The 144,179-nt window shown below is 37.6% G+C and overlaps 12 protein-coding genes and 1 long non-coding RNA gene across 16 annotated transcripts in view; 9 read left to right on the top strand and 4 right to left on the bottom strand.

The window, feature by feature from the left end:
- LOC136237226 (transient receptor potential cation channel subfamily A member 1-like) overlaps positions 1 to 9,282 on the top strand; it is a 23,568-nt gene extending 14,286 nt beyond the window's left edge. For both annotated transcript variants that reach the window (XM_066027552.1, XM_066027551.1), the window contains 7 exons: positions 1,956 to 2,127; positions 2,181 to 2,201; positions 3,238 to 3,653; positions 3,946 to 4,134; positions 5,362 to 5,430; positions 5,483 to 5,656; positions 8,987 to 9,282. In XM_066027552.1, coding sequence (XP_065883624.1) covers positions 1,956 to 2,127; positions 2,181 to 2,201; positions 3,238 to 3,653; positions 3,946 to 4,134; positions 5,362 to 5,430; positions 5,483 to 5,656; positions 8,987 to 9,136 — 1,191 coding nt within the window. In that variant the 3' untranslated portion in view covers positions 9,137 to 9,282. The remainder of the gene's footprint in view (positions 1 to 1,955; positions 2,128 to 2,180; positions 2,202 to 3,237; positions 3,654 to 3,945; positions 4,135 to 5,361; positions 5,431 to 5,482; positions 5,657 to 8,986) is intronic.
- A 9-nt stretch (positions 9,283 to 9,291) lies between these two features.
- On the top strand, positions 9,292 to 16,934 carry LOC136237227 (polyphosphoinositide phosphatase-like). Of its 2 annotated transcripts, none has more exons than XM_066027553.1 (20): positions 9,292 to 9,433; positions 9,971 to 10,181; positions 10,226 to 10,280; positions 11,126 to 11,230; positions 11,287 to 11,337; positions 11,611 to 11,783; positions 12,263 to 12,363; positions 13,192 to 13,317; positions 13,374 to 13,508; positions 13,555 to 13,688; positions 13,742 to 13,858; positions 13,912 to 14,106; positions 14,175 to 14,341; positions 14,399 to 14,543; positions 14,598 to 14,656; positions 14,912 to 15,041; positions 15,090 to 15,149; positions 15,502 to 15,753; positions 15,810 to 15,899; positions 16,664 to 16,934. In XM_066027553.1, exons 1-20 carry the CDS (start codon positions 9,350 to 9,352, stop codon positions 16,836 to 16,838), a joined length of 2,565 nt encoding a protein of 854 aa, XP_065883625.1. In that variant the 5' UTR covers positions 9,292 to 9,349; the 3' UTR covers positions 16,839 to 16,934. The 2 variants fall into 2 exon arrangements, with proteins under 2 accessions (XP_065883625.1, XP_065883626.1); XM_066027554.1 differs by having other exon boundaries at positions 9,432 to 9,545.
- Positions 16,935 to 17,323: 389 nt separating this feature from the next.
- LOC136237225 (ciliated left-right organizer metallopeptidase-like) lies at positions 17,324 to 30,887 on the top strand. The gene is made up of 16 exons (XM_066027550.1): positions 17,324 to 17,482; positions 22,625 to 23,021; positions 23,082 to 23,179; positions 23,955 to 24,043; positions 24,090 to 24,177; positions 24,224 to 24,309; positions 24,543 to 24,611; positions 24,667 to 24,779; positions 24,825 to 24,922; positions 24,977 to 25,070; positions 25,127 to 25,249; positions 25,795 to 25,938; positions 25,988 to 26,146; positions 26,222 to 26,389; positions 28,434 to 28,565; positions 30,673 to 30,887. Exons 1-16 carry the CDS (start codon positions 17,387 to 17,389, stop codon positions 30,780 to 30,782), a joined length of 2,064 nt encoding a protein of 687 aa, XP_065883622.1. The 5' UTR covers positions 17,324 to 17,386; the 3' UTR covers positions 30,783 to 30,887.
- Positions 30,888 to 32,755: 1,868 nt separating this feature from the next.
- Positions 32,756 to 44,943, top strand: LOC136268912 (leishmanolysin-like peptidase). Of its 2 annotated transcripts, none has more exons than XM_066064378.1 (16): positions 32,756 to 32,937; positions 35,210 to 35,645; positions 37,881 to 37,978; positions 38,141 to 38,232; positions 38,277 to 38,364; positions 38,409 to 38,494; positions 38,558 to 38,626; positions 38,680 to 38,792; positions 38,844 to 38,941; positions 38,991 to 39,072; positions 43,085 to 43,210; positions 43,259 to 43,405; positions 43,453 to 43,611; positions 43,660 to 43,836; positions 43,890 to 43,915; positions 44,712 to 44,942. In XM_066064378.1, exons 1-16 carry the CDS (start codon positions 32,830 to 32,832, stop codon positions 44,805 to 44,807), a joined length of 2,001 nt encoding a protein of 666 aa, XP_065920450.1. In that variant the 5' UTR covers positions 32,756 to 32,829; the 3' UTR covers positions 44,808 to 44,942. The 2 variants fall into 2 exon arrangements, with proteins under 2 accessions (XP_065920450.1, XP_065920451.1); XM_066064379.1 differs by having other exon boundaries at positions 32,772 to 32,937; positions 35,248 to 35,645; positions 44,712 to 44,943.
- Positions 44,944 to 51,791: 6,848 nt separating this feature from the next.
- On the top strand, positions 51,792 to 72,584 carry LOC136236160 (leishmanolysin-like peptidase). Its single transcript, XM_066026266.1, has 16 exons — positions 51,792 to 51,928; positions 61,241 to 61,673; positions 62,109 to 62,206; positions 62,552 to 62,643; positions 62,696 to 62,783; positions 62,827 to 62,912; positions 62,963 to 63,031; positions 63,093 to 63,205; positions 63,255 to 63,352; positions 63,404 to 63,485; positions 63,753 to 63,878; positions 64,238 to 64,384; positions 64,432 to 64,590; positions 64,726 to 64,896; positions 64,943 to 64,968; positions 72,448 to 72,584. Exons 1-16 carry the CDS (start codon positions 51,818 to 51,820, stop codon positions 72,523 to 72,525), a joined length of 1,977 nt encoding a protein of 658 aa, XP_065882338.1. The 5' UTR covers positions 51,792 to 51,817; the 3' UTR covers positions 72,526 to 72,584.
- A 7,090-nt stretch (positions 72,585 to 79,674) lies between these two features.
- On the top strand, positions 79,675 to 80,670 carry LOC136268873 (uncharacterized). The gene has a single exon (XM_066064338.1). It carries the CDS (start codon positions 79,675 to 79,677, stop codon positions 80,668 to 80,670), a length of 996 nt encoding a protein of 331 aa, XP_065920410.1.
- Positions 80,671 to 82,310: 1,640 nt separating this feature from the next.
- On the top strand, positions 82,311 to 105,372 carry LOC136268911 (leishmanolysin-like peptidase). The gene is made up of 16 exons (XM_066064377.1): positions 82,311 to 82,471; positions 98,324 to 98,750; positions 99,176 to 99,273; positions 99,653 to 99,744; positions 99,797 to 99,884; positions 99,928 to 100,013; positions 100,070 to 100,138; positions 100,201 to 100,313; positions 100,367 to 100,464; positions 100,520 to 100,601; positions 100,873 to 100,998; positions 101,380 to 101,526; positions 101,574 to 101,732; positions 101,784 to 101,954; positions 102,019 to 102,044; positions 105,154 to 105,372. The coding sequence occupies exons 1-16, from the start codon at positions 82,364 to 82,366 to the stop codon at positions 105,229 to 105,231; spliced, it is 1,968 nt and encodes a 655-aa protein (XP_065920449.1). The 5' UTR covers positions 82,311 to 82,363; the 3' UTR covers positions 105,232 to 105,372.
- On the bottom strand, positions 95,449 to 97,534 carry LOC136236702 (uncharacterized). Its single transcript, XR_010692207.1, has 2 exons — positions 97,408 to 97,534; positions 95,449 to 95,704 (listed from the first exon to the last, which is right to left on the bottom strand). It is a non-coding gene; the product is annotated as an uncharacterized lncRNA (long non-coding RNA).
- A 1,159-nt stretch (positions 105,373 to 106,531) lies between the features above and the next one.
- LOC136237082 (uncharacterized) lies at positions 106,532 to 108,190 on the bottom strand. The gene is made up of 2 exons (XM_066027355.1): positions 107,141 to 108,190; positions 106,532 to 106,748 (listed from the first exon to the last, which is right to left on the bottom strand). Exons 1-2 carry the CDS (start codon positions 108,187 to 108,189, stop codon positions 106,661 to 106,663), a joined length of 1,137 nt encoding a protein of 378 aa, XP_065883427.1. The 5' UTR covers position 108,190; the 3' UTR covers positions 106,532 to 106,660.
- A 16-nt stretch (positions 108,191 to 108,206) lies between these two features.
- On the bottom strand, positions 108,207 to 111,738 carry LOC136268871 (probable outer membrane protein PmpD). The gene is made up of 2 exons (XM_066064336.1): positions 108,283 to 111,738; positions 108,207 to 108,212 (listed from the first exon to the last, which is right to left on the bottom strand). The coding sequence occupies exons 1-2, from the start codon at positions 111,736 to 111,738 to the stop codon at positions 108,207 to 108,209; spliced, it is 3,462 nt and encodes a 1,153-aa protein (XP_065920408.1).
- An 11,105-nt stretch (positions 111,739 to 122,843) lies between these two features.
- LOC136236165 (tyrosyl-DNA phosphodiesterase 1-like) lies at positions 122,844 to 127,576 on the top strand. The gene is made up of 17 exons (XM_066026274.1): positions 122,844 to 123,028; positions 123,086 to 123,268; positions 123,323 to 123,366; positions 123,742 to 123,797; positions 123,851 to 123,947; positions 124,000 to 124,034; positions 125,299 to 125,391; positions 125,439 to 125,517; positions 125,570 to 125,649; positions 125,745 to 125,823; positions 125,870 to 126,055; positions 126,107 to 126,155; positions 126,206 to 126,272; positions 126,320 to 126,427; positions 126,514 to 126,616; positions 126,662 to 126,746; positions 127,345 to 127,576. The coding sequence occupies exons 1-17, from the start codon at positions 122,878 to 122,880 to the stop codon at positions 127,413 to 127,415; spliced, it is 1,566 nt and encodes a 521-aa protein (XP_065882346.1). The 5' UTR covers positions 122,844 to 122,877; the 3' UTR covers positions 127,416 to 127,576.
- Positions 127,577 to 128,261: 685 nt separating this feature from the next.
- LOC136268869 (TNF receptor-associated factor 3-like) lies at positions 128,262 to 129,391 on the bottom strand. Its single transcript, XM_066064335.1, has 3 exons — positions 129,331 to 129,391; positions 128,597 to 129,273; positions 128,262 to 128,432 (listed from the first exon to the last, which is right to left on the bottom strand). The coding sequence occupies exons 1-3, from the start codon at positions 129,389 to 129,391 to the stop codon at positions 128,262 to 128,264; spliced, it is 909 nt and encodes a 302-aa protein (XP_065920407.1).
- A 6,367-nt stretch (positions 129,392 to 135,758) lies between these two features.
- LOC136268868 (substance-K receptor-like) lies at positions 135,759 to 136,775 on the top strand. Its single transcript, XM_066064334.1, has one exon. It carries the CDS (start codon positions 135,759 to 135,761, stop codon positions 136,773 to 136,775), a length of 1,017 nt encoding a protein of 338 aa, XP_065920406.1.
- Positions 136,776 to 144,179: the final 7,404 nt, after the last annotated feature.

The following is a 144,179-nucleotide window of genomic DNA, read 5'->3' as shown; positions in this document are numbered from 1 at the left end:
GTAAGTTTCATGCTCCTTCGGCGGCTCATAAGCTCCTGATATCATAAACAACTTACAGATTGTGAAGCCTGACAGTCTTATATGGGAGGATTGTGTGCTACTGTGCTTATGTCACTGTAACTAGCTACTGTGTACTTATTCTAGCACATTCTCCGATCAGCTAGTGACATTGACAGTTGCAAACATTTAGCTATGACCACATGCTAACCAGACTTTGCTGACTATACCTATGGTGTTCCACTTTGTGACACACTGTTGCTAGCAGGCTACACTTAGGCTTTCCAGGGCTAGAGCCAGTCTTAAGTCCTGGCAATTGGAACTCAATGTGCCAGTTTAAAGTACTCCTGCATACATGGGTAATGACTGCCAAATTCCTGGTAATCATGTAAGACTGGCTACACCACTGGCCACTGGTAGTGACATTGTGATTTGTACATGCAGACACCGGCATAGGAAGACTTTTCGGCCAAGCCTAGCCATCTCCTATTTAGCTTGATTAATACCAACTCACAAGGTTGCTGCTGTATTCAGCCCTGTTCATACATGCATTTGTACAAAGGTGTTGTAAAGTGTCATCACTACAATAATAGCACTACAGCTACAATGTATAGCTATCTCTTTACTACCTATTCTGCTAGACAACTCTACACCTATAATGCACGTGGTTGATGTATGCATCATTATATCATGTGAAAATTTGTTTTCTCTTTTGAAAAAAATTGGACTTTACAGGAATTATAACACTAACAGTTACCATTCTTATAACTTGTATCATAGAGTTTCATTCTTGTCCTTCTGTTAGAATAAACACCTAAGACATCTTGTTCTTCTTCAAGTCTCCTGTGCTGTCATCAACACTGTCTCCTGTATGATAGGTGCACAATCAGTAATTCTTCTGACAGGTAGGTAGCTCATATAGCAGTGTGTTTTCAGCAATGGCACCAAGTGTGACGATGATGGCTCAAACACTGAGTATAGACTAGGAATTAATGTATCCTGCCTTATATTTTGTGTGTGTACAAATCAGGATGAAAATACAGTCTTTATCATAGATTACAAAATTAATATTGCATTAACATATCTAATGAGTTGGCCTTTTAAACTAAGGAATCTCTGTTGGCTTACTACACTAATATGTCAATTAACTTATAATCCGTAAATGGATTTGGAATAAAGTACACAAACTAGACACATTAAAAATTTCACTGGGATGGTAATGTAAACCACAAATCCCTATTTTGACTCTCTATAAATGCTCTATTTGAGTTATTATAAAGATGTGAAAATAGGGATTTGTGGTTTACATTACCACCCCAGCGATCCCTTCTTGTTTCGTGGCTTTTTTCAGCGATCCCTATTTCTTATTTTAAATTTTTAAATATGTCTAGTATTACTTTGTGTCCACAGCTTTAAGCTGTCACGTGTGAAACTACCACCTTATCACGTGCCATGATGGCATTGTTGGGCAATGTGCAAATCTTGGTTATAAGTAAGAAGCTGGTGAATAAGCTTCATTCAGTAGGCTTCATTACTTCGTTGTGGCTAGGCGTTACTCAGTGGATTACTAACGAGATTAGTAACTTCGTTACTTGTAGTAATAATATTACGTAATATTAGATTTGTTACACTAACTATATTACTTAGGTAACATGTTACATTTGTAAGTAAAGTAACTTGAGTTATATTACTTGTTTTTATAGCATATTTCGTTATATTGCTTAATTACCACAAAAGTAATAATATTATGTAATGCATTACATAAGTAGCGCATTACTCCCAACACTGCTCGTGGAATGACAAAGTTTATTTTTTGAAAAATTGGTATTGATTTGCTGCTAAATATGATAATTGAATTGTTCACCGCTGTTTTAAAACAAAAACATGGAGTACTGGATGTTCACATTTGGTTCTTACTGTTGTGTGTGTGTGTGTGTTTGTGTATGTGTGCTTTGTAGGTAAAAAGCAAGTCCCTGGATATTCTAAACCACAAGTTGGTGGAGAACCTGATCAACCATTACTGGCGTTACGTCATTTGGCAGTGGATTGCGCTCCGGTCAGTCTACCTGTTCATCACTGTTATGTTAACTGTGTTCACCCTGGTGCTGCCACATCCCAAGGATGATATCTGTGAGTGTCTGTACATGTGTTGTCATGTGTGTGTATGTCTTGTCTTTTTGTAGGTATTAGTACTAACCATTCAGGTAAGTGGCTATGTGTTTGGACATGTGTGTGAATACTGTGGAACCAGAATTTGGACACCTTGAAACCGTGTTGGAAGAGTCTTCAAAATGTGTTCTGATTTTGTGGGTCTAAATTGTGTGTATATATGTATATGTTAAAGCATTGCCACGAGTGCTATATGAAAAATAAAGTATAAGGTGCGTGGCTGAGATGCTAATAAAGCACGAGGCGAAGCCAAGTGCTTTATTAGCATCGGGGCCAAGTGCCGAGTACTTTATTTTTCATATAGCACGAGCAAGACAATGCTTTAAATGATTTATGGAACTTTCCAGTTGTGTAGCTTCACCATACACTAGGACTCATAATTAACATGCGTTGCTCGAACTATTAGCTACCTGAATGCACACAAACCAGTTTAACAAAGTAACTCACGCATAGTTCACCATAATTTTGACATAGTAGACGTTCTTCACGTATTTTGGCAGGTTTTAGTCAAAACCCACAATTGATTCTATTGTGACACTGGTGAATTATTTGCAGGATATCTCCAGGACTTGTCCATTTACATTAACAAATGTAACAGCAATGTTACCTTCTCCCACCCATCATCGAAGCATTTAGGTGTGTCTATAAAAGCGATCTGGTGGTAAAACTTGTATTGGCTGGGGTGATTGATCACTCAGGCTGTCAGCCTTCACTGGCTTGGGTGATTAGTCGTACTTGCGTGAGTGCCACAGGCTATTAGCCTGCACTAAGGCACGTGGGTAACTGTGCTTTATTGCCCACAAAGAATGCTTTTTGCCGTAAAGTGTACTTTATGAAATTCAAAGTACACTTTTTCTTTTGATCTCCCCCACGTAAAGTTCTATAATTCAGTGCAAATGGGAAGTGCTTTATTTATCAAGGTGGCCATTTTTCAGTGTCCTTTTGAAGGGAAGGGTAACACTGTGTGTGAGCGTGCAATCCCCCATGCATGTGTGTGTATATGTGTGTGTCCTTGTCCATACATTCCCAATGACTTCACAATTGCTGTGCACATATTATGTCCCTGTACAGGTATCAGTGATGGGCGACGTGCCTTCTTGATATTCTCAAGCATAACACTCATCCTATCTTCCCTACTGTCCCTAGCAATCAGTGCCTATACACTGTACATTGCTAAACTAGGTATCTTCCATCAACAACGATTTAGGGTCCTCTTTGAGATTATTCTGGCAATTCTCATTTTGTTATTTGTCATTGGGTATGGAAATGATGAATGGTGTTCACAAGACTGGCAGTGGAATGTTGGTGCCTTCTGTACTTGTTTGTCCTGGTTAACTCTACTAGTGACTCTTAAAGGATTCAGACATACTGCTCCTCCGATAAACATGTTGTTCGCCATCATCAAGAACTTCTTGTGGATCATCTATGTACCGATTTTGTTGATAGCTGCTTTTGTGCTGCCTTTTTATATGTTGTTTCACATACCTGTGAGTGGATATCAATTGGACGAGTGCTTTGTTATTTTCTGTTGTGCACATGTACAAGCAAGCACGTGCACACACACACACACACACACACACACACACACACACACACACACACACACACACACACACACACACACACACACACGCACACACACACCCACTAAGCATACAATGGGCATGGCAATATTAGATATGATATGTCTGGCATTGGTTATCTTGTGTACTCGTTTCTGTAGGGACAAAACTTTGGTCCATATGAAGATTTGGTTATCTTGTGTACTCGTTTCTGTAGGGACAAAACTTTGGTCCATATGAAGATTTTGGCAGTACGTTTGGCTCAGTAGCCATTTTGTTTACTGGTGATGGAGAATATGGGGACCAGTTTACCTCTGAAGAAAGTGTCGTTAATTTTCCCTTTGCCTCCTACTGTATTTACTACCTGTTTGTCATCATGGTGGGCATCCTGTTCAACAACTTACTGGTGAGTACTGCATAAAAGTTGTTGACCTTTACAGAGTCATATAGTTTACTTTCATTTGTTTGGTTAAACCATAAATATTATATATTCCTATTTGTAGATGTAGTAAAGGTTTTGTTAATCCTATATGGAGAAACCACTCTTCTAATGGAAGTGTTTTGTGATTAGTGTATGTTCTATTAGAGTATTTCATACCAAACTGGCTGTTTTATTAGCATAAATGAGCAAATTATATTACAGCTGTAGCATGAATGGGATTTTGTGCTTAGCAACAAATTTAAAATTGCATAGTGAAACTAAGCTGTCTGCTTGCATGACAGCATAAGTTGTGTGCATTTGAATATATTTAATATGAGAGTATCTAAACTTTGTGAAGAGTATTAAAGTAACATCTTTTTGTGAATCCAGTTAGTTACAAAGGCACATATGTAACACTTTCACACCTCAGATCAAAGGAGCCGCCCGGGATACATTTCGTATGTAGTCCAGAATGTAGCCGGGCTACAACTGGGCACTGATTATATAGACCTTGATGCCAAAATCGATTGTGGGGATCAATTAACACTCACATGATTAGGATACACGACTTGGATTTTGCTATGAAAACCACTCAGACGGTGAGCGTTTTGTTATCCTCAAGTTGAAAATGTTGGGCTAAGGTGAAAACTAGTGCTATTGCTTATTCATTCAATCGTTTCCCCACATTTTCGAATATGGACACACACCCATCATGAAGGTACCACTCTGCATGGAGTAACCACTCTACAAGCAAGCTTACCTGTCTAGGCCTTTAGTGAACTGCGTAGTTTTCCCGTAAATGATTCAATAGCACTGATTAAAACATTAAACTCATGTAATGGAAATTCTTCATAATGTCTCTAGGATATGTCTGTTTATCATAACTGAACGTAACCAGAACGTACTAGCTGCTGATCCATAATCGAATATTTTAGATATGCATATGTAATACATCCAGTGGCTGCACTCGTATTGGCTTGGGTGATTGATTGCCCTGTACAGGCTATCAGCCTAATAAGTGTTACATATTAGCTGTAAAATGGGGCATTCGGACTTTGTCTGATATGTATGCCCTCTGCCCTCGGGTCTGCGACCCTTGGGCAGTTGGGCATACATATCAGGCAAAGCCCTCATGCCCGTGTTACAACTATTACTTGTCTACCCTTATATTTACATAACTGCAGATTATATAAGCAACATTTCAAACTTTAGGTCTCCTTGGCAGTTGGTGAAGTAGATGAATTACAAGACAATGCTACACTTGAACATCACCGCTTGAATGTAAGTCACATGTGCTCTTAAACTAGTGCTAACCCATATTACTTATTTTCAGGTTGAGGGTATCATTGATGGCCTGGAAGCATTTTTCCCTTTTATTCCACGAAAAGAACCAGATAAATTTGAACTACAACAAGAAGAAAGTAACAATGACAAGTACTTTAAAGCTGAGGCTGAGTTTAAAAGAGCTGATGCAGACAGCAATGAATTTGCTGACTCGGTCCTAAAGGTATATTTACTACTTATCTAGCTGGACTACCTTTGACTGTGTAAATGCATGCTAAAATACACACACTAATAGTAGTACTACTGGTAGGTTATCCTCATACATTTAATGGTGGATCCAGCACATAGGAACATTTATGGCAAATTCCCACTTCATGCATGTCACTATACATTGTGGGGTGGAGGACATCCTTCCTACAGTGCACCCTCTCCAAGGAAATATCATATGCAGCACACGTTACTGTCAGACCTTCAGTGCTGGTCACTGTAAAGCATTATTATACAACCAAGTACTAAGAATAATACGAAATGCAGTTAATGTTTGAGAAAACTACGAGGCCTAGAGACATAAACTAACCCAGGATAGTTTCGCCTGTGAATGAAGGCACGACTGTATGATAATAATTATGCCTGTTTATGCTGATGACTTTAATGTATGTGTAATTTTATATAACGCACAGTACCAGCACACCCATGCTTTAATTTCCAAATTTGCAAAGGAGTAGATTGGCAAACATCCGCGAGTGATTGCAGGAGAGCCAGAGGCCACTTTACACGAAAACAAGTTTACAAGTATGTATTAATGTTTGTAACTGTATTATTTTGAGTCTAGCATATATGCTCCAGACATTGATTGTTCTCGGATACCAGTTGATGCGCTCGTGAAATAAAGCAAGGGGTAGTCAACACTAATAGTCCTGTAGAACCATCGGCGACCGGAATTAAAATCAAATCAAATCTTCATTCTTCGCCTGGCTTGCTAGCTGGAATTTTTTTCCACCTTTAGCTGGTCCGTTGCCAATGATCTGCAATCAACAAGACGATGCATTGCTGCATATACAACAATGTGTAACTATCTCCTGTATGTTGTGTATGCATAATATTATAGACTGGGATCACTATGCCAACTAGTGCCAATTCTAGACCGCTGATTTACTGGCACATCACCAGGGGCCTCTAGTTACAACAGAGTCTATTGGCTTGATTGGAATCATTTGCCAGTTGTGCCTTCACCACCTTGTTGTGTCACTTCATTGCTGACCATCTTAAGAGACATGTCACACCTACAATATACACAAATCAGTTAAGGTTACAGTAGATTTTAAAACGCGTGGGCGGAACAAATTACAGAACCTGTTCTAAACCAAGCAAGGGATAAATAATTTCACCAACTGTGTTGTGGAAGTAATACAACTATTTGTACTTGTTTGTTTATACTGCAGAAAAACAACTGTTCTTGGGTGTGTGGTCCACGATAGAGCCTATGTTTTTCAAAAACGTGCTGCCAAAAACCAGACTAACAGATTACTGAATCCCTATAATTTTGACACAAGTAACTGAGCAACTAAAATACCTAGGTCCTGTGGAAATGATATTTTAAGTTACTGTTTGTGAAGACGCTTTATTAAACTTTTAGTAGTTTCTTCAAGTGAAACAAGCTCTTTGAAGACTTGTATCTCTGTCACTGGAAAGAAATACGCCAAAAACGCTTCCACAGGACCTAATAAATTTAATGTACAGTAGTATCGCTATGCCCTAAAAGTATCAATAGGAATTCAAAAAATGATTATCCATGAATAAACCATAACCTACTATATAGCTAACTTATCTTCTTTTTTTTTTGTACAAGTTGCATTAATTATTTTTAGTATTTTGATTTCTGATGCCAGTTAAACTCCCTTGCCAGTGTATGTATGCATGCGTATCATTTCCATTGGCACACACACTGCTCTGAGTGCTGGCTATGGCACTGTTTATACATGCCCAATGGGTAAGTTGCAAAGTTGGTGCTTGGTTCAATGTTTTGTACATTTTTTCTGTGCTTTGTACTTCACCTAGCTTGCTAGCTGGAACTATTTTCTGCAGTTGTCAATGATCTGTGATCTATAAGATGCATTGTTGCATATACAATAATGTGAAACTATCTACTATATGTTGTGTAATGTGTATGCATAATATTATAGACTGTGATCACTGTGCCAATGCAACACTGCTGGCACATACCAGTGGCCTCTAGTTACAACAGAGTTTATTGTGATCGTTCATGACTGATGTCTCTTTGCAAGTTGCTGCAGGACAGCTTCATCCTTCACCTGGCTTGCTAATACAATGATTTTCCACCATTAGTGTTGCCTATAATACATTGCTGCATACACTACTGCTTTAATGCGTGTCTCCAGTATGTCATCTATGGCTCAGAATGTTGTGTATACACATAGTGTGTACACGACTGATGTACTGGCACTTAGCTATGAGTTGCCTTTAGTCTGTGTTGGGATCATATGCTGATCGTGTTGGCCTTCATTACCTTGTTGTGCATAGTGGCCTTACTTTTTGACTGAGTTAAACAAATCATTTAATACTACTATAGTTCGCTTGTTTTTTTTTGTGTAAGCTACATTTAGTATCGCGATTTTCGTCAGTTAAACTCTTTCTTTCTTGTGTATGCATGCATATCATTTTTGCTGGCACACCCACTGCTGTGAGTTAGAGGTGCACCAATATGGCATTTAGCCGATATTCCGATAACCGATATAAAATAATATTATCAATAAACAAAGCCGATCCGATATGGTAGCATGGACATTTTCTCTAACAATTTTATACTCCCTGGATGTAGTAAGTAAGTGACAGAGTGGGACTGTAATCAATAGCCAACACTACATAATCATGTGCTGCTAGGATATTGCTAGAGCATGAGTGCCCATAAATAGATGTTTATGTGTATCTGTATCTGTTGCTTTTTTATGCACGTTACCGATCCTATACTGATATGCAAAAACAAGGCCGATATAGCCGATAACCAATAGCCAATCCGATTATCGGTGCACCTCTACTGTGAGTGCTGGCTATGGCATTGTTTATACATGCCCTATGGGTAGGTTTTCACGTTGGTATATGTACTTGGTTGTATGTGACCCGTTCCTAGATAATATGCAATAGGGATACTCAGTCAATAAGTCTAGTAATACAGTCATTGAATTGAGTCAACATTACTACAGATCTATCCACCCCAATTAGACCAATAGTGACATTTGAGTGTATGACTCTTTTCTTCCTGGCCACCTATGTCATGGCCCCTGGATCTGCCCCCGTGTTCGGTTGAACACTATATACTTAAGGGAATTTGTGTTTAGGGAGTTAACAGTGAAAACTTTATCCTTGAAAATATTTTGGGATTGTTTGCAAATCGGCGAAAAATTTTAATGAGGTAACATTCGAAAATATTGCCTCTTGAAATATTTAGGCTATACAGTAAACATAGTTGAGGTGTACTGCGTAATCCATTTTAAGTGATTCAGGGGTTTTACATTTCTTGTTTGCTTATTTCTAGGACACATCTGAGGAAATACTGCAGAGTAAGATAGACCAGTTGGAGGCAGCACTCTCAGAGAAGACAGAGATGATGCAGAAATCTCAAGAGGAAATGAAAGAGAAGATGGAAGAGCTGCTTAATTTGATACAAAATACACCACGCCCTTAGATGAGAACACATCTTTTGCATTTTACTCTTTAGTGCATTTTATAGATGCTTTGCTGATAGGTAATTTTCGCGTTTTATTATTTTTGTATTTTCTGCACGTGATTTGGTTTGCTTATTGTTTCGATTCGATTATGGGTTTCAGTGGAGGTTTCCTGAATCCTCGCCTGAATCAACAGGTCGTTCATGTCAATGTAAGACTCGAGTAGCAGAAGGATGTCGCACAATCCTGAACGGAGCCTGCAACTACCTCCGCTGTTAGCCAAATTGAATCAGATCAATCTCTACGAAACCAAATCGGTAACTTCTGAGTGCGTTAAATTGTGCGGAAATCCTGCACTCACTGTGATTTTGATATTTTGAACTGTTAAGCCAGTCCGTCTTATGCACACCTATCAATGTCACGCAGCGGGTGAGGATTTAATTGTAGGAGATTCGTTACCCTAAGCTGTCCCCGGTGTAGGGGCAACTCTGTAACTTATGTTATTGGATGAGTAGGGATTGTGTAACCCGTAAGTTGTCCCCAGGGGTGGGAAAATGGTCATCTAGCTTTTGCAACCCCCAACCTTGGGGTAGGTGGGGCGTAACATTGATACATGCATTATACTGTCAGGAGGTGCCGTAGAGTACCAGGGTCTTGTTTGTATTTTATAGAATTAAGCTTGAATACATAAACATGGACAATTATTATTACTAACACTTTACATTGACCAGCACTGAAGGTCTGACAGCAACATGTGCTGCAGCCTACGATGTTCATAATGTTATACAGCTGACTTGTTTAAAATTCTTAGATAGCAGTTTCACTATTTTAGTGAATCATCTTGTCTTATTCAGAGGTTGTATATAGTGGGAAGATCAGTTGGTGGAGACTCGTATTATGTACTGAAGCTCGATAGGACTGAGCCCCGAGAGCTAAAAATCTATGATGATGGCGTTGTATATAGTGCAAATGAGTTGGACCAACTGCTAAAGATGATACATGATGGGAACAGATCTTATGCCACACGTGGTGTGGAGCAACAGCAGTCAGCGTTTGGGATAGTTGGTGGGCTACAATATGTTGTATTGTGTTAGTACCATCTGTATTAGGGTTTGTCCGCTTCACTGAAGGCTACTATATTGTTTTGATAACTAAAAGACGAAAGTAAGTTATATATTTCTGTCATTATATCATGGAAGGTTAGCAGAACTGATTAGAAAAGTCTGTAATGAAAATCGTTGCTCATTTGGATGTATTCACAAAATCCTTGGCCAGTTCTGTATTCCATGACTAAAACGCTAATTAAACAAGAAGAAGTAACAAACTAAACCAATATTACTATGGCTGTTGATCAAAACAATGCCATAATAACAAGGGTAAAATTTTTAAGAGATCGTCATAATCCAAAATTTTGAGGCGGTAAATTTTCAGACTACCCTTTACTAGGAGGAGATTTTCTGCATATTGGCCATACCATGAGTACTGTAGTACTATTATTAATTCTTGCATCATACAAAGCAGAACATTTGTATATATGGGAGTATGATGCTTACAAACAGATTGGGATGCTGCGATTGGGTCAACAACAAGAGCTACTCATGATAGTGATACTATGGCAGTGGTAAAAGATGACATGGTGGTTGGCCACATGTCTAGAAAGACAGTACTGTTGCAAACAATAAACCAGTGGCCTGTACTGACTTTAGCAGCACATTGTCTGCCCAGGATCTTCCTTCATGCATTTAGAATATTTAGACAGCACTGTTAGGTTGAGTGATTTTGACAAATTTATTGACCAACTATTTTGAAGGAAATTTTTCATGAGTATGTAACTGTCTGCAAAAGTCACATCCTCAAAAAAATGCTATATGGTAAAATGCTAGGGAAGAGAATTTAATGTATAACTTACTGATGTTTAAAGTTTCTTTGTGGTTCACATGTAACGTCTCCTTACCAGAGAATTTTTGAATTCTTGATGTAATGTGTGCTTATGACACTGGTTTGTGTAGGGTGGCTACTATTGGGTATCATGTCATATACAAGATTGTAGACACGTGTATAGTGAGGATATACAATAACTTGTCATCACGGGGACAGAGTTCTAATGAAGCAAAGTTGGTTAATAAATTTTTTTTAAATGAATTGTGGAGACACTTGTTTGCTTACGTAGATATGTGAAGATCTTTCAGAATGTAGACCTCTCCAGCAACTTTTACTTTAGGTATGTGTACATGTGTGTATGTGTTTGTATATGTGTGGCCTTGTGTTGAATACTCATATGCACACGTACAACAAAATCTGTAATTGTGCATTTGGTCTTACCATAAGTATTATGTTTGTATACTGTACAACTTTCAGCTTGATATTCACTTTTCTAAATCTGTACTAGTGCATTAATGCTGTATATAATTTTCAACATGTTCATTCCAAACTTTTGTGTAAAACAAGTCCATTAATTATGGCCTATCAAATTCACGGTGAAATACTTTCACAGTTATACCTATGATCTGAGTCAGCCACTGCAGTCCCAAATGAGGAGCATACCGGGAAGTGTATCACCAGCCACAAAGTTCATATGGAACCAGCGATTGTTGAAGAGCTTCACAAAACATCGGATATCCTCCAGATGGGTCATTCGTGTCATCCATGGATTTATCTGTCAGAAAAGTATCCATCAAACTGTAGTTATCACTGAACTGAAGTTGTACGCTATTTACAAAATACAGTACCGTGTAACCTAAGAGGAAAATTTTTGCTGATTTTGCGGTTTTGGGGATTACCAGTGAAAATTTCATCCTTGAAATAGAGTGTTTGGAAATCTGCAAAATAGTTATTTTAGCAACATTGCTCAACCTTGAAAAAATTGCCCCTTGAAATATTTGGCTATGCAGTATAGACTTGTGTCTATTATGCCACTAGAATAAAACTACTAATAGTTCTCCTATATTTGAAAAATAATTTAGGTATCTCAGGAATTTAAAAAAAAAACAAAACAGTTTTCAAATAGAATAATTAAATGATATTCTACAATGGCTGGACTAAATTTTGGTCCTCAGGTAATGGTAGTATACTTACTAAGTGAAATCATATACTTGGCTTAAGAGGTTAGTACAGGTTTGTGTACTTTTCCTTTACAATGCTGTTAGACATTTCAGTGTTTGGGAAGTATATCTACTTGACACTGATAGCAAGGAGGTCAAAACAGTTTGCTGGCACAAGATACCTTAAGCGAGGAACAAATGATGAGGTATGTAAACTACAGGTGGATTTGAACTGCCTTTTTACCAAGTACCATAACAGCTGTTCTATTACCTAGGCCAGGTAGTTGAATGATTCAATGTTTACTAACAAAATAGCTTATAATAAAGTGTCAATGTTATACTGAAGACTTTTAAAGTGTTAGCTACTGTGGGGTGTATACTGTTACCACTCAGAGGAGGGCGGAAGCGATGCTCAAAAATATTACATTAATTGCATACCTCTGTTTAGAATTTCACGTGAGCCTCAATAGTCGCAATACAAAACTAGCGAACGGTGGGGATCACTGGGGATCATTAGATATTTAGATTGTACTTCGTGTAAGCATTACGATGATGTACTTTGTTTTGCAAAATCACTTAGTTTTCAGGGCAAAACTGATGAAACAATTTCGCGCGTAATACGCTTGCACTAAACCAGGTATGTATATTCTTCAACAAGACAATGATGCCACACTTCGTTACACCATCCACACGATTTAGTTAATCGCAGAAAACGAGCATTTTGTATAATTCATTTTAACGGCGCTTAAACCGCTTCCACCCTCCTCTGGTTACCACTGAAGTATAAGGATAGAAAAATTTTTTGTGGAATTTATAATTTTATTTTTAAGACTCATATCCCACTTTGACTGTTGTATCGTATAGAATTCTGCAGGTAGTCAGTTACTGTGAACACTGCCTATCAAATTTTGTACACTCGTGTCATTTGTCTATTTTAATGCTAGCTGGTCACTTATGAATTTAATAAGTGAAATTCCATGGTTTTGTTAGTATTTAGAATGTTACTTGATGATGTATTGTGCACTGTTGTTTAGGGTGATGTGGCAAATGAAGTGGAGACTGAACAGATTGTTCATGATGCATCCACCAGCTGGCACTCGACCGGGAAAATTACATCGTACCTCCAACTACGAGGGTCTGTCCCTTGCTTTTGGTCTCAGGTGACCCATAGAACACTATATAAATATTGAGGTGATTTCACCTTTTTGTCTTAAAGGAATTCAAAAGTGGTAGAATCAAGCCACAGATTATAGTGGATCGAGCCACACCTTTTGCTTCGCCAGCAGCGCGGCACTTTGCCAGCTGTATGGAAAGATTCGGTTCTCCGATAATCGTATTTAATTTGGTTAAGGTTTGTTGAATATCATATATACAAGCACATTTTATATGCTGTGCAGCGTCGTGAACATCGCAAACGAGAAATGATTCTAACCCAAGAGCTTGAAGGACAAATAAACTACCTGAACCAGTTTCTTCCACCAGACCAACAAATTCAGTATTATCACAAGGACATGGCTAAGATAAACAAGAGGTGTGAACACAGAACACAGCACAAAATGGGGTAGATTTCATTTCTGTTTGCAGTCGTAATATTAATTTGATTGAAGTTCTTGAGGATGTTGCAAATAAGACTTTTGCAGAGACAGGATTCTTTCATGCCGGTCCTGAGCTTTGTTGCCATCAATTCGACCCTCACAGAGAGTAGGTGTAACTTTGACCAAATATAGTTATGAAATTTGTACACATGTACACAGGTATTGTAGCAGGTTTGTTTCTGGTGAGTATATTGGACGTGGTCAGAGAGGGATTGTGAGGGTGAACTGTGTTGACTGTCTTGACCGTACCAACACTGCTCAGTTTATTGTTGGCAAATGTGCCCTTGGATATCAGCTGTATGCTATCGGTGTTACCGACACACCAGTACTAGAGTTTGAGTGCGATACAATGAGGTTGTGTGTGCGTGCGTGCATGTGTGTGTTAGAGTAGGTCAGTGTCTATGCATGGATGTTCACTGTAGAATGTTTGAGGCAATGTACGAAGATCTGGGAGACACCCTAGCGGTACAGTATGGAGGATCACAGCTAGTACACAGGATCAAGACATACAGACGGACAGCACACCTGTCCTCACATAGCAGAGACATATACCAAACTGTTCAACGATACTACCGCAATGCTTTTACTGGTAAGCATTTCTAAACAAGACACTTTATAACTTCACTGCTTTGTTGTAACTTAATAGACGCAGACAAGCAACAAGCGATAAACCTGTTTCTTGGCATGTTCAAGCCACATCCTGAAAGACCAAATTTGTGGGAATTGCCAACAGATTACTATCTCCATCATAGCCAGACAAATGAATTACCTTCAAAAACACAAACCTACAGGTACACACATAAGCTGTATTTGTACTACTCTTGCTTTATGTCTTCTGTCTGTAGTTATACAAAATGGTGGTTGGATAAAGTTGTAACTGCACTACCCTATCCATATGTTGAAGGTGCGTTCTCCGTACTATGCTGAAAGAAAGCAAACACCTTGCTTTATTTGATCTTTAAAAAATTGTCCTTATTTCAACATTCTAGTGCTGTCACAATGTCAACATTTCGGGGATGACATTCAATAGGGATTCTTTAATGTGTTAGGCAAGAATAATTTGTATGTGTATTACTGCTGACAATAACTCATGGATCTATATATTATTTTTATATTTATAAAGTTGCGTAGGTGTGATATATACAATACAATGTTCCAGGGTCAGTTCCTACTCGACTACAAGAAGTAGAATTAATGGACATTGCTACGGCATTTTGGCAACTTTACCCTCCTAACAAGTACATTGAATTTGGACAGACGTTTGACTACCAAATTGAGCGCTGTTGTGTGTAAGTACCTTGAGTAGTAATGACATGTCATTTGTGAGATTGTTTTAGAGACTACGCTCCTTCTGATGCTGTTGATTTAAGTCCATTCACTGTCAGGGATACTAAAAAGTAAGCACCGTATTTATGTACTGTAGGGGTTCATTTGAACATGGTGTTTTATGACTAATAGTATATACAGTAGCAGTAGTTTAAAATGAAGCCTCAGCTCTTGTAAGCTCCTGGGTATGCTGTCACTGCTGCAGTAGGAAAATGAGGAGCATACAAATTTTGGCTAGCGTTTTGCATGTGTGCACACACACACACACACGTGCACACTTTGTTTGGCACCCCATGGCTATGGAACATAGGTTTTTGTATTGTAAGGGCCCCATTGTATTGTATGATATTCAAGTTGATATATGTTTGTAGCAAGTTCAATTACTATATCAAGAGTTCATAATATTATATGCATTGCTTGTAGTGCAAGCCAAAGCCAAAAGCCATCACGGAAAGCAATTGTTGGACTATACCCTGGCCCTAAAGAAGCTGAACAAGATTCTTCTGACGACGAATTATCATCAGAAGATGATGAGCCTCGAACAGACTCCCGGAGGGGGAGTAACCTGTCTGAAAATGTTACCGAACAGAAGCTGTCTGAAATATTTTCATGTCAAGAAGTATACGGTTTCTCCTTCAAAGATCCTACTCCTGCAGACGTGAATATTTACAATAGGTAGCCTTTGTTTGTCCTCATGTAAGATTTTCTTATCTTTTTTTATATTGATGCAGGTATACAAGTATCTATCAGTTATCTGTATGTCCAAATGTGAGATATGAGTATCTTACAAGAGAGAATTGTCGAGCTGAAGATGCTCAATGGTAAGACTGACAGTTGATTAGTAAGGTTTTCTTTTCAATTTGGAGGAAGGGTGTTCCAATTTGCTTGAGGGCTGTGAAAAGCAGCTGGTATCTCCAATGATGGATTGACAATGGTCTGCTTGAAATCTTTAGATTTGTGGCAGCTCTAAAATTATGGGATCATGCAGCAAGACTAATTCCTGTATAGACTAGTTGTGTGTGAGGAGCGAGGGCTGTAAAAAGATTGGTTTATGCTGTGCAGTGTTTTCCTTTTATGTATAATTATTATTAACTTCATGAAATTGTATTGTTTGGTTTGATATGACTTCTTGCCTTCATTTGCTAACCTACCCCCTCTATTACTATACATATAGCTGTAATGAGACTATACTAACAGCTATATGTAGTAACAGCAGATATGTTAAGCAAATTTAGAGGGAACACAGGCTGCAATATTGTTTATTCCGATTTCTTCTTAACGTTGAAATTATCCACACTGTCTAGTAGAGTGGCCATTGCATTGTCATGTGCTTATATTTTGGTAGGGAATCACATGGGCATACATCCAGGTGGTGGAGGCAGAACAGGCTAAACAGTGTTAATCTGCATGTTTTTGTATGGATCTCCTAAATAATAGTTGTCTGAAGTAAAAGTGGTCTTTGCTTAGTAATACCAAGAGTGTTTTAATGGGAAGGGTCCCCATTATATACTCTTGATAAACTATAAGAAATACACTATTATAATTTTGACATACATGCATATAATAATTCAGTGTTACATTGCAGGATTCCATGTCAGTACTTCACTGCAGACAGCAATTGGGGGATGGAGCCAGTTATTGTGTCCGAAGCTAATCAAAAAGTGTATGAGATCAGTGAAGTAATTGGCAACTATGGACCTCCACGTGCTTCACTAAATTTTGATATTTATGACAGCTATGTTCATGAGACTATAACATAGCTAGATTTATTTTTTAAATATGTAAAGCGTAAGTGCAAAAAATAGTATGTATGCATGCGGGGTCTTCAGACATCATTATAAATAGACTTTAAGTGGGCTGGCATGGAAAGAGGAAAAGTGTGTACAGTTAGTCATAATACAGTTAGTCATAACATTTGCATGCAGTTTTGATCATACTGAGATGACAGACACTCTCACTCTATGGTTTGATGTTTAGAGGTGGCATTACATCGCCGCGCCTTGGGGATTGAGCACGTCAGCTGTGGTTTTTAGACTATGCACGTAATTGGGAGGCGGGATTTACTGGCTCAATGGTTTTGTCGTAGGCTGCAACTTCGTTTGTGGCTCTAGACGGTAACCCTGGCAAAGTGCTTCCGGCTACCACTGAGAACAATAGCAACTTCGTTGTAATTGCATATTGTTGTTCGTGCTCAGTCTGTAAAGGATCTATATACTTGTAGCACGCCGCTTATAATCTCTAATCGATAAGCGGCCGCGCGGAAAGGGTCTGGCCACGCGAGACTAGAATATATACTGCGGAGCTGATTATGGAACCGTTAACGTTGGTGTTGTATGCACTTAGTGTTGCTTCTTTTCTATCGAGAGAAGGATTAAGCCACAAATGCATTCATGATGAGATTGCGGTGAGCTGATCGAAATGTCACAGTTATTCACTTCGTGTGCTTCTTCATGCCATATATATATGTATGTAGCTATAAATTCAAGGTATCGCAGTTTTATCAGGGCAGGCGACATGATTTGCCAACATTGTAATACAATTAGTGTGTTGTATCAGAGTAGGCAAAAGTTTCTGTCACACTTACAGTATCCCAGTCAATGTTGATTATGTAGAAACTGTGCTATATAATTATGTGTACACATATCAAAACATATGTATGGGATTTGTCAAATCAAGCATTTTCAGGTGGTCAACATTAAAAGTTTTCAAACACTGGGACAAGGAATGATGAGATTAAAAATTAAGAAATATGCATTAAATAAAAAATTAAGAATTATGAATTATGAAACACCTCGAACAGGCTCTGCCTTCTGTGTACACCCTCCAGTGCCTAACTGGTAAAGTAGATAATAACAACAACATTTCCCTACTTAGGTGGCCTCCCCAAAGTTGGCTCCGAGTGTGGCGCTTGGCCGGAATCTGGGTGGCCTGCGGATCAAGTCACGATGGGGTTGCCTTTTTTTTCAGCCCTTCTAGGTATTTGTCCCGTTTCACTTCAGGATATTTAGCTCAAAGATTTTCGCTTAGGCTCCTAGGCTATGGGTAAACACCTCGAACAGGCTCTGCCTTCTGTGTACACCCTCCAGTGCCTAACTGGTAAAGTAGATAATAATGAATTATGCAAAAAATTAAGAATTATGCATTAAATAAATCTAAAATCTGTTTAATATCCTTTTTGAAACCTCAACTTGGTAAAACAGGCTGATCATAAAATCTCATCATTCCTTGTCATTTCCAATACAAAATACATGTATTTTACACTACACACAAAAACACTAATTTACAACCTTTAACTGACAAAATTTCTACAGCACACTATACAATAAAAGAAAGCCCTTGAATTTCTCTATCCAATTCCGACCGTACAAATGGGAAAATGTCACCATAGCGACAGTTATTTACTGCTGATGATGACATAATACGCGCTCCATACATTAACCTATTGGAAAATTAAATTATCTCGCCGGGAAAATCCCAATTTACAAGTTGTTATCCTCAACCAAATTCGCTAAATTTGGTATCATTCTACACAGCGAAGGATGCTTAATAAGACTCCGACCGTACAAATTATTAAAATATGTTTAAAAACACGTGTTTTTACAGGCATTCTGAACACATAAATTTCTCGGTACAAGGCTCCTTTCTAGCTTCCCCTTCGTTACTACACAAAGAACTTACACATGAATCGAATCGCTTTTCATCAAGGAATTTGATAAACCAAACTTCGTGTCCGTCAACCAAAGTACGCGGAAGTTATGGCGCCTTGTTTAGAGGACGGTGTTATTTTATACGAAATGGGCGTAACCCATTTGGAAATCCGGAATATCTTACACAAGTTTTGATATAACCACCTGCATGAATTACCTTAGCTTACTGCGTATAGATTTTTACTAACTCTGCATGACTGCATGTGTATGCATGTTCAGTAGTTCATATATGGATCATGTAGCTACTTTTAAAAAATGCACACTACACTGACAGCAATGTAGGACACTAATATGCCCAACATATTGAGGGTCATGCATGTAGGATATGAAATGTCATCAATGTTACATGTACAACCTTCATGATAGTTACTACTGGCACCAACTAACCATATCAAGACATTGAGGCTGAAAAAGGAAATATACGATTTGAGCAACTACCTTACAAATAACACTGTGAATTTCACAAACCAACCAGCAGAGTGGTTTCTCAATGCTTTTGTTTCTTTGAATCACTAATGTTCTGAGGAATAATGGGTGTCAAGACATCGGAATGCCACTGGAGCGTTCCTTTACAAACATCCGCCATTCATTTTGCTATAGAACAAGAAAGTGATTTTCAACCTTAAAATGACGGGTGATAGTTCCTCTGAAAACCTTATACTATAGCTCATTTAAATCGCCATTCACTGCTCTTTCGAAATCTAGCCGTGAATCTGATGTATCTATCACGTGTCACGGGTTATTACGCCATATATTACATGACCCCGAATCACCCAATACAAAATGTATGGGGAAATTTGCTACACTGGGTCGGTTTAGGCCATTTTGACGTGCCAAAATTTCTGTGAATTGGAATTCTCTGGCATCATTTAACTCGCAGAGAGTTGCTCTACACGTATCACACCGTGAAAATTGTTAATCAGACTCGAGGTAGGCGGTACACAATAATTTGTTTCATTTTAAATAGTTTTCCCGATGCGAATGTATTGGACATTCCTGTAATAGCTGTCATTTTTGCCACAGAACAAATATACAGCAAATTTCCGAAATGTCTTAATATGCTAAGTTCATGCAGCACTGTCTGCATGATGTATAGCTTACCTGCATGCATGCTCACATTAAACACCATGTCCCTTTAATTTCAATATTATGCTTGCTGGATAGCATAAGGAAACCTCATGCTCTTTACCATGTATACTACATAGGCTATACTACCTCTATACTAGTGGAGGTGTTTAATGCTTGATCTCCGCTCCCAGCATTATTCAATGTGAAGATGGTCCCACAAACTAGTATAAAAATAATTTTAATAGAAAAATAAAGACCACTTGAAAAAAAAAAGAAGCCAGACTCAAACTAGTCCAGTTCTAGAACTATGATGGAGCAGGCACGTCAAATCCATAACGCTTGGAAATGTCACACACAGATCTCTATTCAGACTCTATGGATAAAAGTTCTATCATAAGCATTGTTTGGTATAAATGTATGCTGTATTGTAGACATGCACGGTAATGGCAGTTTCTATATTATATTCTATAGCCAGCATTAACAATATAGGAATTTATTGTGTAATATTCTTTAAGCATTTCTACTTATCCAATGATATGTGTGTCACCATCAGATAGGGTATGGTACTACGAGTCTGCATGTATAGACATCTGTGTGTATATGACAACTCTAAGTGTCAGGCTTAATGGGATTGATCTACTCCATCATACTTTGGTTTAGCTTGTTTCTTTTATTTTCTTCAGTGATCTCTATTCTTGTATTTAAACTTTTTAAAGTTATTTTCACAAGGGTATCATATCAGGCTAAGTAACCATAGCTATTAATAAATAACAAGGCTTCTGTCTATCATTACTATGGCTTAATTTAAGTCTCAGCATTACATTCATAAAATACTGGCTAGCAGCATACAACTGTGTGACTGTCTTTCATTCTCAAATACTTCATAGGATCTAAATATAACTGGGGGAGCATGCATGCCTTTGGACCCCCTAGATTGCCATGTTTTGCATGCTGGTGTACTAGCTTCTTACATGAATGTACACATGTATACCTTCCATTCTACATAATGTTTTGTAGCTAGTCCCTACCATCATTAAAAGTCTAGATTAAAAACCACTGATTGAAACCTGGAGCCACTCTCACGAGTAGCATGTGTGTGTACGTGCATTGTGTGTGTGTGTGTGTGTGTGTGTGTGTGTGTGTGTGTGTGTGTGTGTGTGTGTGTGTGTGTGTGTGTGTGTGTGTGTGTGTGTGTGTGTGTAGAAACTTTACTCACATTGTTCCAGTGTATCCAGCTGTTTAAATGGGGACCTGGTGGCTTGGTGTCAACTAGGGAAGCAGCTCACCCAGCTGTAACATCAATGTGTACCTGGTATTAACTGGGGAAGCAAATGCCAACTTTCCGTGTCTCACACTGTGGATGAAGGTCCAGGTGGGATTTTGGGTACCCACACCTTCACCTGCGAGACATGGTACAGCCTCCTTCCTGTCCCAGGAGGATTTGCCTGTGCCGACTCCTAGCACCTAAGTAGTGCACAGGCGTCCCATTGCTGGTTCACTGGGTAAGCGTGACCATGCTAGCATGGCCTGTGTGTGTACATTCATACATATATGCATGTGTCCGTGCGTGCATGCATGGGTATATGCATACCTGTATATCTATTAGTGTTGTTTTAGTACAGAAAATTCATTTTAGTTTAGTTCTAGTTCCCATAGCCCCCTACAGTTTTAGTTAGTTTTAGTTCTAATACCCCAATTCCACCATAGTTTTAGTTAGTATTAGTTCTGGTACCCCATATTTCTGTAATTTTAGTTAGTATTTTAGTTTGTGTTAGTTTTAGTTTTAGATATCTTCACATATACTAACCTTGGTAGCATGCCCTAGACTTCCAGAAACTTTAGATTTGGTGTTTTGATAGATTTTTCCCATTTTATATCGATGAGGCAAACTGTACCGAGAATCCAATTCTTCAATTAATGCACAAAATTCACTGTTATCTACTAAATTCATTGTTAGCACCTATAAAGGTTGCAAGATGAAATGTATAATAGCCTTATGTTTATTGCTGTTAGGGCTGCACAATTTAGATCTTAAACTATGTATTGGCAAGGGAGGACTGTTTTAACTGGCTAGAAGAACCTCTCCTTTCTTTTTCATTTGTCTTTTCAATTTCAGCTGCTTCAAAATATTTATAAGTGTCAGTATGGCATGTCTTCAAATGCTTCTTCAAGTTTATAGAATATTGTACTTTAAATTCTTTATATACCACAAATCAAACCATCAGTACTGTACAGTACACACACTTTTGTCCTTGATCTTATCGTACCTGAAGTAGTTCCACACTCCACTTGACTTAGGCCTTCCACCTGGTTCAGCACAACTTCCACTTGCCATTGTGCACAAATGAACAAAAGCTCTAATAGAATTGTGCTTAAATAAAACCTAAATCAGCAGAATTAATGCTGAATAACAATGTTTTATGGTAGCATTTGCAGGCATCACCATCTTCAAAGAAAAGTGTTAAGTGGTTATAGTGTACAATACCCTTTTATGTAGGATTGCTTGAGAAAACTTTTAGTTAGTTCTAGTTCTTGTCCTAAAAGTTTTAAAGGTTTTGGTTTAGTTCTAGTTTTTGAACCAAAACTTGAATGAATTTTAGTTTAGTTTTAGTTGTAGAACTAAAATAGACCACAATTTTAGTTTAGTTCTAGTGTACTGGAACTAGAATTAAATTGCTGTACTAAAACTAGATTTAGTTCTAGTTCCTTAGAACTAAAACAACACTATACTAGTATCTATGTGCACTATTACTTGTAAAATGTACTCACAGGCTAGGTATCCACGTAGTCAAATTTCTCATTACGGTGATGTTGCTGAGAGTATCCGAGGAAAGAGACAAGTTAGAAATTTTCTTCCATATCGCATATCAGTTAACTATGGAAAAATTGATAATCCTTCAACTAACATGCCAATCATTCAAGACCCTAATGGAGGATTTCAGCGAGCCATTAATTACCTTCAAAGTGTCTTATCAGTTGACAGAGCTCCTAAAAACCTCGTCATTCCACCAAAGTGCACCAGAAGGAGGAATGGTCGTTGTGTAAGATACAGAACACCTCCATGTGGACCTCATGCCACTGTACCAGATGAGTATGTGGGTAGTCCAGTAGGTAGTGGAGTTGGAGTGGATGCTGATTATGTCCTTTTTGTGACTGTGGCTAAAGACAGTAAGTCAGTGATGTATAGCATCATGCCACATTTTGTGCACACCTGTTATCTCTCTATAGGAGATTGTCGTGGTAGCACACTAGCATATGCTTCCTGCTGTTACTATGATGATACTATATACAAACCTTTAGCAGGCTATACTAATATCTGTCCAGGGGTATGTTGTATTGCAGAAATGAACCAGCTTCTGTTTATTTAGCTGGTTATCTATGTGTTATTAATACTCTATGGATTTTCCATTATGTCATGCAGTGTACAGTGGCAGTACTTACAAAAACGCTTTAAGACCACATGAACTTAACAAATAGTTTCTCATCCTGCAATACTTAAAGTAGCAGTGCAAGAGGGCAAATTTTTATTTAATAGAATAGCTTAATCAGTTAGTTAAAATGACTCAGAATGAATTTTCTTAAACTACTCCAGCTAGTTATTAATTTTAAACGGTACTAGATGGCTGCCCTCAGCTGCAAGAGGTACAAAAAATTGTACGTCAACACTGCTGGCGTATGCATTATGAAGGTTGCTATGGGTCTGCAATACATCGTGGATACAGTTAATCATGTAAGTGACTGGATCTGGCAAAACTGGTCTTATCGCCCATGACGACAGTTTGATTCTTCACCAAAAACACAAAGCTATACATGAATGCACTATCAAATTTCACAATCAAAATCAGCTAGACTTGAGTGGTCTGCTTTTGCTGGCTGCTTTTCCCAAGGACAGTAGTGATCCGTACGAGCGGTCTGGGGCCCTAATGGAGCTCTGGCCAGCCTGGGGATGGCTGTAACAGCTCAGTGGTGTTGAATAAACACATGCATAGCTATTATAGTACAGCTCTACATGTTTCAATTTGTTTTTTACAAAGTCTTCTGTTAGACTTTATTACAGCATAATATAATGCAGTTGCAATAATGATGTGGTTTATTGTACAGAGTCTTAAGAAACATCCACACTCATTATTTATGCTGATGCTTCATGAAATACTTCATGCCATTGGATTTAGCAGTGCTGATTTTAAACTGTGGGTAACTAACTGTAGTGGGTACTGATCTACTGTAGCCGTGTAGGTTCTTGAATGAAAATGGTCTCAGTTATGATGCAACAACCAGACTGCGTGTGAATGGTGCTCGTGTGCTGGCCGTAAATTCACCAAAGGTATTGAATGCTATATTAAACTCTTATTAGCAATACATATATACAGGTACTCAGCTATGCTCGTGAGTATTACTCTTGTCCCAACCTTAAAGGAGTTTTACTAGAGAATGAAGGAGGAAGTGGATCAGCCAGGTAGTGTGTGTATTTGTAATAGTGAAGGGTGTCATGACTATAGCTAGGATGCAAACTCTGCATGTTTTAATTTGAAAGTTAATGTTACATGTGGGTATGCTTTCTTAGTAAGATTCCTTCTGGTGCAAATGTTTCTTATTGGGTTAAGTGTCTCTTTATAGAAATACTCTGTTGCCAATTTATCATCATATTCACAGAACAAAAGTTAACTGGCTTATGACATAATGTATTAGGTCTCACTGGGAGTCACGGACTCTTAGTCACGAAATCATGATTGCTGCATCTACAGAGTTACTTGACAAGTAAGTTACTATATAGCTTGGCTTGTTACCATTATATGAATATGCTTATCCTCAGTTACACCAGTATCAGTAATTTTACTCTGAACATACTGGAAGACAGTGGATGGTACAAAGTTAACTACACCACTGCTGAGTCTCTTTACTCATATGAACTGTTATGGGGAAAAGGTATACTTGTATACATGGCTGCACTATTTATTGTCATCACATTAGGATTGGGATGTGGTTTTGTTACTGCTGACTGTGATGACTATCCTTATTCGTGTTCTCCTGTATATGTTAATGGATGCAGTTATGACTATCAAGCTGAAGTTTGTGCACACAGTTTAGTAGTTACTTTGTACCTAGCAAATTATATATTACAGGCTTACTGTGGTGAGTTCACATTTTATGACAATTGTCGTATCTTTGAGCCACGTGATGATAGTAGAGGTGATGGATTCTGTAATTCACCTGGAGGTGTGTAGTATCAACTTAATACACCAGCAAACATTGTTTCGTTGTTTTTTTTGTAGTATCCATTACAAGGAGCTGTTTTCCCTTAAACAGACGTAACAGACGTAATGGTCGTTGCTATAATCGTCAGTGTTACAGATATTCCAGCACAGGAGGACCCTTCTATAAAGTCACAAGGGAAAGTAAGTGTTACTGGGATGTATTAGTGGATGACAACAATTCTGACTTTTTGGAAAACTGATCCAATCAAACATCAGTTTCAAGACGAACGGTTTTCAAGAATCCAAAACTTGCCAAGGATATTGAGCACTTGTATGAAATTCACACCAGAGATGCATCAATTTATTACTTTTTGGAACATCCCCAGCACTTGTAGCTGCTTGTACAGTTTCCCGCCAGATTTACTGAGTTGAATGAGCAAAGTAGTATCACGAGCGCTTTAAAAGGGGAGGTGAGTGGGGGATGGTGGGGTGGGGAAAGGATAGACTTCAAGTGGCACTACCATACTATTGGTTTTAAACATCGGCATTACTCCAACTACTCAGGGCTGGTTTTAAGACCAAATGTTTTGTGTTGATTCTGCTGCATATCAGCCACTAAGGAGCCATGTAACCCCATGTGTGCTTTTAGTTTGATTTTGCCTGATGTACGATTTGGATCAGTTTTGTAAAATCTGGTCACAAATGGTAGTGTAGCAGTATCAGTCAATTCATGCACTATACCACAGATGAAACAAGGCTATGCCCTTTTGAAAATGCCAAGCTAACCTTTTCCAATGGAGTCATACTTACTTGTCCTCCAGCTGAGCTTGTTTGTGCTCGGAATACAACAATTGTTGAGATTGATTCTGACAGCAGCTTGCCATCATCTTGTAAGTTCTAATAATTAGAAGTAATATGATTGGACCCATTGACATATAGGGTGTGACAGTTCTTGTGCCACTTGTTCAAGACCTGTCAGTCCAGCACATTGTCTAACTTGTAGTGATTCTATGACCCTACGTGGTACAGCCCCCAGTGTGTGTACTAGTGATAGCTGTAGTAGTGGTACCTATTTGAACTCAATGGGGAACTGCTCTGGTAAGAACAAAAAATCTCTCTGTGTGTGTGGTGTGTTTGTGTGTGTGTGTGATGTTAACTCATTTACTTTCACAGCTTGTGCTAGTGGATGTAGAGCTTGTACTGGTCCCAGTATTACAGAATGTTTGGCATGTGAAGATGAGACTCTCTATAGGGTCACTACAGATCAAGGAAGTGTGGCTTGTATACCTGCTGACGGATGTAGTGACCCTATCATCAGTACCTTTGGAGACCGTACTTGTGGTGAGTAGCTTAAGTATTTAGTGTGTTGTAACTCACTAATGGTTGAAGCTATGTATATGAAATGTTCACGTGTTTTATACCAATTCCTTACCTTTCAAAGCATCCACTGTGCAAATAGCCAACAGCTAAGTTTCCTGCCATTTTAGACTGAGGTTCACTGTATCAGGCGAGCTCCAAAAAGGGAGGGAGGTGGGGGCCCAGAAGGAGGGCAAGAGGCTGTTTAAATTTTTGAAAAGGAAGACGTAAGGATGGATTAGGTCAAGTTATGGGCCATTCAGGTCTCAAACCGGCTAAAATGAAAGCATATGTACAGCACAGGTCTTTATTCAACACCACAGTTCTGTACATCCACATACAGCCAACCCCAGGTTGGCCAGAGCTTCATTAGAGCCCCAGACCACTTGTACGGATCGCCATTGTGCTTGGGAAAAGCAGCCAGCAAAAGCAGACCACTCAGGTCTAGTTGATTTTGGTAATGAAATTTGTCGATAGGTTATTCATGTAGCTTTAATGGTATAAAATCAGATCTGCTGACATGGCCAATAAGACTGGTTTTCCCACATATATAGATGCTGCAAACCTGTTTAAGCACTTACACTTGGTAGATACTATTCACGATATGTTCAAGACCACATCTATTAACATGATCTTGGTTGATTAATAGTGATTGAGCACCGAGGCCACGCCTCTTATCAATATATTTACTTGATCACCCCGTTAGTATTAGTCTAGCTGTATTCATCATAATGCTAATATGACATGATACACACCCCTGGTAGATGAAAGGCTGACTTGAGATACTCTAATACACCAGTCAGCCTAATAGAACAGTTACACTGTATAGCTGTATGCTACAACAAAACAAACTATTATATTAAAAATTATTAATTTAAGGATCCAAGTGATAAAAGTAGGGAAACAAGAGATGAATGATTACATTACAGAATATAGCTTGGTGAGAAAATCCCTACTTTGGCATGTTATAAATGCGAAAGTAGGGATTTTCCCACTTACTCCATCATTCATAACTTGTTTCACTACTTTTATTCCTTGGATCCCTATTTTATTTTATTTTAAAAAGTTTAAATATAATAGTATATTATTTGAACCAAGGGGTTAGGTTATGATGTGTTGAAGCCCACGTGCACTAGGAAACACTAATTAACCTAAAATATTTTATTAAATACAGTGATACTACCAGTTGGAGGTACTCCTCTATATAATCACTGTTACTGTTGGTGTGAAAACCATGACTACCATGCATCGTCATTTCACCATAATAGCAGTGTTTTTTTCAATCGAGAATCACACCATTGCAAACAACAAACAAAGTAGAGCTGAAATATGTATATCATGCCCCATTGCATCCCCTCCTCTACTTTTTGTACAGAGACTATTGGCTCTTGTGTAATTTTTTCAGTGCTTACACAGTACTATTACAAATCACCACAAATACTTGACTACTCGTTAAGAATTTTGGTACTCAGATAGTATAAAAATTGGTACTTGAGTACTTGTTAAGATCACATGACCCAGCTCACATGATACATTTGCCATCAAAGGAGTGACACAATGAAGGCAATAGAGTTTGATTGGCATAATTTCTTGTCAGGAACACTAACATCAGTACTTTAATACATTGTTGTTACTGGAAAAAGCTGTAAACTGCTTAAAGTCATCTCAAATGGGTATGACTACAATTGCTAGTATTTGTGAGTACTCGATTATTAACTCTAGAGAGTACTTAAATACTAAAAAACCATAATCGTTTCAGCCCTACAAATTACCCCCCTCCCAACCCAATATGAACCGTTCTTATATACACTCCTCCTTCTCAGTCATCAGAAGTTTACTGTTGATAAACCTCCTCTGGCTTAGGAGTTGGGGTATATATACGTAAGTGCAATACACACCTCACAGTCATGGTTTATATGTTACATTTACATAACACTTATTTCTCAAACCCATGGTCTCAACTATGTAGCATATAACATGATCATACTAACTTGAATACTTGTATATATATTGTCTGTATAATTTTTAGAAAAGATTTGTAAGGTCACTGTTATCAATGGAACAATTCGCAAACGTCGGAAAAGAGTAACTGTTAGATTTTCTGCTGATGATCCAACTGCTGATTTCAAATGCAAGCTTGAAACAGGAAATTTCAAACCATGTAAGTTATGGGTACTTGTGTTTATAATACAGTATAACTATAGTCTTTAGTGACTGCTACCTGTGTAGAAATTACCTTCTATAAAATCAGTTTAAATATCCCAAGTATACAATTTACTGCAGGTGGATAATAAAAGCAAAAAAGTTTGGGCATTGATCTCAAACCATATAGCGTAAGCCATCAATTATCATCATATAGATTATGGAGCGCTGTAACTTCAGAAGCGAAAGTCACACGGACCTCCAACTTGGACCAAAAATATATTTATAGGCTCCTCTTACTATGTGTAGTTTTGTAGGCACCTAGCATAATATTATTTTGTTTAGAAACCAGGGGAATTTCATTGCAAAACAAGATTTACTTATTATTGTCAGGCATAACATATTATCGTCACCGCAATCAGTATACTGTATCAATTATCGTCAGTTACCACTTCAGTGCTCTATATTTTGCTTACAGTGAGTGATAAACATTATCCCCGTGTTCTGTACACATTCCAAACCTTTTATCCGTAATTTGAAAGCATTAGCACCAATAACCCGGTCAGTGTGATTTTTCAAGTGAAATTGTTACATATGCACATATACACTACATACATTTAAAATGGGTACAACAGTTCCCTAAACTTAACTTAGCTATCATTTCAGCTGCAATTTAATAATGTTAGTGTAGTACAATGCTCATGAGTCCATTGCCTGCGCACACACATAGCTAGGATTCACTCCATATTTTGTTCATACAAATCAAATAATTATTGCAACTTTTTCAGTAAACGGTGAATTGTTCTAGCAGCACTTGAAGCACATCTAAACAAAGGCTGGATCTTTATGAGAACAGTTCTGTGGTATTGCTGCTCAACTGCTTTACCTCGTAACTGCTGGATTGTGGTAATGCAAATCAAAAGAAGTAATCAGCTGTCTGCTGGTAACTGCAGTGACTCTCTACCAGATTTTTTTTCTCCTATTAAATTAATATACATCCACCCACCATGTTACTTATGTCATGCAGGTACTTCTGCTATCTTGTTCTTAGGCTGGTAGCTAACAAAGCTTTGTTTCTTTTGCAGATCTCTCCATCTGAGTACAACCAAATTTTGGCTCCTGTTATAACCAACTGTTGTTGTTTCCACTAAAACATTGCTCTCCTCAGATTGATTCAAGTATGGCTGGGGTCCAGGATTACTGCCATGCCTCACTACCCTCCCAAAATTCCATCTTGCAGTGTCATTCTTGACACACCACACTCATGTGCAGCACTAAATTCATTCCTACTACCCTCCACGACTTTATAGGTGGAGTTAAATTGCTCTTCTGTCCGTATCCTTTGATTCTTTGAAGGATTGGTGACTATCAGTGCCGGTGAGGATCTACTTCGAGAGTTCCCATGTGGCCCCTTTCAGTTTGTTCAAACTGTCTAAACTTTTGTCTCTTATAAGGTCGCTTCATAGTATCAGCTCACTTACTTCCTTATAGGGACAAAAAGGAGACATATTTGTAGGAAAATAACCTAGATTTACCTAGGCAAGATATCCGAATTCCGAGATATTTACTGTAAACGCATCTGGTTTTATTATTATTAAAGTTTTGTGACGATAATAGGTGACTGATGACAATTGGTGACTTACTCTAGCAGGTTTTTTTTTAGGGATAAGGGGATATTTCATGAATTTCCACCATCCAAAATTTTGAGGAGGGAAATTTTTGTTTCTTTCATCAAGCTGCAAATTTTGAGGGGGGAAACTTTCATGGATAGTGGCTAATCTGTGAAAATCACAAAAAAAAAACATTTCCCTCTTCGGAAAAAGACTATAAAGTATGTTTATTCACACATGTGTTGCCATACAAAGCATGAACATAGCTATAATTTCAGTGTTATAAGCAGTGCATATAGCCAAAATGGCTGCAAACCTGATTTTGACAAAGATCTAGTTATGAATGGATTTCTTTGTATATTTATTTATTGCTTTAACACAAAAGGAGTAAAAAATTACATGACAACATTTGTGGTTAGCCCATTATAGAGTGTATCAAAACTTCAAAATTTCCTGCAGCCATTCATTTGGTGCTGTACACGTTCATGTGTATATTATATTTGTTTTATACTTTAGGTAGCAGCCCTAAGACTTACCGAGGGGTGAGGCCACAACAACTTCCTGTTACCATACAAGCTATGTGTCCTAATGGAAGAAAAACAATAACAAAGACTTTTTCCAATTAGTTGCGTGACTTAGTGCTTATATGCATGTACACATGCAGATTGCAAAATGCAAAATAGTTTGCTAGTTTTAACATACGTATTATTATATATAATTGTATAACCTCATATTAATGAGTATAATTACAATTGGGGGAGGACTGGAGGGGGAGGTAATATAGTCAAAATTTAAATCATCTAATGAGCTGCATGCAATTAACAATATGTACGTGTGAGGGTAAGTTGTTTCAGAGCTTGATAGTAGAAGGGAAATGCCTGCTGTGTGTATTTAGGATGGTTTCCCTTTAATCTTGATAGGCACCTGGCTGGAACATTAACAATCTCATAAATAAATTTGTAAAGCATTAATAGACACTGAAACTTCTTTGAGTGTGGCACGGTACTAATTCCTATGGCTTCACATGCAAAATCTTGATTTTCATTTATCTGTGCTTGCTTTCCATCCCCTTTCAGGGGCTGATCCAGGGGGGTCCAAAGGGTTCCCTTCTGAAAGGGCCCCTCTTACTCGAGATACTCTAATAGAGCAGTCACAGTATTCTTAAGAGGAGCAGTGTAGCAGACTACATGACATGTGGAGTTATAAATAAGGAAATATATTTGGTGAGGGTATCTATGGTGTGGGGCAGCTATTGTCAGCAGGTGATGACTTTTTTGTTGTTCTTCTTGTTCTTTGACTTACAGCTAGGCTGAAGTTGCAACTCCAGAGTAGAACCCCCTTTTAAAAAGTCTGGATCCGCCCCTGCCTTTTGTATCAGATGTGTTTGTGGTAATTAAAAATCACCATCTCCAGTTAGAAGTACTGGCTTTAAGACTCAGTTTAGTATTTTAGGCCTAAAAAATGGGAATTCTACAAATTTGAATCAGTCTCACAGTTTTAGTTCTATGCTTCTTAAACTTTGTCATCTGCTACCTAAGTATATCTGTAACAAAAGTATGGAAGTAATTTTTTGAAGTAGTTGCCGGATCAAATGAGCTATCGCATGCACTCTAATTTCTATGAAAAACAGTAATCTCCTCTTTTGAAGCCATAGTAGTCATATCTAAAAATCTGTTTCTGTACTTTAAAGATAGTACTATTACAAACCACTACAAGGATTTTTGGGGAGTTTCACAATTAGCTGTAGGAGGAGAATCAATTTTAGTGTTAAAATTACAGTGTTTTGTAATCATGCCATAATATGCACGTACTTCAGAGGATTCCACTCAGATTTGCACTAAGCAGAAGTTCAGTGTCTCAACTAAAACATGTTTATTTATCAGGTGGAGAACAGTATCTGTGTTGGTTTTACAGCTTCATGTAAAACACATAATTTTATTCACAGAAGCCATAGGACAATAGCTGCTTGCCCCCTATGGTATGATAAGAGTACAGCATGTGCATGCTGCAAGTCTCACATTTAACTGTCACATTCTCCAGCTCAATGCAAGTTGGAACTCACAGGCCTTGTAAGTATCCAAAGGTCCAATGATTTATATAATAGCTAGCTAGCTAGTAGTGTCAATGCATGGTGAAGTCGAGGTCAATGCATGGTGTAGTAGTATTAAAAATAATTCGCTGCAGTATTAAATGCCAGGGCTCTTTCTTCCTGATAATTGAGAAATGATATGACTCACCGAGCTATGCAATTATGCGATCTGGCCGCAGAATCAGCATTTCATCATTATATGTGACTGAATTTGCAAAAAGGTACCTTTTCCACACATTTTACATACCAGCAAACAAACTGATATAACACTTCACTCCTTATGCTGATTAACTTGTTCTTAGTATCAAACATGTAGCCAAATACTGTAGCTACACTCATAGACAATTTCAGGCAATTATATGCCATGATCAAAAAGTTATGATGCATCAAAGTTCAAAAAATGGGTCAAATTTTGTGTGTGAGAAAGGTACCTTTTCGCAAATCCGGTCACATATACGTGATGCATGTGTGCACGTGATACATGTGCACGTGACCATTAATCATGTATGACCACGCCACACGTCCTACCTCGAGACACACCTATGCGTTTATAAGGTCAAATTTGGCTCTTGTGACAAGTGAGAATGAATTTGGCGTTAGTACTGTGCACGATTCTCGGCACCACTAGCCTTCTGGTTGGTATCGGAAGAGGAGAAGGTCTGACTCACAACTGCATCCATGATAGAATTTCCGTGAGTAGTAGTGTAGCTATTTAAACATTCACAACAACCGAAAGCCATAAGATTCACAATATCCAGCGTTGTTGTTTAATGCACCTGCTATTCAGTTTCATTATTGAGCCATTTGGGCGTGCCAAATCCCCACCATATATACTATAATACTAGGCATTCCAGCCCGATTTTTAATTTTGGAAAAATGGGCTTTTTTATATGCTCAATAGATAGAGCATTGATTGCCGATCTCAGAAATATATAGTTTGTTGGGTTGGAATTAGCTACTTCGGAATGCACAGTGTTTAAAAACTGAAAAAAGGTACATTTTTTCTCCAGGGCTCCCCAATCGGCATACATTTTAAAGGGAAAATGGCACACTATCAGGAAGCCATCTAGCAATCTGGACTATCTTGAAACTGCAGTTGCTTCTAGCTGCAAGTTTGTACATGTAATGAGAGTAACTTCAGATTGTATCAGATCTCAGCGATCTTTGTATGCTTTGTGGTGAGCAAATATGTTTCACCTACTGCACACTTCTCAATACAATGGTGTATACCCATAGGCAAGTGGCTATCTCAAGTAAGTAAAAACACCAAGCTAACAACTTATAAAGGTAAACAACTAAAGTGGAGGTGCCACAATGATGCAACAATACCTAAGGTGGAGTTGTGGTTTCAATTATGGCATTGTTATGTCGACTTTGAAGTGGTTTATACTTTTGAGCTGATGACACAGCCATCAGAAAATTGCTCTGGAGCTGAAAATTGCTAAACCGAGCAAAGTAACTACGCACTTTAAAGTAAGCACCAGTGACTACCTTCCACCTGACAGTACGTTTTTTAAAGTTTTAAAGTATTCTACATACATTACAAGGCTTGAAAAGATTACAACACAAAACTTACTTATATGTAACGCACGTGATAAAACTAAGATTTTCATGATGATCAGCGTGTGGAAAAACCCCACAGCGATTTTCATCCTCATTGGAGCTTGGACGACGGAGCAATCCCAAGTTAAACACGAGTTGTTATTTTGTGCCAGGGTTCTATTGGGGAATATACGGAGAATTTTTTATTTAAAAATCTCGGATACTGGAATGCCTAATAATATATAGCCCCATATATATATACTAATTGTTATTGTTATTGTGATTAACGCTTTGGCAGTGACCAGCACTGAAGGTCTGAATTGATAGCTTCATATAAGAATTGAAAAGTTCACACAATAGCTACAATAATAGCAACACTAGCTATTGTTAATTGTTATTTTTAGTAGGTATATAGAAAATTGTGTACATTACTTCAGTTATATCGCTAGTAGCTACTGAATCCCAGCAGTATAATGGTATACTCCCAACTGAGCCACCCATCATTGTAGGTCGGACACAATGGACAGAAATTCCATGGGTATGTGCAAAGATAACAACCCTCTGCAATTTCATGTTACAAAAATTTCCCTATATATACTATTTGCTCAGAATTGCGTCCACATGCCCAAAATTGAATGACCTGCATGGGTCTGGATATATATGCTATATATGTGACCAAATTCAGGTTTCCACGTACATCCAATTTGTTTATATAGTTCAACCACAATCACTCATCTTGATTAGCTGCACAATCCTTCCATAGAAAGACTGATCAAATTTTGAAGCAATTGACATACTCCTTTGATTCATTGAGTTATGGTCTTAATACTGGATTTGCCTGGTTTTGTCAAATTTAGTCACATAATATACATGCATCAATCAGCCTTGAAAAAAATTGTAAAGTTTCATTATTGTCATGCAAGGAACTGTATAGCAATGGAGCTATGTATATAGTAGCTATATTATTATAACTTAATGGGTGCAACTATTACACCCACTTCCTGTATAGGGTTACAGAGTCTGGCCTGCTAATTCCACTTTGGAGAGGGTAATTTTAAGACAGACGGTTTCCTCTCATTCCACAGCCGTGTACAAATGCAACTCACCCAAACAGACAACACAATATTGATACAGATTTAGCTTTCAACTTATGAAGTTTTGTTAAAAATATACGCACAACTACTGAAAACATCTGTGGTTGAGCTGATTCAGACATGCAGCTATAAACATGTTCAGATATAAAGTTTTGCAAGCCGGTCACAAGTTCATAAGGCAATGCACTAAGTTATACATAGCCAGGAGCTTATAGGCGCTGAAGGCACCTTGTGGTGTTTATGAGCTCCTGACATAACTAATGCTCATTGTTATGCTAAAATTTAATACATGTGTTTATTGCTATACCGCATGGTATATTTTGTTCAGAAACTGCATCCACGTTATCCTATTCATCATTTGGATAGTGCTGCTGGTGACAACCTTCGAAGCAAAAGACAAGCTGATGATTACCGACCATACAGGATGGCTATTTATTTTGTAATGGAGAACATCACTAATTCATCAACTAACCTGCCAATACTGATGAACCCATCAGGAGCATTTCAACAAGCCATCACTTATTTTGAAAGTGTTTTATCAGTTGTCAGAGCTCCAAACAATCTTGTGGTTACACCAAGGTGTACCAGTACAAGGAACAATATCTGTAAAACTTATGATATACCAATGTGTGGACCATATGCTGCTATACCAGCTGAACACTTGGGAAATATAACAGTGTGTGATCCTACATGTCGTCAAGTGGGTGGGGCTGGTGATGGAGTGGATGCTGATTTTATTTATTACATCAGTGTAGTTAATGATGGTAAGTTTATTATGTGCATGCATAGATGACAGTAGATGGTACTGTACTATGTAATTAGGGATCACAAAGTTTCAAGTTTTAAGTGCCTACGGCTGGTCCCAGAAAAGAAACATCAATCAGAAACTAGCCTCACATCATAACAAGTATAACTCAACAATGGCTAACACCACTTGATTCTCTCATGTACAGTTATGTATATAGATGTCGCTTGCAAGTACAGTGGATCCTCGCTTATCCAAACCTCAGTTATCCAAACACCTTGATTATCCGAACGCCAAATTTGACTGTTCTATTAGAGTATTTTGTCATCAGTGTGCATTCTATCAGAGTAATTGACTGTTCTATTAGAGTAGTTGAATGAAGCTCTGTATATAAATCAGTGGGCTTCAGTTATCCAAACAATTTCACTTGTCTGAACACAAGCTGTTCGGATAACTGAGGATCCACTGTACACATGCATACTTCATATATTATTCTCCATGTTTAAGGGCACATATAGCTGAACCAGTTACATATTGCGTGTCTGTAAATAATATTGAGGCATGCATTAATTGTATAACCTAATATGGTCATATCCCAGAAATGGGATCTCTAGGGGCATTTTGATTTTAGCACTAGTGCAGTTTACAATGGAGTGCATGAAAAAGCTTGTAGCAAACTTCCATGCATTGCATCGTATAAGTTATAATGTTTTGTGGCCTATGGCAATAATAGAATAGGTACTGCTAACTTATACTATTTGCCACTTGGGTGATCTGACTGCCCAGTATATACAATCATTAAATTTTGTCCAGGTAATTTTAAAGTTTTGTTGGTAGGCTGCAGAATAGTATGGCATGTATGGGCAGAATTTGTAGCATGGTTGATTGTGTACATGGGTTTGAGTCACAACCTGTAAGACTTTTTGATTACCGAATGTTTTTTATGTCAGCTATTTGATAGTCTCTTTTCATTCTGTGCTGCCAAAAACAATTACATAGATGATCTTGGTATATTATATGGTACTGCTTAATTGTAATGTCGTCTTGTGAGAGTGTGAACGATTAAACAACTCACTAAATAAAGGGTGTGGCACCCATTTCACTCATGAGTATTCATTCCATTTTGTTTGGGATGAATACTCGTGAGTGAAATGGGTGCCACACCCTTTACTTAGCTATATTTAAAGACTATATCTAAAGGTAAGGAGTTCCACAGTCTAATTGCTAAGGGAAAAAATGAATATCGGTAAGAATCACAAATACATTGTAGGTGTTGTAGATGGTATTGGTGCCCACGGGTGTTACAAGTAACTTTTGGAGTATTGGTATAATATTAGTTCATCAGAAGACTTAAGACAAATGTTGGATGCAAATTGTGGTGCCAGTACAGCTTCACTACCAAGGTACTATAGATTATTATTAGGGTTGGTTTCTGGTTAATAATTTTGCTTAGAATCACTTACCCTTTACGTGCAGACCTAGGGAGGTGGGGGGGGGGGGTTGCTTGGGTTCTGGAAATCCCCTCTGAAATTTAACTTGTAGGTTTGTAGCAGGGCACCAACCTATGAAAGTTTGGCAGCACACAGGTACAGAAGGAAACAAGAGCAATACAGTGCAGCCGGTACAGCTAACAAGAAATTTGCATTAATCCCTGAAGTGAATAAAGATACAGAACAAGAGCATACATGTAACCACAAGGAAAATGATAAAGATAGAGATACCAGTAAACCACTCTAATAGAGCAGTCATAGAGATCAATAACAAAATACACTTTATGGGACTAAGAGCCATGTCCATGAAAAATTTGTACATGCACTTGGATCTTGATTTATACTTGTAGTACTAACACTATACCAGTAAATTAAATGTTATGCCTAATGACCATATATATCTAGTCAAAGCAGCAACAATGAACTTAAAGAGAACGAAGAATTTGTATTGAAAGTACAAATTGTATCATCATCCATTGAATCATGAATATTTGAACAATTTTAAATGTTCAAAGTTGGAGGCCTATGCCACCAGACTCCCACACTCATGATCACCCCTATCAAATTTGGAAATCCCTTATGCTGCATGGTTTTGCCTTTTTTGCAAGTAACTTATTTTGTTAAAATTAATGACGTTGTATTATCATTGCAATGATCACACTCATAAAATGCATTATAAACTTATTAACATTGCAATTTTTAAGAATACATGATAATTGACAACCATACATGTGTTTTGTTTTTGTTGTCTTATCAATTTCCAGCTGCCTGCAATGCAGGGACCTTGGCATATGCTGCTGGGTGCACCTTTGATGTTGTAAACAACAGACCACTGACAGGATATACAAATATATGCCCACAGGTTTGCCATCATAAATGTACATGTGCAATGGATAATGATTCATTATGATTGATAGTGATAGTTTGGTAAATCTTCTTTAATAACAACTCAAGCAACTTGTTTTCACCATTTACGCACACATCCGTCACAGGTTATATGAAAATGTTGTTTTATGTTTTGCAGAGTTTACAATCAGATAACATGCAAAACATTTTTTTGTTGATACTTCACGAAACACTACATGCTCTTGGATTTAGCAGTAAAGATTTTGGATAGTAAACAAGTTGTATTTGGGGTTGTATTCTGCCATTGTGTGCAGTTTTATAGATGAAAATGGCAACAGATATGATGGATCTACTACCCTGACAATTAATGGTGCCGATGTATTGGCCATTAATTCATCAAAGGTACATAGCAAAGCAGAATATAGCAATCAATAAAATTTTTTCAGGTGCTTAGTTATGCTCGTGACTACTTCTCCTGTCCCAACTTACAAGGAGTGTTACTGGAAAATGAAGGAGGAAGTGGGTCTGTGAAGTATGTACTTACTGTAACAACATATGTGGTGATGACTTAACATGGCCTATTATGTTATGATAGTTCTCATTGGGAGGTACGAGTGATTAGTTTTGAGGTTATGACTGCATCAAGCGCAGAGTCAGAAGCTAGGTAACATTTTATGTACCCACATCTGGTAGTCGTATTATGTAGCTAAACAATAGTTATCGAAGTATCAGCAACTTCACACTGCTCCTATTGGAAGATTCTGGATGGTACAAGGTTGATTATGCAGTTGCTGAATCACTCCACTATTATGAGTATCTGTGGGGAAAAGGTGCATGTGATGCATATATGTCACATTAATATATTATGTTATATGTTGTAGGACAAGGTTGTGATCTTACTACTGCTGATTGTGATGATTATCCCTACTCATGTTCACCTCCCAGTGTTGACGGGTGTAGTTATGACTATCAAGCTTCAGTATGTTTTATGTGTAGCAATTTTGTTAAGTAATTATTGACAATTGCAGGCTATCTGCTTTAACAGAACTTTTTATGATGGCTGCTTCATATTTGTTCCATACTCTAATGGATACTGCAACCCACCTGGAGGTACACATGTAAATTTGTTTTCTTACAGTTTATAGTTACAAATAACTTATAATCAAGTTCACGTCGACATTGAAACAGTTTGTGGTTGAGCAAAAGGTCATTTCACAAAGTAGTACAGTACAGTGTTAGTACCTGACCTCCTATATCAGGACTTTCCCCATTATGTATATACAGTAGGACCTCCATTATCTGAACACCTGTGTGCCAGTTAAATCATAAAAGTGTTTAGATAAGTGAATTTGTTCAGATAAATGAAGCCCATTCATTTATATACAGAGTTCTATTCTAGAACATACACTTACTCTAATAGAACGTTCACCTAATGGCTAAATACTCTAATAGAGCGGTTACTTATACTGTTGGAATAATCGAGGGTTTGGATAATTGAGATTCGGTCCTACTGTAATACATGTTACAATTTCCACGTTGTGGCTACTATAAACCAAAATTCTTTGCAAGACTATAATTACAAGTATATGGAAAATTAGGGATCATAATAGAAATAAAAAGTAGGGAAACAAGGAAGGTTGCCTACACCTGCAGATATACTAGTGGACATTGTTAATCCCTACTTCAACCTATACCCATGGCTGAATTAGGGATTAAATGTCCACTAGTATAGCTACCTGCAGGTGTAGGCGACCTTCCTTGTTTCCCAACTTTTTATTTCTGTGATCCCTAATCGAACTTAAAATTCCTAATTTTTCCTTACACTTGTTTATTTTACCACATCAAAAGAAAGGATGACATCAGAGTTAAAAGTTTTCATCTGAATGTGCTCCAGTTATAATTAATTACTGACTCAAAAGTGAAGTAGCCATTACACTTCGCTATTAGCTGTGTTCACCCTGTTATACAGTGCTATAAATGAAGAACAACAGGAAAAGCACCTCTGGCAGTCACCACATAAAATACGGATGATTTGAGAACCCAAACTACTTGAGATTGAACGGCGGTGGCCATTATGCTTCACTTTCACCTATTTCAACAGTGTTACAAATGAAGAACACTATGTGAAGTGTCTTATCAATCCAGTCACTACAGAAAATACAGGTGAGCAATGCAGCCACAGGGGAGCCGCATTGTGCTATCGTGAATTGATACCTTGCATTGTCAGCAAAAAGAACTGGAACACAAAGGAGGACAAAAGCAAGTCCATGATGGGTGTGTTGTATGTACTGCGGTTGGCAAAAAGGCACGTCTCGGGACGAAGCAACATTGAACAGTGAAGAAATCAAGCCTGTAGCTATATCAATTGTTGAGTTATGCTTGGTTGAAGGCATCAATTAGTTATTCAGCCGAATAAAATTCTGTTAAACAGAAACTTTTTAAATTACATAAGAACTTTTTAAGAGGGTTTGGGGTTGGTCTGAAGACATTTTTTTTGCTTGGCTGTGCCTAACCAATACTACCAAGTCATCATGAAGGGAAATTGAGGCTGGTTTTAGGGTGATGTTTTTGGCTGAAAAGCCCAGCTCTTAATGATCCCTAATATAATAAATTTGCTCATCACAGCATTACTGCTATTAAAAGTCCTGGTGTACGTGTTGATGTTGAATTTCAAGGTACCTATAGTGCTGCTCAACCTTATAAACAAGTGGTCATGATGTAATAATAAAGATGAAGTTTTCTTATTATCTCTGTTACAATGGTATACAAGAGTATTTAGTGGAAGAATGTGTGAGCTGTATGTTACCATTATGCAGGTACAGCTATTGTATCATACAAATTAACATGTTTTTGTTTCTACATTACATCAAACTTACTGACATCTGACAACAGAGAAATGAACTTGTATGTGACATATTAACAGTCAGCTGACGCCATTTGTATTGGTGATATAGCGTACATAAATGCACACTTTCTGGTTTACTCCAGAAGAAGTTTAAACATTAAGAAGAGTATGAGACAGGATAAATTGCATACCCTAATAGAGCACACAAAGTATGCAAACAACCAGATGATGTTACATCCAACTGGCCTATTCTACCTATTGAGTGACTTATGCATGTCAAAAAGTTCTGAATACATTGCCATTGAAAAGATTACGTCTCCAAAATCACATTAAACACATAAAATGGTATAAAAACACAGTTATTTTTGTGTACTTTCAAAACGCCAGCAACATTACGTGGTGGTACCCACCAAAAATGGCCTGCTTATTACTCACATACCTCTAAGGAATACTCCATCTTGTTCTCATGGCTCTAGCTGGAGTGCATATAACCGTCTTTTCGCGAGTTCTGCCACTCATTCATTGTTTCGCCAATGTACGAGTAATGCATTGTGGGATTCACTAGTTGTCAAGACCATGGGAATTCACCCTAAACTAATCAGTTTAATTAGAATAAACGGTCTGGAATGGTTTGGAATACCATGTATATGAATTATTCTTTGATATTTCAAAGCAACTTGACAAAGATCTAGAGTGGCTGGTTTAGTAAGCACTTTTTAGTGTTAAGATGAAATATACGGCAATTCACTTCAAAAAATATCCACATGAGTGACTTTGTGTGTAAAGGTTGAGTTCTTGATTGTATAAGTCCAGTATAAGTCTTTATCAACACAAACTGTGTTTACCAGTCCTCAGTTTAGTGGGTTTTGAGCTTATTTCTGTGTCATTTGAAATGTGGAATTCCATTTATGTCAGTAATTTACCATATTCTCATTAGATTTGCAATCCCATGACTATTTTTGATATGGTTCCTTTTTTTCCTTTCTCTTTTGTCCCTCTATATTCTGTAAACAACATAAACTGTTTACCAGGATCAAAACCAAACCAGCTGAGCAGTATTGAAAATTGCTGACGTGAGAAAGATGTGATAGGGTAGTCACTGCAGAGATATAAGAATTCTCAAATTTATTGACATGAATATCACTACAGCCAATAATTTTTTGATGATATCAGATCACAACAGTAATATCTCTTTAAGGCTGCATCCTTTTCCATGACTCCATATTTTTTGCTTTAGTTTTACCAGCTGGCCTGTAGCTACTTTTAGGACTTGTTTGTATACTTCACAACTTTTTTTTTTACTTTCTCATTTTTGAACTATCTTTTATAAGGTGGAAATTAATGGGTGGATAGCTGACAGCACATGTTTTTTATTATATCAGTTTTGAATGACTGTTCTATTAGAGTATCTTGATTGCAACTTATGGTTGGTTTTCACTTCTTTAATTTAGTCAAATTTTAATCGATTCAAAGGTTTGTATTTTACTGAGATATACCTTACATTTCAGCTATATAGTTTGGTGTGGGCACCTGAAGAGTGTCTATGGGTATCATTATATGGCCAGCTATTTTGGCAGAAAATGCATATAACTAGACTACTGCTTTGCATATTGTCACAAGTGTCCATTACATGTGGCCTAGGTGAACTCAACAACCATCTAGAAAAACATTGCAGATTTATGAAAGTTATTATCTGCTACAATGAATTACCAATGCACCTGCATGGTCTCATCATTTGACTCCTCAAACTACTACCAATGAGACAATGATCCAATTTCTCTAACAACAAATTCAGATTTATTGCTACCAATCAAGACCAAAATCATCTTAAGGTGTTCGAGCACAGTAACCAGAATTATAATCACAGAAAGTGCATGATTTAGGAAACTAGCTGTCGCACTAAATGTAAAGAAAGAGATTTGATATTTTTTTTGTATGAGGCAAAGAAAGACAGTATATAGTCTTATTTGAAAATGTCGTGTTGACAATCCTAAAAGCCTGGGAGTTAGCAATTATACTAATACTATAATGTAATATCAATTGCTTAAATATTGTTTTCTGTATAATATGTAAGAGTCAGTCAGTTCTTGTGTTGCTTTTGATTATTGAATAAAGTTGAGTTCAATTGACTTTGCTGTCTGTCTAAATATTATCAATCAAGATTGCACTGATTTCAGTCAGTACTACATGCATACTGTCTGTAGTATATAACATTATGTATTGCTATTATGCATAATGATTCATTTTTACTGTCTTGTTATGCTTGTAATTTTCTAGCTCCACTTACAGGGAGCTGCTTCCCACAGGTGACTAGTTCCAATATCCGTAGTGGCCAGTGCTATGGTAGGCAATGTTACAGACACTCCAGCAGTCAGAGACTTTTCTACACTGTCACACGATTTGGTTAGTGCAGTATTCTATCGAATTATATAAGCTTTCTTTTAAATATAGGTGACACGAGATTGTGTTCTTCTGATGGTGCAGTATTGACTTTCCCTTTTGGTCAAGTTAATGTCACTTGTCCTCCAGCTGATCTTGTGTGTTCCCGCAATACAGCAATTACCCAGTTTGATGCTACTGGTGATGTACCACCATCTTGTAAGGTTACAAATAAAAGAACAACTTACAGTACAATACACTTGTAGGGTGTGACAGTTCTTGTGCTACTTGTTCAAGACCTGTCAGTCCAGCGCATTGCATAACTTGTAGTGATTCTATGATCCTACGTGGTGCAGCCCCCAGTCTGTGTACTAGTGATAACTGTGATAGTGGTACCTATCTGGACTCAATGGGGAACTGCTCTGGTAAGTGTATTTGTGTGTGCGATACTATAGTTCATTGTTTCTTCACAGCTTGTGCTAGTGGATGTAGAACTTGTACTGGTCCCAGTATTACAGAATGTCTGGCATGTGAGAATGAGACTCTCTATAGGGTCACTACAAATCAACCTGCAAGTATGACCAGTGCTTGTGTTGCTGTGAGTAGATGTAATGATCCCACCATCAGTATATTTGGAGATCGTACTTGTGGTAGGCTATATACTTATTTGGTAACTAAAGTGGTTACTTGATTATCTGTGTAGGTAGCATAATGATGTCTAATCCAGGGGTAAGCATCTTGTTTTGTATCGGTAGCATAAATGAATTGCTTATTGGTCATTGAAGTGAAAACAAGCATGCAGCCAGTTTGACAATGTGAATGTTGCTACAAACACACTAATAACCATTACCATTATCTACCAAGTTATATTACCCAAAGCTCATTGATCCCCTTTTAAACATGTGTTGTATAAGTTTCTACGTAGTAGGAAAATTTATGACTTTTTGTCAAATTTGTGTAGTTAGCTATTAAATTAATACTGCTTGCAAATACCACAAAACAAAAAACTTTAGTAAATTTAAATAGAGTAAAGTTTTTTGCAATTTTTTTACTTTGCCAGATTAGACTGCCCTTGCCAATAAAGCTTTAGTAAGAGAATATTGGCAAATTTATTTAGCTAATATACAGATTTGAAACATGTAGAGTCTATAGCATTTCTTATTGACTAACAACCCTATGATGAAATTTCATTGGGTGATACCAATGAACTTTTATTTTTGGACAAATCAATGAAAATTATTTAAGCTACCAACGAAAGTCCTTGAAAAGTGTAGATTTTCATTGGTATAGTTTTACATTGATCTGTCCTATGAAAATACCATGGACAAAGTGTCTGGTGTTAAATGTTTCTGCTAAAAGCTTTTTCACTGCAATAATTATGCAAAATGTCAGAATGCTAGTTGTTGTTCAGGCTGCATCATCATATGTATACATGTTAATTCCAACATCATTATATACTTTGCTTACTTTACTTAGGCTGTGCACAATAAACTACCAGTTTTATACACATTGTTGTTTGTTGTAGGGAGGTGGAGGAGGAGGAAGAGGAGGAGCTAGCTCCACCCACTATCATTCACTGCAACTATTGGTCATCTTCCTGATGATTTATATACTATTTTAAACAAACTGCTTACTGAAAAGCACTGAAGCATGGTCATGTAACTATGTGCTCATGCAGTTGCTTTATATGTCATAGTAACAATATCAAATATAGCTATGTATTTAGAATATAGAGAACAAGATGGGCTTGTACACTGTTAATCTGGCACACAAATAGGGTAGCCATGTAGCACACTATTTCAAAACCTCAGAGAGCTTACATTTTAAAATTGGGCTGATTATGTATGAATTGTATGTACAATATGCCATAGTTGCATTGAGTGCTTAAGAAATTTTAGCTTTACTGTTGTAAATTCGACCAACCACCTCTTAATTACTTTGGTTTCTCCCATCCAAAAAAGTCAATTAGCCATTTGGATGATAAGTCAATTAGCAGAGAAGGTCCTTGTCATTGTGGCTCTTTTTAATTGACACATGCCTATAGATTGCATAATGAAGTCACCATAGTATCTCGAGATATTTTCTACACTCAGATTCTAGTTTTAAGGGTACAACTTTAGCTTCTCATAAATCTCAATAACAAGGTTCGGATACAATATTTTTTGAATGGTGCAGCAAAGCCACAGCTCCTATATAGCTATAAAGGTTATATAGTTAGAGACCAACCACAAGGATCTTTGTGGATTTATAAAACCCCAAGGCAAAGCTGAGGTTTTTAGAACATGAAGATTCAAGTGGATGGTCTCTATTTGAAGAAAATGGCAGTGCATGTGTATTTAGATAATTAGATTCTGAGTATCACATCATGATATCATCATATCTTGCACAAAATACAATTGCTTTCCTTATCATTGTTGGTCTCTTTTATATAAGGCTTTACCGCACAAGGCCATGCTGAAAACCTGGTCCTATATATACAGCCTGTTTAAAGTGGGTGACCTCATTATCTCCCCAAAATCAAAGGTACTATTTTCCAAATAGCTATATACCATCTATGCAGTTTACTAAAGCTAAAACCTTACACTATTGTGCATGTTCATGCTAAAAAGTTTATACAGTAACAGTATAACTAACACATGACACCTATATTTATGTTGCTAGTGCAACGGCTACTACTTCTTGTAGCTATATAATACATCTGGCTATACTATAGCTGTTTCTTTCAACTGGCTATTGCTACTATTTTACTTGTATAGCTTGTTGTCGCTGCTAACAATTTGCTGCTTTTGTCACTATTTCTTGCAGTTTCCTGCCACTATTTGTGTATGACTTACTACCACTCCTTGCAGCAGTTAGTAGCTGGCTGTTACTGCTTGCTGCTGTTTGCAATGGCGGATCCAGGATGGGGCATTTGGGGCAAATGCCCCCCCCCCCCCTTGTGGAGTAGCCAGCAATACTTCTGATTAAAAATTAAATTACTGAACTTTGTGTCAAGCCATAAAACTCATGAAAATATACACATTTTACTAGCATTTATTACAAATTCGCCTGAAACTAAAGTCAAACTAGCTGTGAAACAGCCACGCAGCACCTTCGTGCGGACTAAGCGCCTCTAAAAATAATTATTGTGTTGCTGTTAAAACAGCTTTAAGACTTCACAACCATCTGCAAGGGCCAAAATAGCAAAAATAAACAGTGAGATACTACTAAGAGGTGATTATTTGCTGCTTCAAAAATGCAGCCACTAACAAGAAAATCTGGCTCTCCCCAACCACCTACAACTTAGCCTGTTTGTGCCCCTCCCCTTGCCAGCTCCTGGATCCGCCCCTGGTTTGCGCTGAATCCTTGCAGCTAGCTGCTTGCTGCTGTTGGCTACTGCTGCTGTTGCAGTTGCTTGAAGCTTCTTGTTGATGCTTCATGCAGCATATGCCTGTACAGTGCAATTAGTGTACTGTTACCCATTGCAAGTAGTGTTTACCTATACTGGATTGAGATTACAATGTAAATACAAGATGGCATAACTATTTTCTACCTAGTTGAATGTGTGTCAAACTTGACGTAATTGTAAATGACCTTGTATAGTGTCCATATATTTAATTATTATTATGCTAATCTTGTATCATTACTGTATGTACATATATCAATTGTAGCCAAATAAACAGGATGGAATTTGTGACAAAATATTGGTGTGGGTAAAACTTTCTTTTAGGGAGAAAAAAAAAAACATTATATGGAATAGTAACTCTAAATAATTATACAGTCTGGTATATTGACTAAGTCATCTGCTACAGTTTCTTTACCCTCTAGTAGTGACAAAAGTGGAAATTTTTTAGCCATACCTATTTGTTTAAAGTGTATATGAATGCTCTGGGTATCTCATAGGAGTTCAATCACTTTTAAATAATGTGAAGGAGCTCCATTTCCATCCTCTTTGCTTATAGACCTACGGCTGCTTGTAGAATATCTGTGAGTCTGCAGTCATATCAACACTCATTAGAGATATCATGATTATGATTTTTTTTTTTTGCTGACAAAACTCTTCATCCATGATGCATAGGATTAATTTTTGATGGTCATAGCAACATTTGTAGTATAGCTGACAGTCTGATTGTATGTGTATGGCTATAGGACCCTACAGCAACAGCATCCCATTAATTGCATGGATCATCATTGTTTTAGAACTTAATCAATTTTAAATTTTATGCCATCACCCACTAGAAACAATTACAAAAGCATAATTATTTAATTGGAGTTGCACTTTATTTTAACTACTGCATTGTTCAAAAAGCAAGCTTTTTATTTTTTTGCCAAAAGATCATGCATAATCAACAGTTTCTATATAATTATTTTATATTAAGCTACCACTGTTGCAGGGGCAAATCTAGGATTTATAAAAGGGGGGGGGGGGGGGGCTAACTCAAGGTACTATAATCTCTTGGGTAGAGGTGTCACTTCCCAGTATGCGAAGCATGCTGGAACTAGGGGGGTCTGGGGGCATGCCCCCCAGGAAAAGTTTGAAAAATAGATGCTAAAATACTGCAATTTGGAGACATTTCCACATAAAATTCATAATATTTTCTGCCTGTAGATATTTATATACTGCCTTTAAATTATAGGTATGGCTCTCTGAAGCATTTTGCTAATGGAAAAGTTTGGGTAGGCAACCAAGCACTCCTCTCACAATTGCACAATACTGAATAGGTGCATGTTAGAATAATAATGTTGAAAGTGGAAAATTTTGAAACTTGAACAATACAAGATTGAATCTAAGAGCATTTTCAATGGAAATTGTGTATCTGAATTAAGTATTGCCATACATATTAACTACACAAGTAGATGAATGAAGCCCTTTAAACAGACCAATACACTTCATTGTATGTATAGGTGCAGGCAGATTTGGAAAATTCCATAACAGAACTAACTACATGTTTCCAGTGAATGTTCTATTAGAGTAGTTAGCTGACTGCTCTATTACAGTATCTCGATTTTGTACATCTCCAATGCTGATCCAGGTCCTTGTTGCATAAACTTTAGCATAAATCCACTGATAATACCTTGCAAAGATGTTTATAAGGTGGTTTTATGAGTATTTGCATTATTAGTGATCATATAATTATGCTAAGACAAAATTTCATTATAAAACTCAGTATATTGATCAAGTAAAGCCTAAATATTAGGGGGGGGGGGGGGGGGGGGGGGGGGCTTCAGCCCCCAAAGCCCCCCCCCCCCCCCCCTGGATCCGCCCCTGTGTTGGTTTGAACACAATAATGTAAGTTTTGTATCCTCTAACCATCTAAAACAAGCAGCACAACAGCTATATTATAGGAACTGATTATTGTAAAAATGAACCATGCATGAGCACGATGAAGAATCATGTTCACTAATGCTCTATATTTTGCATGTGTTCTGAGCAAGTATAACTGACTGTAAAGAGTAAATTTGGAAGTGGAAACAACAAAAGCAGCAGTATAATGAGCATTTCTAAGTTCAACTACAACCAGATGAAACAAGTGAGTAGAAAGTATAAATTAAAGAAGCAGCAGAAGAAGTAAGCTTCAACAGCATCATGCAGCTATAACGTAACATATAACCAGCTACAACAACAAACAATAATAAGTTTCAGCACTGCAGGTGCAGCAAACTTCAAGAACTGCAGCAGGATGCTGTTGAAGCAACAACATGCAGCAAGCTGTAACAGCTGCATAATAGCAAGAGCAGCAGTAGAAGCAGCAGCAGAAAACTACAAGTAGAAACAGCATCCTGCTGCAAGCAGATTACATAGGCTAAGCTGCAACATGCAAACAACAATGACAACAACTTTAGCAGAAACAACAGCCAGCAACAACAAATAGCTAACTGAAAGTAGTTATACAGTAGTAGCCAACTGAAATGGTGGCAGCAAGCTGCAAACAGTAGCAGTCAACTGCTAGCAGCAGCAAGCCATTGGTAGAAGCAGCAGCCATCTGCAAGCATGCAGCAGTAGCTATAGCTAAAACACAGTGGCAGCAAGTTGCAAGTAATAGCTGCTGAGGGCAAACGGTATAATATTATAGTAGGCATTCCAGCCCAATTTTTAAAATTTGGAAAAATGGACGTTTTATATGCTCAATAGATAGAGTATTGATTGCTGATCTCAGAAACATATACTTTGTTGGGTTGGAATTAGCTACTTTGGCATGCACAGTGCTTAAAAACTGAAAAAAGGTAAATTTTTCTCCAAGGCTCCCCATACATTTTAAAGGGGAAAATGGCACAATTGAATCAGGAAGCCATCTAGCAATCTGGACTGTCTTGAAACTGCAGTTGCTTCTAGCTGCAAGTTTGTACATGTAATGAGAGTAACTTCAGATCTTATTGGATCTCAGCAATCTTTGTATGCTTTGTGCATGGTGAGCAAATATATTTCACCTATTCTATTGCACACTTCTCAATACAATGGTGTATACTCATAGGAAAGTGGCTATCTCAAGTAAGTAAAAACATCAAGTTAACAACCTATAAAGATAAACAACTAAAGTGGAGGTTTCACAATCGGATGCAACAATACCTAAGGTGGAGTTGTGGTTTCAATTACGGCATTGTTATGCCGTGGTTTGTATTTTTGAGCTGATGACACAGCCATCAGAAAATTGCTCTGGAGCTGAAAATCGCTAACCCGAGCGAAGTAACTATGCACTTTAAAGTAAGCACCAGTGACTACCTTCCACCCGACAGTACGTTTTTAAAAGTATTCTACATACATTAGGCTTGAAAAGATTACAAGAAACAACACAAAACTTACTTATATGTAACGCGCACGACAAAACTAAGATTTTCATGATGAACAGCGTGTGGACAAACCCCATAGCGACTTTCATCCTCATTGGAGCTCGGACTACGGAGCAATCCCAACGAGATGTTATTTTGTGCCAGGGTTCTATTGGGGAATATACGGAGAATTTTTTTATTAAAAAATCTCGGATACTGGAATGCCTAATTATAGCAACCAATTGCAAGTATCATCAGCATGCCATTAGTAGAAGCAGCAGCCATCTGCAAGCAGCAGCAGTAGCAGCAGCATGCAGTTTGCGAAAGCAACTCACAGCAAGAGCAGCAGCAAGCTTTAATAGCATAAATATTGCAATGGCAGCAGAAGAAGGAGCAGCAGAAGCAGAGGCACCTAGCAGCAGCGGCATGCAGCAGCAACAGATTAGTAGCAAGCCTCTGCCGAGGTCTCTGCAACCACAGCAAGTAGTAGGTCTAGTAATAAATACCTTAGGATTAAGGAAGAAAATCCATCCCTCCTGGAGGAAGACTGAGTGTGGCCCCGACTAGACATTGGGTGACCTGCAGTTCGATTCCTGGGGTTGGAGGGATTTTTTTCCTTACTTTGGCCCCTTTTCTGTTACACCTTTCCAGCTACTGTATAAGTCATTAAGTCTAAGTCCTTGAAACTAGGTTAGGTAATCCTAAGGCTGCAGCACATGTTGTTGTAGACCTTCAGTGCTGGTCACTGTAAAGTGTTAATAATAATAATAATAATAAAGCAGTATATTATAAGTTTATAGTATGCATGTAGTTCACGCTTTAATACCATACCTGTTTCACTGCCCATACAAAAGTCTCAATAGTAGCAGTGAAATTTATCCCGTATTTCACTGGTAGCAGTGAAAAAGTTGTAATACATAGTGACAAATTGCGTACATAGCAATGCTAATGCACAGCATGCGTATATGCAGCGAGTATGGTATTAACTGGGAATAGCATGGGTAGCAGTGAAATTTGGGATAAATACCACTCTTGTTGTATACAACACTCGTGGTATTTATCCCAATTTCACTGCTACCCATGCTATTACTAGTGCTAATACAGCGTCCAACCATGCAGACGCTCTTTGTCTTACTTTCGTCAATTCACGAGGGAACAGAGCTGTATAGACACGATACAATTGTCACGATAGACATGATACAAATGTAGTGATCTGTTATTAGGCAGTGGTTATTCAGGGGCGGATCCAGACTTATGGAAAGGGGGGGTCAAAAATGAACTGAGGCACTACATTGTCTCTGGTTTGATAGGTGAGACCAAAAAAAAAAAAAAGTCACAGCCGGTTTAAAATAGCTGCCCACCTCACCAACCATGCATTTATAGCTGATAAAGTACATAAAAATCCTTAAATAGCTCACTACACACTGTTCTAATACTGTGACTGCTTTATTAGAGTGACTGCTTTATTAGAGTGACTGCTCTATTAGAGTATCTCGACTCGATCTTGGTATACTGAAAATCTTTGGAGAGGGGGTCAAGAGCCCCATTTGACCCCCCCTGTATCCGCCCCTCGTTATTGAACCGACTTTTGGTTCAGTAACTAGATTTATGCACTATAGCTGCCTTATGTACCCGGGATTGGCGTCCGACTTGAGTGCCTTTGTTTGTGGTGCTGTCAGCATTGCCTCGTTGAGCACCTCATCCTTTGAAGTGTCTATATGCCGCGATGGCGAGCGCCAATTCCCGGGTACGTAGAATATACCATCTGTGCTATTACCACGCGCGCGCCCCGACTGACATCAAGCATCACGTTCCTGTAGACTCAGAACATCAAACAGCACTTGATATACGCCCGGAATTGGTGCACATACAGAAAGAGTAAAAATGGATTCTACGATGCTATTGTTGAGCGTAAGTCTTCTCTCTGGCGTGTTGATTGGTAACGCCGGAAGAGGGGAAGGGCTGTCTCACAAATGCATCCACGACAGAATCTCCGTGAGTGTTACCTAGCTAAATGTTTGTGTGTTAGTTAGTTAGTTTGTAGCTGTAGCTATTTTGTAGTTTCCTTGCCATGTCTGCATGGCCTGTGTATTTTACGGCTACTAGCTACAACTATAGCTACAGTCACATGCGTCTGAGGTAGCTATAGTTGTGTGTTTTGAACATTTCCAATGCCAGATGGATTCTCCTACATTTTATGTTATTATCTACTTTTCCAGTTAACCCTTGGTCAGGACTTCTCAAAGGATGGGTAGAAGGGGATTTACCTTGACACCATATTGTTGCTATAGCATCTATACTGAGCTGCATAGCTATCTAGTAATGGGTCACTGTGACAGCATATGTGTACTTGAAATCATACAACTACTCCTTCTGATATAGCTGTAGTGCGTGCATTGTGTGGGCTGTAAATATCTACATCTATGTAACAATGAATATAACTAAGAAATGGTGAACTACATAGTTTCAGCATTCTGAGGTTATAGTATAAACAATGAATTTTTAATTGCACTGCAGATCTAAAACTCAGTCAGGCCATAACTAATTGCTGTATATTGTAACAGCGATAACCATTATAGTCTGTTCGCGTTCACTTGAGTCCTCAGCCCTCGTTTAACTCTTGTTACATGGGCCAGCTACCCAAACATTTAGTAGCGCTGTGAAGCCATTTAAATGCAAACTGTTAATAAAAAAAAGCGCTTTGGTACCAGCAAGAACAAGTGAGTTATGAGGCTTTAAAATATCCCATATACATTTAGTATGGACAATTCAGGCACGCAAACATGTTTACAACATGAAAACATGCTTGTTCCAGTACAAAACCATTGGGAGTGAACATGTGTTCATCTCTTTGACATCACTATATATCACTATATTTGGCGGGGGCTGCTATCACTAAGATGTGCTTTACCAATCAGCTGAATACTCCATGGACTGGATTGGAATGGATTACTATGTACTTTACTTGCCAGTACACAACCAGCTACAAAGTATAGTTCTGTGTGGGCTCTTGGTATTTCCTGAAATTGTATTCTAAAATGAATGAAATAGCTACAGTTTGCATTACTGTTATTATGAACTCTTGATAGTATGTAATGAATCCAGTCAGTAAAACAAACCATTCTAAAGTCAGTGATTTCGTCCTCCTCTGGTGTTGTCAGACCTCAACTGTACTGCTGAAATTGAAGAATTACGTCGAGAAAAAACCGCAGACGCCAGACGAGGAAGAATCTTATAGTCCCGGACATCGGACTATTCCCGCCAAAATGTTTACGCTGTTGTACCATGGCTAAGAATCACTAACGGTACCTGTAAAGGTTCGACCATTCTAAACAATTGAACTGTGTGTTTTCTGTCATTATTTTGCAGTCACCACGCGAAACACATGAAATGAGTACTCCTAGTCGACATACTAGAAAGATCAAACGGAAAAAGCCCATTCATAACACTCCTCCTAACAACAGTGTTGGTTAAGAAGACTAAGGAAACTCAGGATGACAACCAGATCGAATGTTTAATTTGTGACAACATCATATTAGAGCCTGGAGAAAACACAGATGGTCACGACGCTGTATTCTGCGAAGGGGAATGTCAGGGGTGGATTCATAGACATTGTGCCAGCATTACTCGTCCTGTATTTGAGAAGTTACTAAGTGAGTCCGTTCCGTACTTGTGTCCACACTGCACCCTTGGCAAACAATATAATGAAATCAGTGCTTTAAGAGACCATAAAGACCCTAACTGACAAAATAAGCAAGCTAGAAGGGAACCAGACTAGCCATCCTAAAACTATACACCAGCAGCCAATGTTGCCTAGTAACCAATTGCCTGGTCCCCCAAGCCAACCTAAAACTCCCCTCATCAATCAGCAAAGGTCATCTGACAGGAAGTGCAATGTAGTATTTTATGGAATCGCAGAATGTCCTCCAAACACATCTAAACCTGCTAGATCACAATCTGATCTTAAAAACATACTCTCAGCTGTACCCAATATCGAAAGCTCAGCAATTAAAGATTTACACCGACTAGGGAAATTCAAACCAAGTCAGCAACGCCCAAGACCACTTTTAGTACAGTTTCTCCGTGCACTAGATGCTCAAGCTGTCCTGTATGATAAAGGTAAGCTTTCTCCTCCTATACTTGCCAAGCCTGATATGACCCCTGAAGAGAGAAACACTGAATCCTTACTACTTAAAGAAAGATGGAAGCTTATCCAACAAGGCTATTCTCGCAAATCTATCAAAATTCGTAATGCTCACATTTATGTCAATAATCAGCCACATGGCATAGTCACCAATTCAAAGTTCAACCAACTTAGCCAGCTTGCTCCTCTTTCCTCTGATGCTACAAGTACAAATACATCTCAGCCTGAGCCATCTCAAACTATGGACACTACTTCCACTGATTCCCAATGACTAAATTCTGATAAAAGAAATTATTGTCCTGATGATTTTACCCCTACAGAATCAATCCCTAGTCACAACATTATAGGCATAAACTGTGGTAGTTCACCTGTAAAATCTACCAGTAGTCCAAACGAAAATTTGCTACAACATCTTGCAATTATTAATTTTTGCAGCGTAACAAATAAGCACGCTGAACTAGAAGCATTCTTAGTCCTACATAGTATACGTTTCTTAATTGGTACAGAATCACATTTGCATCAAGAAATTACAAATTCAGAAGTATTCCCAAAAGACTATCATGCATACAGGAAAGACCGAAACAGTCATGGTGGAGGAGTGTTCATATTAGTTGACAAAAATGTTCCATCTAGTCAAGTGTTAATAGATTCTCCATGTGAAGTAGTGTGGGTACAAGTACATGTACAGAACCATCCTGATATAATTTTAGGATCCTTCTACTGTCCTCCTCATTCTCCAATATCAATTTGGGAAGAACTATCTGAATGTATACAACAAATTCAACAAATGTTTCCTGATGCAGTACTCATTCTTGGGGGTGATTTTAACTCCCCAGGAATTGATTGGTCTTCTGGTTGTCTAATTGAATCTTATTTGCCAGCAGCATTTAGAGAATCATTAATTTTGCTATCCCAAGACTTTTTATTAGAGCAAATAGTTACCGAGCCTACTAGAGAAGATAATATTTTAGACCTATGTTTTATATCACATCCTAGCTATGTTTGCCAATCTAGAACTGTTTCCGGCTTAAGTGATCATAATACAGTAATCGTTGATCTGTTAAATTGTATTCCTTGTAATAGCAAACCTAGAAAGAAAGTGCACTGTTTTAAAAGAGCAGACTGGGTCTCTCTCCGTGACAAAGTAAGCAGCATTTCTGCAGATTATTTACGACTAAATGAAACCAACCCGAGATCTGTTGAAGAAAACTGGAATTATATACGTAAAAACCTCTTACAAGCTGTTGACACCTGCATACTAATGAAATATATTTCTAGTAAGAAGAAACTTCCATGGATGACACCTTGCCTTAAAAGACTAATAAGGAAAAAGCAGAGATTTTACAATAAAGTAAAGCGAACCAAGACAACTGCTGATTGGGCACAATTTAAGAACATTCAAAAACAAGTACGCCGATCCATCCGACTACAACATAACAACTACCTTACCAACATTCTTAATTCCACAAGTAAACTGAAAGGAAACAAACCCTTTTGGAACTTCATCAAATCTCAGAACCGTAACCACACCGGAATTAGTGTACTACAAACCCCTGATGGAATAGTTACTACACCAAGCAATACAGCTGAAATTCTCAATAGTACATTTCAATCATTGTTTACAGTAGAAGATCAAACTTCCTTACCTACATTACCTGAATCAGTTCATCCACCCATAGAAGAGATAACCATCACAGAACCTGGTGTCTTTGCTCTCTTATCTCAGACAGATCCACACAAAGCAGGGGGCCCAGACAACATTCCAGCTCGAATACTTAAGGAACTTGCATATCAGTTAACACCAATGCTTACACACCTATTTCAACAATCTTTGACTACTGGTGACATACCACAGGAGTGGAAGTCTGCATTTGTAACTCCAATATTTAAAAAAGGCAAAAGATATGATCCATCTAACTATCGTCCGGTGTCCTTAACATCAGTTGTCTGCAAAACGTTGGAACATATTTTAGTCAGTCAGATTATGAAACACCTGGAAACAAATAGTATATTGTGTAACAACCAGTACGGATTTAGAGCTAGACGCTCTTGCGAATCACAACTCCTGCTAACAATTGATGATTTTGCTCGTGCATTAAATAACAGGTTACAAGTCGACATTGGAATTCTGGACTTCTCAAAGGCATTTGATAAAGTTCCACATGCCAGGCTTGTGAAGAAATTAGACTATTACGGAATACGAGGGAAAACACTCCAGTGGATTACATCTTTTCTACACAACAGATCACAGCAAGTAGTCGTTGAGGGCACATACTCATCCCCATGTAAAGTCACTTCTGGAGTACCTCAGGGTACAGTTTTAGGACCAACACTATTTCTACTATATATCAATGATCTAATATCAAATATTCAGAGCACTGTTGGTTTATTTGCTGATGACTGTCTTATCTATCGACCAATAAATTCTCCTAATGATCATCAGTTATTACAACAAGACTTAAATACACTAAATACTTGGGCTAAAACATGGCAAATGAAATTTAATGTTGACAAGTGTTGCATTCTCCAGTTATCCAAACACCACCATAAAACAACATTTCTTTATCACATGTCAAACAAACCCCTCAAAGTTGTTGAACAGCATTCTTATCTTGGAATAATAATAGATCACCATCTTTCTTGGGGACCACAAGTTAACCATGTATGCAACAAGGCAACCAGACTAATCGGCTTTTTACAGCGTAACTTAAGAAACTGTTCACGTGCACTTAAAGAACTAAGCTATAAACAATTTATCTTACCTGTGCTGGAATATGCTGTTGCAATTTGGGACCCATACCACCTAAAGGACATAAATAAAATAGAAATGATACAACATAGAGCAGCTAGATTTGTCCTGAATCGACCATGGAGAAGGAATATGCGAGATAGTATAACTGAAATGCTAACATCATTAGAATGGCCACCACTCCAATTAAGGAGAAAATGTACAAGATTAACTCTATTATACAAGATTATCCACAACCTAACTGAAATACCTAACAACTACTTACCAACATTATCACCTGTCACCATTACAAGATCTAATCATGAACAAAAATTCCTACACTATCATACATCAATAGACAACTATAAGTACTCATTTTTTCCAAGAACAATACCAGAATGGAATGGACTACCACAAGACATCATCAACCAACAAACTATTGACAGCTTCAAACAATTAATATACAATTACTTTAATTTTAATGTACATTAGCACTTATGCCCCAGGCAGGCTCTGCTAATTAAACAATATAATAATAATAATAGATATACCCAAGCATCCATTGTACTAGTAACATACACTACTGGACTCATGATCAGTTGCATTTAACTTCTTTTCACACAAAGATATCATAATTACCCACGTCTTTGATAATTACTTTAGTTGCTTTTGTTTGAGCATGATTTTAAACTTTATTTGTCAAGTATGTTAGAGACATAATAATACATCGTATTTAGTTTTGTACGTATCTTGACAGCATTTCCTCTAGTAGTTAAAAACTATTATTTACATGCTATATATAATATAGACACATGCACATGCAACTCACAATCATAACTTATAGAAAAGGAGTTAAGGACATCTACAAGTAGGCAGTAGAATAGCAAGTTTAGTAAACCCGCTAACTCGGTTGCTTCAAAGAGGGCTTAGATAATGAGATCCTGTGTTTCTACTAGATAGAGCTGAGAATAACATATGCATACTACTTTACAAGTACACAAAAATTTTTGGAATTTTCAACTAGAGTAGGGACTATATAGCACATCGGTAAAAAGTACTGAAACAAGCTGGAGTAGTGTATGATATCGGTAAAACAATAAGAAGTGTTATATCCCTACTGTGCCTGCACAGTAGGGCACAGTAGGGATATAACACTTCTAATTTACTGTGATTTAATATCATGCACTACTCCAGCTTGTTGTGTTATGGTCCCTACTCTAGTTGAAGATTCCAAATTTTTTTTGTAAATAATCACTGGTGAACCCACACATACCACATTAAAAGAAAGAAATGGTGCCACACACCCCAGTTATATCAATTATCATCTGAAAAGTGAAGTATCCATTACACTTCATTGTCGGCTATGTTCAATGCATTACACAGCAGTATGAATCAAGAACTGTTTTGAAAAGCACTTCTGCAATCAAAGTAGCCACTATGAAAAATGAGGACGATTTCTGTTTTAAAGGGAAGCTATCATGTGCTACTGCCAAATCGACACTTTTCACTGTCAGCAAAGATGACAATGGGACACAAATGAAGACACTGGTAAGTCCATGTAGAATGCATTGTACATACTGTGGTATAGCAATAGGCACCTCTCAGGCCAAAGCAAAGTCAAACAGTGAAAAAATCAAGCCTTAGCTGTTGTTGAGTTACGCTTGTCTGAAGGCATCAGTCAGTTAGTCAATCAGTAGAAAATTCCATTAAATATTTTTCTTTGTAAAATTCTGTAGCAACTTGTTGAAAGCATTTTGGGTCGATCTGAAGGTTTGTTTGGGGTTAGTTTCACCTAACCAATACTGCTTCATCATCGTCAGGAAAGTGAGGCTGGTTTTTGGGTGATGTTTTTTCATGAGCCATGCCTATAATCCTTTGTGGTCCCTACTATACAGTACTATCGTACTGCATGGTTAGAATGGTTAGATTCTCTAATGGCAGTGAAAGTGCATAAAAATTATGTTAAAAACAGCATATAGTGCAGTACTGTAGTATTGTTAGTCACTCAGTGTAGTATTGTACAGTAGGGATCATGGAGGTTTGGGCTTTCTTTCACTAAAAACATTAACTAAAAACCAGCCTCACCTTTTCTTTCATAGCAGATTAATGCTATTGGCTAGGCATAACCAAGCCCAAAAACTTTAGAGTGACCCCAAACCTTCCGAGGAATTTTAAAATTTCCTATTTAACTGAATTTTTTAATAACTGACTAACTAACTGCATGATGCTGTCTTCAGCCAAGCATAATTTGACTATGGTGGATGCTACAAGCTTGGTTTTTTTTTTGTTTTGTTTTGTTGTTTTGTTTTGTTGTTGTTTTTTTTTTGCTGCTGCTGCTGCTGCTGCTGCTGCTGCTGCTGCTGCTGCTGCTGCTGCTGCTGCTGCTGCTGCTGCTGCTGCTGCTGCTGCTGCTGCTGCTGCTGCTGCTGCTGCTGCTGCTGCTGCTGCTGCTGCTGCTGCTGCTGCTGCTGCTGCTGCTGCTGCTGCTGCTGCTGCTGCTGCTGCTGCTGCTGCTGCTGCTGCTGCTGCTGCTGCTGCTGCTGCTGCTGCTGCTGCTGCTGCTGCTGCTGCTGCTGCTGCTGCTGCTGCTGCTGCTGCTGCTGCTGCTGCTGCTGCTGCTGCTGCTGCTGCTGCTGCTGCTGCTGCTGCTGCTGATTTGGCCCAAGACTTGCCTTTTTGCCAATTGCAGTAGCTACAGTGCATGCATCATTGCCTTACCTTTGTCCTCCTTTATGTCTCATTTTTTTCTCTGCTATATACTACCCAACTGTTGATTAGCAGTAATGCATGGTGGCTTCAGTGTAGATGAAAAATTGTCTGTAGTTTTTAATTGATTGCAGAGGAGGCACTTCTCATACTGTTCTTGATTTGAATTGCTGTAGAGTATACCAAAAATGGCTATTCAATTCCTAGTAATTGATAGTCGTAATGCAATTTCTAACTGAACTGATTGTAGAGACAATTGTTGTACTGTTCATCATTTTTAATGCTGCATAGTGGGTGGAGCGAAATTGCAACATTGCTTTCCAGATGGAGCACAGAAAAAATTGAAGATTTTATATTTAAAAAGCAATAGATAAAGGTGTCATCTACATGTGCATGCTCCTACACTAATGAACATTTAATCCCTACTTCAGTCTCTGTAGTTATAGTAGGAATTAAATGTCTACTAGCATAACTGTGGGTGTGGATGATCTCACTTGTTCCATTTCCTTTTATTTCTATGGTCCCTACTTGAATATAAAATTTCTAATTTTTCCTCACAGTTGTAAAAGCGTACTCATAACACCACGTATTAGTAGTTTTGCTATCAGTCATGATCAAAGTGGCAAAACATGAGGCTTCTAGAGGCACAGTTCTCCAGACCGGCACCCAGAGATAGCTAATCCCCTCCTAAAATTTGAAAGAAAAATCACTTACTACACACTAAAACAGTTTGACCTAGTGTGAGTGTACGCATGCATGTTTGCTGTAGAAATTTGCATCATCATTACATACTTGGTTAAATGCTGCTGCACCGGGTTCAATTGTATGAGTGGTGTCACAATCAATTTTGAAAATAAAGGCTTAAACATTGTTTTCAAGCATCGAGTGGTGGCCAATTTTGAATAGACACTGCATTGGTTTTATGAACTAAGATAATAAACGCCATGGCATTTAACCAAGTAAATACAGTCTGTGCATCACGCCATGCTTAGTACATACTTAGTATTACAAGAAATGGATATGGGGCAGCTGCAGGCTAAATACAAGTCACTGATCCTCTAGATCTGTCTGCATGATCATTTCATTATTTTGGAAAAAGGCATTGTGCAATCACCATATGATGAGAGCTTGACTAAATCTTTCATGCCGGCACTACATTTGTGAAATAAGCTTAAATAATTTTCATTGATTTGTCCAAATATAAAAGTTCATTGGTATCACCCAATGAATATTCATCATAGAGCTGTTAATCAATAATAAACAAAACTCTGATATACGTAGAGTAAGCTATCTATTCTTGTACACCATGTATACTCAGACACTCATTCTCGTAAACTGCTGAACAAAATCATGTGAAAATTGGTGTGGATATACCTTGTATAAAGTCCAACTGGACTTCCAAGTTTGAGCCTAAAATCTTATTTGGTCGTTGTACTAGACCAGATCAAAATCTCTGCTTGAAATCCTGTATCCTAGCTCAGACCAATCTCATGTATTCTCAGACACCCGTCAGTAATCCTACATCAAATACTTAGATAACCTACTACCAACACACCATCACTTAGGGCTATTTGTTTGCATGTAATTCACCACTTCAAAAAAATCACTATAATATCTATATACAATTGACATTATGTGGTACATTTAACTGAGTTATTCAAGTTGCTTCTGTGCAATGAAGTATGTAAACACAGGTCATTAAGTGTAGTTAATAATTTTTGCTCTGCAGAAACTGTACCCACGTTATCCTATCCCTCATATGAGTGATACTGCTGGTGCAATTCGAAGCAAGAGACAAAATGATGGATTCCAACCATTTCGTATTTCAGTTCGTTTTGTAATGGAGAACATCACAAATTCTTCAACTAACCTACCACTTCTTACTAACCCATCAGGAGCATTTCAACAAGCCATCACATACCTTGAGAGTGTCTTGTCAGTTGTCAGATCTCCTGGAAATCTTGTGGTTAAGCCAATGTGTACTATGACAAGAAATGCCCAGTGTATAGCTTATCAGATACCAATGTGTGGACCATATGCTACCGTACCAGCTGAACACTTAGGAAATATAACAGTTTGTGATCCTACATGTCATCAAGTGGGTGGGGCTGGTGTTGGAGAGGATGCCGATTATATCTACTATGTCAGTGTAGTTGATGAATGTAAGTATCTATGAAATGTGATTTATTTAAGTGCATGCATGTTATGTGGTACAATTCATGAAATAGAGCCTAAAGGTTTTACTTTATTTCAGATAACACTGCTTTAACTAATACTTGTTTGTTAACTACTAAGGCATAGAAAACTAATATTCTTGTGGAGGCGCTAGATGATGATGCAATAGAAATGCCAACATTTCTATCACATCATTGTACCACCACCTCTGGAGGTAAGGGTGCTATAGTTTCCAGTTTCTCAGTATCACTTAAATCTGTGTTGAAACTTGTCAAGATGGTGGTTATTGCTGTAGATAACATTGTGGATCATAACTGTACAGCTGGTTCACACAAATAGCTCTGGTTTCACTTACTTCTACACTTGGTGTAGTTACAAAAGTTTTAGCTAGTAGATAAAGTGAGTCTTATGTCTCTATGTAGCTGATTCCAATAGCGGAACTTTGGCATATGCTTCTGAATGTATCTATGATCAAATGAATTCTAGGCCACTGACAGGATATACAAACATATGCCCTCAGGTTTGTCATTATAGAGTTTAGTAATTGCAATAGATATTTAATGTATTTCATGCTGTCAGGGCCAGAGACATAACGATTGTGCATGAATGGTACTCCAAATATTTCTAAGTCCTGGGTAAATTATAGTAAATTAGTGTCGTTTTAAATATAATTTGCTCATTGTTTAATAAGATCAGCTGTAAGAGAAACTAATTTTTATGTTTTAAATTAAATTAACAAACAGTGGTCCAAGCAATCATAAATTCTTGTCCTGAACATTATTTGTTAGCTGGAGTGAGTTGCTGTTTATTTGCCAGAGTTGTGCATACAGTACTTGTTACAGCAGTCATTGTGTTTTATTTGTAGAGTTTGGAGTCCAATAACACCCAGTACATTTTTATGTTAATACTTCATGAAACACTACATGCTCTTGGGTTTTCCAGTAGTAATTATGAGTTGTAAGTGTAAAAGTATGGATGTATACATAACTATAAAAGCGATACTGTACAGTTTTATAGATGAAGACGGTAACAGATATGATGGATCTACTACCTTGAGAGTAAATGGTCAAAATGTATTGGCCATCAATTCACCAAAAGTATGTGTTAATGCATCTTACAATATAATATGACTGTTACTAGGTACTTAGTTATGCTCGTGAGTATTATTCTTGTCCCAACTTACAAGGAGTGTTACTGGAGAATGAAGGAGGAGATGGGTCTGCAAAGTGAGTATCCCATTGTAAAACTATTGAATAGTTAGACTGTTTATGTATAGTTCTCATTGGGAAGCACGTGTAATTAGTTTCGAAGTTATGATTGCTGCAAGCACTGAGTCAGAGGCTGAGTATGTTTTATGAATTTTTGGCAATTGAGCTCATAATAGTTCACCCATGTATGCACCACAGTTACAGCAGTATCAGTAATTTTACTCTCCACTATTTGGAAGATACTGGATGGTACAAAGTGAATTATGCAGTTGCTGAATCTCTTCACTTCTATGAATTCCTGTGGGGGAAAGGTGTCATTAACATACGTATTATACTAAAATTGTTCACAGTTGTGTACAGGATTAGGTTGTGATATTAGCACTGCTGGTTGTAATGATTACCCCTACTCGTGTTCTCCTCCTAATGCTAATGGGTGTAGCTATGACTATCAAGCTGAAGTACGTTTTATGTACTTAGTCTTTGGTTAAATAACTGTTATTTTGTTGCAGTCTCTTTGTGAAAATGTGGACTTCTTTGATAGCTGCTACATTTTAAACCCTGGTTCTAATGGATACTGCAACTCACCTGGAGGTATACAACTCTATACAACAACGATGTACAATATACTGTTGGAACATTATTTGTGTTTAATGAAAAATAATTTCATATGCTCAATGAGCTAAGAAAATTCAGCTTTGAAAAAAAGTAGCACAAGAGCATTTCCTAATCTTTTGTTGTAGTTTGTGTTCTATTGTTTACAGTTTTACACAATGACATGATCTGTATACATGCAGGTAGATGACATATAAAAGATGCATTGATTGTTGCTTTATTGAAGTGAATTTCTTATATTTACAGCTCCAATTACAAGTAGTTGCTTTCCACTGGTGACCGGCTCTAATGGCCGAGATGGCCGTTGTCATGATAGACAATGTTACAGACAAACCAGTACTCAAGGAATTTTCTATACTGTCACACGGCTCGGTTAGTTTAACATCCTACAGTGACAGTGGTGGATCTTAGCATTTTGACAGTGATGCCACTGTACTATATAGTGGCACTTCTTACATAATTGTTAATTGTAGTGAAATAATATTGTTGTTTCAATTTAAGGCCTCTCTAAGAAGCAATAAACAAAGTCAAAATATAGAACTATTAGCAAGTGCATAGGTGTTGAGGTAGCAGTTTAAAGGTAAATCAAGCAATTTTCTCTAAGAATTTAGCTTTTCTTTCACTTCTAAATTTCCTTGCAATAGATTCACCTCTGACTGTAGTCATATATATTTGTTCATATGACTGTATTTGCTACATAACTAGATGGTATCAGACATTTTAATATGCAGGTGACACAAGACTGTGTCCTTCTGATGGTGCAGTTGTGACCTTCCCTCTTGGTCCAGTTAATGTCACTTGTCCTCCAACTGAACTTGTATGTTCCCGCAATACAACAATTACCCAGTTTGATGCTACTAGTGACGTACCACCATCTTGTAAGGATAAAAGTAAAAGAACAACTTACAGTACAATACACTTGTAGGGTGTGACAGCTCTTGTGCTACTTGTTCAAGACCTGTCAGTCCAGCACATTGTCTAACCTGTAGTGATCCTATGACCCTACGTGGTGCAGCCCCCAGTCTGTGTACTAGTAATAACTGTGGTAGTGGTACATATCTGGACTCAATGGGGAACTGCTCTGGTAAGTGTATTTGTGTGTGTGTGTGTGTGTGTGTGTGTGTGTGTGTGTGTGTGTGTGTGTGTGTGTGTGTGTGTGTGTGTGTGTGTGTGTGTGTGTGTGTGTGTGTGTGCAATACTAGTTCATTGTTTCTCACAGCCTGTGCTAGTGGATGTAGAGCTTGTATTGGTCCCAGTAACACAGACTGTTTGGCATGTGAAGATGAGACTCTCTATAGGATCGCTACAAATCAACCTGCAAGTATGGCTTGTGTTGCTGTGAGTGAATGCAATAATCCCATCATCAGTACCTTTGGAGATCGTATTTGTGGTTAGCTGTATAATAATTGGGAAGCATAGCTATCATGATTATGTAGGTACCATGATGACTTCTAATCCAGGGGTAAGCAATCCATGTAGTTTAGCATGGAAGTAACTGCATGCTTGGTGAGGAATTTTCCAACATTCTAGGTGCGTTGTATTAGTAGTCCAAAATGATGTGTGCTCTATTAGAGTGTACGAAAACTGTTAACACATTGAACGCAATATAATCTGCAACTTTTTCTTTATAGTAATCATCATCGTGTCTTTAGATAAACTAGCCCCAAAACCAGCAGTTTATGGGGAAGTATCCATAGCATTAGCTAAAACTGCCAAGCTGTGAAAAAGTGGTGGATTAGTGTTTTTTTAAGTAGCACTCTTTTTCACAGCTTGGCTATTTGTTGTGGATTCTAAGTTTTTAATACTTGTATTTGCTCTGACATTCAAACATGCATTCATTAACAGTATGGATGTATTAGCTATATGATCGATCTGCTAGCTAATGTATGCAACTAATTGCTATACAAAAGCTGTAGACACAATCATTTATCAGCCAACTTTGTCCCTTGAGTTATAATTCACTGTAATGTCTTGCAAACTTTCGGTTTATCATATTCTCAAGCTGTCTTTGAGCTACCTCATGTAAGTGGTCCCTTTTTGTAAACATGTCACTGTGCAACAGACTGATGAATATAACTATTGACCACCAGTACCAGTTACTGGCCACGTATACACTTTTATTATTGACCATGTGCACTGTCGTAACCATGTGCTAATATCTCACTCTACCTGAAGATTGTACCCTATATCCAGTCATGGATGGAGTAATTCAGTATGTAATAATGCGCATACCCACTCAGCTGCAGGTTTCTGTATCATTACAATTCGTGAAACAATTGCAACTTGTTAACATCCTTTGTTTTATAACAACTAAATATTATGCATGGTTGATTAGCAATAATTGGATGCTAGGCTTTTAGAAGTAGTACAACATTAACTAATGTAAAATTGCAGGATTTAAATGCTTTAATAAAACAGTCAGTGAGAATTAAAAACTGTATGAAAAATTGTCAAAAAGTATGTCTAGTGTTTGAACCAGGGACCTCCATATCCATTTCCCAAACCCTTCACCATTGAACTGCTGACTCTCAGCTGATCACCTCACTTAATTTCTACCTTTTAATGAAATTTCTGCAGGGACTGATCCAGAAGAGGTGGATGGAGTGGCTAGCCACCCATAGGAACATTTTATGTGTGTTCTATTAGAAGTCCTCAAAAGTGTGCACTTTTTAAGTATATATCTTTAACAAGTAGTCAAATAGAGTATACCGTATTTCTATATTTATAAACCGTTAAAAATATTTCGTCGAAGCTAGCATCCGATGAAAATTAATTACACGAAATTTTTTTATCAACATAATATTAGAGAAGTTGAATAAATTCGGTTAACTGCTTTCTGGCCACCTGGATCAAACCTTGGCCGTTATTATTATCAATTTACCAAAAAGAAGGCATACACAAAAGGCAAAGCCCGTTGGCGTTTCAAGAGTATATACGTCTTTGCTGCAGTATTTTGAAACAAGAATGGCCTCCTGCATCCCAGGGGAGTTGGCGTTTCAAGAGTATATACGTCTTTGCTGCAGTATTTTAATAAAACAAGAATGGCCTCCTGCATCCCAGGGGAGAGCTGCCGCTGGGTCCTCGCCTAGGGATTTCGCCGCCAGCGATAGCGTTGGCAATGATGCCATGCCATATGATACACAGCTACTACAGGACCCATTAAATGAAGTATATATATATCTAATCAAAAACAGCCAAGCTGTAAAAAAAGGTGCGGCCCACAAAAAGGCCATGGTGAAAAAAGATGTGAAATCCAAGGTGGCGGCCAAGAAATGGCTGTGATGGTAGGTTAATGGTTACATTTTAATAACAACAATTCAGGAGAATTTGGTGCCAAGACCAAGCGGCACAAAATTCACCTAAATTGTCGTTATTAAAATGTAACCATTAACCTACCATCACAGCCATTTCTTGGCCGCCACCTTGGATTTCACATCTTTTTTCACCATGGCCTTTTTGTGGGCCGCACCTTTTTTTACAGCTTGGCTGTTTTTGATTAGATATCACTTCTTTTTGTATTTGTATACTGCAAAGCCGGCCTATGGCTGGCTTTGGGGCTTTTTTAACCCATGTGTTTTTTTTCTTTATCACAGGAAGAAGAAAAGAACTTAAAGAAGATTTTTAATACTTCAATTATTTTTGATTTTATTAGTAATTATACAAATTGTATACATATATTTATTACATGCCCATTATTCCCCACAGGATATTTTTTTGCAGCTGATCTCTCTACTGGGTGACTTGAAATATAGCTGAACTCTCTACAGGGTGATTTACTTGTAGCTGAACTCCTTACATTGTGTGTAGTTTCTAGCTGATCTCTCTACAGGGTGATTTGTTTGTAGCTGATCTCTCTACAAGTTGATTTGTGTGTAGCTGATCTTTCTACAGGTTGATTTGTTTGTAGCCGATCTCTCTACAGGGTACTTTGTTTGTAGCTGAACTCTGTACAAGGTGCTTTTTTGTAGGTGATCTCACTGCAGGTTATTTGTTTGTAGCTGAACTCACTAAAAGGTGATTTGCTTGTAGCTGAACTCCTTACATTGTGTCTAGTTTCTAGCTGATCTCTCTACAGGGTGATTTGTTTATAGCTAATCTCTCTACAAGTTGATTTGAGTGTAGCTGATCTCTCTGCAGGTTGATTAATTTGTAGCTGATCTCTCTACAAGGTAATTTGTTTGTAGCTGAACTGTCTATAAGGTGATTTGTTTGTACCTGATCTCTCTGCAGCTTGATTTGTTTTAGCTGAACTCTCTACAGGCTGATTTACTTGTAGCTGAACTCCTTACATTGTGTCTAGTTTCTAGCTATCTCTCTACAGGGTAATTTGTTTGTAGCTGAACTCTCTATAAGGTGATTTGTTTGCAGCTGAACTCTCTACATGGTGGTTTCTTTGTTGCTGAACTCTCTACAGGGTGTTTTGCTTGTAGCTGAACTCTCTAGAGGGTGATTTGTTTCTAGCTTATCTCTCTACAGGTTGATTTGTGTGTAACTGATCTCTCTACAAGCTGATTTGTTTTAGCTGAACTCTCTACAGGGTGATTTGTTTCAGCTTATCTCTCTACAGGTTGATTTGTGTGTAACTGATCTCTCTACAAGCTGATTTGTTTTAGCTGATCTCTCTACAGGGTGATTTGTTTCTAGCTTATCTCTCTACAAGTTGATTTGTGTGTAACTGATCTCTCTACAAGCTGATTTGTTTGTAGCTGATCTCTCTACAGGGTGATTTGTTTCTAGCTTATCTCTCTACAGGTTGATTTGTGTGTAACTGATCTCTCTACAAGCTGATTTGTTTGTAGCTGATCTCTCTACAGGGTGATTTGTTTCTAGCTTATCTCTCTACAAGTTGATTTGTGTGTAACTGATCTCTCTACAAGCTGATTTGTTTGTAGCTGATCTCTCTGCAGGTTGATTTGTTTCTAGATGATCTCTCTACAGGTTGATTTGTGTGTAACTGATCTCTCTACAAGCTGATTTGTTTTAGCTGAACTCTCTACAGGGTGATTTGTTTCTAGCTTATCTCTCTACAGGTTGATTTGTGTGTAACTGATCTCTCTACAAGCTGATTTGTTTTAGCTGAACTCTCTACAGGGTGATTTGTTTCTAGCTTATCTCTCTACAGGTTGATTTGTGTGTAACTGATCTCTCTACAAGCTGATTTGTTTGTAGCTGATCTCTCTGCAGGTTGATTTGTTTCTAGATGATCTCTCTACAGGTTGATTTGTTTGTTGCTGATCGCTCTAAATGTTGATTTGTTTGTAGCTGAACTCTCTGCAAAGTGTTTTGTTTGTAGTTGATCTCTCTACAAAGTGATTTTTTGTAGCTGACCTCTCTTCAGGGTGATTTGTTTCTAGCTGATATCTCTACAGGGTGACTTTTTGTAGCTGACCTCTCTTCAGGGTGATTTGTTTCTAGCTGATCTCTCTGCAGGTTGATTTGTTTTAGCTGAACTCTCTACAGGGTGATTTACTTGTAGCTGAACTCCTTACATTGTGTGTAGTTTCTAGCTGATCTCTCTACAGGGTGATTTGTTTGTAGCTGATCTCTCTACAAGTTGATTTGTGTGTAGCTGATCTCTCTGCAGGTTGATTTGTTTGTAGCCGATCTCTCTACAGGGTAATTTGTTTGTAGCTGAACTCTCTATAAGGTGATTTTTTTTTGTAGCTGATCTCTCTGCAGGTTGATTTGTTTTAGCTGAACTCTCTACAGGGTGATTGCTTGTAGCTGAACTCCTTACATTGTGTCTAGTTTCTAGCTGATGTCTCTACAGGGTGATTTTTTGTAGCTGAATTCTCTACAGAGTGATTCGTTTCTAGCTTATCTCTCTACAGGTAAATTTGTGTTGATTTGTTCATTGCTGATCACTCTAAAGGTTGATTTGTTGCGGCTGAACACTCTGCAAAGTGTTTTGTTTGTAGCTGATCTCTCTAAAGGGTAATTTGTTTGTAGCTGAACTCTCTCCACAGTGACTTGTGTGTAGCTGAATTCTGTGTAGCTGAATTCTCTAGAGAGTGACTTAATTGTAGCTGAATTCTCTACAGGGTGCATGACTTGTTTATAGCTGAACTTTCTTCAGTGTGACTTGAATGTTCTGAATCTCTATAGTGATATATTTGCTTAACTCTCCACGTGGTGACTTGCTTCTTGCTGAACTGTCTATAAGATTAATTGTTTGCAGCTGAACTCCCTACAGAATAACTTGTGATGTAATAAAATTCTATAATGGAGTAAATAAATTAGCCAAATGCTCTATTAAGGTGACTTTTTTTTTCTTTTTTTTTTTTAACCATCAGAATAATGATGAAATGACAAAATTACATACAGAGCCTCGGACACATGCGACTACAAAGATAAGATCCGCGTAGGCATGGCAAGGATACATACAAAAATAACTGATTAACTACAAAACTTAACTTAAAGTGTCCAGGTTGGATTACTACGTGCATAAAATATTCTCTGAGAGGAAGTTATAGCCACAGCAGCTGCTCTATCAAGCAATGCTTTCGTCTTGGAAAAACTCAGATTTGAAACTCTTTTCATAGATGTTACTGTCTCTGTAAGGTAATGGCCAAGGCAACCAATTTCAACTGTGTGGTAATGACTAACAAAACCCAAGCGGTCAAGCTCAGCAATAATTTGCAGATATTCTGGCTTCTCCTGCTTACGTTCTCGTGCAGCAGAAAGGTCAGCACGAGAATTAAATGGGCAGGTAAGTTCCAGAAGTACAACAGATTTCATTTCTGCATTATATATAACAATGTCAGGTCGGTGAGAACACACTAGTACAGCAGGGGGAATGGTGGCAGGAGGAGAGTCAGACGCACGTTTGCCATCCAAATCAGCAAATATTTCTACATTATCCAAACAAGCTTGCAACTCAGACATCAAACATAATAAAACAGCATCATGACGAAAAGTAAACCTGCCTTGCTGCAAAGCCACAGGACACCCATTTAGCACATGGTGACAAGTTGGACGAGGTGACAAACAAAGTGAACAAGTTGCACCAGTTTGTATATGCCAGCGACGTAAATTTAACGGAGTTGGTAATGTATCTGATGAAGCTCGCAGCACAAACGAAAGCTGGCCAGGATGAAAACCCAACAGGAGTCGATTCCACAGCTGTTCTATTAGAGTATCTCGATCTCGCATTTGCTACACGGAGTTGGCTTTCGAATCATAACTCAGTAGTTTGTAATCCGATTCTTCTGTACTACTGCAAGGACTTTCTATGAAGATTATTCCAGCTATACACCGATTTTCAGCTCATTGCTCTAAGCGGTTTGCCTATAGTAGGCGTGAAAACTAATACTTTTTTATTCATAAAAATCGATCGCGTAATTGTGACACAGGTTGGGTTTTGTGTCATATCTCCATGGTCTTTATCTCGATTCCTTTCAAACCACCAAAAGGCACTCCTACGATGGTTACTCCATCTACATAGCAATTTTCAACTCATTCCATGAAGTGGTTTACCCTGTAGGCGTGACAACAAATCGATCTTGTTTTACACGAATAATCGGTCATAACTCCTGAACCATTCATCGGATTTGTACCAAATTTGATGCTAGGATTCGCCTTTGGACTCCCTTTCTGTGTGCCAAATTTCAAGGCAATCGGAGTACGCGTTTGCTTGTTATAGCAATTTTTGCAAGTGTGCGAAAAGACGAAGAAAAAAAACGAAACTTTGGCAGCTCGTATCTCGGAAATGGCTGGAGCGATTTCCTTCAAATTTGGAATGTAGACTCCCCTGGCTGGCGGGCAACTGTGTAGCAAATTTGGTTCCAATCAGATAAGTGATCACCGAGGTACAAAGGTGTGAAAATGACGTTTTCGTTCTTCCTGTCAATATACTCACGGGTGTGGCGCGCCGACTTCTTTGGCCGCACGACACACTACCGTGTGTCTTGATATATATATAGACTCTATATACGAATATGTAAATTGCATGGAATGAGCTAGCTACAGCAATTCCACTCCTGTCCACTCGGCTTGAGTTTGTGACCGGCGGACAACTCTCAGGGTGCAGCCTCCATGGATTCACTGCTTGTTATTCTGCCTCTCCTATATACAAAAAGGACAGTATAATTTTAACGAATTAATAAAGCTACATAATTCATTGTTAAAAAATTTTCGTCGCTTGAGGACACCGGTGAAAATTTTTTAACACGAAAATTTAACTCGTAAAAAATTCTCGCAGCTTATATTTATAGAAATACGGTAATTATATATTATAACTTCTGTCTTCTATAATCATCTGTAGATTAGAAAAAAATGGGCTGCCAAAGCCACTTTTTTACAAAAGAAGTCAAATCTGTGGGAAAACAGCACTCCTCAAGGACATGTCTTATACCTATGCTAAGACACTCAGAATAAAATCCCTGCATGTAGTAATTAAAGCCTGTCTTTGAAGAATAATAGAATTATATACCATAGAAATAAGACAAATGTTTAGATGGTGCTAAATCTCCTTAGACCTAGCCAAAATTGGAAATGATTATTCCTCTATAATAGAGCAGTTGATTCATGCTCATTTCATAGAAGTGTGCCAGTTGCTTCTGTCAGACAAGATCAAACCGTTTCCTCTCAGCTTGCATATCTACTACAGCACCAAACCTTCTCCAACTCTACAAGTTGGAGGGGGAGGTGCAATATCCCGGACCTCCCAGCTGTTCTTAAGGATTTGCTACCCTGCTTTAAAATGTCTGCACCTGATTTATAAATAAGAAACTTTTATATCTAACAAGATTATTTTCTGACTCTCTGTATTCAGAGGCCTTAAGCCTCCTCACAGGTCCCTGGTGCATGGGATAAAATTCACAGAAGAATAGAATTATACTACAGAAGTCATACAATCTTACCTGCAATAGAAGAAGACTACTACATCACATGCATAAACATGACAGACAATCCTGTGTATACGTACTGTTTTTTATTGTAGGGAGGAGGGGCTAGTTTCACCCACTATCATTCACTGCAGCTAATGGTCATCTTAGTGATGATTTATGCACTGTTTTGAATAGCTGCTAACTAAAACAATACACTCATGTAGTTGTTTAGTATTTATGAATTTGCTAGAATGTATATTTATCAAAATAATGTATTTATTTAAAATGTGTTTTCAATTGATATTTTAGATTTTAGATAAGATTTGCCAATCAATACTGCACGTCTATCACACATATATGCTGAAGTCTGACGGTATGGTTTAAGGGGAGATCATATGTTTCTTAGATGACTATATATTCTGTAGTAAATGGGCCTGTGGGTATAGGTAGGTACATAATAATACTGCATGACCATGCAAGAGTTAATAATAGTGGAAAGGAGAGTGTATATCACAATACAGAGCCTCTACAAATGATTTGCAGGGGATTCCTCTGTAAAACTCTGAGATTTGTAGTATATTCTGTATGTGAAGATTGTCTTAATCATCACGTTTCTTTGTTCTGCCAGTGTGCAATCATCACATTTCTTTTTTCTACCAGTGCAGTGCACTTATTAACATGTCTGAGAGAATCCCTTTGGATCCCTGCAAATCATTTGTAGAGGCTCTGTATTGTGTTAGACACTCTCCTCTCCTCTATTACTAACTCTTGATAATACTCTATACATATTAGCCAAATATAACCACCAAAGCAAATAAATTTGAGCAGACTATATATGAACACAGAAAATGTAAAGCTTTTCAAGTTTCTGTAATGTCCAATTGGTCCATAGCTACACATTACTCCTTTGCATGACTAAAGGTCTGACTCACAAATGCACTGATCCATGACAGAACAGTGAGTATATATCTAGCTACATGCAATTAGCTAACAAAAGAACTGATATCTGGAACAGCCAGGAATGATACAGCTATATATATAACTATATATAGTTACATGTTTATGACTCCCTGTATTTACAGGCTATAGCATTCACAGACAGATTAAAATCTATGTTCAAAATGACTTCATACGTTACATTACTGGCACACTAGTGTACATCTTGTGAGTAAATGTACCTCTTTTGCATAGAACTATAACTAAGTGTAATTGTCTGACCCTTGTCTATATACCTAGCAGAATTATAAGCTTCTAAATAGGATAACTATACTTTTATGAAATGCCTTGCATGCATCAATATAATTATGTGAAAATTTATACATTAGTTGAGTGTGTAAAACTGAGTATTGCATGATATATAACTTAAGCAACTGTATATCTAGCTAAGTATGCAATTAAAGCATTGATTTTATAGTGTATAATATAACCACTAGAAGCACAATGTCTAGACCACTATATCAAACCATAGACTGGTTAGTTACACATCTAATTATGCAACACATATGTATGTCATCACTACTGGTCCATGAGATTGAAAGAAGAGACTTATTGCATGTTGTTGTGCCACTGTATACTGTGAGGAGCTGCATCACTGAGAAGTCATTTCATTGATGCCCCCTAGTGTGGGTTTACTGAGGGAACCAAACCACATTTATAGCCTTTATTGGGAGAGCAGTTCCCACTACAGGTCTACATGCTAATTAATGTTGTGTGTATGTGAGATTCAAGTAACTGTGTGTCCTGTTACGATGGATAATTGTAAATGTGGTGGAGCTATTACTTGGTGTGTTGTTGTGACTCCTTTATCACCAGTGAATGGTGTCTTTCAGCTACAAGGGTTTTAGTGCATGCATGCATGCATGTGTAATTATAAGAGGACAACAGACTGCAAACCACTGGGTTTGTGACATTCATATTAGCCATTTATAGCTTATACCATAAGGCCACTCCAATTGGTAATTATGTTTCTGGTCCACCACCCGCGTCCTTCTTGGAGAATGTGAAATTTCAGAAATAATGAGTAAAATGCCCGCATCAGCTTTTTGAAAAACTTGGATTTCAGAAACAAATATTGGGCTACAACAAGTATGCTAATTCTAACTATCTGAGTGTCTTTTACCTGCAAGAAATGGGCAGAGTGTATAGTACGGATCGATATACTCTAATAGAACAGTCAGTAAATCACAAAAAAAAACACTATTGAGCAGTCACTTCATTGTTGCTTTGTTGCTGAATTTCGCCCGCCCGCACCTAAAACTGATTTTCAAAGGACCAGAAACATAATTACCAATTGGAGTAGCCTAATCAAATCCATCAAATAAAAACTTCATACAATGGTCTAATATATAACAATGATGGGTACAAATTCTCCACAAATTACAAGCAGTACGATAGTAACTGTATATAGTAGGGACCACAAAGGAGCCCACGAAATAATATCACCCATGCAAAAACAGCCTCAATTTTTCCATAATGATGATCATATTGGTTAGGTAAAACTAAGCCCAAACAAGCTTTCAGATCAACCCAAAACGCTTTCAACAAGTTGCTACGGAATTTTAAAAATAATTTATTTAACGGAATTTTCTAGTGACTATATATAGCTGAGTAACTGACTGACTGATGCCTTCAGACAAGCATAACTCAATAACGACTAAGGCTACGGGCTTGATTTTTTCACTGTTCGACGTCACTTCGGCCCAACAGGTGCCTTTCGGCATACCGCAATACATACAATGCATTCTTCACGGACTTACCAGTGTCCTCTTTTGTCTCATTCATGCATCTTTGCTGACAGCGAAAGGTGTCGATTTGACGATAGCACGTGACAGCTTCCCTTCGTAACAGAAATCGTCCGTATTTTTCATAGTGGCTATTTTGAAAGCATAGGTGCTTTTCAAACAGTTCTTGATTTGTACTGCTGTGTATCGGGTTGAACATAGCCAACAGCGAAGCGTAATAGATACTCCACTTTTTGGGGGGCGCGGCACGATTTCTTTCTTTTGGTATATGCGTGAAATGCAGAGGTGCTTTATGAACAGTTCTTGATTCGAAATGCTGTGCAATGGGTCAGGACCGGAGCCCACGGTCCGGCCAATCACTTTTCAGCTACTTGATTTTAGTGAAAAGATTAAGATACTCTAATAGAGCAGTCATCAAAATATACTCTAATAGAACAGTCATCGTGATACTCTAATAAAGCGTTCAGTACTTATAGTCTAAGCCACGAGTCGACATCTGTGTTAACTGTCTTGAAAATTACCCAGTGAGTCATCTGTATGGCACACTGCATTGAGCTTTAGCATGCAGTTACAATCTAAAACTAATCTTTCACATTGAGAAATTTTTGCATAGCTACATCATGAAAATAAAATTAGCTACTAGCTATAATAATCAGATATGAAACTCAATTAATTAGTAATGTAGCACAAAATTACCATTGATGTTAACAAAAAAAAGAAACTTTGCATGTAAAAATAGCCATACCATTTCAGAGTACCTATTTTCAAAAGTTTCCCTGGAGGAGCATGCCCCCTGACCCCTCTAGTTTAGCATGCTGTGTGTACTTATAGCACATGTGGATAAGTAACACACCAAAGCAGATAATCTCTGATTTACAGATCATATTAGATCAATGAAAACTGAGTAGTGTGCATGACTATGACCTTCATTGCAGTCCATGGATGGCTGGACCACTGGGCTCCGGCCCTGCAATGGGTTGAACATAGCTAACAATGAAGTATAATGGATAGTTCACTTTTCAGACGATAAGGGGCTGGGAATTTCAGATGCGGTATGCATGGGTTCACCAGTCATAATAAAATTATTTACAAAAAAAGCTAACAAACAAGTGCACTAAAAAATTTGGAATTTTCAACTAGAGTAGGGACCAGAGCACATCGATAAAAAGTACTGAAACAAGTTGGAGTAGTCCATGATATTAAATCACAGTAAAACAATTAGAAGTGTTATGTCCCTACTGTGCATTTCTGCTATGGTATCTTGAGCACAGTAGGGATATAACACTTCTAATTGTTTTACTGTGATTTAATATCATGGACTACTCCAACTTGTTTCAGTACTTTTTATCAATGTGCTCTGGTCCCTACTCTAGTTGAAAATTCCAAATTTTTTCGTGCACTTGTATAAGAATCCCCTGCTTGGTCTTCTCAGAATGAGACCTAACCAAAATTAGAACTGAAATGATTAATATACACACATTCTGACCAAGCACTCTATTAGAGCAGTTGATGCATGCTCATTAATTTTCATAAAAGTGTGCCAGTTGCTTCTATCAGACAAGATATAACCCCTTTCCTCTCAGCTTGTATATCTTCCTCTCAGCACTAACAAGTTGGGTGGGAGAGGTGCAGCATCCCAGACCTCCTGTTCCTAAAGATTTGCTACCCTGCTTGTAATTATTAACTTCCTCTGCACCTGAATTACAAAATAAGAAGCTTTCATCTAACAAATCAAGACTCACGGTAGTGAGTCGCGAGGCCAAGAAGCACAAAGCGCGCGCCCACAAAACAATAAACATGCGACTACTATTGTGAGTCATTTACATGAGGGATTGATTACGCCGGCAACTTTTTAAAATCCGCATGGCGAAATCTCAGCCTTACTAAAAGATTCCGCCTTGAAACCAAGGGCATGTAAATGAGTAACTACTACATGAAAAGTCAGGCGAATTGTTGGAGTAGTTTGTTCCATCGCCCACCCATTTACAATGCATTAATTAAATTATTTATTCAAATGTGCATCGTTCTTTTTTTCATTTTCTTCGTCATCGCTTCCCATTGGTGCGATTTTCTTTCAACCATGAAGTCGTATTGTAAAAAGGCTACGGCTATCAGGGGCTTTTTACACAATGTACCTGTACATTTAATTTCGCTAAGAGTTGTTCGTTGGTTTATGAGATCGCCTTTGTGCTCTTTGAAGATTAAACTTGCCGCCATGACGTGAGGCGCCCGCCTCAATTCCCAAACCCAAACAGTGTGGAAGTGGTTAGCCATAGCGAGCTGGCTGATTTCATTGTGCTGTCAACTCTTGGTTTAATTGTGAGTCCAGTCACTGATTTGTTTTAAATTCGCCACAGTATGCCTCTACTGCATGACTCGTTATAGCGTGACTCTGGCCGTATAGCTATAGCCAGCTGTTTCATACCACTGTAGTGATATAGTTGGAAGTAACTTACTGCTACATTACCCGTGCACGTCTTTAATCCCGCCCCAGCCCTTCAGTGCCTGTGAAACTTCAGTGTTCACTTAAAAAGCCAGCATCAGCGCATCACCTTTCAGTAACCCACAATTATAGATCGAAACTCTTTAATGATAGCATGAAATAGTAAACAATTATGATGATCCCATAAAATTTAAAAAATGACTACAATAGCACAAGAAGCCAGATACACTAGCGTTTGGCTATGAAGTACCACCAAGAGTTCATAATATAGTAGTGGGGTCTTGGTACCACATATTAATTTTTCTTCACCATTTGCATGATTTGTCCATTGACCATAAACTCACCCGCCAACAGTCACAACATCAGTATCCACCCTGCATATACAGAAAGGGATACAGTATGGTAAGGCACATAGTGGTGTAATAGTAATGTGTTCTAAATTTTGTTATTGTTGTTATTGTAGAGCTTCACAAAATACTTTTAGTTTTAGTTATTATTTGTTAACAGTGAAGCCAGCGGGTACAATTTAGTTATTGTTAATATTTGTTATTGTTATTGTTACATTCAAAGGTAAATTACATATTCTATACGTATACATGTATTAAATGTACTGATCATTAGCCTTAATCAGGACTTCTCTCTCTAAATTAGTGTTGGTTAAATGATTGCGTCTACCAATACAGCAGTACCCTGCTATAGAAAAGGTGCGTTCTATTGGAGCACTAGATGCAGGTACTACCATTAAGTCTACTGCTAAGTGAAAAAGATTTGGTAATGTAGTTTCCAACTCTAACCAAAATGTAAGAGCATCTTTTTTACTGGGCGTTGGTATGTTGAACCGCAATTCATAAAATCTCTCAATTTCACTTTCAGCCGGTATATGTTATAGCTCCCAACGGAACTGCTTCTAGAACACCTACTACTGAAACTAGTACTGCATGTGCACACTAAAGGATTAGAAAATGGCAAGCCATAGATTATATATTCCCTAGGTGGGGAATATAATAATCTATGCCTGAACAATGTGACTTCCGTAAAACAAACAAAAACGGTAAATTCACAAAATGTAAAAATTTTCTAACTCAGAAGTGGGCCCACAAAAATGAGTGCTTCCCTGCCAATTCACCTGAGTAAATGATGCAAACTTAGCTGTGTTTTCTATGGGGTCACCAAGCTGAGCTGAACTGGACAAAGAATGACTGACAAACTGGCATATCAAATGAAGATAGCTACTCATGTATAGTATCAGGAAATCCAACTAACCAACAATTGCAGTTTACACTATCATACCATATAGATATATTCAGTGTTCACTATTTCATGTTCTTATAGCCTTCATTTCCTCCAGCTCCCAGCAAGTTCAGCCCATGGCGAATCTGTTTCAGTCATCTCGTGTATTGTGAGATGGCAAAGGAAATCTTCATCTACTGTAGTAAGACTAGCTGCCTGTATAATTCGCTCCTTGACTTCGCTACATCACTTGAGAAGAAGAACCCCGAGGAACCCAGCTGGGTTGATTCGAGGGTTTTGTCCCCGAGATTCACCAACCCCCTGAGTACCGGGGTTTTCAAGTCCGTTGTCCTATTATATTTGCGCATGCGCTAAAAACCTACTAACCGAAGGGCCATCCACTGGTGATAAAGGAGTCACAACAACACAGTGAGTAATAGTTTTACCACATTTACAATCATCCATCATAATAGGGCACACACAGTTACCTGATCTCACTTGAATCTGCCATTTCTTTCGCACCGCTAAGCGCATGCGCCAAAATACATAGGACAACGGACTTGAAAACCCCGGTACTGCTGATTGCACGAATCTTTAAAAATTGCGTGACGCATGCGTTTATGCGCACACAAGAATTGAAATATTTTGTTTCACGGAACAAGTTGCTTACATTGGGAATCTTAGTCCCTGACATCAGCAACCTATTCCGTGAAACAAAATGCTTTTAAATCTTGTGTGCGCACACACGCATGCGTCACGCAATTTTTAAAGTTTCGTGCAATCAGCAGTACAGGAAATTGCATTGTCTTTGCAACTACCGGCCATGCGCGATTTGAGCATGCGCGTGTTTTGAATAATAAAACGCGCGCAATACCGTAGCTAACCGGGTAATTTACTCAGTAACGATCTTAACTAGTTAGCTAGCGATGACCTCGGTGACGACTTACGAACGACACCGAACAAAAGCTTACAGTCACGATTTACGGTGGAGGGTAGTGTGGCAAGTTGAAGGTTTACAATATACGCATAATAGAGTGGCAAAAAATTTGGGAATTGACAAGTCAACAGTTAGCAGAATAGCAGGTTTATTTCGAACCACCGGTTCTGTGTCTAGTAAGCAATACCCAAAGGAGAAGGCATTTAGAAAGCTAACTGCTCCAGCTCAGTTGGCAGTGTTAAACTTTGTTGTGGAGAATCCTGGGACTCAACTTAAAGAAGTACAGAAGATGCTTTCACAACAGCTGCTGTTGAGTATTGATGTCTCTACAATCTGCAGGTTTTTACTCAAAAGCAATTTCACTTACCAAAAGCTGAGTTTAGTAGCAACACAAAGGTCCACATTTCTCCGACAAAAGTTCATGTTAGATGTGTCTGAGTACAAACAAGAAATGCTTGTGTTTATTGATGAGACCGGAACTGACAGCCAAAAAGCATTGAGAACCCATGGTTACAGCCTGCGTGGAGTTCCAGCAAATTACCACAAACCATTAGTAAGGGGGTCACGTGTGTCTGCAATAGCTGCAATGTCAACAGAAGGTATTCGTGATGTCAAGATTAGCCAAGGGACTAACAATGGTGATACCTTTTACAATTTTGTTGAAACAATCTTGCTGCCACACTTACAACCATTTGATGGCATCAGTAGCCATAGCATAGTGGTCATGGATAACTGCTCTATTCATCACACGCAAAATGTAGTTTCGTTGATTGAAGAAGTAGGTGTAATTGTTCATTTTCTGCCACCTTATTCACCAGATCTAAATCCAATTGAGGAAGCATTCTCTAAAGCTAAATACAACATCAAATACTTAGAGAGAATTATGGATACAAGTGATTTAGAAACTATCATGCTTTGCACATTTGCAATGATTTCAAAACAAGATTGTCAGGGTTATATTTCTCATTGTAACATTTATACATAACCACTGTAACACACATAGGTTTGCACTCAGTAATAAACAACAAAATCAATATACCCAGCATTTACACTTGAAAATACAAGACCTGTGAATAACTAGCTACGTAGGTAATCAACGAAGATTTTTTAAAGTAGAAAGAATGTTTTGTTTTTGTTCAGAGTATTCATTTTCGCTGAGTATGTTATCATCAAAAAGCTGCTGAAGATATCTCAGCTGCTCAAAATTTTTCATTCTTAAGTCTATAGCTTTTGATGGTGAAATTGAATGTGTACCTGTACCCGACGCTTTCTCAGTAGTAGTTACAGAATTACCACCTTTTAAAGCATTAGCAAATGCTACTGCAGCTCCACTAACAGCATCTGAAAGGCTGCTTTGCTGACGACACTTTTTTGATACATTTCCCTGGAAAGCTGGTACATTAGGTGGAGTTTCATAGTCGTCATGTAGGTTAGATGCTATCATCCTTGCCCACAAACGTAATTTGGGTACATCAAATACATCAGCATGCTTTTCTTTCAACTCTTTAAAAGCAGCATCCACTTCCTCTTCTTTCTCTTGACGCCTTGATGTACTCGCAGCTACATCTTCTCTCTTACGTTTACCATGCTCAGATGATGCCTCTTGTCCCACAGCTGGGGAAGAACTGTCACACCACAAAGTGATTTCACCTTTAGGATATCTTGAATACATAGCATTCAAATCCTCACCATTAACAATAGAAATCTTTGAGTGTTGCTGGCCTTCAAAATAACCGACATTAAAGACCACTGTGTTAGGTACACAATCCTGAAACTCTTCAATTAATTTTACACGCAATGCAAGCAGAGATTCAAATCTGGAATTAAAACGTAACTGCCGCATCACAGCATCACTTTTCTTCCGTGGATTGATAATCTTCACTTTGTATGTGTGTAGATTCTACAGTGATAAAACAAGGCCAAGTCACCCACACTAGCTGCAACAAACGCAATACACACACAAGTATACAGTGAGGAACTGAATTCTTGTCATTCGGAATAAACTAGGTAGTATGATAACACCCATTTAAATGTAGTAACACCAACAACCAGTCTGAGTTAGCTACTATGAAACTAACTCACTGCCGGTGACACCTACCATGGCCGCGTGTGAACTACTGCCGCTGCTGGTTTTCGCCAAAACAAACGAAGTGTGATTAATAGTACCTTGTGGCATTACTTGCACCGTAACTGGTCTGTTACTAGCGACAGGTCGATTTTGCGCCATTTTCACCGACTATTCGGCTAACTATCGCGCGCATTTTATTATTCAAAACACGCGCATGCTCAAACCGCGCATGGCCGGTAGTTGCAAAGACAATGCAATTTTCTGTAATGTGACTGTGACTTTACGTAAAACAAACAAAAACGGTAAGTTCACCAAACGAGAAAAATTTTCTAAGTCAGAAGTGGGCCCAAAAAAAAAATTGGCTAGTCTCACAAGGTCTGGGGGCGAAACTAGGGGTATAAGTCTGAAGTTCAAGTACAGTGCTGTATTTGACTGCGGCGCTTACCCCGCAGCACAGAACGTCTGACCACACATAAAATGATATCTATGGATCACATGCACGCGAATATATCCTGCCCCCGCCTGACGTCATGACGTTACTATACAGTGCACGCCACAGACTGCACAGTACACGCCCTTTTTCGATTGAGAACAGCCAGAAAGAGTGAAAATGGGCTCTACAATGCTATTGTTGTGCACAAGCCTCCTCGCTGGTGTGTTGATTGGTTACGGAAGAGGGGAAGGCCTGTCTCACAAATGCATCCACGACAGAATCTCCGTGAGTGCTGGATATAGCTAGCTATACAAGTGTATTGCTTAAATGTTGTGGCTAGCTCTATAGTTTCGTATTTTCCTTGCCATGTGTATGCACATGTGCCCCAGGTGTTGTGCGTGTTAAATATCTCGACAACGATGGTTCCTTAGGGCCGTACTGGCATATCTCAGCATTAGCTACTATACCGAGTTAACAAGCTCTTGATTTATTAAGTTTGTAAACAAATTAATTTATGTTCCAAATCAGTATCTGCCAGTGTTATCTCCTGCAACAAGTACCAGGGCAAACCATCCCTTGAAGCTATTACAGTTGTATGCCAGAACAAATCGATATAGTAACTCTTTCTTACCAAGATCAATACCAGACTGGAACAATTTAGATATGGAAGATCTTGACAATATAGACTTACTTACTTTCAAAAACCATTTGCAAAATGCATAGACACTAAAATTTTGTTTTGTACATTAGCGATTTACCCAATGGGTTTTGCTAATCAATAATAATAAATAAATAAATAAATATTAAAGGATGAGAAGCCCAATTTGGCATGACTATATATGAGGGGTCTGGGGGCAGACGCAGCACATACTTGTTTCAGTGGCTAGGCCACTCCAACACGGCAAAAATCATTTTCTTGTTTCCCATTTCATTGACCTTAAAAATACATGCAGGTAGGCGGTTCATTATCTATTTTTCATTATAGATATTTCCACGAATTTTCGAAATTCATAACTAACTTACAGGTAAAAATACAGTAGAAATATTTGAACTAAGAACCTTAACAGTGAAAAGCTAGCTAAAAGGGCTTTCTGAATGCTAAACTAGTTACTGCTATACTGCCTATGCAGTCACAGGATAAATAATGAATATTGACAGCAATAATGAATGACCATGCGGGAAGAGAATCTGCATGCGGGCGGGAAATGAATTTTCTAGAAGTGGTCTAATCACAATTGGCCTGAAATCAGCTAAACCTATATTAGCTATATACACACTATTAAATAACTCCAGTGAACTAGTGTAGGTTTATTACGCTGGCTTTTCTAAAAGTTATCACTTAAAATACAAGCTATACACAGCTAGGTCAAGACACCGTGTGAACATTTTACTGAGTTGCACTGAAATATTACATACCACATACAGGTAGCTATAGCCATGTCAGAGGTTTCTACTATGAATTCCAATTTGCAAGTTATGTTTCCTTAGCAGTAGTGTTCTTAATGAATTGGCATATGTATTTCCTTGGCTTTTATTTCCTTCCTAGATTTAGACTATAGGCTTGTACTCAAATATTTAAATACAGCCTCTATTTGAGTCCGGGAATTTACTTTGGATAGGCCCCAGTGTTCAAATTGTGGTAGAATAAGCATACTGTATAGCTGGAAATTTTTGAGGGATGAAACTTTCGCGAATTTCATGAGTGATGATAGCTTCCTGAAAATATAATCGTGAAATGTTTCAGTTTATACACATAGCTATTACCCGCTTTCTAGACTTTCGTGAATTTAAAAAACGTGAAAATCGTATTTTACACAGTTTCGCGAAAGTTTCATCCCTCAAAAATTTCCCATTATACGGTAGGTAATCTTTATTTATACAGAGTGTTGACTACATAAACAAAAATGTAGTTGGTAAAGTTCTAAAATAATTGAAAACAGTTGTATGATACACATCAACATGCATATGAACTCATGTGATCACTCGTAGCATCTTCATCTTTCATATGGCTTTAAATTTAGCTAGTGAGTTTGAAGAAAGAGCAGCAGGAACTACAGTAGACTTAATTAATAGCCATGCATTTGGGGCCAAGCATTTTTCTAAATGTACTGACTTATAATTAAGAGAGTCATTTATTCAAACACCGTCTTTATATGAGGAAATATGAGAAAATCAATAATGAACTTAATCAATAGTTATATACACAATAAAAGTAGAAATAAAAACTGATTCAACTTAATATATCCCATTTTCACACTCTACAAATATGGAGAACCTTAAGAACACACATACTAATATAGTAGACCAAATAATTTTTGTGGTATACCTGTATATATAACATGACTATACCCCTTCATAAGAAAACATAGAAACCTTGTAATGAATAACTTTGATAGTATATAAGTAGTAACACTATAGCTCATACTCCCTCTGATAAACATCCATGCATGTGCATTGTACATATGTGGGCTTTAAATATGTGCTATGAAATATTAAACCCCAGTGTGTGGGAGTATCAAAGCGCCGCGCTGGGTTATAACTACCATACAGCTAGACAGAGTGGCGCTGCTACTGTACGATATATTAGTTATCACCCAGTGATAACTAACTTATCACCCTGTTGCGGAGCCACTCAGTCTCTTTCATGACATCATAATAACCGTGAATGGCATTGTTTACCAATGGAACAAAGAGCCAAATAAGGAAATATTGATACAAAACACACCATGATACAGCACTTAAAACTACCTAAATCTTACAAGAAAACTGTTAATCCTTTACACAATAACACTACAAGTTACCAATACCGTGATAGCTAGTTTAACAAATGTCAAGAATAGTCCATGACGATTTTCGCTCCAGCAATCACTCCCAACGGTCACTATGGTGAAGAACTAACTTCCTCTAGCTTCATCGTTCTATCTTGGACTATGGTAACCACTTGTTGGTCTTTATTTTTCTCTTGCACACCACGCGACACCACCATACCAATTTCTGACGAAGGCGAATCGTACCTGGAACCGCTGCTTCATAACACCGCCCTTCGCTACAGTTTGTAGGCAGTACGTAAGGTCTCTCTTGTAGCTACAAAGTAGAATCTCCACACAATTCGGACGAAATCTTGAGCACAGTGACAGGAACTCAAACCGGAACTTAATTTACTATCCGTAAACTTCTGCGCACTCCCGCGCACTGGGATATAAAACAGTTATATCCCGTATACTCTGATGATATCATTGTTATTACACTCGTCCTCGGCTCCGCCTCGGACTCGTGTAATAACAATGATATCACCCTCGTACCGGGATATAACTATAACTTAAACCGCATCCTGGGCATAGTGCAAGTGGCTGATTTCCTGAAATTCTTTTCCTTGTTGTGTGCCTGCCTATCTATGTACCTACACTTGTCTGTCAGCACCTACATAAACAAACTTTTCCTGTAAATTAAGGTGCTAGTGAGAAATGACATACTTCTGCACAGGTCAGTTTTGTTTTTGAGATGACTTTGTCATACCAGTTTGAATATGGGACTAAACGCAGTCTATTGATATATATGTGTGTGTGTGCATGTGCGTGCGTGCGTGCGTGCGTGCGTGCGTGCGTGTGTGTGTGTGTGTGTGTGTGTGTGTGTGTGTGTGTGTGTGTGTGTGACTGGATCTACGAAAACCGTTCTTATCGCCCAAGACAGGAAGTTTGATTTTTTCACACAAAACACAAAGTTTAATGAATGCACTATCAAGTTTCACTGTCACAGTCGATCAGAGTAAAGTGGTTTGCTTTTGCTGGCTGCTTTTTTAAAGCACAGTGGCAAGCCATACAAGTGGTCTGGAGTCTTGATGGAGTCCTGGCCTACCAGAAGATGGCTGTGTGTGGCTGTACAGCTCCATGGCATTGGACAATGACCTGTGCTGTAAATTTCCTTTCATTTTAGCCAGTTCTGGACCCTGAATGGCCCATAACTTGGCCTAATTCATCCCAGCACGTTCCTTTTCAATTTTTGAGCACCGTCTTGCCCGCCTTCCAGGTCCCCCGCCTCCCACCCTTTTTGTAGCTCGCCTGATACAGTCAGCCTTGGTTTAAAAACTATTGGGAAACTTAGCTGTTGACTACTTCTTCAGTGGATGATCAGGAAGGTAAGAAATTGTTGTAAAACGTGTGAAAATTTGGTATGCATAGCTGCCACCATTAGCCAGCTACAACACTCTGAATATTTAAAACCAATGTTTCTCGGTACTTTTAAATGGGCAATAAGACCGGTTTTCCCACAGACAGTCACATATACAGGCAATTTCAGTAACCAAAAACTGTGCATCTGACCTTGTATGCTGCACTTATTAAATTTTTACCAGTCCAGAATTGTCTTCATGACCAACTTCTGTACTTATCTATACACACTTTGCATTGCAAATAAACTTTGTTAAGCATTGGTAATAACTAATGAATCAAACTGTCACCAGCCAATAAAATAAACCATCAAAAACTAACAAGTATAAGGAAAAATTAGGAATTTTAAAGATCATAGAAAAATTGTAAGGAAACAGGGGAGGTTGCCTACACCTGCAGATATACTAGTGAACATTTAATCCCTACTTCAGCCTATACCCATGACTGAAATTCAGAAATTAAATGTTCACTAGTACATACATCTGCAGGTGTAGGCAACCTCCCTTCAGTCATTTTCCTACTTTTTTCCACGATCCCTTAAAATTCCTAATTTTCCCGTATACTTGTTTGTTTGCTTTTTTTGTGACTGGTGAACCCACACATACTGCATCAAAAGAAATGAGAGCACCAGAGTTAATGTTTCATCTGAACGCATGCCCCAATTATTAATTACTGACTTGATGGTGAAGTGGCACTATGTTCACTTCATTACAGAGTGCTACAAATGAAGAACAGTAGTAGAAGTGCCTCTGCAATCAACCCAGTTACAGCAAAAAATACACATGATTCACATGCCCCAACTATCAATTACTGACTTGAAAGTGAAGAGGTCATTATGCTTCATTTTCATCTATTTTCAGCCTGTTACACAGTGTTACAAGCGAAGAACATTATCAAACAGTACAGTAGTACATTCAAGTAGGGATCCCCCGAAAACGACGCACACCACCTAAAATGCCACTTTCAAAAATCATCCTGGAGACATCTTATGCCACAAAAATCATCTATATGGAATAATATTAGTCCATCTAACATGAAATACAGCATTAAAAACAAGAAAACACTTACCAGTGATCGGATATAGAATTTTTTTTTAAATCGTTAAAACTTGAAATTTCGTCTGCCTCACTCACTCACTCACTCACTCACTCACTCACTCACTCACTCACCACAGTTGCAAGCCCAGAGGCCAAATGAAGCAGCACACAGCCACCATTTTATGCCACAATAATGAACTCACTAGTGGGATGTGCTTTTTGGGGTTCCGACTGTGATAGACGCTACACGAAATACTTCGAATACAACAATTGTGTCACGTGTTACATATGCGCATGCGTATATTCTAATATGTTACATCTCCCTTGTTGTTTGAGTGTGCACTCATACGGTTACAACAAATTGTGCATTATGGTGTTTGCATATTAGAGTTCAATAATCTGTGTCGGTGTATCTTGATGGCTTCCGAATTGTTCTCTGTGATCTGCGAAGTTGTAAATGGGGTGATGGGTTACTGTCTTGTTCTGCTGGTATTTCCATCTCAGCAGTGTCATTGTAATCAGCAATACTGTCCTCATCCAGCCAGTTATCATAGCTCTGATTAGCTGTGTAGTGGTGAGATGCATCCAGACTGCGAGGTGCTGGTTTTAGATGGCGTCTGTTCCGACGGTACTTTTGTCCACTTGGAGTATTGACTATGTAGGAGCGAGGTCCATCTGCACTAATGGCAATAACTGTTGCTGGTTCCCATTTCCCTTTTGCTCTCATCATGACTGTGTCTCCTACTGTTAATGGTTTGAGAGTGGCTGTGTGGCGGTCATAGTAAATTTTTTGTCGTGTTTTCCTTTGTCTGAGTTCCTTACGAACAGTCTGTGGGTTGATGAGTTTAGGTTGCAGGAGTTTGGCAGTGGTTGGAAGTAGAGTCTTTGTCCTTCGGCCCATGAGCCTCTGTGCTGGTGATCCTAATGTATCGGAGATAGGTGTATTTCGATATTCAAGTAGAGCTAAGTATGGATCTCTTTTGCTTAGAATGGCTTTCTTAATAAGGTTCTTAGTTGTTTGGACAGCTTTCTCTGCCATGCCATTAGACTGTGGGTAGTGTGGACTTGATGTTAGGTGCTGGAATCCATAATCTTGTGCGAACTGCTTGAAAACGGCACTAGAAAATTGTGGACCGTTGTCTGTTATCAATTTGTCTGGGATTCCATGCCTGGAGAACTGTGATTTACAATGTGTAACAATGTGCTTACTGGTGGTTCCATTTTGGAGCAAATTCACTTCAATGAAACCCGAGTAATAATCAACCATAACTAGATACTTTTGGTTGTTGATTTCAAACAGGTCGGCACCAACCTGAGACCATGGCCTGGTTGGAATCTCATGCGATATCATTGGTTCCTTCATATTGTTTCGCTGGTGCGTACTACAGATATGGCAGTTTGCAACAATGTCTTGAATCTGGGCGGCCATCCCAGGCCAGAACATAACATCCCTTGCTCTTCTTTTGCATTTCTCCATCCCTAGATGTGAACTGTGAATATTGTGCAGCATCTCATGCCTCAAATTATTGGGAATTATGACTTTCTCACCTTTGAATATGATGTCATTGCAAATTGATAGTTCATCACGGTAGTTCCAGTAGGGTAAACAGTTTGCTGGCACTTCTTGCTTTGTCTCTGGCCAACCTGTGGCAATCACTGATGCTAGTTGTTGCAAGTGTGGGTCCTTTTTGGTTTCCTCTCTTAGTTGGTCTAGCTTTGTTTCGGAGATAGGCAAAGTTTGTAAAATGTTGATGTCAAATTTCTCTTCTATTGATTCTCCACATTCTGGTAGGAAAGCTCGTGATAGTGTGTCAGCTAATACAAGTTGCTTGCCTGGTCGGTAAGTAACGTTGAGTGAATACTTTTGTGTAGTCATTATCATCTTCTGTAGCCTTAATGGGGCTTGGTGGAGAGGTTTTCTTAGGATTGCTTCAAGTGGTTTGTGGTCGCTTTCTACCTCAACATCAGGCATGCCATAGATGTAGTCATGGAATTTTGTGCAGCCAAATACTATAGCGAGCATCTCTTTCTCAATCTGAGCATACCGTTGTTGAGTGTCTGTAAGGGCTCTTGAAGCATACGCTATAGGGTGGTCATTTTGGAGAAGGACAGCACCTAGACCCTTGGAGCTGGCATCAACTGAGAGTTTGACTGGTTGCCTGGGATTGAAGTATGCAAGAACAGGAGCACTGCTGGCTAGGCGTTTTAATGTCGAAAAGCTTTGTAGGTGTTCCGGATGCCACTGCCATTTTGCATCCTTTTCTAGCAGTGCTCTAAGAGGTGCTGCAGTTTGTGAGAGGTTAGGAATGAATTTGGATAAGTATGTGATCATGCCAAGGAAACGTTGTAGGGCCTCTTTGCTTGTTGGAGGTGTCATATCATTAATCGCCTGTGTTTTCTTGGGGTCTGGCTTCAATCCATCTTTAGTCAGGACATGTCCCAGGTAAGTGATTTCTTGTTTCTTGAATTGGCACTTAGCTTTGTTCAATTTCAGGTTTCGTAGGCGAGCTCTGTCGAGGACTTTAATCAGCCCAGCATCATGCTCAGCCTCAGTTGCTCCCCATACAAGAATGTCGTCAACCACAACCTCCACGCCATCAATGTCTTCAAACATTTCTGTCATCACTTTTTGGAATACATCTTGTGCAGATGATAAGCCAAATGGAAGGCGTTTGAACATGTAGCGACCAAATGGGCTGTTGAATGTGCAGAGCTTGGCACTTTCTTGGTCAAGGCTGATTTGCCAATAGCCTGAACTGGCATCCAGAACTGAGAAGTAGGTGGCATTTGGCATCCGCGTAGTTACTTCTTCTATAGTTTGCATGAGGTAGTGCTCCCGCTGAATGGCTTCATTAAGATTACGAGGGTCAATGCAGATACGTAAAGAGCCATTAGGTTTGATTATTGTCACCATGCTGTTCACCCAGCTTGTAGGTTCAGTGACCTTCTCTATTACGTCAAGGCTTTCCATACGTGCAAGCTCTTCTTGGATCTTTGGACGGAGTGTAATGGGCACACGGCGTGGTGGATGGATTACTGGTGTTTTTATTGGGTCAATCCTTATGTGGTAACGCACATCTGTGACACACCCCAGTCCCTTAAACACATCATAGTACTGTTCAAACAAATTAGCACGACTGTTACCAACAGTGTCTATGCGTTGTACAAGGTTCATTTCAATGCATGTAATGAGTCCTAGAATGTTTGGAACGTTGTGGTCCATGACTTCAAATTCGACAAGGTAATTCAGGTCTTTGTATTGGCATGGTATTTTAGCCTTGCCACAAGTGTGTAACTTATGGCCACCAAATGCTACTAGGCTAGCCGAGGATGGTTTGAGTGGGTCCTTGCACACTTGGTAATATAGCCACTGAGGTATCACATTGCATTGGGCGCCAGTGTCAATCTTGAAAGTGGTTTTCTGTTGGTTCATTAAGATAGTAACCGACCAGTCCTTTACTCCGTGAGCCTGTCCGAGTGTGCCGATAAACAGATCATCACTGTCAGGTGTCTCTCTTTGGATACTGTAGTTGTGTAGTGGTTGAGTTACCCTTGTGCGGCATACTTTGGCAAAATGGTTTCTTCGGCCACATTTTCGACATTCTGCTCCAAATGCAGGACAGATTTGTTGCTTGGTGTGCCAACCTCCACATCGGTCACAAGATACCTTTTGAACTTGTTTGCTCTGAGACCGTATTCCATGAATGGCAGGTAGACCATTAGTTTGGTCACCGGTGAACAGCTTCATTTGGGATGATGTCGTTTCATTTGCCCTACATATGTCAACTGCCTTCTGCAAAGTTAAATCAGGTTCTCTGAGGAGTCTGCTGCGTGTTTTGTCACAGTGTATGCCACACACTATTGTCTCTTATTAAGCTGTCCTTAAGATCTTTAAACTCGCATGTTTGGGCTTTGGTCTTGAGGTCTGTGACATACTGGTCGATTGTTTCTCCGTCATGTTGGTCGCGCGTATTGAACATATGTCTTTCCCACGTGATGTTTCTCCGCGGCACACAATATGCTTCGAATTTCTCCAGTATTTTTGCTGCTTTATTTTTGTCACTTCCATCTTCCCACGAGAACGTATTGTAGACTTCTAGAGCATCGGGTCCGACCACGTGTAGTAGAGTCGCAGCTTGGATTCCTTCGTCTTTCGAGCTGAGGCCACTGGCAAGTGAGAAGAGTTCGAAACGTTGTTTCCACTTCCTCCAAGCATCAGAAACGTTACTGCCATCCAAGTCTAGCGGATCTGGTGGCGTTAGCTTGTCCATTCTGACACCATGTGATAGACGCTACACGAAATACTTCGAATACAACAATTGTGTCACGTGTTACATATGCGCATGCGTATATTCTAATATGTTACACCGACGAGTGTAGGTCCTTTGTGCCTTGTCATTTCTTTTATCTTCCTCAGGCTGCTTGTCTTCTTTATCCAACAAAACCATATAGAGGCATTAATTTTCCATATCAACACTTTCTTTCAGCTGCATATTTAGCTAGATGCCACAGAATTATTTCAGAGCTAGATTTCAGAAGCATTTTAGTCCTGGCACTTGCTAGATATCTACAACTTCGCGATTGGGATCCTGTTCATGATAGATTCGCGACCACACCCATCAAATAAAGATCTAGCTGGACTAATGGCGATAGAGTGCGGAGACCACACCTCTTAATAATCTAGTTATTTACTTAAAATTACCTCTTCCCTTATTGGTCTAGCTAGCTGCACACCCCTTTGTTGACTCGAGATACTCTAATAGAACAGTCACTCTAATACAACAGCCACGTATGATATTCTACTTAGAACAGTCACAAGTTACACTGTAACTAGCTGTGCTACAACAAAACTAAACAAACTAGTATTATAAAAATTGTTAATTTAAAAATGAAGTAGGGATCTATGCAGTGAAACAAGAGGTCAATGATAGTATTACAGCATATATAGCTCGGCGGGAAATTCCTACTTTGGCACATTATTTGTTCAAGGCCAAAGTGGGGACTTTCCCACCAAGCTATGCTGTAATACCATCATTCATCTCTTGTTTCACTACTTTTTATTGCATAGATCCCTACTTCATTTTTAAATCAACAATTTTTAAAAATATAGTCACCACGGAAAATACAGATGACTCCCGTTTACAAATATAGGGAAGCCAAGCATTGCACTACCACAAATCAACACCTTGGGCTGTCAGACAAAAGAAATGGGACACAAAGGAGGACAAAGGTATTCCATGATGCGCCTTGTATGTACTGTGGCATGCTAAAAGACACATCTCGGGACGAAGTGACGTTGAACAGTGAAAAAATCAAGCCCATAGCCTTAGCCATGATTGAGTTATACTTGCCTAACAGGCAGGCAGTAGAAAATTCCATTAATTTTAAAAAATTGTGACAGTCTATTGGATCATGCTGAAGGCACTTTTGGGCTTGGTTATACCTAACCAATAGTGCCAAGGGCCAGGATGGTATTGTGAAGCTGGTTTTGGGTAATTCTTCATCCAACGAAATCATATCGAGATGTTAATTTTCCGTACCAACACTTTCTTTCAGCTGCATATTATTTTAGACATCGCTGAATTATTTCAGAGCTGGATTTCAGAAACGCTTCAGTCCTGGTGCTATATATAAGAGGTACACTTGCTAGATAACTGTAACTTCACGATTGGGATCCGGTTTGCAATAGGATTGCGACCATGCCCACTAAATAAAGATCTATGTTGACTAATAGCAAAAGAGTACAGAGACCCCACCTCTTAACAATCTAGCTATTTACTTAACAATAAATGAGATCACCTCACTCCTTATTGGTCTAGCTAGCTGTACACCCCTTGGCTGACTCGAGATATACTCTAATACAACAATCATGCATGTATGATAGAACAGTTACAAGTTACATTGTTCTGGTAGACATAGCTATTTTTATACAAAAAGAAGCAAACACAATATAAAATTAATATGTTACATTATTGTTCTAAAGGAGACAGGTTCCCCTCAGCAACATCAAGGTTAACAGCTGGAAGTACACAGGCATGCTTGGATCTAAAACACCATCCCCTGATACACATTACTGAAGAGCGCAGCAAGGAGAACCCCAAACTACAGCGAAGCCTGCCCATAACCACAGAATATAGGGAATTCCACTTCTCACTGAGCAAATATAAGTGATGGCATCTGCCTTTCCCATACCTACAGATGTGGAAAGTACAAGTGGACATACAAGTTACATTGTAGCTAACTGTGCCACAGCAAAATAATAAAAATAAATAAACAAACTAGTATTTTTTTAAAAATTGTTAATTTAAAAATGAAGTAGGGATCTATGCAAGAAACAAGAGATGAATGATGGTGTTTAAGCATAGCTCTGTAGGAAAGTCCCTACTTTGGCACATTAGCTATTTGTTTGCCAAAGTAGGGACTTTCCCACTGAACTATACTTTAACACCACCATTCATCTCTTGTTTCACTACTTTTTATTGCATAGATCCCTATTTCATTTTTAAATTAACATTTTTTAAAAATACTAGCATATATATAGCAATATGGTGGTTTTCAATCAAGGCTATGTACCTTGAAGTCTGTATTAGTTTCGGTGATACTGTGTAATTGATAATACAAAGTGATGTAATCATCCATATGTAATTTTTATGCCATGGCTACCAATGGTGCTCAATAGAAATGTCTTGAGAATTGCATTTGTTTAGTAATTACTAAAGGAAAGGGATCAACACTTCGATTTCAGCAATTGTCATGCTTTTTATCAAGTCAAGTGCTTCATAGTGGGATACACAGCTGTACTTGCAGGATACCTTTGTTATCAACACCTTGGCCTCGGCCTCAGGTTGATAAGAACAATGTTGGTACTATAATGTAGTCCCCTTAAGAAGAAGAAAACAACAAAGCAAAATCAAAACTTTGGCTGCCCACATCTTGCAAATGGCTGCAGTGAATTCAATCAGATTTGCATTGTGGACTACCCTACCTGGCAGATAGCTATACTGTGCTTGGGGAAGGACAATGAAGCTATATGCATGTGTAAAAATCACATTTTCTTTCTTCCAGTCATGGTATGATGCGGCAGCTTTCTTGGCCTCATGGCACGTACATCGTATGTCTGATATTCATGAAAACTATATCTACATACTAGCTGACTTGCATGCATGTATACCAACTCACAACAATCATAACTTAATGCTACAGGCTTGATTTTTGTTCTGTTAGACCATAGATACTAGACTTATAATAGGGATTGGCAACGGAGGCGTAAACGGAAATAATCCGCATTTCGCTTTCCCGTAATACTGTTAGGAAATTTCAAGTCACTACCAGCTGACCCATACTACCCCATACCTCGTATACTACTGAGAATGTTTCATGTGTTTCCACGAAGATTTAATCTTTAAAGCTACGTAGCTCCATTAAGGGTTCTTGCTAGCATGCGTAATGGAATTTCAGTACGGAAGTGAAACCTGCCTTGCGTCTTTGTGCAGTGAAGGCTCGGTTGTGTATTTATCTCTCGCATTGTGACAGTGAGAAGACTAGACTAATAGATGAGAGTTAAGCAGCTAAGATTAATAACCTTCTCTTCCCATCTTTCTAATGGCGGATCAGGGACGGAACAATTTTCCCTCTCCCACATTGTATCATGTCTGGACAAAAGTATGCCGAGAAGCTGTAGCTAATCTGCTAAAGCATGAATTTAACTATAGCACACCCTCACATCTCTCTCTGGCTTACCTGTACTGAATGTTACTTCAAGGCCGCACTGACTGTTCTATTAGAGTTATTGACTGCTTTATTAGAATATATCTGAACCTTTGAAGTCGGAATTGATGATTACACTACATCAGCTTAGACCATTCAAGTTCAAATGAGATACTGTAGCGGACTGGGTGTGCCCCTCCTTTTACAGCTCCTGGACTTGAGTAGGAGTAAGACCTATTATGTATACCAGATTGTAAACTGAATTTGAAGTCAGCTAAGCATCATCTTTGGTCTCAGCAATGAGGGACATCCGTTCCATGAGGCAGTACTGTCACACAGGATCAAACATAGCACAGTTTATACACCCTATACAACATTGATTCATGTGCCACACAACTCAGTTACAAATAACACCTTGCCAGGCTATTATTTACATGTCATTTGAAACTACATGATGTAAACATTGCAAATCCGACTAGGAGGTTGGTTATTGCTCTACTCTTGCACGGGCCTGTTGCAGCTTGTTTTGTGTTATACTTCTGACTCAATCTAGTCTGCTAGCAGGTCTGTAGGTTCTGCAACTGCTCACTCAGATGTTAACAGCTTACCTAGCATTACAATCAATCAAAAATCAAATTAAGACTACTACATAAGCACACCACAAATAAATCATAATTCAGGGTTCTGCCCAGAAATTCCTGAGTGGTGGACTAAAGTTAACATGAACTGATATATTAGGGTATATTGCATGTGTATCAGTGATGTGTGTAAAAATTGTATATACTGGTTGGATTTAAGAGGGTACTGATCGCTTTGAACCACTGCCAACCAGTATGGGCAGAACCCTGTGAATCATTACACCAGAGTAATTTCTCCTGCCAGACATTTTATGTGGGCAGCAGGAAAGACTCCTAGTCACTGTTGTTTTCTATATTTTTTGCACTAAAAGTGATAAATTTACATATGCATAATTCAACTCTGTATTGGGGAAGTAAAGAACCTAAGCCCACAGTATTTTCAAAGTTCAGCAAAAAAAGAGGCTGTAATCCACATTCAATCATTTGCTGTACAAAGAATGTGAACTAATGTAAATCAGGAAAAATTCGTCGTCAAAATATTTTTGTCACTGGCTGTATCGAGGAAAATTAAAATGACGAATCATTTTAAACTATTATATGGACAATTTGCTCATACAAATATTAATGTATACTTAGTTATTCTGCCAAAAAATTCGTTGATCATGCAAGCGACAAAATATATATAGCATCGAAATTTTAATAGACGAAAATATGTAGCGTCAAATTTTTCCTGATTTACAGGTATACAATGTGTAGAGTTAGCCCTGTCAACACTCCAGCTGTGGTCATGGAAAATGGAGAACAGTGACCAGGTGATTTACTTGCAGTCCCCAAACAAAATGTCTGACATGTAGTAAGACTAATACCAAAAGAAATTAGATACATACCTTTGTGCAATATGCAATTTCATTAAATTGTTTACTGAGGTAGTTGGTAAAAGTCATATTATTGTGTGCATAATTATATTCGTGAAGACAATAATTTGTTTGAAACAAGTTCGAAAAACATGTCATTCATTGCACCCCTATGTGTTGGTAATGCAGCACACACACAAAAACACACTTTTGTACTACAAAGTCACACACACACGCACACACACAAAAGCAAAGCTTTTGGTAACAGTATAGCAACCACACACACACACATTAAAGCAAAGCTTTCAGCAATAGCATCAACGTAATTCCAAAAACCCAGTTTGAGACCTTTGCTAAAGAGCACACACTAGATCATTATCTGTAATATTCTTCCCTCTGGTTCTTAGGTGGTCTTCCAACCTTGAATTTCTTGTAATTTCTCTCCTTTCATCATAGTTCTGATGCCGAGACTATACATGTGAAATTTTCTGTTGCTCATTTTAAACTCTGCCTACACGAAAGTAACAGGAAGGATTTGTAAACTAGATATGGAGTCACATTCTCCAAAGTAAATATTTGTTCTGAACCATGGAAATTCTTCAGCCAGTACTTCACGAAGCTCAGTAAAACTACACAAACTTGTACAAATATCGCTCTGAAATTCCCTGTAAATAAGCATCCTCCCTCAAACAACGCCCCTATTGTTAGAAATTTTGATCCATTAACACTTCCAAGGTCAAAATTCGAGCATGGGAAATGTTAACATGGTTTAGGAACGTTGTGTCACTTCAAAAAAAACTACACAACAGTAAATGGCTTTGAACTCCACAGTAAACAACAAAATGACAGCGCGCTAAAACACACAAATAAGAAACTTACCCATCCAATGTACTTCATATAGCCATAACTTCAGCTTTAACACACGAAGAATATGTGCACTGCACGCCTGCTCGAGTGCCAGTCACTCAAAGGCTCCACTATTTTCTACTTCACCAGCAAAACAGCGAAACGCACATTGATTTACGAAAATAATAATTTTATAGTGCATTGCCAATCCCTATTATAAGTCTAGTATCTATGGTTAGGCATCACTTCAGGCAGATGGCTTAATTCAGTCATGGGTAAATAGACTGAATTAGAGATTAAATGTCTTCTAGTACATACAGTACGTACCACTCAAACGCAACATCGTCTCATGAGAGTGTGAGCAATTAAAAACTCACTAATTAAAGGGCATGGAACCCATTTTGTTTGCAAATATTCATCCTGTTTCGTTTGGGATAAATACTCGCAAGTAAAATGGGTACGTGCCATGCCCTTTAATTAGCAAGTTTTAAAATTGCTTGCACTCTTGCAAGGCGATGTTGAGTTTGAGTGGTACTGTAGGCAAACTCCCTTTTGTTTTACTAATTTTTATTTCTATGATCCCTAAAATTCCTAATTAATGTTTTCTTGCTCTTGTGATAATATACTTTGTGTACTGTAATAGTGTCAAAGTGCTTCATAAAAGTGTGTCCATAAACTATTGGTTTTGCTATCAGCCAGGATCAAAATGCCAAAATTTGAGGCATCATGCAACTTCCTGAGGTATAATTCTCCTAAGATGATCGACATGTCTAACTGGCACACAAGCTAAAACTTTCATGCACTACCGTACATTGTGAAATATGTCAATTTTTGGGTACTTGTATATAATTGATAGGAAACATGATATTGCGTGGCTTTCACTGAATTCTTCAAGTTGCATCTGTATGTAAACACATGCCATTAATTGTAATTAATAATTTTTATTCAGAAACTGTATCCACGTTATCCTATCCCTCATTTGAGTGACACTGCTGGTCGAAGCAAGAGACAAACTGATGGATTCCAACCATTTCGTATTTCAGTTCGTTTTGTAATGGAGAACATCACAAATTCTTCAACTAACCTACCACTTCTTACTAACCCATCAGGAGCATTTCAACAAGCCATCACATACCTTGAGAGTGTCTTATCAGTTGTCAGAGCTCCAAACAATCTTGTGGTTAAACCAATGTGTACTACAACAAGAAATGGCCAGTGTATAGCTTATCAGATACCAATGTGTGGACCATATGCTACCGTACCAGCTGAACACTTGGGAAATATAACGGTGTGTGATCCTACATGTCGTCAAGTGGGTGGGGCTGGTGTTGGAGAGGATGCTGATTATATCTACTATGTCAGTGCAGTTGATGAACGTAAGCATCTATGAATTGTGATTTATTTAAAGTGTTCTGCATGAACAACGATGCTTTAATTTGTAATACAAACCACCATGTTTAAAAGTTTAAAGTAATGAGGTACTGGAAGCTAGTATACCTTTTAGCTCCAGAGGAAATATTAGGATGATGCAATGTAAATTCAAACTAAGCCAAGGTTTCTATTACATCATTGTACCATCACTTCTGGAGTTATGGGTGTTAGTTGCCGATGTCTCACTATTGCTTAATTCTGTATTCAAACTTTCAAAATGGTGGTTACTGTTGCAGCCTTATAATTACTACAGTAAAGTTGTGGAGTGCTGTATGCAAATATACTCCTCATTTTCACTTATTTCTACATGTAGTTATTAAAGTTAGCTATAGTGTCTGAAGTAAGTTTATGTCTCTATCTCTTAATGTAGCTGATTGCCGCAGAGGAACTTTGGCATATGCATCTGAATGTACCTATGATCAAATGAATTTTAGACCACTGACAGGATATACAAACATATGCCCTCAGGTTTGTCAATATGGAGTTTAGTAATTGCAATAGACATTTTAATGTATTTCGTGCTGTCAGGGCCAGAGACTAATAATTGTCCATAAACGGTACTGCATTACATCTAACTATTTCTAATCCTGAAAACATGGGTAAATTGCATTTTTAAGGAACCAATAAGTTAGTAAATTAGTGCTGTTTTAATTATAATTCACTCATATTTTCACGGTTCAGAAATAGTCTGCTGCTAGAAAAGGTTGGTAAATTCCACCACAACTTAGCTACTGCTTATACTACTGCCAGGAGCTTATATGCCCTGTCAATACTTATAAGATCCTACTGTTTCAGCACAGACATGACTTGATGAGATAAGCTGTATTAAATTGTGTTTTATTTGTAGAGTTTGGAGTCCGATAATGCCCAGTACATTTTTATGTTAATAGTTCATGAAACACTACATGCTCTTGGATTTACTAATAGCAATTATGAATTGTAAGTGTAAAAGTATGGATATATACATAACTATAAAAGCAATGCTGTACAGTTTTATAGATGAAGACGGTAACAGATATGATGGATCTACTACCTTGAGAGTAAATGGTCAAAATGTATTGGCCATCAATTCACCAAAAGTATGTGTTAATGCATCTTACAATATAATATAACTGTTACTAGGTACTCAGTTATGCTCGTGAGTATTATTCTTGTCCCAACTTACAAGGAGTGTTACTGGAGAATGAAGGAGGGAGTGGGTCTGCAACGTAAGGGAGTACATGCCATTATAAAACTATTGAGTAGTTAAACTGTTTATGTATAGCTCTCATTGGGAAGCACGTGTAATTAGTTTTGAGGTAATGATTGCTGCAAGTACGGAGTCGGAATCTGAGTAAGCTATTATGTAACTTTTGCAATTGAGCTCATAATAGTTAACCCATGCATGCACCACAGTTATAGCAGTATCAGTAATTTTACCCTCCACTATTTGGAAGATACTGGATGGTACAAAGTCAATTATGCAGTTGCTGAATCTCTTCACTTTTATGAATTTCTGTGGGGAAAAGGTGTTAGCATGCATACTTACTGTTGTTCACAATAATTGTGTACATGTGTGCAGGGTTAGGGTGTGATTTCAGTACTGCTGGTTGTAATGATTACCCCTACTCATGTTCCCCTCCTAATGCTGATGGGTGTAGCTATGACTATCAAGCTTCAGTATGTTTCATGTCTATACACAGAACTGTTTTAAAGTTCTGTTATTTTGTTGCAGTCTATCTGTTTTGATGTAGACTTTTATGATGGCTGCTACATTTTTAGTCCTTATTCCAATGGATACTGCAACTCACCTGGAGGTAAACATATAGTAATACTTTTTATAATTGTGTTGAGGTGTTTTAATTTTCTTAGCTCAATGAGTGAGTACTTGCAATTTTTCAATTTAATTTTTCACTAACACAGATTTAAATGTAAATGCTGCTTCAAAGGGAAATTTTCTATCTTTGAAGGTTTCTATATTGCTGTAGTTTGTGTTCTATAGTGTACAGATTTACACAATGACATGAACTGCATGACATTCAAAGATGCATTTGTTGTTACTTTGTTGTGAAATTCTTATATTTACAGCTCCAATTACAAGTAGTTGCTTTCCACTGGTGACCAGCTCCAATCGCCGAGGTGGTATTTGTTATGATAGACAATGTTACAGACAATCCAGTACTCAAGGAATTTTCTATACTATCACACGACTTGGTTAGTTTAACATCAGTCCTACACCGGCAGTGGTTAATCTTGGCATTTAGAAAGTGGTGCCACAATTCTAGTGACACTGTGACTTCCAACATAACTTGCTAGTTGCAGCAGAACAAAACTGCTGTTTCATATGGCCTCTCTAAGAAGGAATTTAAACAAAACCAAGAGGGGTAAATATTAGCAAGTGTGTAGGTGCTGAGGTTGCAGTTTTAAAAAGGCATATAGACATATATTACATTGTACACTTTTGCCATTAATAAATTAAACAGTTTCCTCTAAGAATTTAGCTTTTCTCTAACTCTCTAAGTTCTGACTGTACATATTTGTTCATATGACTGTGTATTCATACCTAAATGATATATCGGACAATTTAATATGCAGGTGACACAAGACTGTGTCCTTCTGATGGTACAGTATTAACCTTCCCTCTTGGTCCAGTTAATGTCACTTGTCCTCCAGCTGAACTTGTGTGTTCCCGCAATACACCATTTACCCAGTTTGATGCTACTGGTGATGTACCACCATCTTGTAAGGATAAAAGTAAAGTAACAACTTACAGTACAATACACTTGTAGGGTGTGACAGTTCTTGTGCTACTTGTTCAAGACCTGTCAGTCCAGCACATTGTCTAACCTGTAGTGATTCTATGACCCTACGTGGTGCAGCCCCCAGTCTGTGTACTAGTGATAACTGTGGTAATGGTACCTTTTTGAACTCAATGGGGAACTGCTCTGGTAAGTGTATTTGTGCTTGCGAGATACTAGTTTTTCATTATTTTATCACAGCCTGTGCTAGTGGATGTAGAGCCTGCACTGGTCCCAGTAACACAGAATGTCTGGCATGTGAAGATGAGACTCTCTATAGGGTAACTACAAATCAACCTGCAAGTATGGCTTGTGTTGCTGTGGGTGAATGCAATAATCCCATCATCAGCACCTTTGGAGATCGTACTTGTGGTAAGCTGTATATTTGGTATTAAACTGGGAGAATAACTACATCACTTCACTTTATCATATATAGGTAGCACGATGACTTCTAATCCAGGGGTAAGTATTACATACAGTTTAGCGTGAATGAATGAATGTAAATGTGACTGTCTGTACAAATATATATTCCTTTACAATTGCATGCATGTACACATACAGCATGGTAATGAAATATACACAAAGTTTGTATTAAAGTTTACACCAGCACTTTTGCAGCACTAGCATAACTCTCATCAAGTAGATCCTAGTGAATGAAGATATACATATATGAGAGAATATATACTGAAGACAAAGTGGCATTCAGGCTCCACATGAGCATGCAGAGCAAATATGAGTATTCAATTTGGGTAAATATCCATGACAAAAACAGCTTAGCTGTGAAAAAAAAAGAGTAGCATTTCACAAAACACTGATTACCACTTTTTTCACAGCTTGGGCAGTTTTAATATGCTATGGATATTAAGGCAGCCATAAACTGGTAGTCTATTTAAAGGCACAATGATGAAAAGGTTGTGGTTGCATTATAGTGCATTCTATGTGTTAAATTACACTCAGATAGACCATTGCACACACCATGTATTGTAGACTTCTAATATAACACACTTATTATAGAATGTATTATTTCATCTCACCAAGCACTTACTTTACTTCAACAACATGTATTATGCTGGCTCATGCATGCAGCCTAACTAAACTAATCTATTATATTATCTGCCAGTTCATTACATTCTTGAGTGAACTAGGGTGTGCTTTGTAGCATTGTGATTGTTTGGCAACAAGTCCAGCGTATTGTTAGAGGTCACTTGTTCGTCATGCCTACAGGGAAAAATCGGTATACACATAGGTTAACCATCATAGCTCAAACCTTTTGTAGTTTAAAAGGGATCACATTGACAGTTACAGAGTTACAAGGCAAAAACCAAACAAATGTAAATTGTGGGGTCGAAATACTCTAATAGAACAGTCACCATGGGTAAAAGGTGCATAAAAATGTCGAAAAAAGTTACTGACCAGCGTTTGAACCAGGGACCTCCACACTGAACACCCAAATTCTTAACCACTGAGCTGCTGCTATCACGGCTGATCACCTCACTTTATTTCTACTTTATAAATGAAAATTCTAGCTAAAATCTACTCAATAGTAAAGTTCATAATTTCATAGATTTGCTAAAGGAAAATCTAGATTCTTCTAGAACATTCTACAAAAATTATGAAAGTAGCTGTGTTGTTTGACCATAGATTTATAAACCCCAGGTACCTGGAGTTTATAAATCCATGGTTTGACCAAGTACAGCCAGTGTGGGCAGGCAACATACTTGTTTTACGGAACCAGAAAACACCGTTTTCATGCATCCATTGCAGCCTCTGTACAGGTGAGACATTCGACCTAGTCTTTGATATGCAACAGCAAGGAGTAGTGTCATATAGTTCTGTGATGCCAGGGTGGTGGCAAGGGGTGCTGGTAACCCTGGGAATAATAATAAAAAATCTAAATAAAAAAGTTTTCATGTATCCGTAGTTCCATAGTGCTTGAATGGTATAATTACCATTTCTGCAGTGAAGCTTCCTCAGGGTAGGGCATCTCCCATTCCTAGTTTGAATCTGCCTGGCTATCATTGGGATATATGCACCTTCAAAATTCATTTAATTTTCAGTTCTTCATGTAGCCACATAGTCTTTGATGATTCCTATGTAAAAGTTAAAAGGAATTATTAAGGTCAACCCTTTGGAACTTGGAATTACAAAAGAAGTGATATCCACACAAAAACAGCCAAGCTGTGAAAAAGGTGCGGCCTTAAAAAGCCTGGGTGAAAAAAGTTGTGAAATTAAAGGTGGCAGCCAGCAAATGGCTGCAATGATGTTAATGCTAATAAAATTTAATAATGGCTTGGTAAAATTTATTAGTATTAACATCATTGCAGCCATTTGTTGGCCACCACCTTTGATTTCACAACTTTTTCACCCAGGATTTTTAAGGCCGCACTTTTTTCACAGCTTGGCTGTTTTTGTGTGGAGTATATTACCTTCTCCAGCCAACACAGTGGCATATCTTCGTGTCATGACACAAACATATACTAGGAAGGATTTCACCAAATATAATTCACTAAAACTTATAAAACCATTAGGATAGCCCACAAACAAGTTTGCACTTACAAAGAAATTTTCCAGAAATTGTCTAGTTGACAGTCATTCAGTGCTAGCATATGGAGTGGGCAAGATGTATAGTAATCATTACAGTGGAGCAGAGAGCCTACATTGTTCCTGAGTGGTGTTAATCTACCATAGAATCCTATAGCACTGCAAGTTGTAGTTGTTAAGTCAATCTAAAATATGAATGGAATTTTTCCATGTACTGGAGTCTTGTTAGGAATCCAACAATCATACTTGTGAAGTTTGTGGTGAAGTGTCCTACTGAAAACACCCGGAATAAAATCCCCCTGTAGTTATAATTAAAGTGCTGACTACCTGCCATTGTAGAATTTTACATCATAGAAATAAGACAAATATTTAGATGGTGTTGAATCTCCTGCTTGCATGGTCTTCTCAGAATTAAAGCTGAAATGATTGATTCTGATCAAATACTCTAATAGAATGCTAATTTCATTAAAGCGTGCCAGTTGCATGTATCAGACAAGATCAACACCCTTTTCCTCTCGGTGTGTATATCTTACTACAGCACCAAGCCTTCTCCATGCAAACTATCAGCACATGCTTCTTTATTATCTTTAAATGTCCTTTTAACCGAGATGTTAACCAGTTTTTACTTCAGTGAGATCTCATTGGGAGCACATCTAAGCTTTAAAGTTTAGGCCGAGCCACTTCTGCTTGTAAAGAACTCTGGTAAAATTTCATGAATGCTAAAATGGCTACAAGTTTAGGGAAGCATCCCAGACTCCTTTTGCTAAGGATTTGCTACCCTGGTTGTAAATATTAACTTCCTCTGCACCTGAATTTAGAGATAAGAAGTTGTGATCTAACAAGATTATACTGCACAAGCCATACATTTTTGCCTGTAGTATATCACACGTGTGTGTATATGCATACAACAAATCCCTTGATCCCAAAGTGCCCATTTTAAAGAGATGTACCAGTACAGTATTTAGTTATTTTGCATTAAACATGAAAAACTATTCTGTGTATTAAATGTATACCGTTTTCTTTATTGTAGGGAGGAGGGGCTAGCTCCACCCACTATCATTCACTGCAGTTACTGGTCATCTTACTGATGATTTATGCACTACTTTGAATAGCTGCTAACCAAAACAATGTACCCCTTTTAGTTGTTTAGTATTTATGAATTTGCTAGAATGCATTTATTTATATCAAATGTATTTATTTAAATGTGTTTTTTATTTATTGAAGGATTTTAGATAAAAATTTTAGCTGATCAATACTGCATCTCCATGCATCACACAAGCATGAATTAAGCTATATTATCTCTTAGATGACTAATTTCTGGCACAATTATATAAGGGTTTCCTAAGCTCATAATCTGTTATTACATCCTCCAAGCTGTGTCTATCAGCTAGATGGTTTAGTAGAGAAGTAGGAGCCATGAGGTCACAATTCTTGGATAGTTTTGTCCTCTTTAGCACAATATCAGTTACTCCTGCTAGTGATCAGTAATGAGACAATTAAAAAATCTAAACTGGCATACATCAGAGTCTGCCCATGCTTGAGCAGTGGAAACCCATTTTTTAAATTCTTGTGTATGTCTCTGGCCTTATATGTTTTGACTACCAGGTAGCTGCAAAGTTTCTACCATGATTTGCTTTACTTTTGTGCAAAGTTTCATGATCAAATTTTTTTTGTGTAAAAATGATTTACATGAATGACTGCTCAGTTTTTTGATGTAAGAAGTTTTCTTACATAAAATTTTTGCATACAAAAATTATTTTACAACGAAAAAAGCAAATTACAGTATACAATTCTATCAACTCTTTCAAGGTTGCATTACATATGCAATCTCATAGTGTTATTATGTAATTTGTATCCACACAAAACAGCCAATGCAAGTTGTATAAAAAGGGTGCGGCCTTCAAAAATCCTGTGTGAAAAGTTATGAAATCAAAAAAGTGGCAACCATGAAATGGCTGCAATAATATGGATAATAATAAATTATTAATATCTTGTTACGTTTTTGTTTGCATTTTTTTCCATAGCTGCTATGTGTTGTCCTGTTTATTTAATTGTCCTTCTAACTGTATGTGGCTTTCAACAGGGAAGAACGGCTTTGGCGATTGTTGAGAGGTTAAAATAATAATAAGATTTGAAATGCATTCAAGTTATGACACCCAATGAGCTGTCTTGCTCAAACTGACCAATGGGAATTCAGAGTAAAATTTTATATTTATCTTGCATTTCATTTCTCTTTGTTGTTACATACTTTATTAAACAATGTGCTTTTGCTGCCTTTGTTCCTGCCTTATAAAGAATGCTAACAATGTTACTAATGAAGATTAACATATAGTTGTAATATTATACAGCTATACATAACCATAACAATGATAAGTGGAAAATTTTAAGATTAATTACAGCTAGCTCCTTCAATAATTGTAAATATGCTATATACAAATGATTGTACTTAAAATGCTATCATGTGATGGTATCATGTGATGGTATCATGTGATGGTATCATGTGATGGTATAATACACTTGTCACTGTCATCAAGAGGTCAATCTCTAATCTCATCCATGAACTCCATAAAGGATTCACGAAAATTAATAAATTGAGAATCATCATCTGGTTCTGAGTTCAGTATGCTAGAGGAAGAAAAATATATATAATTGTGATACTGTAAAATAGACTGGCATAGGTACAATGCCATACATATACATGCATCATACTTAACAAGTATATATAGCACTATTAATACACGATCTCATCTTAAATACACGGTATTATACATCGTATATGACTTTTAAACCACAAACAGTGGATGTACTTTATTAAACACTAATGCAACGCATTGTTAAAATTATGTTGTACTGCCTGATAGTAGGCAAAAGCATTTAAACAGTGTTAGTAATGATATAGGTGGATAGTAAAGAGTAACTAAGAAATATGCAAATAATAATTCTAGATATATACTGAAATCTATGCTACAACATGCCTGAGTAGTAAGCCAATTATTCATGTATAGCAACATACTTACATTTCACAAACGGTAGCATTTCTCCTCATGTTTTCATCTACAATAATACCAATATCACTCACAGACACTACACTGGGAGAATTGCTGGGTTTATGTCTACAGTAAGTAGTGAGTTTCTTGATAGTTTCTTTGTATACTAACAATTCCATGACAACAAATGATACTAATGGCAGTACCACCAAAACAATAGTAATTGCTGATAAGAAAAGTGGATCAAAACTGTCAACAAGTGGTATCATTGAAATCAAGATAATCAATTGCAAAACCATACCATCAAAAACATTAAGTAATTCACTTTCATATGGTTTTAGTATTAGCTGTATTAAGGCTAACAATGTACTAGCAGTGATCAATAGATATTGTGTATTGTTGCCATTAGAAATGATAATTGAAATAATAATCAACCGGCAAATCATGTAATAAGCTGCAAAGCATCGATATTTGTCCTTGTAGCATCCTTGAAACTGATCCAGCAATGGCTTTATACTTGTAAAGTTGATCTTGTGATTGAGGAATGGCTCAAATAGAAGCAGAACAGGGAGGCCAATCACAATTACTAGTGCACATAACAACGACACAATAAAATATGGTAGATGACGACCATTAAAATACTCTATGTCAGGTGATAAGTAAGTGTAAACCTTATCCACATTATCAAAAGTCAGTGATCTCAACAGCAACAGTGAAGTCGTAGCCACAGAAGTATATGACAATAAGAAGAGGAAACACACAACATGGATTATTCCTCTGCTTATGAATGCTGAAAACTTGTGAGATATTCTGGCTGATTGGCAGATAATTGCTACAATAAGAGTAACAGCTAGTGGATGTATATAATGAATGAACTGCTGGTCAATGCCACTCATATTTCGTACCAAGCAAAGCTTTCCTAGAAACTGTGGAGTAACTTTGACGATACTAGAAATGATGCTTATTGTCATGTGCAGTCTCTGAGATATGTGTAAGTTCTGGTTCAACAGGATATCCAGCACACTGTAATAGTATGTGATAGCATACAAATAGCCAACTCCAACATGATAGTAAGTCATAATAAACACTATCATAACTATGACTACCCAATATAACATTGATAATGTAATTGCCAGTATTGTCTGGCTAGTTGTACACTTGTCAACACTGACACATTCTACAGAATCAAATGAGAGTGTGTAATTTTCACTGCAACTACCACAAGCAGTGCCACTTCTTTGTGACATACATTGGTTTGTCCTCATTGGTGAAAGTTGATAAAATCCGTTGCTAGTTTCAGAAGAGGTAAAATTACAATAGTTCAGTGGACAAATTGAAACAGTTGACTTGTTATTAACTAAACCAAACCAATAACCTCTCTTAATCATTGATGTACCACCAGAACAGGACACAACATCATTGTAACATATACATGTTTCTGTGGAGTCATTATAGTAGAAACCAGGGTGGCATGGTGACAGTTCCATGATTAGTGTGATCGAAATTTCTGATTGACTGCTAACATATGATGCAATTGTCATTGTAAAATTAGTCCTGTTAGAGATCCTCTTACCAGTTACACCGACACCTTGGAACTCTTTACAAGCAACTGACACAAACCTTCCATCAATTTTATACTCTTGATCCTTACTACTGACCACAAAGTCAACACTCCCAGCTGTTTGATCATTAAAGCCAAGTACACAGGCATCTATTGTGATATCTTGACCAAGCATTACATTAGATATATAATATGTTTTGCAAGTTTTGTTATCATCATCAATACATGTAGCTGGATCATAGAAGGCCAGTTTCCTAGGTGGATTATTATGCGTCACTTTCAACCCAGCTATGCTGTTACCAAAGCAGTATTCATCACAAGATCCTGGTACATCGATGTAGGCATCAGGGCCTACAAGAGCAGTATTATTCTGCAGATCAATATCTGTAGTGTTGGATACAGTACTCTGAATGCTGTTTATTAGTTCACCATAAATTGCTCCACCATGAAACTCAGCATTGTTGTGAAGGAAAATAACATCAGAATCATCCTTAAATGTCACATTAAAACCATTGCTAAGATATAAGGCTCCACCATCTCTAAGTGCAAGGTTATTATTAAATATTGTTGATGAATTCATTCTAAAGATCAAATTGGATTGCAAGATAGCAATAGCTCCACCATTTTCAGCAGTGTTGTTTGTAAATGTTACCCTTACATATGCTTCAAGTATAACATCAGAGTGGTCATTGCAATGCATGGCTCCACCATCGTGTTCAGCTATATTATGGTAAAAACTTGTTATAGAATTTCCATTAAATTTGAGTTGGGACTCAGTACCACAATGCACAGCTCCACCATTTAAGATAGCACTGTTGTGAGAAAACATTAAATTAGCGTTACCATCAACTGACATATTGGAGTTGTCTCTAGAAACCAGAGCACCTCCTGTGGTTGCATTATTGCCAATAAATGTTACCAATGAATTTCCATCAATGACGATGTAACAGTTTTTGTAAGAGAAAACAGCTCCTCCGTTATCACTGGCTTTATTCTCCTTAAATGTTACATCAGTATCTCCATCAAATGAAATGTTGCCATAAACCTCCAACTGTACAGCTCCTCCATTGACAGCACTATTTCTATTAAATAATACTTTTGACTTTCCATCAAACAAGATGGTGATATTGTCATAGGAAAATAAGGCACCTCCATTTTGTTGAGCCATGTTGTTACTAAAGGCTGTTACGGAGTGTTGACCAAACAAGAGGCTACAAAATTTATAGCAGAATATTGCACCTCCACCATGAATAGCATCATTGTCACTAAATGTCACTGATGCATTCCCTCCAAATAGTACATTGGAATATTTATCAGTGTATAGAGCTCCTCCAAGTGTTCCACTATTGTCAGTTAATATGACTGTTGATGTTTCAAGAAACAATATTTCAGAATAACTGTCAGAGGATAATGCTCCTCCGTATGTTGCACGGTTGCCTTCAAATATCAATGATGTGTTTGCACTAATTAATACACTGGAGAAACCTACAGACTGTAGACCTCCTCCTTTAGTGGCACTATTTCCTTTGAATGTCACTGCTGAATTTGCATCAAAAATGATATCGCAATTATTTTTGGAATCAATGCCTCCTCCTCCTCCATTGCTGGCGTCATTATATTCAAATTTCACCGTTGACTTTGCATTAAATGAGATAATAGAATATCTTGCAGAGCGCATTGCTCCACCATATGTAGCCTTGTTGCCTTTAAAGGTCACCAGTGAGTTTTCATTGAATGTGATGTTGCAGCGATCAAAAGAATCAATTGCGCCTCCTCTTTCTCTGACATCATTACCACTAAAAGCCACATTTGAGTTTCCATTAAATGACATGGCAGAATGACTGGCAGAGTAAACAGCTCCTCCAGATTCAGCTCTGTTGTCATTAAAGGTCACTTCAGAATTGTTACTAAATGAAATTCTACAATGGTAGTGGGAGAGGATTGCTCCTCCACTGATGCTAGCAACATTGCCAGTAAATGTCACGTTTGATTCTTCATCAAATGTTATGGTGGACTGTTTTTGAGAGTACAGGGCTCCCCCAAATGCACCAGCTCTATTTTTATGAAATAGTACTATTGTATTTCTATTAAACAAGATCTCTGAGTTGCTTACAGAATATATTGCACCCCCAAGAGTTTTTGCTTTGTTTTCTTTAAGGTTTACAACTGTGTTTTCCTCAAACGATATTCTAGAATCAGTGAGATAAATAGCCCCACCATATGATAGTGCTGAGTTATTAATAAAGCTAACATCAGCTTTATTATCAAATGTAACTATTGAGTTAATGGCGAAAATTCCTCCACCAGCAGTTGCTCTGTTCTGTTGAAACAATAGTTTACCATTAAGATGTAGTCTATGATGTGAAACATAAATTGGCACCCCTCGATTTTGAATGAACACACAATCTTGTACAAATAAGAAATTATCCAATCTGTTTACTGGACCATCAATGTAGACTAGACTATCGGCAGCCCCATTAAAGGAGAAATTACAACTGTCAATTACAAAGTGCAGTTGAGTATGATTCTGAGATGAGAAATGTATTGCTGCACCATGACCTTGGTGCTCACTGTTATGCGTAAACTCACAATTGCTGATGTTCACATTACTTGACACTTCTGATAGGACAATAGCTTGTCCTGTTGAGTTATGGAAAGAAGAGTCTTGAATTGTAGTATTGGATGAATTATAAAATTCAATTACCGGGTTGTTCTTAGAGCCACACCCTATCCAATTGATTCCTATAATGGTAACATTGCTGCAGGAGATGAACTTGACTGCTCCAACACTCCTACAATTTATGGAAGTGTTTCTTTGTCCAACAATCGTGATGTTCTCAAGATCTTCCAGTATTATGATAGATGGCAGTACAACATCCATTGTTACTTTGATAACACCATTGTTGGTGATGTTAGTCAGTGCATACACCATTGAATGATTTCCAATGTCACAGCAGGTGAGTTCATCTTGTTCACTTTCCCCATCTGAAACACTGACAAGGACTCCATCAATCTTTCCAAAAAACACTGTCAACAGAAAGACACTTGTTATCCTTGATGCCAACATGATTGACTGCAACAAGTGCTCCACCAACCAGCAACATGCTCCTTTTATAGTTGAAGAAATTCTAGTATGATGAAATCATGAAACCCATCAATGATTTTATTTTTCACAGTGAATGGTATACGTCATAGCTAGTAGCCATATTCCTCACATGATCACGCAAGTCATCATGATTATTGTATATTATGTAACACACAACGTAATCCACCTTTTCTTTTCATTTTCTATTCCCAATAGTTAGGATGTAACACAAAGCACATGCACAGACATAATTAATAAATAAGGTGAAACAAATGAGTATGCTAGAACATAACTCAATTTAGAGGACACCCCTTAATTCTGGCCGGGCATCACGCTTGTGATGGTGGTCAGTTCTGGAGAAAGTCAGTTAACACCTAAGATCTTATTACTTTAAATGTATGTAAACCATTTATTAACAATGATAACACTGTGTCAAGGTCTGACCACATGTTAGTGAGGTTACTATCATTATATCTTTTTGGTCCAGTTGCTTTTCTGAAATTTGGATGGACAGAAGAGACAACATTTGGTAACTCTATACTAAAAGTCAGAGACTATACATATCTTATCCAGATGTTATAGCCATACAAGTTGATTATATACACACTATACTCAAATTATATTTTTTAAATTGACATTTGCTATATGTTTGTAAATACTTTTGTACTTTCATTCCTACACATTTGTGGTATGAAGCTTGAAGATTTTAATGCGTACTACATATTATGATTATTATCCAAAGCACCATACTTTGAATTGCCTGCTATATAGCACAAAAATACTGGTGCTTTAAATCACATTGCATAATGTGTGGATGTGAATGTAAGTCACTGTGCTTCTATTTTGAACTTATATAGCCTCACAATTACTGGCATACAGTAGCAACACTTAACATGTAGGGTTACAAGTATTGAATTCTGAACTAAAATCAAAAACAGAATCCACAACATGGACATTTTATTGAACTAAATTATAGTTCCTCCTACTCACTATAGTCTTTTCACAGTGCACTTACACAATATCAGTTACAAAAAAAAACTAAAATTCTTTTCTAAATTACTATAAGTGACAACCTCAGCCTCCACCAGAAATTGTTTCATAAAGTGATGGTTGAAAGGAAAATACAAAATCATGCATGATAAGCATATATTTCAGCTGACAATTGATGTAGTTTAAATACATGAGTAGCCCCAAGTATATGGTTAGTGTTATATTCTAAGATGGTCCATAAATACGACATAATTGTATTGTACGTAATTGTTACTTTACATTGACATCCTAGTTGTTTTATCATACTTGAGACTGGTGAAAATGTATCATTTAGTACGATCTTACAGCTCTTCATCGAATCATTTTTAGTTTCAGAAAATTGATTTCAGTATAGATCGAGACCATACAGGTAAGGCGTACTCAACAATAAACCTTACCATCATCTTATAACATGCTTCTATGACTGGTAGTGGGCATGAATAGTGTGTGTGTGTGTGTGTGTGTGTGTGTGTGTGTGTGTGTGTGTGTGTGTGTGTGTGTGTGTGTGTGTGTGTGTGTGTGTTGTGAGGAATATACGTAGGTAATTTATATATATACACCATGAAATGTGGCTTAGCTACCTACATTCAGTTCATGGATAAAAAAAGTGCTAGATATTTACTGACCTAACAGATATTTTTTCTTTAGGATATACCTATAGGCTGTACCAGCATACCAGCTGCAGTGTATAATTAATCTTTTTGTGTTTGTACATGCATGTTATGTGTATTATAACTGTAGCAAAATCATTAAATAATGGAGATGAAATCATAGCTATTAGCCCTGCCTTAAAATTTGTGAGGGTTTTATTTACATACAATCTAATTAGACTATTAACTTTTTAAGAGATTGAACCATCGTCTGTTCCCAAATAGTCTGTGGTGTGTTATTTTCAGAGAAAACATAATCAAGCAGTTAATGCTTTCACTATAGTATTAGGTAAAGTCAGTAGTATAATAGTATACTGGGCCTAACCATACACGTGAGCTTGCTTTCAATTGATTAAAGCATTGTGCATAACATATATGTACATGAAAATGCATGCACATTACATATAAAACAAACAAACAAACAAACAAACAAACATACATACATACATACATACATACATACATACATATACATACATACATACATACATACATACATACATACATACATACATACATACATACATACATACATGCATGCATGCATGCATGCATACATACATACATACATACATACATACATACATACATACATACATACATACATACATACATACATACATACATACATACATACATACATACATACATACATACATACATACATACATACATACATACATACATACATACATACATACATACATACATACATACATAACTATACTTAAACTGCCTGGTGAATGTCACTGACCAGTGATTTTTTACATGCAGTGTGTATAGGATATTTCATGCATAATCATTCACTCAGATTTTAGCTTGGGTTTACATGTGTATGGGATGGGGTATATAAATGACAGTGAAATGTCAGTATGTCACAGGGGTTCTACCCCTAATGCATGCATGGATCAATGGAACAATGAACATGCAAGGTTTCCCATGGTAGTTTAACAACAGTCGCTTATATACCTCCAATTAAAACGATCTATGACTATGGCATCGCTAAGCAAAATGTGTTTGACATTTTGGAATGATATTAAACATTGCATGAACAATACCCATGCACTGTATATGTATTATCTGCTTATAGCCATAGGTGGAGTAAATGTGTTGACTGGAGTCAAGTGTTTAGTATAACATAGTGACTATCACATAATTATATTGCAATGAACAGTGTAGTGGTTTCTATTGGTGGAAGCTTACTCAATTACGATAGTTTATCTATTGCACTGCACCTGTTGATTAATGGACCTATTCATAGTTTTTATACCTACATGATTTGCTGTCTATTAGCTGAGGAGGCAACTGTTGATACCAAATGAATGCAAAAGGCAGGAAATAATTGCTATCACTTAGCATAAAAATGACATACTGTGCTAAGAGACTGCATGCATGAGTTCCCTGTTTGCATGTTGTTACATAAATACATAAGTTGTTAGTCAGACGGTGTATATATGTCATATACATACACTTCAACTATTCATTTTTAAGGTGTTTATTAACTGCTGCTACTGTTTATTTATTATTAACCTCTTCCTGACACAATTGCATACACCCCCAAATAGGCAACTATACATTTGGCTTTCTGTGTACATTGTTTGATGCTGAAATTGCTAGAGACAGCAGTGCACTTGGTACGTGATGGAATTTGGAAAAATATAAATCGAAGAGATAATAATTGACAGTTGAACGACATAATGGTTATGGGAAAAGGGAGAGACACAAATAGAAGTACATCAGATGAGCAAAACTATCAATCAATAGTTTTATGGTAGAAATTTTAGTGCCCACACAAACTGAAGAGCAACAACACAATGAATACCATTTCATGGCTGTAAGCAAACAGAAGAACAGCAAATGAGCAAAATAACTAGCTATATGGCTGAGAATAATTCAGCAATACAATATATACCATTAGGAATTATAACTCAATATGGCGGCAAACCAAAAGGCAACACTGATTTACCATCTCTTTCATGACAAAAACATGAGATAACTATTTTAATGCACTGGAACATTTCAAATTTCAATGTATACAGTATTATATCCTGTTAGATTTTAATGCATTATATTACTGTACCTGGACACCTCTTAACATGTCAACAAATAGCTACCGTCGTGTTCTTCATCTCAGACAATGCTTGCATCCAATGAATCATAATATGATAATTCCCTTTGTATGTTGGTGCAAGTAATACTGATTTCTGCAGTACCATAATGACGGGAAATTTTGACAGCTAGAAGAAAAGGTTGATGAAACCACATGTGCACTTTATCACTTTGACAAATTAATTGTTAAAGAAATTTAGATCTAAATACCGGTCACTTTTAAATGTGCTTATCAATGTTTGACAAATTAAAGGTAACTGTTTCACCTGAACTTTTCTTATGTCAAATTTCCTATCATACAACAAGCCATTTAAAGTTGTATTCACTGGATCCAGTGTATTAAATTGAAATAATTGTGTGGAATAAAGGGAAGCGTTTTAAACCATAGCACATATATATATCATAATAGTTTTGCTGGTGATTCCAAAAGGTTTTATATTGTAGAGTACAACAGATGCAGCTCTATAAGGGATCAGAGCCATTTGTATGGAAACAGAAAGGCTCTTTTGTATATGTATAGCTACATGCAGACTTTATGACAAATACTCCAATTGTTATATGGTCAAATTTTTAATAGTGAGGAACCAGTTGCTGCATGTATTCAAAATTATTTATTTACAAACATGCATAAATAAACCCTTTGCAAAGATAGTTTGACTGCACGTACCTTGTAAATACAGAAAACAAGTCAAAAAGTGTTTCGCCTTCAACAGTAACCGTCCCGATATTTTATTATTTATATTATGATCACTGTAAAATAAGCATTATCAGTATGTAAGACTCATGTTTCACTATTACATCCAACATGACTCCAACACCCACTCTATTTCATCATTCTCCTACAGCAAAAAACTTTCCCCAGAACAATAAATGAAGGACAATAATAATACAATAATAATACACTAATACACTGCTTGAAGTGAACAATAATACACTGCTTGAAGTTTCTTAGTTTACTAGAGTCGTATTTTCCCGGTAATTGGAACAGTTAATTGTTTGTTATTTTAGTAGTTTTTCAGTAAACCCGCATTCACTGATGTTTTACTGAGAGTTTAAAACTTAGTAAAACAATTATGTTTCATATACTTAAAGTTACTGACATTTTACTATCAGTATAACTGGATACAATTACAATAAAGCAGCTTAACAAATTAGTAAACTAAGAACCTTCAAGCAATGATATGTACTTGACTTATTGATTTTGTAACTTGATCTCCTATTTGTCCAGTAAGAGAAACCTTTTTTGGCTTATTGGCCTTTGAGATCCATTCAATTAGAATTCCTAATTCATTTTAAAACTTTTGCTATTAATAATGTATTGGTTATTCTTGAAACTCTAATATTTACAATTCATGTGCAGTTTCCAGGATAGATAATTTTTGTATTTGCATTCAAAAAGTCTATTTCTGAAGTCCACTTTACATGTATCTGCTGAGATTGAGGAACAGTGGAGCATTTTAGATCTACATAGGATTTTTCAGGGTGCTAAGCTATGTATGGGGGCATCTATATACCGGTAGCTGGGGTTATAAGAAAAGTGGCAACTGGTTGATACAACAAGTAGTTAGCTAGTACAGTATGCAAAGCACACTCAGCATGCAAAGTGTGCTCTATATGCTTCAACATGAAAATAGCAACATCATTATTCTCTATAGTTAGCAGTGGTAATGCTACCTGTCATATAAGGCACAGCATGAAAGCCGCAGTATAGTTTGAGTTCAAAGTTGAATTTCAAGGAGTGCATGAAGTCTCCAGGAGCTGTAAGAATTTAGCTGCAGCTAGATGAAACTGTGACCTGCAATATTATTTGAATCTGTGTTTCAACTGAGTTTTAATTCTACTGTATCTATTTTCACCAGGGAAAGGCACTGTGGCTATTGTAAAACATCTTCTTGGAATTTATGTACCACATGCAAATGTAATATAAAGAATAAACATTTAGCTTTTTGTAATAGGAAAGATTAAAAAATGTGTGGAACTAAAGGGTGCAGCCCTATAGACACTATATACAGCTCCTGTTAACTTTAATAGATACCTAGTATTAGTATTTTAGTTGTAAAAAGAAACATGTCTTACAAGAGGAATTGATGTCTTATGAATCATGGTACATAAAAATACATAAATTTAACTTTAAGCACTGTTGGTATAGCAGGATGTTTGGCACAATGGTGAAATAGCAAAGCACCAGTCAAGAAGAAGAGGTGTTCAATTTCAGCATATACACACTGGTCTTTGCTTTTTCTTATTGATGATGAATGTTCTATTAGAGTATTTCAATTTTATTACCTCTTGTTGATTCCTATATGAGATTAGCCCTTCCCTTCTTGCTCTTTCTATTGCCCATGCATGCATGTTAAGATGCAATTGTACTTGTTCTGTAGCTTCTACTATAGCTTTCTAGTTAGCACATGCATATTACAAATTTGGAGGGGGTGAGTGCTTCAGCACCCCATGCAACCCCCTAAATCCTCTCTTGCTTATTTATGGATACACATAAAACTTGTTGATTGTGTCCACTGTAGTCCTTCATCCAGTCTTGTATTTATAGAGACAGTCTGTTAGCTCTTCAATTGTGCATAATATACTGGAATAATTATTTAACCTCTATATAGAAGTCCTTACTTGTGGTCAAGTATACTATATACAAGATTTGTTTATATGCAGCCAGCAAAGCCAAGCAGGTTTAGAGGTGATGCCACTTCACATCTTTGTGGATTTAGTATATATATATATATTAAACATTGACAAAATGGTTGACAATCTCAATTAAGTACTGCATTGTTAAAAATGAAGAGTAACCACCACTCTAAAGAGTTTCCAGTGTAGGGAGGATTTAACTCCCTTGGAGAGTAACCAACACTCTGAAGAGAATAACGATTACTCTGAAGAGTGACACCACCTTCAGAGCAAGTGTTACTCCTTTAACTCCCTTGGAGAGTAATCAACACTCTGAAGAGAATAACGGTTACTCTGAAGAGTGACACCACCTTCAGAGCAAGTGTTACTCCTTCAGAGTAATCAGTAGTTACTCTCCAAGGGTGTTAAATCCTCCCTATTATGGGAACTCTTTCTCTTCATTTTAACAGTGTGTACTTTCATGTAGTGATCACCTGCAGTGCACCTGTCTTTATAGTGTATTTAGGAGTAAACTAGTAGTAGCTACAGTACACATGCATGTTTGCATTTGGGAGTAAACCTATACATAAGTCACCAGTACTCATGACAGCAAAAGGTTGATTGGAAGTAGTGCTGAAATGAATAGCAATTTTACTGTTCAAATAGTTGTGAACAAAACTACCGAATATTCGATTATTCTTTAAGCATGCATTTCTGTTGAATAAGGAATAAAAACCTTTGCTAGAAAGTAAGGTAAAGCCTGAGAGCTATTTCTATCCCTTCTATACAGAACGTTTATGTCACTTTCAAGGCTGGCATTATCCATCTAATCACAGTGTACAAAGTGCTAACAAATATTTGACGATGTGCTAACGAATTGAATAGTGTGATGCCAACTGAATAGTCAAATAATCATTTCAGCACTAATCGGAAGCAATATCGATTTTGAATCATGTTGACAACAACATTTGCATCATGCTTATAAAAATAAGTTGTCATGCATAGTTGCATACATAGGTGGCTATTTGATGTGCACTGATAATAAACTTTTTGGGCAACATTCAGAAAGGTCACTTTTGAAGCTCCTGCATGCAGCCAGATGAAGAAAGCTACATGTCTGAAATTTTGCATGTAAGAGTCTATTATGCAGGGGTTAATTTAGGGGGGTGGGGTAGGATGGTCATGCAATATTCAGTGAATCACAGTAAATTTCACCAAAATCATGTATCTTCACACCTAATGTTTCAAAAATTTCCTGGGGAGGGGCATGCCCCCCTCACCCCCTTGAAACCTCATGCTTTGCATTTCACAGTGTGCTTCATACACTTATAATGATCCTCTACATACAGAACCCCCTATAGAAGCACACACCCCTTATACATTCCAAAACAACTTATTTTGCCCCTCCCCTAGCAAGAGCAGGAATTTTCTTTGTGGTTTCAAAGGAATATTGCTTCTGATCTGATGGAAGTTAAAAAAATCAGTGGCTTACTCTCCTCTACATAAAGTTATAAATGCATATAGTTGTTCTTCTGCACGGTTCCTTTCCACCGATTAAGGGTGGCCCTTAAATTAAGTTTTGCCTAGAGCTTTAAGGATACTAAAGCCTGCCCTGTCCATCCAAGACTAATATATTCCTACTCAGGTGGCTATCCTTGTTCCATTATTTTTCTCTAGCTCACTACCATTCAATAGTATATATAGAGACACTCTGCACCGGAATTTTTCCACCAATAGCTATATTTACTCTTCTCAGACTAATTATTTACCTAGCATACAATTTGCTATCCTTTCTCTTTTAAAAGTGCACAGCTTTTCTCCAAAATGTCCAGGACATCAACCAGATTGAAATACTCTAATAGAGCAGTCAAATATAACAATCAACTATTAAATAATCTCATTTTAATTGGTATTTGAACAACATTTAAAGAGAAGTATAAGAGAGAAATTTGTAATTTACTGCCAAAAATAATTGTATATGTAAGAGTCCCTCTTTCATATTGAGCACAGAAAGACTTGATTGATAAGCTTCAAGCATTATGAGCAGTGCCTTTTTTGGCGACAGATAATTGATAACATTTGAACTAGTCACCTTTGCAGCTCCTGCAGCAGAAAGCTGCAGTTTTGAAATTTTGTAGGGAAGAATCTATGGCCTATATGCTTCTCCAAAGGCATAAGAGATATTTTTCGTGGATTTAAAGAAATATTGCATCTGATCTGTGGAAAATTGGTGACTTTATCTAGTCTCTAGTACATAGAAGTTATTGATATTGTGGTCTGCAAAGTATACTATATATATAACATACAGTATATATGACCGCATAGATTAGCAATGTGGTGGTTAATAATTGCAATTGTGCAACACCTATAAGTAATGTGAAGTTCATTCCTTAGGTGAGTCAAAGGCTGCAGCACAAACCTTCAATGCTGGTCACTGTAATAAACATAATAATCAATATGTCCTAAATGTGTTGGAGCCTATGGAGGCAAGGTATGAAACCTTAATAGGATCCTAAACTGTACTTATTATTACAAAGTTGTGATCTTCGAGTTGTAAGCATCATGAGGGTAGTTTTTGAAGATTCACTATGTTGCAAAGGAGCACTTTTACCACGGCAAAAGACATTTGTGACTTATAAGTTTGTTTTCAGAAAATCTAGACACCTTGTGAGGAAAACGTTATTACTACGTCTCTAGGGAACAGTGCTACATGATGCTTCATTATTAGTGCAATTCCATGAACACTTGGCACTGAATTATTTCACTCATAATAGTAAATTTAGTGGCCATGTTTTGCTGCCTAGCAATCCTCTATGCTTATATCAGTAACAATAGCTAAAGATACAGATTTTAAAACTTTGGATACTAGACAGATGCTAAACAGCATCGTGGCGAGTCTTCATGAAAGGTTTCCATGTTCATCATGTAAACTTTTGGGAACAGTCGGACCGGTCAGACATATATAGGTGAAGCAAACACTGCTAGGGATAGGCTTGCCAATCATGACATAAAATCTTTGATTTCTCAATTGCAACACAGCATATCTTTCCAGTTTTCAAGTCATTGCTGTATAGTACAGCAGTTGCTATCAAACTATGTAACTATGTTCTTATAAGAATAAACAGTATAAAGATGTTAGTCCCAGAGGTTGCAAGACCTCCTGGCCAAAAGACACAAGAAAGCAGTGATACAAATTGAAGGCCTCAGACCATTAATATTCAAGCCCACTAGTATTTATGCATGCCACATTGGTGGTCCAGGCAGGCCACCAGTTACCATTTATGACATTAGTCTGGCATTGACATGCACAGATCACACACATGGTATAAGCATACATCATCGCATAATACTGCCATACGCTAGTAAAACATGATAGCTATTTTACAAAACTAGCTAATGGAACAATTGCAGTGCGTATCACTACTTTTTAAAATTCTATTAGGCCATTCATTGTTAATCATGTTTCAGATCCTCTGTCTGCATTGTTATGTTTCACTGCCTAAATTTGGTCATTATTATGACACCATGCAAGTTTTCACCATTATTTCGTCATCTTAATGTATAAGTTATAAACTAACTTATTTGTATTACTTAGCATAGTGGAAGAGAAGGCTAAATAGGCTGAAGACTCAGGAGAGGAGGTTGTAACCCTTTCATGTCTAAGATAAGCAACGAAATAATCTAACAGAGCATTCAGCTAACTCTAATTATTATTATTATTAGCACTTTACAGTGACCAGCACTGAAGGTCTGACAGCAACATGTGCTGCAGCCTTAGGATTACCTAACCTATCAGGAACTGGAGACTTAAAATGACTACTTAACCTAGCTAACAATAAAATAATCAGGTGCACTGAAGATATGAGCCACCCGCATTGGCTAGGCCAGCTGACTTTCCTGATCTTTTTTTTTATACTTTGCAGATAAGTGCAGGCACGTTAGAGAAATCAAAGGGGGAAAAGTTACAAGATCTGAAAGTCAGCTGGGAACTAGTGCCAGGCTGCCAGTTGCCTTATCTGAAACATAAAATTAACAATAGGTGCATTTGTGCACTTCAGTGCTGGCACAGTCTACATACGAAGGTACACAATATCAAAGAGTCAATATGAAAGCTCATAATCTGCTACCTACACATTAAGGTTAGGCTTACACCAAGTGGTTTGTGCATAGTATAATCTATGGTTGGCACGACGAGACTGAAGTCTGGAAGAAACTACCGGTAGTTGTTTGTCGAGGCATGTAATTTGTGGCCCTGTTTGCCTCCTTTCTACATCTATGTTTTGCACACAGAACTAGCAGAGTGAGAGATTTAGCGGCAAGAGAGAGGCTATTTATTACATGATCTGAATTGTCTCAAAAGACAGGGTTACACCAAAAGGTTCAGCCTGGCTGTACAAGGCACTAGGGTTTGATTGATTATGATAATTGGAAGGCAGCAAAATGCTGATTACATCCAATGAAAAAAAAAAAGATGGATATAAAAAATGGTTGGGGATATTTACAGATAACTAGCTAGAGTGTGTGCATTTAGGGTGCTTCCCCAAGGTACAAACAACATACAGATATATACCACGAAGCCTCTCGTCGTTGTGAAACAATCCAGAACCATAGATTACGTATTCCCTACCCATCTACACCGAACAAATACAAATCTTGCTCCAATTTACCTTTTCAAATAAAGCACATCATGATCATTATTTAGAAAGAACAGTAGTCTATGGATTCTTCTTTGTCCAGAAAGAGAAGTCTACTGGAAGATGACATCGCTAGTAGCTCTGCCAGTACATCAAGCTCTTTGCCACCATGCAAATATGGTAGTGAATGTTACCGAAAAAACCCTGAACATTTTGCGAATTTTTCACATCCAGGTAATTTAATTCTTAACCAACGGCGTAAATCGTCACAGTTTATCTTAATACTTATAGATGACGAAAAGTTTGGAGTAGACGTACCCCCTAAGAAACTGTTTAAAAAGGAAGACGATGACTTAACTAGCTATGTTGATAGCATTGACCATGCCACATCCCCTTGTCTTCCTTTTTACCTCACCAAAGTCACTGGAATTGAAGACACATATAATAGACCAGATTTTGCAATAGGGATAAAAGGCAAGCTGTATGTATAAATTGATTCACACAATTGATTGGTCTGTACGTGTGTAGATATTCTCTCTCCCAGTATGGGAAAATTAGAAGCATCAGCTCAGGTACCCAATGCTGCACTGGCCAGATCTTGATTTCACCTCCTTAGTGATGTCATTGGTCAGCGAGGTAGGGTCTGGAAAAGTTGTGCTAGCAAAATTTGATGGATTTGATTCATTGGCTAGTTGTACGTTGGCATGGTGGAAGATAAACTCCACTGCAAAACTTTGAACGGGACTGAAACTGTTGCTATGTAACATTTTCCTGATAAGAACAGCCATGGCCTATGGTAACTGTTTAATCGCAAACACAACTTTTACGTAACTTTACCAGACCCTAACTTGCTGACTAATGATGTCAAAAAAAGTGAGAGTGAGAATGTGGTCTGGCCACGTGATACTAATACATGATGTGGATATTAAGAACTATACTTGTTACAGTTCAACTACATGTTTGATGTCCCGTGGCTAATTGAACAATACCCAGCAACATTTAGGTAACAGTAGATAGAAAATTGAGTTGAACAATATATAATGGTAGCTCTTGTAGAGACAAGCCACTTTTGCTAGTACATGGAGATCAAAGGGAGGCACTTGCCAAGTTGAGATGTGAGGCAGATCCTTTCCCACAAGTTAAACTAATGCAGGTGTGAAAGACATGTCTTTGCTATACGACTTGTTAGTTCAAACTGTTTTCAGGCTAGACTGGAGATAATGTATGGGACACATCACAGGTATCATATTTTGACAAAAATGGATAATCTAATCTGAATTTAGCTGTGTATATTTGCAAGAGTATGCATAGCAGAATTTTCATGTTTCTAATATACTCTAATAGAGCAATCAATTTATGTATGCATAGTGGCACCTTTTACAAGCACACTCAATAATGAGGATACAGTGGCAGATCTAGGAATTTTCAGGTTCAGGAAGTTTTCAATAACTGTGATACCACTTAGCTATAGTCCAGCAGAGGTTGTTAACTCAGTCTTATAGCTCAGTGGCCTATATAGCTACATAGATCTATAGTGAATCATAAAATCACTCCAAAGCATTGTTTCATAGTTCATCCAGGCCTTCACAGAAAGTTTTGAAGCAAAACAGCACTAAAACGATAATTATTTTTAGAGGCACTTAACATGCTTCAACACCGTAGTGCCATATTTAGTGATTTCAAAGGTAAAAGTATGAAATTTGACCAGTAGAAAAGGTCCCAATGTGATACACTATGCATAACTATTGGTGATTTTATCACTCACACGAATCGTAAATTAATTAGGGGCGCGTGCACTTTTCAGAGGGGGTTTCAGCTGAAACCATTGCAACCCCCCTGTATCCGCCACTGGGATACCTACATAGATACGGAAGCATTAGGGCATAAACTGAATAGGGTTGGGCGATACTGAAAAAAAGTGTACCATTGTGTATATCACGGAAGTATTCGTAACAATAGTCAATATTATCATGATATTTTATGCACATTACAATATTTGCTATGGCTTGTACTGTTGTATCCATCCCATAAACAATCCCTAAGCTAATTTGCTGCATTTCTAAGACAGTTTTATTAATGGTATTACAATTTGTAAGTAATTATCATGAACTTGATATATCACGATGTGTAAAAATAGCCTTGATATGGTTATTGTCTTATGCTTGTATCACGAGCAATGATATATTGTAATATTGCCCAACCCTAAAACTGAACTGTAAATCAGGACACATTGATAATCAGGAACTTCTGGTTGTCCCAGTGCATGTGTTCAAATTATGCAGATTCCATAAACCATACCATATAGCCGAAATATTTTGAGGGGGAAATTTTTCACTTTTTCCATATATTACCTATGGGATCGTTTATAAATATATTACCTATGGGATCGTTTATAAATCATATTTTTACATTGCTGAACCTCGAAAATTTTTACCCCTCGAAATATTTAGGCTATACAGTACCAACACATGTTGTATAGTGTGTGAGTGACTCTACTTCCTTAGTAAGATGATGTTGTTAGCTTATGAAGATGGTCTTCGAGTTGTCATCCACACTGCTAACCTCATTGCTCGTGACTGGCATCAGAAGTCACAAGGGTAATCTGTAAATGCTTAATCCTTATTTTATTGTTCTATTTTATTAGTGTTTGGATCAGTCGCAAGTTTCCAAACTTGTCTAAGGATGCTGATACAGTACAAACCGGCTTCAAAACAGATTTATTGGTAAGTTAGTAATTCTGTAAATGTTCTTTTATTAGATATCAGTTGTCTGTAGGATTACCTCAGCGCATATCAAAATAAAGGACTCAGTGAATGGATTGAACGGATTAAGCAGCATGACTTATCTCAGGCTGGGTGTGTAATTGTGTGTATATATGTGTGTGTAATTTAATGTGTGTAGTGTGCGTGCGTGCATGCGTTCGTGAGTGTGGTATTTCTTTTCTCAACAGAGTTCGCCTTGTTGCATCAGTACCTGGTGCGCACTGTGGCCGTGACATGCTTAAGTGGGGACACATGAAAATGAGAAAGGTAGACTACGTAATACTTTTATTTAATGCATCCCGTATCATTCTAGATACTATCACAACACGGTCCCACTTCAACGATGGTTAATTCAGGGTGGCCAATCATTGGACAGTTTTCTAGTATTGGCTCTCTGGGACCCACCAGTTCTCACTGGTTGACTGGAGAGTGGCTAGCATCTTTGTCCAGTACACGTGGTGCCAGCATCACAGTAGCAAAAACTGCCAAGTTACACCTGGTTTGTACTAACCAATTCTCTTGAACAATTATATTGTACAGCATTTATTAGGTATTTCCTACTGTTGAAAATGTTAAAAACTCTTTAGAAGGATACATGGGTATGTCGTCTTGCGTCTTGTCACTGATTTATTTGTGTTTGTCATTTTAGCTGGAGGGTCAATACCATACTCATCTCAGAATGCCCAGAAACAATCATATCTCACAAACTATATGTGGTAAGGTGACGAGACAACAAGTGTTATGTTGAATCAATTATTGTTAGTCATTGGAAAGCAGCAGTGACTGGTAGAACTAGGGCTTCTCCGCATATTAAGACATATGCAAGAACATCAGATGATTATACCAAGCTATCATGGCTGTTGCTCACCAGGTAATGTTTCTGTAATAACTGATGCAATTTCTTTTTAAAAATAAATTTATTTACATATATATGTTCGCTTGCAATTTATTTGGTAGTGCCAACCTTTCAAAAGCTGCTTGGGGTGGCTTGGAAAAAAAGGGCACACAGTTGAAAATAAGATCATATGAAATTGGTGTATTGTTTACACCAGAAAATGAGGTGGGTTTTATTTAGTAAAGCCTGTATTTACCTTGTACTTTAAAGAGTTACTCCATATCAACATCAACACCACATAGTGGTCAAATGAGGTTGCCTTATGATGTGCCTTTGACATCGTATTCTGCTAGTGGTGAGAAACATGAGACTAAACCAGGTTCCACCCACAAAATGCTAAATAAATATGCAACTGTAATTTCCCAGTGCTCAAACTTAAGTACATGAGTTCATCCGCTTTTTAGATATCTTTGTGAGTACAAGATCAGAAAAATTTGTGCAGCTGTTTTCTTGTGGGTAATAATTCTTGTGGGTAATAATATCACACATGGTACACATATAGTGGCATTAGGTGGTGGTAGTGGGTGGGTGGGCTACTCGAGTGAAAGGTCAGAGGTCAAATTTGTGGTCCTTACAGGCTCTTACACTTATTAACTGATAAAGAAATTTATCAACTCTCTGTGGCTTAAATTGTGGCTTTAAGGCTGGTACGTACAGTATTCACTGTTACACAAAGCTGTGGCTACTAAATGGTGCCAAACCTCCTCTTATAGTTTTCACAAGGTCTTGCTTCACAAACCTGATACCAGTATTGCATGAGAATTGATAGTCAATGAGTATACCGATCCAGTTGAAGTATAAAGGAGTTTGATTTCTTGTGTGTGGAATCTTGGTTTTCTCAGATCTGGGTATATAATATAATTATGTTACCAGTATGCATTGTCTACCTACAGACTGTCCATGGGTATGGAATAACAGGTACCTACAACCAGATTGTCTGGGTCAAGTATGGACGCCTTCATAACTATCTATATAATTATACCTACTTTTGTGTTTTGATTATTGCACACCACCAGTCAAAGTCAAATGTAACACTTTGGTATGTAGCATGCATAAATTTAAAGCACTGGTAGTGACAACAAGGAAAAGGAAAAAAGGTATTATAGTTAGCAATTAGCCAAGGTCTAAGAGTAGAGTTAATTCACTAGTTGTGATTGTATTATTAATCCCCTACCTTATGTAACACCAGCCAAGATTCCACTGGTATAAGGTTACTTGTAGAGTATACACAAGTAACCATATGTCTTTTGACTCTCTTTCCATATGATAAGGCATTCTGCAAACACTATAGCATTTGGCATGCACAGGATACTTGATCTTGAATGTATTGTGTGGGTGCTGATACATTGGCCACATATAAATACAGTGGAGCTGCTGCTGGGAGAGTTGTTTGGGAGCTAGCTCCATAAACTAAGCTAAGTGCATTGAATCATTGAAGCTACTGGGGGTGTATTCACTTTTTACAAAATGAATAGAACAAGATTTAGACTTAGTTAGATACTGCATTAACTTTATGGTTTAGTAATCAACACTGATGAAGCATGTATAAGATTTTGCCTCTGTATATTTGCCTAGTATAAATATGAGCTAAACAAGTTTTCCAACAGGGTATAACAAGGCTTTGATTAAGAACACATCTGGTGATTTTTGCTCTGTTGCATCCCTTAATACATTCCTCATGTTGTGATACAATTAAGTCTATAACTTGTGCTTATTGTTTCTAAAGTTTGCTAACTTGGAGGTAAATGCAATCATTTTTGAGATACTGATGCGTGGGAGTTACTTCACAGAGGTCTTCACTAGAAATAAATTATGCTATACCCCAACCTGTTGTTCTACCACCAATGTCTGGGGTTTGATCATCATAAGTTATTATTGTCATAGAATGGTGGTCACAATCGCTGATCTGGTTCAACAGTTTTATTTCAAACTTTCTCCTCATTGGCCAATATTGGTTGTCATCATATGAACCCTTCACGAGCTGTAGGTACACTTGCAGGTATGTATCACTACCATCACCATCAAGGTAAAGACATAAGCAAACCTTGTACCCTTTAATGTCTGTAGAAAGAGTCACTTCAACATTTTAACTTATCTTTCTTTTTTTTTACTAAGTTCAGCAACCTTCACAATTACTGGGCATACCTGATTACCAGATTTGATCATAGCCGTCATTGCTGTTAGCTTTACAGACCATTTTGCTGCTTTAACTACGGATGTACCACTAGCACTGGCATGGAAAGTGTGTCCTTGAAGGAGAGCTGTTTGATTTACTACAATCATCAATGTGTTGATCTGTTCCAGTGCAATATCAAGTCGTGATACAGCCCAGGACGAGTGATCTCCCATTTTGTGTTTCTCTAAGTCCTTATGTATCATCACTTCTTCACACCCCACATTGTGATACTCGCACTGTACCATTTCAAGAGGATACTCCTTCCTGTGTGCTTCCATATCTTCACAAAGGACACTGTCAACTTCACACTTGTTGGGACAGGATAAAGGAAATTTTGGACATTGTTCTTTGTGCTCTCCCTCAATAAATCGATGTTCTTCTGTAATTTGGCAGTACTCACAGGCAACCTTACGACGTGGACAGTTGTTCTCAAGATGATCGGTCAGATGTTGTCGCTGTAATACCTTCCCACAATCAGCTAAACACTCAACTTCTTCAATAGAACACTCTTTCCTGTGTGCTTCCAGGTTTTCACAAGGGACACTTGATGCTGCACATTTGTTGGGACATGGTAAGGGAAACTTGGTGTATTGTTCTTTGTGGTCTCCCTCAATGAAATGATGTTCATCTGTAATTTGCAGTGGGTCTGCAAGACATGCCACAATGCATTATAGTGTGGACTGCTCCAAAGCTAATAATATACACCTTCCACTAGAATTATCATACCTCAATCCACTTGAAGTGCGTCTAATTTCTCTCCACATTCCTTTCATGAAAATGGTTGCACTTCCCTGTGGTAAGCAGCGTGCCATTCATGGACCAGCTGTCAATATTCAATGTGCATAATCTCACTAGTGTATGTAGGCTTTTTCCAAGGCTTCCTTCCTAATTCCAATGTAGTAGAGCAGCTAAGTGAAAAAATTGTTCACTTTTTGATAAAAGGTACAATATTTGCTCGATTCATATTAGATACGGTGCCATTAAACTTACCAATCATGTCACGCTCAAAGAACTTGACAATTAAAACCAATAGAAAATGTATTGGGGAACCTATTATAGTAAGTGTACTGAAACTTTGCATTTGCGTAGACAAGCAAGGGATGGTCATATCCAAAAGTTGATCAGAGAATGTGTCCATCCAGGTCATTAACTTGCAATTTTGAGAAGCACAGAGGTTCAAGATATATGAAGCCATATATGTGTAATATATTATTTCTATTGGATTGTCCCTATACTTTTGCACTGAAATATTGGCTCATTAGAAGTGTTTAAGAACAGTTTGTTTTACCACAGTTTGAAAAATTTTCTGATTTCACTAAAATACACTCATGCTATTTAAGCAAAAATGAAGATTTTGAATGCACTTGTATGATTTCCTAATCAGCTAGAAATCGGTTTATAACCTAGTTTTAGAGCTTCCAAACATGCCCTTAGGCAATGATTTTGACGTAGCACCGTATCTCAAATTAGTTAGTATACCTTACTTAACTTCCACAGAAATTTTGGTGCTTTTATCACAAAGTGAACAATTTCATCAAAATTTGTTGCTTAGCTGTTTTACTAATGAAGCTAAAAAGGAAGCCGTGCTACAAGGGAGATTATATGTATGAGTATATTATAATTGACCGTCTAAGGTACTTACAGCTCTACAGTGGTTAAAATTAAACACACTGTAGAATGACATAAAGCTAATTTAAAACTGGCTCAGTAATCATGCAGAATATGATCCTGAACTGTGGAATGCACTGTTAACAGAGCACTGCCCACCACCATCTGTGTTACCTGTAGTTCCAGTCACATTGTCTACACACGGTGAGAATATTTTTGCTGCATTTGTATAACATAGAAATTATACCGGTACCTATTTTATTATTAATCATATTATTTCTATAGATGAAGCCAATTATCTGCACTGCATCCTTGTCACCATGTAGTTATACCTTCAGTAAGCTTTGCACATTTATCTGTAAAAATAAAAAAAGTAGCAATAGCTATATGTGTATCATGAATTCCTTTATAGTTATTAACAGCTTCCGATTTTTCAATTCTGATGTATATTTTGTACACTTCTATTATCACACTTGCAAACGTTGTCTAGAAACGTCTGCCCTTACCTTACTCCATTGATGACCTAGCAGGGGCTAAAAAAGGGGTTAGTTGTGGTCAAAAAGCTAGTTGTACATGACTTTTGGTTAGTTGTAAATGGTGATTTGGCTAGTTGAAAAAGTCAGACTAAATAACAAGCCGCATCACTGAAAAGAATAAAGTCAAAAATTGCATACATATGCTGTACATGTTTATAGGGATTTGACTAAAAGTACCTCAAGATCCAGTCTTGAGATTGCCATTTTCAAAAATTTTCCACTTGTGGTCCACTAAAATTGCAATTGTAGTCATGGTCATTTTCACAGTCCACTATTGATATAACATAATTGCCTTTAAAATCTTATAAAGCAATAGTTTGATCTAGCCGCAATTATGTTTCAAATAGGTAAATATGCTCCCACACTCTCTTGAAATCCCTTCAATCATTCCCTTCACTGATATTTGCTTGACAACAATCGCTACAATATAGAACACAAAATATGCAATTCAAATACAAATTTTATTTATATGTACTACTACCCCCCCCCCCCCCCGGTCTTAGGTTTGGGCTAGTTGTAAAAAATAGTTTTTTAGCCACTGTGACCTAGACCAAACTTGGCCACTGCACCTCAGTATAGGCTTTATTAATCTCATAATAATATAAACATTTGCGTTGTAGGAAACAGTATCTATTTGAAAATATAAGAGCAAAGATTGGAATAATTTACAATCAAATATAATTGAATGTGACAACAACATTGATAGAATTTCAAACAGTGTATGGAATTCGATACTAACTACATAATTACATATTGTGATTGAATTGTAATTTTTTTTCCTGAGCATATCAGCTGTGCTGTCTACCCAGTAACAATAATAACAAGAGATCTATAGATCACATACCTCATACATTGGATATGGGATTGTACAGTACATGCATTAGAATTAGCTTGAAGGGATAACAAATTTTAATCAAATTTTAGCCAATGAACTAGTTTATTGGTGGTATAAATTGTGAGTGGTAAAATATAGGGAGCTAGGAGAAAGAGCAGTATGAGTTTGCAATTTGAGAAAATGCCCAAAATTTATGTTCTGGACACCACTAAAACTATACTAGGCATTGTTATGGTGAAATGCTGCACTCCATGATGATCGAGTATCATGGCCCAATAGAGACCATAGATAATAACATATACCTTATTTATGCAGAGACTGATAGCATCATTCTGTTTGGCTGATTACTTGTTTCTGATAGTGATTATTTAGCAGCAGAATTGTCTTATGCTGCTCAAGCTTTGCTCAGACCATGCGAGTGTCTTATAATGCTTTTAAAGATGCGACATTTGATCTACTGCCTGGAATTTGTATCAGCCCTTGCCTTAATACAGAAACAGCATACTTGATAGCGCATGCAAGTTTACATGACCCAGGTAATGGGCATGGATTGCAGAGTTGTACTAACTCTAAATCATATATCTGTTCACTGTATAATGTGATTGACAATTTATGCTGTCTATGCTAGCTTAGCCTCAATCTCTTACAGTTAATACACAAATAGAAAGTTTTTCACACAAAAATATTCTACACGCGCAAGCAAATCGTGACGGATCTCAGCAATTCTTAAAGCTATCGAGGCAAAACTTTAGTGTTTTATTGCACACAAGTAGGGTACTTGGGTACTCAAAAATTAATTAATCTACTTCTACCGTATACCTAGATTGTGGAACAGTTTACCATTAATTGACACTCCAAACTATCAAACTCAAGAATTATTTTTGGAATCATTTTGTTAACAGTTTTGACAGTAATAATCTATGTACTTTTTATTTCCATTGCCCCTGCTCAAACATTCAAGCTCCTACTAAGTACTTTTATTCTTTAACTTGTACTCTTTATAGCTACCCCATCGTAATTATTATTTGTAGATATATAGCTAATTGTAATTTGTAAGTAATTAATTATGGCTACCAGTGCAAGACACTGGTACACCTTCAGGTCTGTAATTAATCATTTAAGCTCTTTAGCTAGTTTAATTTTGTATAGTGTTGATCTGTACAGCCCTTAAAGTATTATAGTATTAATAAATAAATTTCCATTTTTATCCTTTAGTAGCAGATTGTAATCTAAGCGTCTGGAATATGCAGCTGTCTGGAAACCCCCTTACTTACCTTAATTTTCTACTGTACTTAGAAAACCAACCAAGAATTTTGTAACTACCCTATACCTGCAGACAGGTATAGGCAACCTTCCTTGTTTCACCACTTTAGCTATTCTCTTGTTTCACTACTTGTTTTTCTTTTGATCTCTAATCCTCCTAATTTTTTCTGTTGTGCTACTTCAGGATGAAGCGATGTCAAATAGTGAAGAAAACAAGCCTGCAGCCTTATCTATTGTTGAGTTATGCTTGCATCATGTAGTTAGTCAGTGAGTCAGTCAGCATAAAATTCTGTTAAATAGAAAAAATTTAAACATTCCATAGAAACCTTTTGGAAGGGTTTGGGGTTGGTCTGAAGACATTTTGGGCTTGGCTGTGCCTAACCAATGCTACCAAGCTTTCACGAAGGGAACTGGTTTTAGGATGATATTTTTGGCTGGAAAGGCCCAGCTCTTCATGATCCCTAATATACAGTACCATCATACTGTATGATTTTGTCCTTTAAAATTTCTCCATTTCTATTCATTGAACTGAAAAGTCTCAAAAATGACACAATTAAATAAATGCTTATAACTCAGCTTTGCAAAGACATTATGAACTTTTGTTTCTAATATAAATGCCTTAGTACATGGACCACAGTGCAACCCTACCCTATGAATAAAGGTCACTTCTGTAAAAGGCCACAGAATGGCCTCATACATTTAGCATTCTACAGATGGCAAAACAACTTGCACATGGTTGAGTGCAAACACTATGTACCAGTCGCCTCCACCCAAAAATACAATGTACATACAATACAAGCTTGGAGTTGCATGCATTGGTGATTTATATAATTATTTTTACTCTTAATGCGCAGCTCCTTGATAACTACCAAAATGGTGCAGCAAACAGATAGGCTACTAGTGTTGCAAATTTGTTGAGTTTTAGTATATTAATATTGAACATTACATGACAAAAAATGTTCACCTAACATGTGCTGGGTTGTTTCTTGCAAAGAATGAAGTAAATATATGTGACTGAATTTTGGAAAATCACCCATATGGGCGCATTTGACACCTAAAATATTTAATAATCAAATCACAAACTTTATAGTGCAAATCTACTTGTTGATGCATTTAAGCCATTCTCAATACCTTAAATTACAAGAAACTTCTTGAAATATTTTCAAAATTGTTCCCTGCTCTTATTAGCAACCCACTAAACATGGAAATTCTAATTATTTCATGCGCACCCATATGGGTGATTTTCCAAAATTCGGTCACATATTGCAAAATAACCACATACCTGTGAACTATCAGGAAAAAACCTTCCTTAGAAAATGCTATGCATGATAAAATGCTTTGATATTTGTTAATAAGGTATTTTACACACAATTCACTAAAAGACCTGCTAGCAGGTTTTTAAAATGGTTAAATCCTGCTAGTAGGAAGACCTCAGGCATTGAATATCTCACTTTTGATCATTGATTTACCAAGTATATTGAGGCTAAGTCACCCAAGTTTAACCACTCCATTCGTTTTATAAACATGCCTAAAGCAATTTGATTATGGGAGGTACTGTTTAATGTTGTAGCTACATTTGTCAATTTGACCTCCACCAAGGATCACGACCATTGCTGTCCTTCTACCTTATAAAAATAAAAGGTTTAGTTCAAAACTATACAAGAAAGGTTTGGAAGGTTCTAAAATGGAAAAGTACAAAAGGTGAGTGCTGAAAAACTATTAGAGTGACTGTTGTGTTGAAGTGCAATAGTGAAAGTGCAAGCCAGCCATAGGTTAAATTGGTTTCTAATGGTGGAGTTATGAAAAAAAGAATGTAGATTAGCTTTGCTTTTGTGATCATGGAAGCCTTGTTTGTCAGATCCTTTCAAAAAATATTTAAATGTTACCACTGTACAATGTCTACCTACAGACCGCCCATGGGTGTGGAATAACAGGTACCTACAATCAGATTGTCTGGGTCAAGTATGGACACCTTCATAACTATCTACACACTTGTCATATATTAGTTTTGTACTTTGTGTGTTTATGGTGCTAAAATCAACTGTGGCAATTTGTCCTCAAATGAATTTGTTGTAGTACTGTTAACTATAACTGATACATCAGCAAGAAAAATGGTAGAGTAAATAACAACTAGCCAAGTCTTGAGAGTAGCTCTTCATTCACTAGCTGTAGCTATGATAGTAGTAAACTGTCTACATTTGCACTAACACACTAGTAATCATCTGTCTCTCCCCCTCGTATAAGAGAAAATTCTGAGAAACATGGATGTGTGGTCTGAAAAGGCTCATGGTAGTGTGTCATGTGTCCAAGATAGCCAGCACACTATACACCCAGTGGTACTATTAACATGAAGAAAGAAAACATGTGGTGTCTGTCCACACAGAGCTCCTAAATTTTGGCTGTGTGTAGTTTTAGGCTAATAGGTTTGGAGCCATTCTTTTGATGCGTAAGTTTTTCTTACAAAAAGATTAACAAACTAGTATAAGAAATATGAGGAATTTTATAGGCTATAGTATGGATTGTTACAATGTGTTGAAACGAGACATCATTACCTGAAGTGTAAATTTATCCCTATACTTTAGCCATGCCAGGTTATTGATAAAGTAGTACACTAACTATAACTTTGAGATCTTAATAGAATCATGTGTGGGAGAATGTTGAATTTGAATAGGCTAACACCGTATGCTGGAGATCATATACAGTTTGCTGAATTACAGTATGTGACTACTGTTATTGCAACAGAAGTGTTTTGTTAACTATCACATTGTTTGTGTTATAAACAGGGGTTTCCTGAACTGTTTTGAAGCAAATATAGGTGACAATAATGTGTCAGTTTAGTGTGTGTCCCAGTAGTGCTAGCTTGAAGAAAGTTCTCACTTAGTATATAGAATGAATTTCTCTGGCTCAGGAACCAGTCAGGAGATAGAACATCAAAGCTCCGTTCTTCCAGGATATGTGGCCTACCTAACTTTGCTATTCAAACTGATTGCTACCACGGTTAACTTGTCATTTGTTAGTTGGGTGGTCTTTACTATCAAAGTTACCAGAAGTTTACACAAGTCTCACAATATATTTCTAGCCAACCTACTGATATCTGACATGGTAATCACACTGTCTGGCACCATAATGACTGGTGCCGTGATGATTAGCTACCAGTTGGGAGTGGAACCTCCCATTAGCTGTTACGCGCTGCAGCTTCGAATTCTTCCCTTTTATGTTCACATTTGGTCATTCGTGATACTTGCAGCTGACAAAGTGATAGCAGTAACTTCTCCATTCAAGCACAGGAGGAAGATGACACCTCGTTTTATGTGTGCTGTTATTGGTGGGACATGGTTGTTAGCTGTCATAGTTACTGCTTACTTCATTGCTAAACATGGAGATGATGTTACTTATGTGCCAGAGTTTGGAGTTTGCATTCATGAAGGAAACGGTTTCATTGACCTTATTGTTTTTGCCTTAATGCCAGCTCTTGTGACAACAATTATTACAGTAGTCCTCAACATTTACTTAGCCATGAAAGCTCACCAGATTCAGAAACAAATTGACAATGAGACAAGGTTAGCAGGACACAACATCCAGTCTGAAAACCTTAAAGCCTTAAAGAAGAAACAACGCAACATCAAACGGAACAGGAAACCAATCACCACGCTGCTTGTGGTCATTTCTGGCCAGGCATTGATTGATTTGTTTTTTGTACCATTTCATGTTCTAGGAAGATATTTCATCGACTCTCAAGATTATCACAAGTTCATGAATTATGTAATATTTTACAATATGGATTATGTGTTACAATTCTACACTCTACTTGTGTATGGCTTGTACTTCAAACAAGTCCGTGAACCAATGATGAAGCATTTGAAGAGATGGTTGGGGATAAACAACTCTGTTGCCCCACAGTCATAGAGGACAACAAGGATGTGGCCATGTGTGAAATATCTCTATATATACCATCTTGATACATGTATGCGTATACAGTATGTATAAACATGCTAGCTGAATTGCTTTATACGTATATACATACCCTTAAATTGATATTGTATACACATATGTTATGGTTGCAATATTTATTTACGATATGCAATATTATAAAGCTGAAAAGTCGTATGGTGTCCAACAATTCTCTCACCAGCTGGTGTATGTATGGTTGTTGTGCCAAGCAAAGCACTCGTCATCTAAATATAGCTTGTTCATGTGTTGAATGCAAGGGTGTAGAGTATGACTGGTGGAGTGTCTGCCTTACGCACAACTGCTGCAGTTAGATCGCAGGTTCAAACTAGTGCTGAGATGAAAAGCATTTTTTACTAGACTATATTTGAATAGTTGTGAACAAAATGATTGAATATTCAATTATTCTTTAAGCATGTATTTGTAGTACTGAAACCTTTGTTAAGGCATAAGGTAAGACCTGAGAGCTATTTCCATTTCTCCATAGTAGAATTTTTACAGTATGAATATGCCATGCACTTTGATCCAGATCCCACCTAGGCTTCAATGTTGATTTCACAAAGTGCCAACAAATATTCAAATAGTGTGTTAACAAATCAAATAATGTCGACATGCTGACAGAATAGTCGAATATCTATTATTCATTTCAGTACTAGTATTTTTTAATACATTTTATACACACTTTTTAAAACTTAACACTTTTTGCTCATAGTAAATTCATATTATAGTGTCCAGCATGTAATAGCTTTAACAGCATGTGGTACTCTTGGGAAAGCATAAAACACATCTGATAAGCACAGGCAGGACTGCGTATTTGTTTGTCTGTGTGTTTGTCCTCTGTGTGTGTATAGCACAGTCTTCGTAGTTTTATCAAGCATCCATTATACTATTATGGACTCTTGGCTTTATTGTAGATTTTTTTTGCTTATCAACAACAGGGGCAGTAACAGCTGAGATATTTGATTTTAATATCATAGGTAACGTGTGCTGACATTGTATACACCTGTATATCTTACTGCATTACTGATGTTATAGAACTGTCGATCATGGGCCATGCAGTTTTGACTGTGATGCTAGTAATTTAGCCACTGCTACTGATGTGTTTTAGTGACAATACGCTTCTTAGCATCATTACCTTTAGTCTCTTAATTGAGTATTTGACTTTGTGCAAAATTGCAATGATATATCTATACTTTCTGTGTTTTGGTTTGCCTCTCCCTTCAGCCATATCAACATATATCACTCGTGCACAATGCTCATCATTGTATTATTGCTCATTTGTTCTCAGCCATATTTGTTCATTTGCTGTTCTTCTGTTTGTCTCTCCAGCCATAATGGTGTTTGTTGCTGTTCAGTTGTGTTCATCTAAATTCCATCCATAAAACTGTAGGTCAATAGTTCCGATGTTCATCTGTTGTTCTGTGTCCCTCATGTGTTGGCAGTAACTATAGTGTCAATTGTTGCTCTTCGGTTTATGTATATACTTTCCAGAATTCCATTGTAATTGCATATGTTGCTCCTCTCTGTTTCTCAAGCATCAGCAATGTCAAAATGATTAATTTGTCGATGGCAATTTCAGTATCAAAGTACACAGATGATGAGCTGTAGTGTGCCAGTGTATGGTGAGTGGTTGAATTATTGTGTAAGAGAGGTGCAACCTTTTCATGTACAAAAGTATCAACAGTTGTCTCCTTAACAGTTCCCTCCTTAACCAAAAAATATATGTGTAGTGTCCTTACATGAAATACATGTGTATATAAATTTTATAACTGAGGAAGTTTCCACCAACAGAAACCACTATGCTGTTATCATTATTGCTACTAAGTACTGAACTCCAGTCAATACAATTACTCCACCTTTGGTTAAGTCACGTTGGGAACTGTTCAATGCTTAATATCTTTACAAAACTACTATATATAGTAGATTACCATGTACTGAATTCCATAGCACTTTCTGTCATAGTGACGACCTCAGAACACACATTCTGCATATGTAATAGTTATACCATGGATTTGTCTGATATGTATGCCCAATGCAAGCCTGAGGACACATATGTATCAGGCAAATCCCGAGTGGCCATGGTATAAGTGATCAGGTGTGCTCTCCTAATAGTGTAAGGGACTATAAGTCACACACTGTCTGGTTGACTAGTGACATCATCTACACTTGGTACTGGTCCGGTGACTAGTGGCTCGAGGGCTACCCAGTGGTGCTACTGCCTGAGGGCAAGGATAACTTCTCTGTGTGCTATAAAGCTTTTAATAAATGTTGAAAGTTATCAAAAATCTCACAGTGACACATTAAGTCGTACATATAAAATACAGAACAATTTTGGTGCTTAGAAAGTTAGCTCAAGTAGTAAATAGCGTTTCCCAGCCGACTGGTCATGACAAGTACCAATTATAATGATAATCCATAATTCCTTGTGCTGATAATGCCACTTTCTTTGTGACATAGTAGAACACCTCAAGTCATACATTTATCTTGGCCTAATTTAGGTCCTCTACTTTACTGTCCAGTTTTCATCATAAGATAGCATGTTTTGCACAACTTACTGCCCATCAAACAGGATCAGAAGACAGTAACAGTAATTTAATGGTACGTATATCATATAGAAGTGAGAACTGTGCAACTTATTGTGGTGTGCAACTTACATGTCCCTTATGCTAAAGGACAAGCCTACATTCACCCCATTAGTTTTATACAAAGGTATTTACCATTGATTGTGCATAGGTTTAAAGCATGGGCTATGTAGTGCACTCAAGAAATGCTCTACAACCTGTATACACAGTTTTCAAAGCAAACGATTGTGAGTTTTAGTGGTACCATTTCTAAGCCATTTAGCTCCATTAAGGACCCCAAATTATAAGTTTAATCACTAAGGAAAGGACATAAGATCACTGGGTCTGGGATTTTTTTCTGTATTCTTCAACGTTTCAGTTACATGTTTCAGACTCCCTGTATTCACAGGCTTTAGCCTTCTCACAGGTCCCTAGTGGGATAGCATTTAATAAAGATATAAGTACAGTCAACACACTAGCCATGCACAGGACAATATCATGATATTGCATGCAATCACAGCATGCAATATTGTATGAAATATATAACCCTGTAGTTTCCTTTAATCCAAGGTGTCAAAGTGGTATATACAATCATTTGAGGGCATGCTCACATATATGGGTGCATGCATGCATGAGTGTAGTAGAATATAGCTACATCCTGCTTTAGTGAAATCCATTTTATGTACAAATCATGCATACATGTTTGGTGATGTTTTCTCTGACCAATAACACTTTGTTGTCTCTCAAGAAATTTGTATGTAGTGAATTTTTAGGACAGCTGAGATTTTAGCTGCTAACTAACTGTCTTTATTTGTGAGGAGATATAACTTCTTTCTTCTTACAAATTATGACCACATACAAGATGTATTATTCACTGGCTGTGAATAATGTATCATGTATGTGATTGTGCATTTTTTATTACTTTCTAGTGCTGAACTAAGAAATTATAATAGAATTAAGTTGTGTAATGTGAAAGGTGGTGAAATAGATATGGCTACTTGCTAACACATCCATAGCATTCACAGTGATAAATTAAATTGTTTCATGACATCATGGTAGAGCTTGAGACTATAAATGGAGCATGTTGCAGAGTGGTGGAGCAAGTGTTTTTGCAGCTAGTCATGTTGGCATTAAGGATAACAAGTGTCTTTCTACTGACAGTATTCTTTGGGAAGATTGGTGGAGTCCTTGTCAGTGTTCCAGATGAGGAAAGTGAACAAGATGAACTCACTTGCTGTGACATCAGAAATCATTCTTTTCATTCAATGGTGTATGCACTGACTAACATCACCAGCAATGGTGTTGTCAAAGTAACAATGGATATTGTACTGCCATCATTCATAACACTAGAAGATCTTGAGAACATCACAATTGTTGGGAAAAGAAATGTTTCTATAAACTGTAGTAGTGTTGGAGCAGTCAAGTTCATCTCCTGCAGTAATGTAACCATTGAAGGAATCAGCTGGGTAGGCTGTGGATCTAAGAATAAACCAGCAATTCAGTTTTACAATTCATCCAATATTACAATTCAAGACTGTTCTTTCCATAACTCAACAGGACAAGCTGTTGAACTGTCAGAAGTGTCAAGTAATGTGAACATCAGCAGTTGTGAGTTCATACATAACAGTGAGTACAAGGGTCATGGTGCAGCGATACATTTCTTGTATACAAATCATACTCAACTGCACTTTGTAATAGACAGTTGTAATTTCTCCTTTAATGGGGCTGCTGATAGTCTAGTCTACATTGATGGTCCAGCAAACAGATTGGATAATTTCTTATTTGTACAAGATTGTGTGTTCATTCAAAACCAAGGAGTTCCAATTTATGTTTCACATCATAGACTACATCTTAATGGTAAACTATTGTTTCAACACAACACAGCAACTGCTGGTGGAGGACTCTTTGTCATTAACTCAATGATTACATTTGGCAACAAAACAGACATTAGTTTTATCAATAACACAGCACTATCATACGGTGGAGCTGCTTATCTTTTTAATTCAGTCCAGAATATCTTTTGGGGAAAACTCAGTCGTAAATTTTAAAGACAACAGAGCAAAAACTCTTGGGGGTGCAATCTATTCTGTAAGCAACTCAGAGATCTTGTTTATTAAGAATACAGTGGTACTATTTCATAACAATAGTGCTGGTGTATTTGGGGGAGCCCTGTACTCTCTAAAACAGTCTACCATAACATTTGATGAAGAATCACAGGTGACATTTACTGGCAACGGTGCTAGCATTTATGGAGGCGTAATCCTCTCTCACTACTATTGTAAAGTTGTATTTAATAACAATTCCAAAGTGACCTTTAATGACAACAGAGCTGATTCAGGAGGAGCTGTTTATTCTGTTGCTCTATGTACAATCTCATTTAATGGAAACTCAAATGTGACTTTTAATGGTAATGATGCCAGTGAAAGAGGAGGCGCAATTGAATCTTTTGATCGCTGCAACATCACATTTAATGAAAACTCAGTAGTGACCTTCAAAGACAACAGGGCTACATATGGTGGAGCAGTGTACTCTGCAAGATATTGTATTATCTCATTTAACGCAAAGTCTACAGTGACATTTGAAGATAATGACGCCAGCAATGGAGGAGGAGGCATTGATTCCGAAAATAATTGCAATATCATATTTGATGCAGACTCAACAGTGACATTCAATGACAATAGTGCCACTAATGGAGGGGCTCTGCAGTCTGTACGATTTTCCAGTGTGTCATTTGATGGAAACACATCGGTGAACTTTGAAGGCAACATTGCGACATATGGAGGGGCATTGTCCTCTGAAAGCTACTCTGAAATTTTTTTTCTTGAAATATCGATAATTACATTTATTGACAACAGTGGAACTTTTGGAGGAGCTCTATACACTGATAAATATTCCAATGTACTATTTGGAGGGAACTCTTCAGTGACATTTAGTGGCAATGATGCTATTCGTGGTGGAGGTGCAATGTTCTGCTATAAATTTTGTACCCTCTTGTTTGGTCAACACTCCATAACAACCTTTAGTAACAATACTGCTCAACGAAATGGAGGTGCTTTATTCTCTTACTACAACTTTACAGTCTTGTTTAATGGAAAGTCAAAAGTATCATTTAATAGAAACAGTGCGATCAATGGTGGAGCTGTACAATTGGAGGTTTATGGTAATATGTCATTAGACGGAGATACTACTGTAACATTTAAGGGGAACAGTGCCAGTGATAATGGAGGAGCTGTTTTCTCTTACAAAAATTGTAATATTGTCGTAGATGGGAATTCTTCAGTAACATTTATTGCCAATAGCGCAACCACAGGTGGAGCTCTGGTCTGTAGAGACAACTCCAACATGTTGTTTGATGGAAAGTCTAATGTAACATTTTTTCACAACAGTGCCATCTTGAATGGAGGGGTTGTGCATTGCGGTACAGAGTCTCAACTCAAATTTAATGGAAATTCTATTATAAGTTCTTACCTTAATAAGGCTGGACATGATGGTGGAGCCGTGTATTGCAATGACCACTCTGACATTGCACTTGAAGCATATGTAAGGGTAACATTTACAAACAACACTGCTGAAAATGGTGGGGCTATTGCTATCCTGCAATCCAATTTGACATTTAGAATGAATTCATCAACAATGTTTAATAATAATTTTGCACTTAGAGATGGTGGAGCCTTATATCTTAGTAATGGTTTTAATGTGGCATTTACAGATGATTCTGATGTTATATTCCTTCACAACAATGCTGAGCTTCACGGTGGAGCTATTTATGGTGAACTAATGCACAACATTCAGACTCTTCAGAGTACTGTATACAATACTATGAATATAAATTTTCATAATAATAGTGCTTTCATTGGTCCTGGTACCTACATCAATGCACTAGCATCTTGTGACGAGAATTGCTTGAGTAACAGCATAGCTGGGTTGAAAGTGACACACAATAATCCACCTAAGAAACTGGCCTTCTATGATCCAGCTACATGTATTGATGATGATAACAAAACTTGCAAAACGTATTATATATCTAATGTAATGCTTGGTCAAGATATTAAAATTGATGCCTGTGTACTTGGCTTTAATGATCAACCTGCTGGGGGTGTGGACTTTGTGATTAGTGGTAAGGATCAAGACTATAAAACTGATGGGTCAAAGTTTGTGTCAGTTGCTTGTAAAGCATTTCATGGTGTCACTGTGACTGGTAAGAGGATTACAAAAAGAACTAATTTCACGATGTCTATTACATCATATGTTAGCAGTCAATCAGAAATTTCTATCACACTAGTCACGGAACTGTCACCATGCCACCCTGGTTTCTACTATGATGACTACACAGAAACATGCACATGTTACAATGATGTTGTGTCCTGTTCTGGTAGTACCTCAATGATTAAGAGAGGTTATTGGTTTGGTTTAGCTATTAACAAGTCAACTGTTTCAATTTGTCCACTGAACTATTGTAATTTTACCTGTTGTGAAACTACTAATGGATTTTATCAGCTTTCACCAATGAGGAAAAACCAGTGTACCTCTCAAAGAAGTGGCATTGCTTGTGGTAGTTGCAGTGAAAATTACACACTCTCATTTGATTCTGTAGAATGTGTCAGTGTTGACAAGTGTACAACTAGCCAATCACTACTGGCAATTACATTATCAATGTTATATTGGGTAGTCATAGTTATGATAGTGTTTATTATGACTTACTATCATGTTGGAGTTGGCTATTTGTATGCTATCACATACTATTACAGTGTGCTGGATATCCTGTTGAACCAGAACTTACACATATCTCAGGGACTGCACA

The sequence above is a fragment of the Dysidea avara genome, chromosome 10, assembly GCF_963678975.1.
Source record: "Dysidea avara chromosome 10, odDysAvar1.4, whole genome shotgun sequence".
Lineage (NCBI taxonomy): Eukaryota > Metazoa > Porifera > Demospongiae > Dictyoceratida > Dysideidae > Dysidea > Dysidea avara.
The sequence above is the reverse complement of the archived record's forward strand: the minus strand, read 5'-3'. Positions and strand labels throughout refer to the sequence as shown.

Excerpts from the sequence above, each read along its gene's own strand:
- LOC136237225 (XM_066027550.1), top strand. The coding sequence starts at position 17,387 with ATGGAACCGTTAACGTTGGTGTTGTATGCACTTAGTGTTGCTTCTTTT. Across the intron at positions 24,780-24,824 it reads TGAACTGTTATGGGGAAAAG|GATTGGGATGTGGTTTTGTT; the intron begins GTATACTTGTAT and ends TCATCACATTAG. Across the intron at positions 24,923-24,976 it reads GTTATGACTATCAAGCTGAA|GCTTACTGTGGTGAGTTCAC; the intron begins GTTTGTGCACAC and ends TATATATTACAG.
- LOC136268869 (XM_066064335.1), bottom strand. The coding sequence starts at position 129,391 with ATGTGGAGAGAAATTAGACGCACTTCAAGTGGATTGAGGTATGATAAT. Across the intron at positions 129,274-129,330 it reads TGATAATTCTAGTGGAAGGT|ACCCACTGCAAATTACAGAT; the intron begins GTATATTATTAG and ends CATGTCTTGCAG. Across the intron at positions 128,433-128,596 it reads TGATCAAATCTGGTAATCAG|CTCGTGAAGGGTTCATATGA; the intron begins GTATGCCCAGTA and ends GTGTACCTACAG.
- LOC136268868 (XM_066064334.1), top strand. The coding sequence starts at position 135,759 with ATGAATTTCTCTGGCTCAGGAACCAGTCAGGAGATAGAACATCAAAGC.
- LOC136236160 (XM_066026266.1), top strand. The coding sequence starts at position 51,818 with ATGGATTCTACGATGCTATTGTTGAGCGTAAGTCTTCTCTCTGGCGTG. Across the intron at positions 62,784-62,826 it reads TGGCCATCAATTCACCAAAA|GTACTTAGTTATGCTCGTGA; the intron begins GTATGTGTTAAT and ends GACTGTTACTAG. Across the intron at positions 63,206-63,254 it reads TGAATTCCTGTGGGGGAAAG|GATTAGGTTGTGATATTAGC; the intron begins GTGTCATTAACA and ends AGTTGTGTACAG.
- LOC136237082 (XM_066027355.1), bottom strand. The coding sequence starts at position 108,189 with ATGACTTACTATCATGTTGGAGTTGGCTATTTGTATGCTATCACATAC. Across the intron at positions 106,749-107,140 it reads AATGCTACCGTTTGTGAAAT|CATACTGAACTCAGAACCAG; the intron begins GTAAGTATGTTG and ends TTCTTCCTCTAG.
- LOC136268912 (XM_066064378.1), top strand. The coding sequence starts at position 32,830 with ATGAATTTGGCGTTAGTACTGTGCACGATTCTCGGCACCACTAGCCTT. Across the intron at positions 38,627-38,679 it reads AGCGCAGAGTCAGAAGCTAG|TTATCGAAGTATCAGCAACT; the intron begins GTAACATTTTAT and ends GCTAAACAATAG. Across the intron at positions 39,073-43,084 it reads ATACTGCAACCCACCTGGAG|CTCCACTTACAGGGAGCTGC; the intron begins GTACACATGTAA and ends GTAATTTTCTAG.
- LOC136268871 (XM_066064336.1), bottom strand. The coding sequence starts at position 111,738 with ATGTTGGCATCAAGGATAACAAGTGTCTTTCTGTTGACAGTGTTTTTT.
- LOC136236165 (XM_066026274.1), top strand. The coding sequence starts at position 122,878 with ATGGATTCTTCTTTGTCCAGAAAGAGAAGTCTACTGGAAGATGACATC. Across the intron at positions 123,029-123,085 it reads TGCGAATTTTTCACATCCAG|ATGACGAAAAGTTTGGAGTA; the intron begins GTAATTTAATTC and ends TAATACTTATAG. Across the intron at positions 126,747-127,344 it reads GACATCGTATTCTGCTAGTG|ACTGTCCATGGGTATGGAAT; the intron begins GTGAGAAACATG and ends GTCTACCTACAG.
- LOC136237227 (XM_066027553.1), top strand. The coding sequence starts at position 9,350 with ATGTCGCACAATCCTGAACGGAGCCTGCAACTACCTCCGCTGTTAGCC. Across the intron at positions 12,364-13,191 it reads AGCGAGGAACAAATGATGAG|GGTGATGTGGCAAATGAAGT; the intron begins GTATGTAAACTA and ends ACTGTTGTTTAG. Across the intron at positions 15,900-16,663 it reads CGAGCTGAAGATGCTCAATG|GATTCCATGTCAGTACTTCA; the intron begins GTAAGACTGACA and ends GTTACATTGCAG.
- LOC136268911 (XM_066064377.1), top strand. The coding sequence starts at position 82,364 with ATGGGCTCTACAATGCTATTGTTGTGCACAAGCCTCCTCGCTGGTGTG. Across the intron at positions 100,602-100,872 it reads ATACTGCAACTCACCTGGAG|CTCCAATTACAAGTAGTTGC; the intron begins GTAAACATATAG and ends TTATATTTACAG. Across the intron at positions 102,045-105,153 it reads CGATGACTTCTAATCCAGGG|GGAGGAGGGGCTAGCTCCAC; the intron begins GTAAGTATTACA and ends TCTTTATTGTAG.
- LOC136268873 (XM_066064338.1), top strand. The coding sequence starts at position 79,675 with ATGACCTCGGTGACGACTTACGAACGACACCGAACAAAAGCTTACAGT.